Source organism: Lynx canadensis, chromosome B1 (genome assembly GCF_007474595.2).
Source record: "Lynx canadensis isolate LIC74 chromosome B1, mLynCan4.pri.v2, whole genome shotgun sequence".
In the NCBI taxonomy this organism is placed as follows: domain Eukaryota; kingdom Metazoa; phylum Chordata; class Mammalia; order Carnivora; family Felidae; genus Lynx; species Lynx canadensis.
This window is the reverse complement of record NC_044306.2, coordinates 35,808,084-35,952,262: the sequence shown is the minus strand read 5'-3', so window position 1 is coordinate 35,952,262 and position 144,179 is coordinate 35,808,084. Positions and strand designations below refer to the sequence as shown.

General features: G+C 49.8%; 1 protein-coding gene across 6 annotated transcripts; it reads right to left on the bottom strand.

The window, feature by feature from the left end:
* Window positions 1-33,292: 33,292 nt before the first annotated feature.
* On the bottom strand, window positions 33,293-130,778 carry GFRA2 (GDNF family receptor alpha 2). Of its 6 annotated transcripts, none has more exons than XM_030312470.1 (10): window positions 130,023-130,778; window positions 124,483-124,797; window positions 118,826-118,909; window positions 99,113-99,467; window positions 60,667-60,776; window positions 59,776-59,916; window positions 57,237-57,409; window positions 54,146-54,289; window positions 47,664-47,717; window positions 45,249-46,610 (listed from the first exon to the last, which is right to left on the bottom strand). In XM_030312470.1, exons 1-10 carry the CDS (start codon window positions 130,060-130,062, stop codon window positions 46,488-46,490), a joined length of 1,539 nt encoding a protein of 512 aa, XP_030168330.1. In that variant the 5' UTR covers window positions 130,063-130,778; the 3' UTR covers window positions 45,249-46,487. The 6 variants fall into 6 exon arrangements, with proteins under 6 accessions (XP_032448741.1, XP_032448740.1, XP_030168330.1 ...); XM_030312476.1 differs by having other exon boundaries at window positions 124,483-124,756; XM_030312475.1 differs by lacking the exon at window positions 54,146-54,289.
* Window positions 130,779-144,179: the final 13,401 nt, after the last annotated feature.

Genomic DNA, 144,179 nt, shown 5'->3' with positions numbered 1-144,179 from the left:
CCATGTCCACTCCATTGCCATCGTGCCCTGAGGGGGCACTAAACCCAAGCCAAAGGGGGCCCAAGGGAACCTACATTTACTCCTCAGCTCAGGGACTATGAGCTAAATAGTGTCAGGCCTCTGGGCTTCTGTGCCCATCAACCAGGAGTGGAGAAAACCTGAACTTCAGGTCTGCAGTTCCTAAACATAGATGCAGGGTGACCAGGGCATAAGAGCTCAGGTAGACAGCATCTGCAAAGTCCCTACCCCTGTCTGGTTCTAAAGTCCACTTCAGCCTCCTTGCCCATAGCTGTCCAGCTTTTGCTTACACACAGATAGTTGAGCAAAATTTATTATCTCTTTAAGTTAAAGATTCCACTAAAAGACAGTAACAATTGGGATACCTGGGTGGCTCAGTCAGTTCAGTATCTAACTCTTGAGCTTGGCTTAGGTCATGATCTCATGGTTCATGACATCAAGCCCAGAGTTGGGCTCTGTGCTAACAGCGTGAAGCCTGCTTGGGAGTCTCTCTCTCTGCCCCACCCCCACTCATGTGCATGCTATCAAAATAAATAAATAAGATTAAAAAAACAATAACAACGACAAACCTTGATCAACGCTAAGTTCTTCTTATAGAGAAGTTCAGCTCTTTCTTCCCATAACTTCTTCCCTTAGCCTAATTAATAATTCTGCCCTCAGGGACCATGAGGAAAGAAAAGGAAAATCGAATCCCACATCTTCTTGGCAACTCTTCCAGTTCTTGAAGACTTAGTATGTCCCCCTAGTATTCTCTTTCTCAGCAAAACAACTCTTCCTACTCACCTCCTACCTTAAAGGGAAGTGGCCACGTGTTCACACATTATGGAAGAATTTTACTTCGCCCATGTGTCTTCATCACTATTTCTCCTGGTTTGGGGCTCAAAGTTGAGTTCCTCAGGTCACACAGCCACTGCCCCCACCTTCTTTCCCAGGTCAGCTCACATCTGGCGAGAGTCTACTACAAGGGGCCTTGGCAGAGGCTGGGAGTACCAAGGGGTTAGGACATGGTGTCATTCAGACTACAAGCTCTTAGCAGGCAGGGTGACCCCAACTGTCACCAATGTGGGGGAAAAAATAACTCTTTACCCAAACAGGCAGTAAATGAAAGTTACAGAGAGAAGAAAATCAGATACCCTCCAATTGATGTCAGACTCCCAAAAAGCCCAGTTAAGCAGAAGATTTTGTCCCCAAAGAGAAAGAAAAAGAAAAACTGAATTGACCTGAAAACAACCCCTGACCTCATTTAAAGACTCCTTTTTTTTGCAATCCAATACCCAGGATCCCTTCTTGGGGTGTAAATTCCCTGAAAAGCCAGATCTTTCAGGACATGAACTGTTGGCTGCCCTTTTGAGGGCTGAGAGCAAAGAGCTCCAAAATTTATGCACTACATTAAGCGAGATGCCTTGGTATCCACTAGGTTAAATTGCTTTCTATATTTAAATTGCCTGCTAGCTGGTTAGATGTGGGAGCCACAGCTGTGAAATGGATAGTTCCAGCCAGTAAATAGAAAAGCATAAATCCTAATGGATTAATCTGTTATAATTAGACACTTCTGGATGACTCTGACACGGAGCCAACTCTTGAAGAAATGGGAGAGAGGTGGGGTGCCCACAGGTATGGGAAGGAACATGGCAAGAGAAGAGCAAGAAGATGAAAGGGGAGGTCTGAGGATTGGAAGAAGGTTGACCAGCCACAGTGAAGGATGCCTGAGTAAAGTCTGAGATGGGGGGACAGAGGGTTTAAATAAAGATTCCTCTCCACAAAAGAAATCTACACCCAAACCGGAAATTTAAATTATAGAGAAGAAGGAATACATCACAGTGGACTCCTCCCTCCTCTCCCATCCATTTCCTTTTACTTATAGAAGTTCTTCCCTTCTACTTCTCAAAGGGGCAAACCCTTTTGAGAGGTTTCCTTGGAGTCTGAAGAAGCTAACCTGGAGCACTTCACTCTGCTCTCTCCCTCCTCCTGCAGCTCTTCCCTCTTGCCAAGACCAGAAAACCCTGAGGGGAGTAAACAGCCAGCAGTGAGAGACATTCCAGCCACCAGGCCCAAGAGAGCCAGGGTGCAGGTGAGGAGTTGAGAACAGGTTAAGGCGGGCTGGAGGATGGAACTGGCAGTGCAATGGGAGCACATTTTTGGCCACAAGCAGTTCTGGGAAATCCCTTCTCACTCTAGATCAGGATAGTGAGGATGCCTAGAGCATAAAAGTTCGGTTATCTGTGTTTAATCTAAGTTAAGGTCTTATCAATTTGGAATTCCAAGACAATTTTGAATGCTTGTGTTCTCCTTAGGACCATCTTCTGTCTTGAGACAATCTCCAGGACCAGAGTGATCTCCTTCCAAACTGTCCAACCTATTGTTCCTGTTTCCAATACAAGCCCTTGGCTCCAGCAGACTGGCCTCTTTATTCAAAGAGACCTCAAAGAGAGAGTAGCTAGGAGTTAAGGGTACTACTGATAAAGAACGGGGACCAGAAGCTATATAGGTCAGAGTTTCCTAAGTAAACACACACACACACACACACACACACACACACAGGCACTAAGAGGTACAAGTTTGGATTAATCTGCAGATGAAAGAGAGAGACTAACAAGATAACTCAGAAGTTTAGACAATAGGCAGTGGTCAAGGAATAAGCTGGATTCTTGATATAATGATTTACTAGGGGCACTGAGAGCCAGGAAATCACAACTGGGCATCATTTTGGGCAATCAGGCCCTGTATTTTGCCAGCTTAAATAGAATGTGTACCAGATCAAGACTCATACCTACAGTGATGTCCTTCTATAATAAAACAGATAAAGTATCTGCTAACCACCCATCTACCCTGAGCTATGCAAAACTATAAATCCAGATCCAGATACATATCAGAATAAAGGGAGTAGAAATAAGACATGAGCAAAAACAACAACAACAACAAAAGATCTTGAAATAGAGCCTGTGCCTGCTATAGGTTCCCAGATCAGGTGCAGGTAGCCCTGAGTCTCCAAGCAGACCCAGATGCCCCTCCCACTGCCAGGAAAGAGAGCCCACCTGGGCCCCTGGGAGAGGATGGAGGGTCAAAGTAACAAGTTGCATCCAGGCTCTCTCTACCTCGAACACCTCTGTCTCCTGCTCCAATCCTCCTGGTGAGCCAGAGGGCCACCCTAATCCCGTTTAAGCAAAACGTTACCTTATTGAAAGAAAACTGAGTAAGGATGGTATATCCCCAGATGGGAAGCTGAATGTTGTAAAGAATATTCAGTTCTTGAGGCATCTATGTGGCTCAGTCAGTTAAGCATCTGACTTCGGCTCAGGTCATGATCTCACAGTTCATAAAGTGTTCATGAGTTCAAGCCCGCATCAGTTGAGCATGAGCCCTACTTCAGGTGAGCTCTCTCTCTCTCTCTCTCTCTCTCTCTCTCGGGATTCTCTGTCCCTCACTCATTTGCGCCCTCTCTCTCTCTCGTCTGAAAAAAAAAAGAATATTCTGCTTTTCGCATATTAATTTATAAACATGGTGCAACTCCAACCAAAATTCCAAGGGAATTTTTTTTCCTTAAAGCTTAATTAAGTGATCCAATGGTGCTCGTAAAAATAAATATGCTTTCATTCCCAAAAATAAGAGTGATAAGAAGAACTTGCTGAGGTAAGAATTAAAACTGACCAGAACAACAGAGATCAACTAGCGTAGAACTGATGGAAGGATCACCACACAGTTCACAGAAAATCCAGGTGTATAAGGAAGCACATGACTCATACACGTGTATGACTCATCTGAAACATAGATGCCATCCTCAATCTGTCAGAAAAATTGGGACATTTGGCTATTTGGTTAAGAATTTAAATTTTTTATCAAAATTAATGGGTGAGTAAATTTTATAACCTAAAAATCATAATAAAACCATTAAATAAGTAGAAAAATGGGTGAAAATTAAATTCATCCTGGGGTGGCGAAGACTAAGCATGAAGAGTAAGACTGAGAAAATGTTCTACATGCAAATTGAAGTGTGCGCAGGTCAAAATCCCTGTTTTAAACAAACAGGCCAATGACACATTAGAATAAAATAAGTATATAATTAAACAACCCTTTTAACATTATTTATAGAGCTCATCTATAAAAAGGAAAGAAAACAACCAGTTAAAAATAGCCACACTGGCTTAGTGGCTTAGTCAGTTAAGCGTCTGACTCTTGGTCTCAGCTTGGGTCTTGATCTTCACTGGGTGTAAACCTGCTTAAAAAAATTAAAGGATGTACATCACTACATAAAAATAAAAATGGCCATTAAATATTTTTAATAATAATAGTGCCATAACATGATCATTCTCAATCACTACTGATAGAATAAATTGATTAAAGTAAAACAAAACACACACACACCAGAAATGTTCTGGAAAGTTAAGTTGACAATATGTAACAAGAATTTGACTTCTAAGACTGTGTCCTAAATAATCAGAGATACAGGAAAAGACTTATGAGCAATATTTTTATTGAAGTGTTACAAAACAAAAAATTGGAAATAACCTTAATGTCCACTAACTGGGGACTAGTTTAAAACATACAGTGTACCTTACAAGGTGGATGATTTAAGATCAATGGCATAGGAAAGGCTCAAAATATAATCTTAAATTTTAAAAATCAGAGAAGACTGGAAGAGTAATAAGTAAGGAATTCTATAAAAGTTTTTGAAAGGAATATATACATAGAAAAAAAGACTGGAAGGAATTCTTTTAAATGTTAACAGTGACTATCTCTGGGTGGTAGAATTGTGGTAATTTCAGTGTTCATCTTTATACAGTTCTGATTTTTCAGATGTAATATACTGACCATGTTCCACCTATATAATTAGAAATTTAAAGAAACTAAGCTTATTTCTAAAAGAGTAGTCCTCCAGTGTTCCAGAAAGGGAGAAAGGGAGAGGGCCCTCTGTCTAAAAGCACTTCTGAAACCTCCCGGATGCTTCCTCCTTCAGCACTGAACAGACTAACGGAGGCTTTAACCTGGGCTGACAGCAGGATTATTTATACCAGTGGCTACACTGCTGCTCACTCACCTGAAGGGAGCTTCCTGCTGGATCCCCTCCTGCCCTAAACAAATCAGACCCCACAAGCCAAGCCTCACTGTCTGCACTTATCCATGTAAATTAGCTCGATTTGATGTTCATAATTGCTCTCCTCAACTGCCACATGCACGCACACACACACACCTGCTGTCTCCTCAGATGTGGTTGGCAACCACGGAGCTGTCACCAGCGCTGACCTTTGCTACACAAACCCTCATCCGGTCCCACTATCAGGCTCACACGCACCCAGCTCCTTGCACTGCTATGTACCCTCACACTGCCCTGCCTGGAACACCATCCCCCTCCCTTCTGCCAATCCACACCCTACCCCGAGTGTAAGTGGCCCTGCGGTTCCTAGCCCAATCTATGAAGTCCTGCTCTGTGCCAGTACGGTGCACCAGGGACAGAAATGGATAAGGCCCACACTCACTACCCGTAAGGAGCTCAGCATCTAGTGCAGCAGACACACAGACGAAGAGATCATTTTGAATCCAACAACGAGGGTGCTATGAAGGAGCTGGATGTTGGATGCTAAATGATCATGGAGGACTTCCTGGAAGAAGTGGTGCCTGACCTGAGTCTAGAAGGCCATATAGCAGTCAGCCAGGCAAAGGGAGTGGGAGAGAGTCTAGAAGAAGGAACAGACTAAATGAAAGCCTAGAGTAGGAAGCAACAGAAGCTACAGGACACCCCAAACTGAAAGTTGGTGTTCAGGGAACAAGAAACGGGAGGAAAGGATCAAAGGAAGGAATGATGCTGGAGAGCCAAACAAGGACCCGGTGATAAAGCATGTGGTCCGGTGAGCTGAACTGAAGAGCTGGGTGTGGCCCAGGATTTCCAGCAAGCCCTGTCTCTCCCTGTTTAGCCCCCACTGGTCTGCCCAAGAGCACATCTTGGGCCTGGCTCAAGAAAAACAACTCTGTCTGGCAGGATTAACTGGTCACTGCTGTGTCAGCCACCCTGACTGTGACCTCCACATACCTCCCTTGTTTCCAGATTACCGATGCCTGGCCTGGGTTCTCACACATCGTGGCCACATGTGGGAGGTTGCCAGTGGTGGTCCTCTACCTGATCCAGGTCGTCCTCACCTGGGCCCTCTCCAATCAGGCTTGCATCCCCACCCTCCTCTGAAACAGTGCTCATCAATGTCACCAATGACCTCCACATTGCAAAATGCAAGGTTCACTTTCCAGTCCTCACCAGCAGCATCCAGCACAATGCTGACCACACATCAGCATTTTCCCTGATTCACGTCTCCCAAGCCCTCCAGGACACAGCCCTCCCGTTCTTATGGATCCTCACTCAACCTCCTTTTCTGGTTCCTCCTCATCCAGGTCCTATCTTAGGGCTCAGTGCATGGTCTCTTTTCTAAGGTCTTAATACTGTCTTTCAGATGACCTAACTCCTGAACTCTTACTCCTATATCCAAATACTTGAGGTCCTATGTGAAATTCCACGTGGACATCTAATACTCACCTTAAATTTAACATATGCAAAACTGTGCTCTCCATCTTCCCCAGCCCCCCGCCCCCCCCCCGCCCCGAGAACATATTAACTAAAGGCTTTCCCATCTTAGTTGCTAGCAACTCCATCCTTCCCATTGCTTGGATCAAAAACCTTCTAGAAGAAAATATAGTAGAGAAGGATACAAAATGTACTAACCATAAAGGAAATACCCATAACATTACAAATAAGAACTTCTGTTCTTAAAAAAAAAATCATTGGAGCTCCTGGCTGGCTCAGTCAGTTAAGCGTCTGACTTCTGCTCAGGTCATGATCTCATAGTTTGTGAGTTCGAGCCCCATGTCGTGCTCTGTGCTGACAGCTCAGAGCCTGGAGCCTGCTTCAGATTCTGTGTCTCCCTTTCTCTCTGCCCCTCCCCTGCTCGTGCTCTGTCTCTCTCTGTAATAAATAAATGTTTTTAAAATTTTTTAATAAAATAAAAAAAATTTTTAAGTCATTAAGAAAGTGAAAGGCAATCTAGATTGGGAAGTAATATGTGCATTGTATATAATCAGCAAAGGACTTGTGCCCAGAATACACTTTTTAAAAAAGTCCCCAATACCAAGAAAAGAAAGACAGGCCACCCATTTTTTTTAATGGGCAAAAGACATGAACAAACATTTTACAAAAATAAATATATACAAATGGCCAATAAAAACCTGCCTAATTTTATCAGTCATCAGGGAAATGCAAATTAAAAGTACAATGAGACATTGCTGTATACCCAGAAGAATTGCTAAAATGGAAACACACAGACCATACCAAATGCGAATGATGATGTGGAATAACTGGAACACTCATACATTGTTGGTATGGGAGTAAGTTGGTACAAACGCTGTAAAACTGCTTAACAGGATCTATTAAAACTAAATGTATTTGCATATCCTATAACCTAGAAATTCCATTTTTTAGTATACCCTCAGCAAAAATGCCTATGTATGCAGCAAATGCCACATACAAGAATATGCACAGCATTATTATTTGTAGTAGCAAAAACCTGGAAACAGTCCAAAATGTCCATCAACATTATATAGGATAAGAAACTGTGGTGTAGTCACACAACACAATACAACAATGAGGGAGAGTGAATTATCACTACCTACAATATCGTGAATAAATGGCATCACTTCAAGAGAGGACAGCAGACAAAAAAGAGTACATTCTATGTGATGGCATTTATATAAAGAATTAAAGCAGACAAAACTAACCTAAGGTATTCTAATTCAGATGTATGGAACTTTGGGAAAGGACATGAGATGCCTGACTGCTGACAAGTGGTCAATTATTGGATGCAGATGGTGGTTACACACATGTGTTCACTTGGCCAGAGTTTATCAGCTTCATTCAGGGTCCTTAGAAGTAAAACATGAGATGGGGCTTCTGTGGAGCTGGATTATGGAGGGTGCTCTTGGGAGGAGCATGAGGAAAGCAGGTATGGCAGGGAGGGAACGCTCTCAACTGGGCACCAGCTTCAGCAGGATCCACAGAGAGTACAGGGGTGGGGGTGGGGAGAATTGCACCACAGATTTATTTTCACTGTGAGGCAAGGGGGTTGGCCTTTTGTCCCCAGCACCAGTCAATCATCAGCTGAGAGAGGAGAGGGTGTAACTATCCAGGTGCAGGGTCTCCACTGGCTAAGGTCAATGCTTTATTGATTATTGTCATCTTCTCTAGCCCCACCACACACACACACACACACACACACACACACACACACACGAATTCCACAAGACATTGGTCTGCTTTGTGTCTCTAGCACCTAGATCCACATGGGGTTCTTTGGGCACAGGGTGGACCTAACACAGTACTTGGTGGAATGAATGAGCCTCTCCCTCAGACTGCTCTTGGGATGATGCACAGAATCTGGCCCTCCCACATTGCTCATCTGGCAAGGACCCTCCCTGTCTCTGGATTCCCACCCTAGAGGCCACATGCTGCATCAGGCATCACTTAGTGTCAGCCATTCAGTTTGCTGTCCTGGAAAGTGCACAGCTTCTTGGGTCACCCCTTGAGCACGAGGTTCTAGGAGAGCATGGAGCACAGTTTAGACATCTCTTTTACTCCTCACAGTGCTGGGCACGGAGTAGGAGCCCAATAAGTACTGGTGGGAAGGCTACAAATGTCATTAAAATTAAATTCAGAAGGTAGCTTCTGCACTAACTTTAAAAGAGCTAATGAAGGTATATCATCTTCAGCCCCAAAGAGAACCCAGGAGATGTCAACAAAATTTCCCCTTTGACTAACCAGCAAGCAAGTTATCAGTAGAAAGTAATGGTAATAAACTGCCTGCAGATCATTCTGGTTTTAAAAGTCCATCCGGTGCTCACACCATGCTGGCCGGAGATAATCAGTGATGTGCAGCCAAGGTGAGAGGTCACCCCCAGCTCTCAGGGCAGGTAGAGATGCCATCCCGCTTGCCATGATGGATGGCAGCAACCTTCAGCTTCTAATTGCTCCCAAAGAATTCATGTATGATTCAAGCCCCAAATCACACACATGGGGAGAAGAAGGACAAAAGCCAAGCCAAGAGGTTCAGTCAGCAAAATTGGAATCACTTGAGAAATGGAGGAGGAAGAATCCCCCATCGTTGCTGCCCTATAAAAGCCTAAGTGATGTATTTTCTTCCCCCAGTTGACTTTTTTAAGTGTCTCTCTCATAAGCCATTAATAACTAATTTCACAATCGCTGCATCATGTGATAGTCATAAAATACTGCCTGCACTTTTCCCAGCAAATTTTAGTATTGAGCCAATAATTGAATCCAAATTATCTATTAAGTTAATTCTTTAGTAGACAATATTTTACACTTGAAGTCATTTTTCACAAGTATTCTGGAATGAAGTAATTGTGGAATTAGCAATGACTTTTTCCCCCCTCCTGAGCAAGTAAAAATAAAACTGCTGGGTTCAGCCTGGAGGGTGTCAAGCTGTTATGAATTTTGTTTATATGCTTCCTCTTCCTAGTTAGGACCAGCTCTGTGTCCCCAGAAATCACCAGGCAGACAACTGGACATGGCTACTATTTAGTCCGTTTCTTATCTGGAGCCATCCTGGGACAGTCCCATGTCACCCTCCTCAGTTAAACTCTGGCTTTTAATACTCATCCTTTTTGTCTTTTAAGACAGATTCAGAGTGAATGTGGCAAATCCAGGCAACCCACACTTCCCTTTTCTGAGATCCAACCTCCCATCCACAGGGATGGACCGCTCCGGCCATGCTTTGTGCAAGTGACCAGGTCCTACCCCTTCACATTGCCCCACTGCTGCCACACAGATTGTAACAGGGTGGACACTGACTCTGTGTAGGCAATCAGACTGTCTCCTATAAGAATTTGAATTCAGGTCAAACAGGCACCATCCAGTCTCTGTTGGTCCCTTGAAATAAGAAAGTGACATTTCCATGCACTTTGCACAGGATCTTTGCTTCACAACCCCCAAATCCTCATGAGTCTGGGAGGATTGGGAAGAGATGAGAACAAGAACAAGAGGGAGAAGGAGAGTGAAGAGAGACAGAGAATGAGGGGAACCCACACATTAGAGGACGTGAGGTCCCTGAGGGGGAGGGACAGGCAGGGGGCCCAAACTCCATTCAAGGAGTCAGGGTTCCATGAGATCTTTCATTTTCATGCAGCCCAAATAAAATTTGGCTTTTTGGGTCCTGTTTTTTTTTATGAGGATACATTGAAAAAAAAAACACAACTCACATATCTGAACACCAAAAGGCCCAAAGATGACCCATAGCTCCTGACTGAAGTTGTTCTTAAGAATTAAGGGAAAAGGAGGCTGCTGCGCCTAACAGTACCAGCAGCATTTCTAAACATGCTTTTAACAATTTCTCTTCTGAGTCCCCCACATCGGGGTTGCTGCTCAGACATCTCTCCACCTCTTCCTCCTTAGCTCTCTACCAAATGCTTCCAGAAGACATCTGTGGCACGTCACACCCTCTGTCTTGTGGAAGCCACCACCGTCTCTCCCTTCACCTCCAAACACTCATCTGCAAAACAGTGACTCATCCATGGTCCCACACACAGTGACTGTCACTTACAGGACCTGCTCACAGGCAAGGCACAGGCAAGGTACATTACCATTTAAGAATACTTAGAACTTAACACTCATGTCCCTGTTTAGCTATGATCAAGTCCCCACTTTTTACAGAACTAAGGTAAGTGATTTTCTGTTATAATCAACCAAAAGGGCCTTGCTCCAAAAAAATCTCTAAAAGCTGGCCACGACTCAGCCTTTGTCCCACCCATGGGAAAGAGCATAAGATTTGGGGCCTAATAGACGTGGGTGCACATGTCAGCTTCTTAAAAAAATAAAACAACAAAGCTCACATTTCTCCATTCAGTGTGATGCTGCTGTAGGTTTGGGTAAGCAGCCTTTCCAGAGTTGGGGAAGTCCCCTTCCATTCCTGGTTTCCTGAGAAATTTATTATATTGGTGATAATTGTTATAAATGGGTACTGAACTTCATCATTTTTATTATTCTTTATAAATACGTATTGAACTTCATCAAGTGCTTTTTTGCAAATCTTGAGCTAATTATGTGATTTTTTTTTTCTCATTCGGCCCTTTAATATTGTGAACTGCCAGACTTTCTGCTGTTAAACCACCCCTAGATCTTTCATATAAACCCAACATAATTGTAGCAATTGTATTTATTTATTTATTTATTTATTTATTTATTATTTTAGAGAGAGAGAATGACAGAGAGTGCACAAGCTGGGGAGAGAGGCAGAGGGAGAGAAAGAGAGAGAGAGAGAGAGAGCGTGTCTCAAGCAGGCTCCACACTCAGCACAGAGCTCAACAGGGGGCTCGATCTCATGACCCTGGGTTCATGACCCAAGCTGAAATCAAGAGTTGACCCTCGGGGCGACTGGGTGGCTCAGTCGGTTGGGCATCCGACTTCAGCTCAGGTCATGATCTCGCAGTCTGTGAGTTTGAGCCCTGCGTCGGGCTCTGTGCTGACAGCTCAGAGCCTGTTTCAGATTCTGTGTCTCCCTCTCTCTCTGACCCTCCCCCATTCATGCTCTGTCTCTCTCTGTCTCAAAAATAAATTAACGTTAAAAATTAAAACAAAAAAAGGGTTCACCCTCAACTGACTGAGCCACCCAGGCACCTCACAGTGGTTATTTTTAATATGTACGTTACCGGATTCAGTAGCTACTGCTTTATTTACTGTTTTCATCTATTTGTGCAAGTGAAATGTGCCTCCGGTTTTTTTCTCCATCCTTCTCTGATTTAATAAGAACAATTAAACAACTTCATTAAATGAATCAGACAGCCTTTTCTTCTTTCTTTCTCCTCCTCCTCTTCCTCCCCCTTCCCCTTCCCCTTCCTCCCGTTATTTGTCTCCTTCTTCTTCTTCCCCTTCTCCTTCTTCTACCTCTTCATCTTCCTCTCCTTCTTCCTCTATATTCTAGAACAGCTTCTACAAGATGGGGGTTATTTTTCCATGAATGCTCTGTAGAACTCCACTGGAATGCAGTCTGGGCTCCAGGCTTTAAAGGGAGGGGTTGGTCATGATTTTCTTTATTCATTACTGGTCTGTTCAAGTTTTCTTTTTATTCTTTGCCAAGTTTGGTATTTTTAATTTTCGCAGAGAGCTATCCAATTTATCTAATTTTTCACATTTATGGGTATCTTGTAATATTTGTTCATAATACGATTTCTTATTTTTTTAAAAAAAAAGATCTGTTATGTCTGTCATTTCCCTTTATCCTTCAGTTTTATTTGATTATGTCTTTTTTTTCCTCAAACAGTCTTGTCAGGGGTTTGTGTAATTTTATGAGTCTTTTCAAAAGACCTACATTCAGCTTTGCTAGGCTTCTGTGATTTTTAATCATAATTTGCTCTTCATGTGTTTCTGCCTTTGCACCCAGTGTTTCCTTCTTTTTCTGTAGGCTCACTCTGCCACTACTTCTACAGCCCCTGGAGATGAGTGCTTAGCTCATTTATGTTAAGTCTTCTAATAAATGGCTGTGAGGCTACACATTTTCCCCTATATGCTGCTTTATCTGTGCCCCACAAATTTTGCAATATGGCTTATTTCATTTAGTTCTAAATATTATGCAGCTGACTTTATTAATTCTTCTTTAATCTGCAGGCTTCTTAATATTGCCATTTTTTTAGTTTCCATACATACATGTTTTTTGTTTTTTGTTTTTTGTTTTACTGATTTCAGGTTTTATCATACTATGGTCAGAAAACATCATCTGTATCATGTCGGTCCTTTGGAATTTACTGAGGTTGTTATTGTGCCCTGATTTATGGTGAATTGAATGTTCTACATACAATCAAAATAATGTGCATTTTTTGTTTGTTAAGTGTAGTGCTATGTATGTGTGTGACTATACACACATATTTAAACATAGGCTTAATAGTAAACAAGTTTTTCAACTCTTCTATATATTTATCAAATTTTGTCTGCTTGCTCTATCAACTTATAAGAGGAATATGTTAAAATATCCAACTAAAATGTTGATTTATCTATTTTTCCCTGTGTTGCTGCAGCTATTTTTATAAGTGTATGCATGTGTATCAGTACACACATACATTTGAGGGTGTATTGTAAGTGGGTATGTATTTATCATGATTGTTATACTTTTATGATCTATTTTCCTTACTAAATGGTCCTCTTTTTATTTTCTTATAAATTTTCTTTTGTTCATATTTGCTTACTATATCTTCCTCTACCCCTTTATTTCTAACTTCTTGTTGTGTCTCTTGTAAAAAGTGTATTCCTACATCTTATGTTTTTTAATCCAATTTAAGAGTCCCTGTATTTTTAATTATGAGTTGAATCCATTTATATACCATTGTAAATGGATGTTATAATAAGACTGTGTTTGCCATTTTATTTCGCCTTTTCTATTTTCCTTACTCTTTCTTCCTTCCTCTTTCCCACTGGATAGATAAAATTTTCCTCTGCTAGTTTGAAAGCCCTGCATTCTATTTTTATGGTTCTGGCACTAAGTTCTTCTAGTTATTCAGGCCAAAAATGACATCATCCTTGATGTCGTCTCCGTCTCTCACCTATTCACCAGGATATCCCATTGGTTCTTCCTTCAAAATCTATCCAGAACCTGACCCCTTACTTCTCACCAACTCCACTGACACTACACTGCTCCAAGTCACCACTGTCTCTCATCTGAATCAATGTCATCGCTTCCTAACTGGTCTCCAGTCTTCCATCTTGGCTGCCTAGAACCTACTCTCAATGCCAAAATAGATACTTTTGTTGTTGTTGTTATTGTTGTTAATTTTTTTAAGTTTATTTATTTATTTTGAGAGAGACAAAGACAGCCTGAGCAGGGGAGGGGCAGAGAGAGAGGTAGAGGGAGAATCCCAAGCAGGCTCCACACCATCAGCACAGAGCCCGATGGGTGGCCCAAACCCACACAACTGTGAGATCATGACCTAAGTCAAAACCAAGAGCTGGACACTTAACTGACTGAGCCACCTAGGCACCTCCAGAATGATCTTTTTAAGATGTAAGAGCATGTCACTCTCCTCAAATCCTCCAAAGTCTCATTGTGTCACACAGAGTAAAAGCCACATTTTCACAATGGTCTACAGGGCCACCCCTCTCAGATACCGTCCTCTATCAATCTCCTCTTGGCTCACTCCACTCTGCACATGTTGGTTTCCTTGCTGTTCTTCATACATTCCAGGTGTGTTCCTACTTCAGGGTCTTTGCACTGGCTCTTCCCCCTTCAGAGAACACTCCTCCCCATATATCTACGTAACTACTGCCTTACTTCCTTCGAGACGTGGCATCAAGACTTGAAAAGGAGACCTGGCCCATCCATCTTACTTATGTTGTAACTGTGTCCACCCTGGCACTTCTGGTCTCCTTTATACCACCCCATTTTTGCATAGTACTCACAAACTTGTAGTATTAGTTCATTTGTTATGTTTACTGAGTATTGCCTGTCTTCCCTCACTCCATGAGAACAAGAACTTTTGTATGTTGTGGCCACAAAAATGTGCTGTTCAGATCTCTGCTGTGAGAAGCATAACTGACCAACAGTCTGATCCCTTTGGGATCCACCACTAGGCTCCTGTTGAGGCCACATTTCTCAGGTGCTGCTTCCAGCCAGGAGCTGAGCACTGTGGGTACTAAGGTAGGAAAAATGCAAGACTCTTCCAATAGCTAACTGAGGTTCAAGGGCTTCACATCAGCCAGGCCAAACCAGTCCTGGAATTGTGTTTTAGTCGGAAATTCTTTCCACCCCAAGCCTCCTTCCTTCCCCTCTCCTTCTGCAGGTAATCTGACCTTCATCACAATGTGAAGGCTCTCCCTGACGTCCATGTTCCTTCCCCAGGAAATCTCATCCAATTGCAGCATTTTCTTGCTGGGCCTGGACTGTGTCTATTTTGTTCTCTGCTGTGCTCAAGTGCCTAGTCTTGTAATAGTTGTTAAGTAAGTATCTGTGAAATGCATGTCTAATGAAGGCCAAGTACAAGCCAATGGGGTTCATCTTAGAGACTGCCCCAAAACACCACCTCAACATTCCTTCAGTTAGGGTTTATAATAGGGAAGGTGAAAGTCTGTCCTTTACAGCCTGGTTCTTCTGACAAGTCTGCTAGCTACGTGCTCAACTAGGATGATGAGATCCCAGGGTCTAATCATAACCAATACTTGCATAGTAGTTTAGAACGTGCCAAGTACCTTTACAAACATATTGCCATATGATACCCCATTATCTATTTCAAATTTGGTAAAAATAAATAAATAAATAAGCACAAAGAGGTTGATTGACTTCCCCAAGATCACACCACAGGGCCAGGCTTCAGGTTAGATGTTTGTGCCCCAGGCCCATGATCTTCCCACTAAATCATATGGCCCACACTGAATGAGCCCCAGAGTAGGAGAAGAGTAGGAGTTAGTGACTTCTGGAGAAGTCTAGTTGAGGACTATATAGGCTTACTGCTAAGAGAAAGAGCAGGCCTGGAGAACCCCTTTGGGGAAGGGCCCCATGATCACAGCTCTACAGTGGGGTGTTATTGGTTCGTCCTAGAGTTGTATGACATTGAGGTCCTATACAAGAAGCCATTTCCCTGGGTGCAAGAAGTGTAGGGAAGACTTAGCTAAATAAGAGGGTAAATAGAAAAGAGACACGGAGGGAATGAAGGCTTCAAATCAAGCCTGGGAAGATAAGACTGGACATGGGACAGAGCCTTCTAGAATAAAGAGCTTTCAAAAAAGCCCTCCCCCACCCCCAACTGAACTGAGGTGTCCTCTCTTCCAATCCCATAAACCTAAGAGTACTTTCTTTTATATATATAATATAATATATATATATATATATTATTTTGAGAAAGAGAGAAAGAGAGCATGAGCAGGGGAGAAACAGAGAGAGCACGAGACACAGAATCCGAAGCAGGCTCCAGGCTCTGAGCCGTCAGCACACAGTCTGATGTGGGACTTGAACTCATGAACTATGAGATCATGACCGGAGCCAAAGTTAGATGCCCAACTGACTGAGCCATCCAGGGCCCCCTTGGGAGTACTTTCTATACCTACCATCATGAGGATATTTTTGCACTTAGAACAGTGGAGCAGGAACTGTTCAGATAACTATGGGTACTTTCCTGCAGGAAAAGGGGTGGGGGACAAAGGAGGGACAGACAATACTGATAAGCCCTCACCCCACCCCAAGCATGCAGTATCAGTGCTCCGGTAAGTGACCAACCTGGCATTCAGTCTCTGAACTACTCGAGTGAGGGGCTAGAACCATGACCAGTGGTAGAACAAACCTCTGCTACTAAATGAATGAGCCCTTTCTCTCCTTTGAAGCATTAAATAGAAATTATCAGCCTCTCAAAAAAGAAAAAAAGAAATTACCAGCCTCTCTTCCTGTGCAGGCCAGGATCCCCAACTCCTCAGGCCTGCATGTACTTCCAGCCAGCTCCATAGCCCCAGTGTGCGGGGTGTCATCTACCTGCAGTGTCGCAATGTTGGGGCAAGAGTGGGTTATAGCATATAAGACATTGAGCCCTGAAGCCTTCATAGCACATGGACCAGGGCTGGCCTCTGGTTACAAGTGGCCTCCCCCATTTATTCTAATGTGCCCTACTGCTGTTATCACCTCCCCATTTATTCCAGTGAGCCCTACTGTTATCATTGTCCATGCATGTCATGATGCTGGAAGGGAGGGAGGGAGGGGGGGGGAGGGAGGGTAGGAAAGAGGAAGTGGGGAAGCACAAGAGCTCTAGTTGAATCTCCTCCTCCCTCACCCACCACTAGATGCCACCCCACCATTCATTCACCCATTCATTCATTCAATTAAAATGTATTAGTCATCTACTACATGCCCAGCATACTTTAGTATGTCACCTGCAAACTCTTCTGTCAGAAGAAGTCACCCTCTGCCACTAAGAAGCTTTCTAACTGTGGACCTCAGACCTCCATCTATAAACTAGGGGCCTGGCCAAGGTCCCTGTTAATTCTGACATTCTCGATTATGGCAGGTGAAATTCTGTGGAATAACCCCCACTCAGGCAGCTAGGTCTTTCCTTGACCATCACCCAGGACAAGGACAAACAAACCTCCCTGGAGCTTCTTCCCTGCCTCTAGAGTGTCAAAAACTTGTGTCCCTAAATCACTGAGAGCACTCTGGGGTTTGCCTAAATGACCTGAAGTTTCAAGGATGCCCTCCTTCTTCCTAAACAAGACTCCTTCCGAACTGACAGGGAAGAGGAGGTTGACATTGGAAGGAAACAGGATGACTGGGCAGCAACCTCATGGATGACTGCCTAGGGACAGCCAGGATGGTGACATCCCAGTGTACACCTGCATGGGCAGTTATGTCCAGGACCAGAGGAGTCATCAACATCCCACAGTTTGACATAACATTTCAGGAGCCCAGGATCCTAACTCGAGGCATCCCATGTGGCCGGGGAGTAGGGGAGGGAGAGCACAGCTGGGATACCAGAGTCCTTCCTGCCCTCAGGCGGGCTTGGCTCAGAATCTGGGGCTGTGGGTGGGATGGGGCCATATAGGGCCTGCCCAGAAAGAGCTGGGGAGTGGAACATGCCAGAAAATGCCTCCCAGGGGTGAGACTCACCAGCCAGCCACCTCCCTGCAGAGTTCCCTTGGAGGCCATCACAGCCTGGCTGGATTTTCACCCGGGTCCCCCTTGTCCCACAGCATTCCTTTCCTTAGACTCCTCTGCACTACCGGCAGGCCTCATTCACCCAGGCTGAACCCTGTGTCTTGGCAGCCCTGGTGCCAACTTGCTATCTCTGCCAGCAACAGCTGCACCTTGCGCCAGCCTGCAATCAACTGGCACCGGGTCCCCCTACTGGGTGCCATGGACCTTAGCAACCCCACCTTGTCCCAGCAATGAGAGTCAGAGCCTCGTGTTCCAGATTGGCACCCTGCCCCTGCCCAGGCTGCTCCATCCCTCCCCAGCCTGTATGCCCCTCACCACCCCAGTCCAAATTCTGCCCAAAGGATGTCGGGGCAACCCATGTTCCTGTTTGGGGGAGCCCAGCCAAGCCCCCCAGGGGGCTTGCTCCTGTTCCCTCTCTTAACCTTATTGTGTAGGTCTAACTAGCTAACAACTGCAGTGTAATGAATCCCCCCTTCCAAGCTGCCTGCCCCGCAGCTCCCAGGGAATTATGCACTACTTAAGGGGCAAGTGTCGCTAATAGAAAAACAGTAGATGAACAAGGGCTATTGCAGGCACCTTGCTTCCTTCCCTTAATTTACAGCAAACCTCTGTTTATTGAGCCGGTAACCATATTTGCACACTGACTCATAAGAGGCCCTTCTAGCAGACACTGTATATCTAGCAAATAATTCCCCTTCCACTGAGGTGTGTGCAGAATTCAGCCCAGGCAATTTACAGGGCTGCTCAGGGAGGGGCGTGCAGGGTTCACTTAAGCTGCAGCCCAGACTGCATAGCAGCTGGTGGTGCCCTGCTCTGTGGAGGATCCACCCCTGCAGTGTGGAGTCTAATCTCCACCCATAGGCAACTCCAGGGAGGGCCCGCTGCTCTCACACTGGTTCAGGAAGGGGGAGGTGCAGAGGGAGCACCAGACTTTCTATAGGCTGTCTCCCTGCTAGCACTTCTCCACCTGTCCTCTCACTCTTCCCTCAACCAACTCCATGAAGCAGGCCAGGCAGTGTGATTATGTCCATTTTACAGGTAAGTAAGCAGAGGCCCCAAAACCAGATGGTGAGAGTGGCTCAAGGTCACATAGCTTTCTGTTCAGCGTTTGTTCTGCACCCTAGGAGGACATCTGTGTATTCTTTCTTGTGAAAGGGCAAAGAGAAAAAGTAACAGCTGCCCCCCACTCCCTCCCACTGGCAGGAGATGTGGCAGTGTGTCAGTGCCTGGTTGAGAGAGAGAACTCACCATGAACAGTGAAGATGGGGAGACAAAAGGCATCTGATTGGCATTAGAGTGGTTATTACAGATGAGATTAGAAAGCAGCTTCTCTCCTAGCTTGTCACCCGCAAAACCCTTGAAAGGCAGCTGATAATTAAACCTCATTAACAGGGTAAAAGGATGCCCTCCCTCCACCAGCCCACCCTCTGCACACACGCACAGGGGCACACGTGTACACGCTCGCGCACACACACACGGCTCTCTAGAGGAGAAAAAAAAGGCTCCCAAGTTTGTCCCATGTTCAAGGATATGCCTGTGGGGGGCTATACTCAGATCCAGTCTAGCCCAAAGAGATGCTTTGCTCACAGGTGCCCCCCCAAAGCCAGCCCCAGGCACCCCAAAACCACAGCAGACCAGAGAGGCGGCAGAATGAAACAGAGAGGGCGTGAAACCCGAGTTCAAGTGTCACTTGCTAACTTCATTACCTGGGTGAGTATTAAACTCTCTGAGCTTCAGTTTCTTCAACTATAAAGTGGAAGGTGAGTATAGCAATCATACAGATTTTTTTTTGAAGGATCAGGTGAAATATTAGACATTTAGCACAGTGCCTGGCATATAGCTCGTGCTTAATAACTATTCAACTGTTTCTCCCTCCTCTTCACTCTTCCTTCCCCGCTAAAATATAACAGCTCATTATCTCCAGAAAGCTTTCCCCAAGGTCAAGCTCCCTAGAAATAGACCCCAGCATTCCGAGCCAGGATTCACATGGGAGTGACATCCCAATGGTGTTCTACCTGGAGAAATCTGTAAGGAAGAAGGAGCCGGGGTGAGTGCAGATTTAGGGCAGGCCCAGGAAGGCAACCTCAGCAGGTCCCTCAGGGTCTATTACACATCTGAGATGTCCTGACGGTGAGGCCAGGGAGTAAGGCTTACACTCCTGTTCTCCCCAGTCATGGACAAAGAGCCCAGAGCAAGCGCGTGAGGAGGTATGGTTCCTGGCACTTTGGGAAGCAGCTCTCAAACCCCCTGGGCTACCCTCATCGGGGCAGGCATTGGAAGCTCACTGGAGCCAGGAAGGGACTCACAGAAGCAGTCACTGAATGGGTGTCTGAGGAAATGTGAGCAGAGGGAGTTCCAGCTCCTAGTCAGTTCCAAGCTGCTGGATAGTGCCAGAACTGCGCTACTGAGCACGGCAGGATAAGCCAGGTGGTCCCTAGTATTCAGAGGGCACCTTGTCAAGCATTCATAAAACATCTGCAGACACTCTCTAATCCTCTCCCAGGATTACTTTTCGTGAAGTAAACAGGGCAGATAGCATTACCTTCTTTTATAAAGAAAGTGAGGTCCAGAGAGGTGTGATGAATCACCCAGGGTCACAAAGCTAATTAATAGCAATCTGAATCCAGGTTTCTGGACTCCCAGTGCCGACCTCCTTCCAAAAATAGTGTTCAAACATACACACACATGCACATCATATGTTGCTCATCTATATGAGATTTTGACCACTCTTCAGCAGTAAGGTGCAGGTTGATTTGGAGAGGGGAAGGGTCGAAAGTAGAGTAGTGAGGGCCATGAGGAAGGGTCCTTCCCTCCAGGACGTGCAATTCTCAGCTCCCCGGTGGGAGGTGGACAGAATCCCAGGGAGAACTAATGGGGACTTCACATCCCAGCGTGAAGTTTTCCCATTTATTTGCTCTCCTGCAAACATCAGGATGCTGCGGGAAGATGAACTTGGTCGAAGGGAAAGAATGAGTTGTCTTTGCTGAGCGCCATGTCCTGGGTGCAGATCAGGCAGCATTCATGGCTGCGCTTGACCGTGATTTCCTCAGAGGCAGGGCTGCCATGTCCCCTGTGTGCCTTGGCACATGCATACAGGCCCCCGCGAATGTTTGTTCAAAGAATAAATGAGCACAAGACAGGGAGCAGAGCTCTGTAGCAGGGACCTCAGGAAACAGCGGGCACATCAGTCAGTGTGAGAGGTAAAGACAGGGTCGGCAAAAGAGGGGACACCCTAAGGGATTGGGAGGGGGATGCAAAGGAAAGTAGGAAGATTCCAAAGACATCCTTAGCTACCACAAAATCGTCCCTGCAAGGAGCAGTTCCTGCCAGATACCTTGTACACATGCCAGCTCATTTGTTTATCTCAGAGCCCTCTGGGCCCCGTAAATATGAGAATGTTCCTAAGAGCTCCAGTCTCTGGAGCTTCTCCAGACTTCCCTCCCTGGCCCCCAGAGGGCCAAGCTGGGGCTATCAGCCTGGATGTTCCCCTAATGCTTTGACTCCAGAACCTGGGAGAATGAGCTGATCTGCATCCAGCCAAGAGAGAGTGAGGGGGTGGCAGGAAATGGAGCCTGAACTCCTGCAAAATGTAAAGAAAATGGAAGAGAGTGTCTGTTTCCAGATGGGAGTGAAGTTTGACACATTGCTTATCCTTCCTCAGTGCCAAAGGTTCAAAGCCATGCTGAGAATCGCAGAGCAGTGAGAGGTGGGCTCCCCGCATGCATTTGCTGTCAACCTGGGTGCAGTGGGGACAGTGGCCCATCATCTCCGGGAACTTCTTCTTTTAGCCTGCCTGCCATCCATGCTTTGCTCTGGCCATGGTAGGAAGGGGCAAGGGGCTGAGAGATGCTGCCTCTCAAATGGTCTTCCCTTTACCCCAAATGTTTGCTGCAGAGAGGTGCCAGGCAGGAATGCCAGCTGGGGTGAGGGGCTCTGGAGAGGGACCTAGAGCATCTCCCTCATTTCACTGGGGAAGGAACTGAGGCCTGCAGAGGAGAAGGAGCATGCTCCCAGTCACACACTTACTTCTTCTCCCTACTCCGAGAAGATGTTCTGCCAACGAGAAGCAAGGGTCACAGATGCGATCCAGGCAGGATAGGGTGCTGGCAAAACAGGGGAGCTGTTCTTGCCAACACCTCACACCCAATACTTACCACAGGCCAGATTTGGCAAATTTAATCTCTAGCTCACAATTCCTCATTGTTAGCAGCATATGGGAAAACCCAAGTTTTTCCATGACACTCTCATTAGCCCTTGGGGATTTCGGGAAGAAATAGGAAGGAAACAGACTTTTTCCCCTGATACAAAAACAAACAAATAAACATACACAAACACATAAAAACATAAAAACACAAAAACAATCAAGCTGCAACAGCCAAGAGAGGGTAGAACAAAGGGCCAGGGTGCAGACAACCACCACTGTCCTTGGGGAAGGCTGGCCTCCACCACTCAATGCCCACATTCCTTTCTGTGTCTTGCCTCTTTGACTAGAGGCCCACAAAGAACCCTAGCTGAATGCCGCTCAGCCAGAGCCCCTCCGGGTCCTCCTGGCATGTTCTTGGCAGCTGAGGGGCTTAAAGGGCTGACACTTGGCACGGAATCTCCACAAACATTTCCCTAATTTCCAGAGTGCATCCCAGAGAGGGCCTCAGAGTTGATGCCTGAGGAGCAAGATCATAGTTTTGTTGTTTCCCCAGCCTCTGTATCTCCCGCATGGTCTTTATTTGGGTTACTCCTTGCTGCTCTCAATGAAGATTAGCAACAGAACCCTTAAAAAAAACCCACACACACACACTTATGTGCCTAGCTCCAGAGTCAGCAAGGAGGTGAGGTGGCTGTGGGACACACAGCCCATAGGAACACAGCCTGTAGCAACACACGGCCCATGGGACACATAGCCCATAGGACAAGGAAGGGAGTTCCAGAAGGAGAGAAAGAAGAGATGGCCTGGTGCCAGGAGATCCCCCAGGGCCACTGCCCAATGCCCACCTCTCAGGACTAGGGGCTTCCTCTGCATTATCCCCTTGACAGTAGTGGAGGCAGTGCTTCCTGGAGGGAAAGGAAGGACCAGAGAGATCACTTTAAGCATCTTCCATCAGTTTCCCTGAGCAAGGTTTGGGGGTGTGAGAGGGACATTGCTGGGTGGGTGGATTGGGATATCCATCAGAGCTCTCAGAACTCCCTGGGGAACTGGGCAGGGCAGGGGTAGTTTGAAAAAGTATCTTCAAGAGTACAATATTTCATATTTAAAAACAAAAAAATTTATGTCATTTTCATAATGCAAACTATAGAAAATGAAATCCAACATGCTTTTGATTGCTAGAGACAAGCACCTAACTGCAGTGATTCTCTGTGTGATGGGAGGATCAGCCCCGGAGGGCACAGACAGGATCCCCAGGGGAAGGAGCAAGGTTTTTCACACCCATCTGATTCAAACCTGGGTTTTCAGGACCTGGGTCATGACACAGGGTCGGTCTTGTCTCTCCCAAGCTGCCCTTCCCTCCGTAACTGGGAACTTGTGGGGAAACGTAACTTCCCAGGGCCCATCACAGACAGCAGCCTGGGATCTGGATTGATTTTAACAAGTAACGCAAGTGATTCTTATGATCAAGCTGGATTAGAACATACAGACTTCCAGGACAAGTCAGATAAAAAATGTATTAAGCCCAAGCTAAAATAAATAAATAAATCCAGGGAAGCCCTGCTCAGTACCTCCCCTGTTCCCCACCACAGATAACCCTTTGATCCATTCCTTGTTATCTTCCCAATGTTTCTTCAGGCAAATACAAGCACAAAGGAATATATATATTCCTATTTCTTCCCATTTTTTCACAAAAGATATGATTTATATGTTCTCTACCTAGCTTTTTTCACTTAACAAAAATATCCTGGTGATCCCCACACGTCCCTAAGTGGAGATTTTCCTCTTCCTTTCTTACCCCTGTAGTTCTCCACTAGGTGAGATGTACCATAATGTATTCATCCCTTCCCCCTTGCCAGACGCAGGGTTCTTCCCGGTGTTCGGCCATCGGCAGCAATGCCATCATGTTTGACTTTGTGCATGTGTGATTTCACACATGTGCAGCTGTGTCGAAGGACAGACCCCCAGAAGTGGGATCACTGGGCAGAAAGGTGGGATGCATTTGTGATGCTGGGAGACAGATGGGTGAGACCCAGGGTCACCCGAAGAATACTCCACTTTACACCCCACCAGCAATGGCGGAGGACACATGTTTCCCCACAACTTTGCCAGCACTGTGTTCATCAAGATTGGAGTTCTGCCAGCTTGAGAGGTGAGAATTCAGTGTAGTTCTCATTTGCATCCCTCTCACTGCACATGTGTTTGAAGGGGAAAAGGACTGTTTGGCATTTCTGTTTTATGAACTCAGTGTTCATATCCTTTGTCCATTTTTCTTTTTTTTAAGTTTACTTATTTTGAAAGAGTGAGTGCACAAGCAGGCTCCACACTGTGGCAGAGCCTGCCACAGGGCTCGAACCACGAACCGTGAGATCATGATCTGAGCTAAAGTCGTGAGTAGGACACTCGACCAACTGAGCCACTCAGGCACCCCTCCCTTGTCCATTTTTCTATTGAATAATGGGTCTTTTTCCTGATTTCTATTTCTTTCATGTTAGGAGGATTAGCTCTTTGGGATATATTTGTTGCAAATCCTTTTTTCTCAGTTTGTCATTTGCCTTTTGACTCTACTCATGGTTGTTCGGGGCATGCATAAACTTTTTTATTTTTATATGATCAAATTTACCCATACTTTTCCTTGGCTTCCTAGATTTGAATCATAGTGAGAAGGGTCTGTCCTCATTCAAAGGTGATCTTCATGTTTCTGATATGGCACCTTTTTTAATTTTTTTTTTTAACATTTTATTTATTTTGAGAGGACTCAGAGAGTGAGAGCGGGGGGGGGGGGGCAGAGAGAGAGGGAGACACAGAATCTGAAGCAGGCTCCAAGCTCTGAGCTGTCAGCACAAAGTCAGATGCGGGGCTCGAACTCACGAACCGTGAGATCATGATCCTGAGCCGAAGTTGGACGCTTAACTGACGGAGCCACCTAGGCCCCCCTGTATGGCACTTTTATGTTTGTGTTAACACTTGGAGAGTATCCCAATGCATGGCATGAAGCACAAGAGCCAAATGTATTTTTTTCTAAAAATGGTTATTTTGTGGTCCCAATGTCCTTTATTTAAAATTCATCTTTACCATATGATTTGAGGAGGCCACTTGTATCATTTACTAATTTCTTATAATGTTCTGGACCTATCTTGGAGCATTCTGTCCCTCTGGACTATTTTTCCTATGCCACTGCCACACATTGTAATTACTGAGGCTTGTATAGTGTTTGTATTGTCTGGTATGGGCTAGTCTCCAACTCATCGTTTTTTTTTTTTTTTTTTCTTTTTAATTATTTCTCAGGGTTTTTTTTTTTTTGCTTGTTTAAATTTCCATATAAACTTTTAAAATAACTTGTCTAGTTCCAGGGGGGAAACAAAACCCACTGGTATGTATTGGAATTATATTAAATGTATACATTAGCCAGAGAGTACTGGCCTTTTCCAATCTTCCCAACAGGGGTGGGGATGGATGGGAGAATGAGTTCTGGCTTCAGGGTCTCGAGTCCTGTGTAGGATGGGTGATAGCATGGCGGGTGTGAAGCCTGTATTGGCCGTGTTCCCCCTGCCATTCCTGCCATGATACTGTTTGTGGCTAATGTCCATCCGAACTCTTCTTACTTGAGATTTCTGAGAGGACATAAGAGTCACTGAAGTAGTTTAGTAGGACAACATAATTTCATAATCTTCTGAACATCCAATTTAGGATTGGGAATCCGCTCAGTGTCACATAGTGGTTGGTGGGCAGGTGGGAAGACAAGTTACAAGTTTAGTAGGTGCTTTCTATGTGCTAAGACTGGGGAGGAGGGTTTTAAAGGACGGAGACATTCCCAGATGCCCCAGGGCACATAACTGGGCTCAGCAGCTTGCAACTGCTTAATGCAGGGGGTGAAATCCTACAACACTGACACCCAAAGGGGACCATATGCAAAATGGGTTTTAAGTTTTAAAGATGAAAGAGAAAGGCATTGTTGGATGGCAGAGATGAGCATCGGCAAGACATTGAGATCCATGAATTTTTCCTTGTCTTTCCATTTAGGCCCTTCCTTCCATCCATATGACACTATACCTCAAGACATATGAGCCTCCTGTTGGCCTCCGCTTGTCACATTCAAGCCACACCAAACAACCCGAGGTGCTCACTGCCAGCGGTAGCTCTCATCTCTCTGTGCATCTGCACATGCTGCTCCTTCTGCTGGGGTGCCCCTTTTCCCCCCTGGCTGTCTGGCCCTCTCTTGCCCACTCTTCCAGACATCAGCTTGAGCAACACACTGCTGCCATGAAGGCTGACCCTTTCCTGCATGCCAACAGTTGCTGATGCTTAGCCTACCCTCGTGGAGCCCTCCGGGGCTGGGGTGCTCTACACGTCCTCTGCTGAGCAACTTTCTCCTAGGCTGTGCCCACAGGCTGTGCTTCGAATGAGGCCTCCCACATTAGACTCTGAGCATCGCCGGGGCAAGGACTTCATTTGTATTTCAGAGCTGGATTTACAGAAAACACCCACTATGTGTTTGGATGTCCATTTGTACAAGCTAACAAGCAATAAGCAGGAGGCCCCAGGTTCAAATCCCCATCATCCACCACCACCATTCACCACAACCAAATGACCTTAGACAAGGAATTAAGCCTCTGTTAGCCTCAGTTTTCATGCTTGTAAAATGGAGAGAATAATAACTCCTCATAGGAATACTAATAGGATTAAATAAGATAACACATGTAAAATGCCTAAAAGGCACTCAATTAATGTTAGTTACTATCGTTGCCATTAATGAGATTTTAGTTAATGAGGGTTTGAAGTTGACATTTAACAAGAGGGTGCAGGGCTGGGCTTGGGCTCACATTTCCTGTAGGAGAGCTCTTTCTACCATGCTCTGTCCCTTCCATTAAATGTCCCTGCTCCCACTGAGGCCACTAGGTGTGCTGGGCCCTGCCAATGCAGATGGACTCAGAGAGCTTCCGGATTGAGTGTGCTCAGGAGCAGGTGCCTCCATGACAGAGACCTCCCAGCACAACACAAAGGTGGGAAGCCTGAGTTAGCGCTCCAGTGGCACATGGAGCCCAGCAGGACAGAGGCACAATTACACCACATTGGGCTTTCTGGAGCATTCCTCAGAAATGCTTACTGAACAGCAAACCCCAACTTCACATAAGGTCCCATCGGAAAACCGCTGACAAAAGCCCAGTTATGTAACTGAGATGACAAATTATTAGCACAAATGCTCCCCAACAGAAGTGGAAGAAACACCCCCTAAGGCCCGAGCCATTCTCCAGAAGGAGACCACAGAGAAGGAGAAAGTTGCTTGCATTAGCCCAAGTATCAGGGAAGGATTTTCCTCCCTAGGACAGACTTAATTGAAACCATCAGAGAACAGCCTGCCACCGGAGAGAGCTAAGCCAAGGCCTCAGGGTCTTCCTGGGGGGGGCTGCCAAGTCCCTCTTCACTTCCTGGGAAGGTGTGGGGAGGGGGCCGGGGGGCAAGAGCGCATGGCTCCAGTCACCCATGCATGTGAAGGGGAAGCCCGCCCTGCCAGCTGGCCCATGGGGACTTTTTAAGGCATTTCCTCCTTGGGCCCCCCCAGAGTCAGTACATAGTAGGCTCTAGATAAATGGTGTGAATGAATAAATTTGTCTGCATCTCAGGCTCCAAGCTCGCAGAGATTTCCAGAGGACTAGGAGAAGATCAGGGCAGGGGGAAGTGTGCACAGAGATCACCTCCCCTATCAGGTGACCACCTGCCTCCTTGAGTGAGCAGCATCCCGGGGCCTCCACTGTCTTGCAGGCCCAGGTTACTGAGACCAGCTATGTCTGGGGAGAGAGATGATTCTTCTAGGTAAGGGTTAACACCCAGCTGTCAGCAATGTGGAGTGAGTACCGCATAGATTACAAATCGGTGAGGGCTTCATAAAGAGCCACGAATAATAGGCTATGCTTTAAAAGCCCTTAAATGTGGATTTAATTTTATACTGCAATTCGAATTTGGAAAGTTGCTAAATGCCAACTCGTGCGTGTGTCTGGGAGGCCACTCCGAATGGAGGCGTGTGTGTATACATGATACAGCTTCAGAGGCAAACTTCAGAGCCTTTATTCCACATGCAGCCCTTTCCACGACCCCTACCACATTAATACTGTCTTTGGCAATTCTGCCTGTCAGAGCTTTTGACTTTGAACCCGGCCCCAGAGACAAATCAAGACCTTCAAAGCTATGCCCTCTGTCTTCCCCTGATGCCATCATCCCGTGTAAGTCGTGGGCAAAGGCGGCCTCACCAAAAAAACAGGCTCTCGTAGCTTCTGCAGGCTGGACTGGTTGGGATTCAGGCTCTGACCTTCTTCAGAGCAAACTTCAGAGACTGTGCCAACTGTTAGACACAGCCCCCGGAGGCACTCCCCCAAGGCTCAGGACAAAGAGCACTGAACCAGGGCCCTAGCTGCAGTTTCTATTCTAGCTTGGCCGCTAGCTGGCTGTGGGATCTCCACCCCATCGCTTGACCTCTCTGGTCCTTAAGCTTCTCACAGAGAATCCGGATGAAAACGCCTGCCAGCCTGTTTCACATAATCCCTGCGAGGACGAAATGAGATCACGGCTGTGAAATAGTACTTTAGAAACATAAAGCTCCACACCTGCACCACAGGTAATTACCGTAGCTTCAGAACAGTGCCCTGAGGCCAGGTGCGGGGAGGGCCAATATCCTGGGCCACATTCAGTCTATCCTGGCCAGGGGCACAACAGATTGGAAGGTGTTCTTGCCTGACATGAGGAGCCCGGGTCTGGGGCCAGGCTGTCTACCCAGCAGTGTAGCCTGGGGACACCACAGCACCTGCCTATACCCCAGTTTCTCCCACATAAAATGAGACACAGACCCCTGACCACAAAGGCCCCTTTCAGATCCATGTGCTATAAGTCCATGAGCCAGCCTGGTATTTGTCTGGACAGTGTCTCCACGGTATTCAGAAGTCTATTCATGGATGTACAGAGCCAATGTGTTCAGTCGGGTGGCCCAGCTTACACAAAAGGAGCATCAGGTAAGGCACCTGGCCTCAAGGAGCTTAAGTCAGCTCAGAACAGTAGGACACATGAGGTGCATCACATCACTGAGCTGGAGACTTTCTTCACTCATGATAAATGTTTGCTGAGCACTCATTATGGCTAAATACTCTGTTGCACACTTCACTTACATGTTCTATTTCATCTCCCACTGCCCTATGAGAGAAATTTCTTTACCTCCATTTCTATAAACAGAGAAGCAGAGAAATCTGCCCAAGTACACACAGCTGTTAAGTGACAGCCAGGAAAATGCATGTCTGCTCTGCTCCAAAGTCTATGTTCTCGAGCACAAGACACTCGCTGGAGCTGGCAAAGGAGGTGCTGTGGAAGAGAAACTTAGTTATTTATCTCTTCATTTATTTACATCCTCAACCCCACGTAATTCTAAAGTTGTGTTTATAATAAAAGTGTGCAGGGACACCTGAGTGGCTCAGTCGGTTAGGCATCTGACTTTGGTTCGGGTCATGATCTCACGGTTCATGAGTTTGAGCCCTGCATCGGGCTCTCCACTGACAGTGCAGAGCCTGCTTGAAATTCTCTCTCTCCCACTCTCTCTCTGCCCCTTGCACTTGTGCTTTCTCTCTCTTTCAAATAAATAAAGCTAAAAAACTTTATTTTATTTTTTAAAATTTATATCCAAATTAGTTAGCATATAGTGAAACAATGATTTCAGGAGTAGATTCCTTAATGCCCCTTACCCATTTAGCCCATTCCCCCTCCCACAACCCCTCCAGCAACCCTCAGTTTTTCTCCATATTTATGATTCTCTTCTGTTTTGTCCTCCTCCCTGTTTTTATATTATTTTGTTTCCCTTTCCTTTTGTTCATCTGTTTTGTCTCTTAAAGTCCTCATACGAGAGCAGTCATATGATTTTTGTCTTTCTCCTACTAATTTCACTTAGCATAATACGCACCACTTCCATCCACGTAGTTGCAAATGGCAAGATTCCTTTTTTTTTGATTGCTGAGTAATACTCCATTGTGTGTGTATATATATATATATACCACATCTTCTTTATCCATTCATCCATCAATGGACATTCCGGGCTCTTTTCCATACTTTGGCTATTGTTGATAGTGCTGCTATAAACATGGGGGTGTATGTATCCCTTCGAAACAGCACACCTGTATCCCGTGGATAAATGCCTAATAGTGCAATTTCCTGGGTCATAGGGTAATTCTATTTTTAGTTTTTGAGGAACCTCCATACTGTTTTCCAGAGTGGCTGCACCAACTTGCATTCCCACCACAATGCAAAGAGATACTCTTTCTCCACATCCTCGCCAACATCTGTTGTTGCCTGAGTTGTTAATGTTAGCCATTCTGACTGGGGTAAGGTGGCATCTTTTGATTTGTATTTCCCTGATGGTGAGTGATGTTGAGCATTTTTTCATGTGTTGGTTGGCCATCTGGATGTCTTCCTTGGAGAAGTGTCTATTCATTGTCTTTTGACCATTTCTTCACTGGATTGTTTTTTTTTGGGTGTTGAGTTTGATAAATTCTTTGTAGATTTTTGGATACTAACGCTTTATCTGATATGTCATTTGCAAATATCTTCTCCCCATTCTGTCAGTTGCCTTTTAGTTTTGCTGATTGTTTCCTTCACTGTGCAGAAGATTTTTATTTTAATGAAGTCCCCAGTAGTTCATTTTTGCTTTTGTTTCCCTTGCCTCCAGAGATGTGTTGAGTAAGAAGTGCTGCGGGCAAGATCAAAGAGGTTTTTGCCTGCTTTCTCCTCGAGGATTTTGATGGCTTCCTGTCTTACATTGAGGTTTTTCATCCATTTTTGAGTTTAATTTCGAGTGTGGTGTAAGAAAGTGGTCCAGGTTCATTCTTCTGCATGTCGCTGTCCAGTTTTCCCAGCACCACTTGCTGAAGAGACTGTCTTTATTCCACTGGATATTCTTTCCTGCTTTGTCAAAGATTAGATGGCCATACGTCTGTGGATCCATTTCTGGGTTCTCTATTCTGTTCCATTAATCTGAGTGTCTTTTCTTGTGCCAGTACCATACTGTCTTGATTGATTACAGCTTTGTAGTATAGCTTGAAGTCTGGGATTGTGATGTCTCCTGCTTTGGTTTTCTTTTTCAAGATTGCTTTGGCTATTCAGGGTCTTTTCGGTTCTGTACAAATTTTAGGATTATTTGTTCTAGCTCTGTGAAGAATGCTGGTGTTACTTTGATAAGGATTGCATTGATATGTAGATTGCTTTGGGTAGTATCGACAAGCTGAAAAAATTTTTTAAGTGTGTGGTAATTGTAAAGATCGAAATGTAAAAGGTCAAACCCCACTGAATAGGAAAGAAAAGATGGTTATATCTGATACCTGAACTAAAGTGTTTATATAACCACTTGTTCGTTCATTTACCTTTATTCAATGAGCTTTTATTGAGTACCCATACATTCCAGATAGCAGGTGTTCTGTCCTCAGTGAACTGAGCTGGTCCTCAAGGAACCTAAATCTGGGGGTGGGTGAATGCGTGCATGTGTGCGTAAATGTGTATGTGTGTGTTGTGTGTGCACGCAGATGTGCATGCATGTGTGTGTTGTGCATGCGTGTGTGTGCATATACATGTATACGTGTGTGTACGTGTGTGTGTGTTGAGAGAAAGGGAGTGGGAATGTCAACTGGACAGGGTTCTGTTTGAGGAAAGCATGAATACCAGAAGCACTGAAGTAAGCCTCTTTCTCAGACATGGGGAGTCAGAGAAGGTTTCCTTGAAGGATGTGTGAGAGAGGTTAGGTTGTACAAGTATTTCGGGTATTATAGCTCCAAAGTACAAAATTTAATTGAGTTTTCTGGCAACAAAGTCCAAAAGGGGAAATATGAACTGTTCTACAGTGGTCTAACATCAAGGAAGACTTCATTTTTCCTGTACTAAAATCTAAGATCATGTATTTCAGGGCTATTGCCTATAATGGGCAGTGTCTTCCAGAATGGGTTTGCAGACAAAGCAAACCTCATCAGGTGGCTGGGACTTACAGCAATCCCCCCAAGGGAGCTGAGAGTGGAATGCTAAAATGTCCCCCAGTGTGCATATTTGTACAGGGAATCAAACTAACACAGTCGCCTTATATGGCTTTCCAATTCTCAAACTTGGTGCAGCAAGTGAGCCAGAAAAATGGAGGTGTGGGCAATGAGGGAATAAAGAAAATGAGAAGGGAACCTATTTTGTTTAAAATTGTTTTAATGTTCATTTATTTTGAGACAGAGAGAGACAGAGTGTGAGTGGGGAGGGTCAGAGAGAGAGGGAGACACAGAATCTGAAGCAGGGTCCAGGCTCCAAGCTGTCAGCACAGAGCCTTACACGAGACTCAAACTCACAAACCATGAGATCGTGACCTGAGCCAAAGTTGGATAGCCACCCGACTGAGCCACCCAAGCACCCTGGTGGGACCTATTTTGTTAAAGAGCCTACTGTGTGCCGGGCCCTGCACTACATTCACATTAGCTCATTCAGTACTCCCAAATCTTCAAAATACGTTTGCTTAACCCCCTTTTGAGGTGACAGATTGAGACTACAGAGGTTAAAGGGCTTCCCACAGTCATTTAGCAGGAGCTTAGTGCTGAAGGAGCTGGAAATTCAACTGGTCCACACAGAGACAGCCCATCTTCTCCAGCTGGCCACCTACAGTCTCACCCATTCACTCGCTCTAGATTGCCTGAACCATCTGCTCCAAACCACTCACTGACAGAAGAGAAAAATGAGGCAGACAGAAGGAAGCCACCTAGACCAGAACAAGGACCACAGCCTTGCTTTCCTGACTCCCCAGCAGGTACTGCCTCCCTCACAACTTTTCCTCTAGGGCAAGCCAATGGTCTTGCCCATCCTGGTGGAGCAGCCAGTCAAAGGCCCCCACAAATGACTACTTCTCAGTGATGAGGAGCTTGTTAGAACCCCCCTGACCTTTGCCTGTCCTCCATCTCAAGGGCACTGGCCACTTCACTACAGCCCTGAGGGCTATAAGCAGAATTCCCCAAAGGGCAAATACATCCTAGATCCCATCCAAAGGGATGCAGTGTCGAAATCCTACCAACCTTTTGTTATGAGGCAATCTCCCCCATGCATAGGGAAGCCAACTAAAGTGAAAGGGAAATCCCTCCACAGCCTTCTCTGTGGCTGCTTTTCTCCCCGTCCACTCTTCTTTGGATTTCTCTCTGAGTTCACATGCAAACAGTTAATGACATTTTTAAAAGCCAAGTGAAGGAAGGGGCACCTGGATGGCTCAGTTGGTTAAGTGTCCAACTTCAGCTCAGGTCATGACCTCCAAGTTCATGGGTTCGAGCCCCAAGTCGAGCTCTGTGCTGACAGCTTGGAGCCTGGAGCCTGCTTCAGATTCTATGTCTCTCTCTCTCTCTGCCCTGCCCCTGCTCGTGCTCTGTCTTTCTCTCTCAAAAATAAATAAAGTATTTAAATTAAAAAAAAGCCAAATAAAGGACTTAGCAAAATTCTTCACCAGTTGTAAATTATCACAGGAAGAGTGCCATCACAGGGGCCATTAAGGAAATGCCCTGGACTGGCAGGCTCTCAGTCAGATTTGAGACAGGAAGGCAGATGGACAGACAGCAGGACCCTCCTGCAGTGGGGGCTTCCCCCCAGCCCACTGTCAGGCCCAACCGTGGTCCCCTAGTCACCTGAGAACACAAGCAGCTGGGTGGCCACAGGCGAGGCCAAAGAGACCAGTCCCCATAGTCCCGCCATTTCTCAGCCCACTGGCCTTTTGATTTGTCAGTCAGCTTCCCACAAAGGAACTCAGATTTGGCTCAGAGAATTGTCAGAGTGAACAATTCCACCCACCCTCATTATTCCACCAAGAAGAAATGTGTACGTGTGTGCATATATATGTGCTCACTGGAATGCACATACCCATCACCCCTCACCGCAGAACAGGAGCACAGAAGAGGAAACGTGGCCCCTGAGTTGCGCAGCTAGCTGCTCAGGTGTGGAGCTCCAGCAGGCAGTGCCGCACTGCAGCCCCTCCTCCACTCGCCCTCCATGGAGAGCCCTGTGTCATGCACATGAAGCATTTTCTTAAGTAGAAGATTGTCAGTACATTTCAAAAACTTAAGATCCAGGGTTTGCTGTTCATGGTCCCTGGCTTCTCCTTTGCCTTTAAAAGTCAGCAGCTTTGTGACCCCTGACAGGAGGCAAAGGAACTTTGCCTGTGACCCCTGACTCCAGTCCCCCAGATCAATGCCCCTCACTCTCCAACACCAGTAGCTGGGGGGATAATTATGATAAGGAGGCTGCTCACCCAAATAGACTTTGTATGAGGTTATGTTTGTTCACCAGGGCGCACTGGAACCTTTCAATTTTATCGCCTTCCTGAGATTGTATCTATTTCCTCCCCATTTCAAGAGGCAGCTGTTGATCTCGGTTGTAATGGCCTGGTGATTTCTAACAAGCTCCTCGTCCCTCTGCTGACGGCCTTTCTCAATCACATACCTGAACAAGCAAGACTTAATTTTCCCCTTTTATTATCAGCAGCTTCACAGAGTGAATAAACCCCCTGCCCCCTTCCTCCACCTCTCCATCCAGGAGGTGGAGGAACCCTTCCAAGCTCACTCTCGTACACTGGGTAGATTGTCCTTACCAACCTCCCAATTTTTTAACTAGGAGAGTGAGGCTGGGTAAATGAGGACATACAGTGCCTTGGAGGGATGGGATGGAGAAATCCTGATGCCTGTGAGCTTGATTATAAAATAAGCTTCCTGCAAAGGAACTCCACCGAAGTTGTTTAAACAGATGTTCAAGCCACCATCCTCAGCCAAGGGGTTTCTTTAGACACCCTCATCAAATCTGACCAGGTGTAAACCTGTGCCTTACCACCTCCACTGAACATTCCTTTTGTCCTATCCACCAGAAGAGTTTGCTAAGCTAATTAATTATTTTAAATGAGATCACAGAGTATGTATACAACCACCTAAGAGAAGAAGCCATTGTCCAAGGTGGAAGGAGGATCAGACTAACAAACGGAATCCTGAGTTCTAGTATCAGCCTTGCTGTTAAGTACACTCTGTGTGGCCTGGGAGAGAGTACAGACTCTGGACTTGTTTCAACAATAAGGAAAATGTGTCCAGCCAACACTCCCTGGGCTTCTGCTTTGATATGCTAATTCAAGATTCTCTCTGTTCCTCCCCAACCCTGTTTTCTCTCAATGTGCCACCTGCTCATTCTCCAGGATCTGCTCAAACTCCTTATCAACTTTCAGCCAATCAACAAACATTTGCAGAGGTCTCTCTCTGCCAGGCACTCTTCTAGGTGCTAAGGATATGACAGTGAAAAAACAACAGATGGAACTCCTGTACTCTTGGAGATTACATCATAGTGGAGTGAGGCAGGTCATAAACTCCCAACACACACACACACAGAGACACCAAATACACATGAACATATATGTGTATGTATAGTCAGTCAGAAGGTGACACGTGCTTTGGGGAAGTAAACATTAGGAGTGGAAAGTCCTGAAGAGGGTGCCGAAAGAGGTATCCTGGACAGGAAAGTTATCATTAGTTGGTTGACATTTGAGTGGGGACCTGAAGCAGGGAGCAGGGAAGGTAGCTAGAATGACTAGAAGAGTACCCTAGACAGATGGAACAGCCACTACAGAGACCCTGAAGTAGGAGCCAGTCTCACATGTTCAAAGAACAGCAAGGAGGTCAATGTGGCTGGGGCAGAGTAGGCAGGGGAGAGCAATTGGTAAGGAGATGGGAAAGGCAGCCAGCCAGATCCCGTGGGCCTTAAAGGCCATTACAAAGGCTTTGGCCTACTGCAAAGACATCATACTACTCATTCAGCAAGATTCTAAAGTTCAGATTTTTTATTCATTAGGTGAGTCTCCTTGACCTCCCAATTCATTCAGATGAGAAGAGTTTGTCCCCAGTGGATGGAGGGATACAAGAAAATGCACAGGAAAATTTGAAGAGGCTGCTAGTGGGGAAGATGGAGCTCCTGGGGCAAACCATGCAGGTGAAGGGAGGCTGCCTGCCAAGCTGACAGGAACCCTATAGGTTTCTGCCCTCAACTCCATAACCCATGGTGAGGACACCACCAAGGGCAGGACTGGATGGTGGGGGGAGCATGGATGGGAGGATCAAGATGGAAGCAGAGAACAGCTAGTTCAGGGACTTTGAGGGGACACATCCCCAAAATGCTGCTCATTTGGGCTCAGCTGCTAAAAGGAAGAACAAACCTGACATGAAGCAGAGAACTAGAAGGAGGAAAGCCCTTACTTCTCCAGGTCTACAGATGCTGAACAGACACCCATACCAGAAGGTAACACCAGAGAAAACAGCCCGGGATAAGATGATGGAAAGGAGAAGGAAAGATGGCATTCCAGGAAGAGAATGACTGGATAGTCTGAATTCTGGATGCCCCACAGCACATGGGAGTCACCTAATCTGTTGAGCCACACCCATAGTCAAAACCCACATTTGCCTGCCTAAATTGTAGGCTCTGGAGTGGTTCCAGCAAAAGGAAGTGTCCAAGGCCACGGCCCTGGCCAGGGACAGCAGCAGGTGGAGTGAAAAGGGAAGGGATTCTGGGACAGCAGCCCCCAGGGTGGAAGTCAGAGGGATTTTCAGGACCACCACCTTCCATGGAAATCAATCACTCCATCCATCACAGTTTTTCAGAAGGAGATAGTACCCATCCCCAGCCCTCCCACTGTCCTGACACAATCAGATTTCACACCAGAGCTGTGACTCCCTGAGTCCACATGCAGATGCCCACCTGAGGACCGAGCAGGCTGAATTGTCACCCAGATGCATGGGGTCCTTTGTCTGTCAGACTCAGGAGCAGGTGCCAGGGTGAATGGAGAAAGCCCTGCCAGCTAATGCCCAAAGAGGAACGAGGGCCACAGCGTGAGCTCAGCCCCATCCCATCCATGACAGGGACCTACACTTGTGGCTGCTCCCACAAACATTCCTCTGATTACCCAGGGATCTTTCTAGACCTGTCCTCTCCATGGCTGTCCAGGCCCCAGATACCCAGACATTGAGATGCATGGACTTGGGCAGGGTTGAGGGCTGCCGAGGGGTCTTCCCCATCACCCAGACAATAGCCCCTCTGGACCATTTCCAGTCATCAATAAAGTTGCTTCCTCATTTGGAAGAGAAGGTTATTTCAGCAGCTCCAGCTACAAACTCCAGGAGGCAGGCATTTTAGAGTCCTTCATGTCCTGGGGCCTCACACTCACCCAGCTTTCTCACACAATGAGAATAAGAGTGATTCAGGTTGTAGAGACCCCTGAAAAAAGGCCTTTCATCTTCCATGGAGGATAAAAGTGAAGGATGCGCTGGGCCAAAGGTGTCATCCCACAAGGATTTGTTTGGCCGACTAAGCTAGACTCTGCTGTTTAAATGAAGTAGAGAGCTGCAGCCTTTATTTTAAATTGTCAAGCGCCTGCATGTGGGGGGCAGGGAAGAAAGAAGGGGAGTCCACTGTGCAGGCCCGGGAAAAAATCACGGCAGAGGTTTTCTCAGATGCCTCTCTTCTGGCTGCATGAGCTTCAGCACCCAAATCATGCTGGCCAAGGTGGCTGGGCAACTCCTCCTGCAGACATATTTGATGAGGATTAGTCACCTCCCGCCTGGGTGGTCCAAGTGTAAACAGCTCCATGACTTCTGACCCCTGAGCAGCATCCCGGTCAAGATGGGGACTCAGACAGGACATGGTGGGTATACCTCCATGTGGCCCCAGCAGGTGTTGACTTTCTGGGAAATGCCACCTTGCAAGGGAAAGAAATGAGGCAGAGCCTGAGAGAGCACCACCATCAGCCATACCCAGAATGAGCCCCATGGCAGCAGTCCGAAGCTCTGCACAAGACACTTGGTGAAAAATTGGAGCAACCAAGCGGGTGGCGGCGTTTATTGAAAGAGAGATGAATTCCGTCTCCTTCCAAGTCATTCTGTGCCGGGCTAGTGAGTTCAGAAATAGCTGGCAGTCATAAAAATCAGAGAATCCTATTTATGGAAAGGAAGCTTGGAGAACAGTGCCTCTGACCCTTCCCTTTGTAGATGAGGAAAGGGCGGGGGGTCAACCAGGTTAAGTGATTTGACGAAGGCAGGCTCCACTGCCACACCCTGCCTTCTCCCCTCCCAGCCCCTAGAATGGCAACTGCCCTTGCTCTTAGCCACAGGCCCTGCTCCAGCACATACAGGAGCCCTCGTGCAAACCAGCAAGCGAGACCCTCCTCAAGCCCAGGGTGGGCCCATGGATGGATGACTTGAGCACAGCTGAATTCCAACCTATTTGCCCTCCTGGCCCCAAAGGCCCCCATGCAGAACACAACTGCAGCCCCCCACACTCCAGACCCACACTTCGTGAGCACAGACCATAGGCTACGTGGTTCTCTCCTCCTTCTGCCCAGCACAGGACCCTTCCTTCTGGTGTCCTCTCCCACCAATTTCACCTCCCCTGTCACAGTGGTGGACTGTCCTCTCTCTTCTTACAACCCCAGGATAACTTCGGCCCTTCCACCCATTAGCATTCCTGCCACCAAACCTCAGTAGTCAGAATGCCCAGGATTGAGAGCTTGGTCTCAGAGATTATTTAAAGCAAATGGTGGCAAACTATAACCCCTAGTCCAAGTTCAGCCCATATCTGCTTTGTAAATACATATTTATTGGAATACAGACAAGCCCATGATTTACACAATGCTATGACTGTTCTCAAGCTACAAAGACCAAGTTGATAGTTGGCAGCCAAGATGCCACGACCCACAAAGCCTATGCTACTTATTATCTGGCCCTTTACAGAAAAAAGTTTGCTGATCTCGGACAGCAATCTTTCTGAGGCTCAGAGAAATTCAGTGACTTAGCTGATAGATGGCCAGCCAGACTTTGAGCCCAGGTCCCACGACACCCCTTCAAGTATACCCTACAATTCTTTTTTTTTTTTTTTAATTTTTTTTTTCAACGTTTATTTATTTTTGGGACAGAGAGAGACAGAGCATGAACGGGGGAGGGGCAGAGAGAGAGGGAGACACAGAATCAGAAACAGGCTCCAGGCTCTGAGCCATCAGCCCAGAGCCTGACGCGGGGCTCGAACTCACGCACCGCGAGATCGTGACCTGGCTGAAGTCGGACGTTTAACCGACTGCGCCACCCAGGCGCCCCAGTATACCCTACAATTCTTGAGGACAGCATATGAGCTTGAACGTGTCATCAGACTCACACCTCATTGCCAGCCTTTTTTTCTATAGGGAAATCACAGAGGAGAGAAAGTTCTGCTCAGAAAGCATGGAAGTAACTCAGAATTCATCACAAAACAGGGGTTTGGGGCCTGGGGCTCCCTCCTCACAGGGAGTTCCCAAGCTTGCCTTGGACCCTCCAGGACCCCATGCCAGCCTGTCACCCGCGGGTGCTGACATTGTTCCCAGGCCTCACGGCTGATGAGTGCTTCCTGGTCTTCATTTGGGGCTGCTGATCTGATATGCATTTGCCCTGGTGCCCTTGAGCTGAGATGTCACTGCCACAGCACGTCTCCTGCCTTCATGCATGGAGAGGAAGTGGCCAATCAAAAGGACTCCAGAGAGAGCATGACATTTGGCTGTTCTGTAGCCACTGTCCCCAGTGACTCATAGATCAAGTCAACTGTGCTTTACAAATAATAAGGAAGTTTCCCTTTTTTCTCTCCCCACCTCTCCTGCCCTCTCAACACCACATAGCAATCCTTCAAAGAGCACAGTCCAGGGGCCTAATGACCATTGTGTTCTTGTGTTTACCACAAGGCATCTGGCTGCCATGAGGATGAGACCTGGTGAGCCAGGCAGGTGCAGAGAATCTGCGGAGGTCCAGGCTGGCTGGCCCACTGGAAGCGGGAGTGGCATGGCTGATGGCCTGCCCACTGTGCGCCAATCCCTTGGCAGGGTATAATCCCATTTAATCCTGACAAGAGTTCCTATGAGGCAGGGACAGCCATCCCCATTTTACAGATGAGAAACCTGAAGCTCATACTAGACATGATCACCTGGCTGGTCAATGGCAGATCTGTAATTCAAACTCAGGTCTGCCTAGCCCCAAATGTGTCCTCTTCCATCATCATCACCATGGTGTCCCCAAAGCAAGAGCAGTTCAGAGTCAAGGGCAGGTCCCCAGATGGTCAGTCTTCTTCCTCAAAAGGCCATCTTCCCACCAAACTGTTTCCGCACAAGGTCCACACTCGTCCTAGCAAACACCGAGGTGGGACTCTCCCCATCAGAAGGACCTGGGATGGGCCACGTCTAGAGCTGCATCTTCCTCATGCCTCTCTCCCTTCTGGAGTCTGCAATGTATTGGATTAATGAACCGGTTTACAGAACTCCCTCACCATTTGCCCTATAGGCCGAGAGGGAAGGGAAAGCACAGCAACGAAGCCCAGACTAACTGGAGCCCCCAGGGAAGTGGCTGCCTTGGTCAGGCCAGCTGAGGGCCAGCACAGAGCCAGGGACAAGTGTGGCAGTGTGGCTCAGGCAGCAGCTGGGCAGTTTGAGCCCAGACCCACAAGGCAGCCCACCTGGGCTTGTGTCAGAGTGCCGCCACACCACCTACCCTCTGTATGATCTTGGGCAGGATCGCAACTTGTCTATGCTTCAGTCTTCTCAGTATGTAGTATGGGGAGGCAGAGCTAAACTAATTGTATCCCCATGGGAATGAAATGAGTTGATACTCACGCAATTTTGGAACAGTGTCTGGTGCATGTGAGGGCTATGTAAGCGTTGGTTAAATCTTATATATACATATTTTAAAATATCCACATTTGGTTTCAGTTTTGAGTAATGCTATTAAAATCCTTCTATATTGTTCACTTCCCTTTTTCTGCTCTGGAAGGTAGAGCACAAAAAAGCACTTCACTCCAAAAGTGGAATGTGGCAAATAATGTTCTGATTAACTAATGCTTCTCTGCACAGCCCTGATTTTATAAACCACATCTTTGTGAGGATTTCAAAGCCCTTTCCATTTGCTCACTTGTCTTGAGATAGGAATGTAACAATGAAGTGGTATGTCTGGGCTTTTAGAAAACACATCTGAACTTAGAATTTGAAATGGTCATGTGGCAGACGGGGATGACTCTCCCTTACTCAGAACACTGGAGGCACTGAGCAGGAAAAGCACTTCTGGTGTAAACCTCTGTCTCTGTATCTCTCTCCCCCTCTAGAGCTTATTCAGAGTTGAGAAAGACCTTAACTATCCTCTAACAGAACTTTGTAGATGAGGTAACCAAGGTTGAACAAGAAGACAGAAACCAGTGTTTCCACCATTTAAACCCACCACTAAGAATGGTACCAACTTTTTGGGTGTCTGGGTGGCTCAGTCATCTGAGCATCCAACTTTACCACTTCAGGTCAGGTTGTGATCTCACAGTTCATGAGTTCAAACCCTGCACTGGAGTCTGCTGTTAGCACAGAGCCTGCTTCGAACCCTCTGTCCCCCTCTCTCTCTGCCCCTCCCTAACTCGTGTGCATGCTTGCACCCCTTCTCTCTCAAAAATAAACATTTTTTTAAATACCAACTTTTTACCAGTTTTGGCTCCAAATGACTGCCTTTTCCTTAAAAAATTAAATCTTTCTTTAAAATTTTTATTTTGAGAGAGACAGAGACAGCACAAGTGGGGGAAGGGCAGCTAGAGAGGGAGAGAGAGAATCACAAGCAGGTTCTGCGCTGCCAGCACAGAGTCCAATGTGGGGCTCGAACCCATGAAGCCATGAGATCATGACCTGAGCCAAAACCAAGAGTTGGATGCTTAACCAACTGAGCCACCCAGGCATGCTAAATCTCTTTCTAAAAGATAAATATCTACTCCCCACTGAGACTTTAAAGGAATAGGCAACAGGTTATGAATACATTTACTTGTATTAACACAGAGTGTATGGCCAGTTTTATCCCCTGGTATCCCAGCCTACAAGACAGGGAACACTCAGCTTAAGCTCATTTCACAGATTAGAAAAGACTGGCAAAAAATTTCTCCAGCAGAAGGCAACACTGAAGCTTTGCTCTCATGTAAAGAAAGGCAAGTCTTTGTATGGGCATCAGGCAGTCCCTGAGACAGATCTGGGAACTAGAGACAAGCACATGCACACCACCCCCATGAGGCCCTTTGGCATGAAATTAAGTCCTTGCAGGTGGACCATCAGACCCTGGGAGCCCAGGGACCAGCAGTTAACCAGCACAGGGGAGGCTAAACCAGAGTTCCTGGGTGGACATCTCAGTAAGCAGGTGAGCCATGGGCAGGATCCAGAAAGCAGATGACAGTTGGGCACCCTGTCAGCCCCAAAGCTGCTCGGCATCTAGAAGGTCTGGTGGACACAGCAGGGCCCAGCTAGGGCCTAAGGATCGAGTCAGGCCTTGTGTCTTAGAAGGACTCTAGACAGCAAGGTTGGGCTCAGTCTTGGGAAACCTATGCTGTCAAGTAGGTTATGAAGGCAGGGTGTGAGATGCAGGAAACTGAGGTAATGACCCTGCATCTGGTCTCAGAACAAGGCAGAGGTCCAGCTGTGCAGCTCTCCACCAAGGTCAGCTCAGGACCAGGGCGTGGCTCACTTGATACTGAGCCCTCTGTGCTCCTGAATCAGCCTTCTTGGATCTGCCACCATCATAGGTCTCCACTGGGCCTTCAGTGCATTCTGAGTGGTCCTATCTACGTTACAGGAGGGTGGCAGGGCATGAGCCAGGTGGGAAGCTGATGTCTGGGTTCTTGGCTGAGCAAAATCATCGCAGGCTGGAAGCCTCTCCAGGGAGAGGAAAAGCATTCCTATGTGATCTCAGTCTCATCAAGGTACTAGAGCCTAGTTGCAGACAGATGCATACCTCAGGTCAGGAATCCCCAAGGGACTAATGGCAAAGAAAGCACATTGTATAGACTGCTAACTGGGGTAAAGGCACAGTGAGACTATACTTGATGCAGCTGACTCTCCCCAAAAGAACACTAAAACATCACATGAAAAGATGTTCAGCGTCGCTCCTTATCAGGGAAATACAAATCAAAACCACACTCAGGTATCACCTCACGCCAGTCAGAGTGGCCAAAATGAACAAATCAGGAGACTATAGATGCTGGAGAGGATGTGGAGAAACGGGAACCCTCTTGCACTGTTGGTGGGAATGCAAATTGGTGCAGCCGCTCTGGAAAGCAGTGTGGAGGTTCCTCAGAAAATTAAAAATAGACCTACCCTATGACCCAGCAATAGCACTGCTAGGAATTTATCCAAGGGATACAGGAGTACTGATGCATAGGGGCACTTGTACCCCAATGTTCATAGCAGCACTCTCAACAATAGCCAAATTATGGAAAGAGCCTAAATGTCCATCAACTGATGAATGGATAAAGAAATTGTGGTATATATACACAATGGAGTACTATGTGGCAATGAGAAAAAATGAAATATGGCCCTTTGTAGCAACGTGGATGGAACTGGAGAGTGTAATGCTAAGTGAAATAAGCCATACAGAGAAAGACAGATACCATATGGTTTCACTCTTATGTGGATCCTGAGAAACTTAACAGGAACCCATGGGGGAGGGGAAGGAAAAAAAAAAAAGAGGTTAGAGTGGGAGAGAGCCAAAGCATAAGAGACTGTTAAAAACTGAGAACAAACTGAGGGTTGATGGGGGGTGGGAGGGAGGGGAGGGTGGGTGATGGGTATTGAGGAGGGCACCTTTGGGATGAGCACTGGGTGTTGTATGGAAACCAATTTGTCAATAAATTTCATAAAAAAAAAAAAAAAACACTAAAACAATTTTGGCTCTATCTCTGGAGTCCTTACCAATCTTCTCCTGATTCCATTCCTGCCCCTCTTCATTTATCTGTCCCCCATGCCCAATCTCAGTGTTTAGGTCCAAATGTCTTAATGTTACTAAGATTCATTCAAACTATTAAACTAATTAGCATTAAGATAGTAACATTTTATTCTTCCCACTTTTATTTACACATTTTGAGAGAATCACAGGGAACAGGAATCATCTCAACCAAAGGAATGAATATTTCATGGTAAAATTTCAGCTATGTGATACCTAGACAGGGAGAGGTTTTAAGGCAGAGTAAAGCTGCCCTGCATCTATTCTGGCACCTCCAGTTCCTTTCAGGAAATCTTCTCTCCCTCGTTATGCAAGCCAAGGGTTTATATCACATTAGGAATACCAGATGTGAGATATTCTCCTCTCTCACAAAAGTATGGCAGGAGGTAGGCACAAGGCCCCAGTAAACCGGTTGGACAAGTTGGTGGTCATTCATCACAGAGACAGCAGCATGCTGACCCTGTAGATCATGCCTTCTGCCCCTTCAGATGTCCTTTGGTTCCCACTGTACCCTCCCCTGGTCCCCCCACCTTCCACTGATTCTGAGCCTTTTCCCCCCAAAGCCTTTTAAGTTAGCCAGTCTTTGCTGTTCACAAAGAACATGAATTCCCAAGTAAACTCCACAGCCACCTCCACACACAGTAACACCAGTGGTGGCTAGGGAAGACAGTTCACTGGCCCACTGGCCCTCCATGCACAGGCTGGAACTTGTACACCACACTACTCACCACCATAGGCCAATGTTGCCGACATTTCAGCAACTGGAAACAAGAGCCATTTGGAGAGAGCAGAAAACAGCATCTCATCTCCCAATGGCGACAGGATGGGATCATGTGCAGCCCTGACAGTGGGAGCACCCCCTCACATGACAGTCTTCCTCCTTCATCTTGCCATGTGCACACACTCATACATGCATATGAACACTCACAAGCCTGCACGTGGGTGCACGTACACACACTTGGCCAGCAGCCATCCTCCTAGCCTTCTCCAGGGAGAATCTCCCCAGGGAATACAGCAGGCCCAGGGTCCAGGTGGAGCCCGGGTGGTAAATGGAGAAAAAGAGAAGAAGGGATGGATCATGGTCATCTTCCTTCTCTAGTAGGACCCAGAAGACCAGATCCCTGCCTTCATAATCACATACCTTAAATAAACCAGGAGTCCCAGTGAGAAGATATCACCTCATGCCACATAAGACCAATGGGCCACTTAATAGGACCACACAGACAACCTTAAAACAAAAATATACCCGAGGTGTCAAGATCAACTGGTCTCCTGCCCCTCCAGGTCCCCACAGGTACTTTCTTTCTCTTCAAGGTGGGGACCAACAGGCACTGGCACTGATAGGTAAGGGAAGGTAGAGGAGGATGGGTGAAGAAGGGCCCAGAAGGCTGAGCATAGCCGGGACGCAGAGACCCACCAAGTGTAAAACCACCTCCTAAAGGAGCTCCATCACCCACATCAAAGACACATAACAGATGGAGACACATGTGCACATGTGTGCATGTCCCCCCCCCACATACACACACATTCTCCAAGGCCCACCAGGACCCCAGGTAAGCAGCCAAGAGGCAGCACTGTGCCAAGGAAAAAAATAGCAGAAGAAGGCACACCGGAGGGAGGCAGAAGGCAAATTGCTTCCTAGTATGTTTATTGGAGCCTTGGCTAAGTATGAATACGGATCAGGAACCCCCTTCCACAGCCCAGTCAGCCTGACAGAGGCAGAGACACAGGGAGTCAATCTCCTTTTTTTCCCATTATAGACAACATTGTTAAAAAAAATAAACTTTACAATAATACATTTTCGCTCATCTGTTGGGGTATTATTTCGATAGTTTTGTTTCTTAAAAAAAGGAAAAAAGGGGAAACCACACAATATATGTATATGGATCTATATATACATATATGTTGAGAAAGGAGTTGTGTTATGTACATACAGTTGGCGCTTGTCTGGGAAATGAGGAGAGAATGTGGAAAAGAGGAACAGGGGGCCGAGAGGAGGAGAGAGCTGCGGCCAGTGAAGCACAGTGCCAGCAGGTGTCCCGCCATGTTCTTCTCTGCCCCTCTCCCTGGTGGGAGACCCACCAAATGAACCCACAAGAAACCAAAAGAGCCAATGATGGATCATTTCTCTTTGATTTCAAAATTCCTGCCACCAAGCAGGAAGCAGCAGCCTTGAGCTGGTGCCCAAGCTTTGCTCCCTCTGCCCAAGGGGATGTCCCCAGAGGGCTGAGCTCCCAAGCTCCCTGGAGCTGGCCCCAGTACTCCCTCCATGCCACAGTCGGAGGGCCTGGTACCACACCCTCCACAGGCATCACTGGGGGTTCTCAGTTCAGATGCAGACACAGAGCACAAAACAAACTCCATGCTCGAAACCGAGTGGAGGTGCTGAGGTGCCCAGCTGGACCCCCAGCAGCCAGCCTGGCTGCTTTGCTGCCCGATGCCCTCTGCCAAGCCACCAGTGGGGATCCCTGGCCCCAGTTCACATCAGCACAGTTCCAGTCCCTCAGGCCACAGGGATGCCATCTTGGTCTTTTATGTCAGCGAGGTCCAGAGAAGAAAACACCGGGAGAAAACGAAGGGCATTTCTAGACCCTTGCACCCTCCTCAGCACTGGGTTTCCCTTGCCGAGGGACCTCTGGGCCAGCTCTCAGGCTGCCCGCCTACTTGTCTGTTTGGTTTAGAAAAACTTCTCCAGAGAAGAAATCTGGGAGGAGACAGGTTCAGAGACACGGTGGGGAAAAATTTTTTTTTGCAAGATGTGTGTGTGTGTGTGTGTGTGTGTGTGTGTGTGTGTGTTTCCATGTTGCCAGGCGGGTGTTCTCATCTGCGTAGTTTCCGGAAATCCCCCGACATGGGTCCCAGAGCCTACAAGGCCAGCTTCAGCATCAGGAAGGAGACAGCGGTCAAGGCAGCCGACGGTCTGGCTCTGCGGGGGCCTGAGTTAGGTTTGATCACCTTGTTACTCCCTGGGATGATATTGGTCGTGAGCTGCAGCCATGACACAAGGGGAGACAGAAGCAAAGAACACAACAAAAGACAGAAAAACAAAGGAGTCAGTAGGGCTGGGATCAGGCAAAGGAAAGGACTCGAGAAGTGGAGTTCTTGAGCCCCTGCCCACCCCATCCACCCAGGGGACCCTGCTCTGTGCTCGCCCGCAGGTGGAGCTAGGCTTCCACAGAGCTGAGCTGAGCTGAGCCCCAGGCTCCAGGAGACCGGGCAGCAGTCCCCAGGGAAAAGGGTTGACACTGCCAAGTGAGGAAGAGGGTCTGTGGACACAGACCAGAGAGGAGGAGCATGGTACCTAAGGTCTCAAGAAGGAGCTCTTGGGGTCCACAGGCACCTGCTTCCTGAGAGGAGAGGAGGGAGAAGTTCTGTTCTACCTGTTCCTAAATGTCTTTGAATCTCCCTGCTCCATGAAGCTTCTTCCCTACACATCTCTGTCTGAGCACTCTCCTCTAGGAGCTTATACTTCTTTTCCTCTCTCTCTCTCTCTCTCTCTCTCTCTCTCTCTCTATATATATATATATATATATACATATAGACACACTCTTTCTCTCTCTCTCTCTCTCTATATATATATATATATATGTGAGAGTGTGTGTGTATGCACACACACACACACACACACACGCACATACATACATATAAATACCTACACACACTATATATGGAGTCATAGATACACTCCTGTTTTGGGGCTCCTTTTAGGAAGGGACTATGTCTTTTCCCATCTCCCAATCTCCTCAATATCACAGAACCAGCACAGAGTAGGTACTCAAGACACTTGTCATAAAGAGTCAGGAGGGCTTAAGAGGGCTTCTGCTCAGAGCAGCTGTTTGTGTCTCACCCAAGGAGACAGCCAAGGCCCCTGGCTGCAGCCTCCGAACCTGCACCCCCAGTGCAGTGAGCACCCACCCAAGTCTAAGTGGGCCAGAAGCTCATGCGATGGGATCTGGGGGCTCAGAGTCTGAGACTCACCTAGGAAACACCCCCTTCTAGCCCAGTCCCCTGCAGCCATCTCCCACTCTGCCCTTCACTCACCTCTGTGAAGCACATGCTTAACTCTTTGGAGTTATTGGGTTTTAGCCCCTGTTCCTGTGGAAGAGAAGGTGCTAGTAAGGATGGGCTACCAGAGTTGGGTCTCTGGCCAAGCTTTGTCCCATGACTTGAATAAGACCAAAGAGTCCATGGCCCCACCATCCACCGTTGCCATCATTAAGCACAAGATTCACATGAAGAGTGCTGGCTCAATCCCGTGTAGCAAAAAAACCTGGTCCCTTTCTCACACCATCAGCACTTAGGTCCTGTCCCCCTTAGGCTCCTGGAGAAGGGATTCCTAACTCTGCTTTCAACTTAGACCATGATGGAATAATTACAAGACATTTGCATGTTTGTCTACTATACTCAAAACTCCTCTTGACAGGGCAGGGACCATGGCTCATTTTCCTTGCACTAAGCAGTGTCTGGCTCATTAACACCAGCTCAGTAAATGCTTTACTAGATGCATGAAACCATGACTCAATGAATGAATGCCATATATCAGAACCAGCATGCAAGTGCCAGCTCCAAAAAGCTCATAAGCCTTATCTGGGCTTGTGGGGAAGAGAACTGTAATTGATTAGTGATGTCTGTCACTGGTGCATGGTAGGAAGACATATGGCAATAGTGCCAGGCATTGGCCATTCCACCCTAAACAGATGTGGGCACCTGGGAGCTTGGTGGTCCGAGGTGATGAATGAGAAAGGAAGGCTGGCCTACTGATGATTCTAGGATTCTCTACTCCTGGCATAACCACTTGGATGCAGGACCAGAGGGTGAGCAAGAGGAAGTGTCCTTTGTTATCATCATAATAATGATCCATGGGAACCAGCTGGGGGACATGGTGTTTCTACCCTGGCTTCAAATGGCTTGGTTCCCAATGCACATGTGGGGAAGCTCTGGCCACCATAAGCACCAGAAAGCCCAAGAAATTATTCCTAAATCACTGCTCTTGGCCAGAAGTATCAATAATCCCTTAAACATCATAGGCAATCTACCACCCTGGGCATCTGGTCAGCAAAACAAGGCCCCAGCTGTCACACAGAGGCCAGCCAAAATCCAAGTCACTCCCAATCATGGAGATATGACCACGGTGATGATGAGCACAACGGGAATGGAACCAGGGACCTGACCCAGGAAGATCTTGTTCAAGACCACAGTGCCCATGACTTCAGGTGCCAAGATCCAAGCCTACCATGCTACCCACCTTTGTCCCTGAAGAAGGGCCCTTTGGAACCCAAGGACTGGATTCTACTGCCACAGACGAAGTGCAGCTCCAGCCAGACCTGTGGGAGGTCACTGCTGGACAGAGCCTGCCCACCCCATCCCGGGGCTGCACTGTCACCACTATCTTCCATTCAACTGCCCTCATCTACACAATCCTCCCTCGGTCACCCCCCTGAGCAATTCACAGCACTTCTGATATCCTATGCCACAAGACCCAACACACGCTTTTCCTGGCATTCTTTCCAGGTATCATGGGTTCCAGGTGTGGCAGGTCTCTGTCTCCAGGCCCATGTCCTCTTCCTGTGTATTCCCCTCCCCCAGGGCCACTAAATATGGAACGTGTCTGTGTTGCATCAAACAGCCAGGATGAGTGTTCTCACCCCCACTTCAACTAAAGCAACTCTGATTTTATTTGTTCTATATGTTGGAGCTATACACAAGAAGTATTTTAAAAAACAGCCTACTACTTAAAAATAAATCAGGTTTCAGAAAAGAACTAAACTAAGTGACCTCTAGGGCCTTGCAGTACAACCTTCTGTGATGGGTCCTCAACACGGGCCTGGCCACCACTGGCTCTGGAAGGCTGAGCCCCAGGCCAAGTCACACAGAGAGAAGTCAGCAAAGCAGAGGAGCACCAGGACTTAGAATTAAAGCAGTGGGGTGGAGGGGAGATCTGAACACAGATCTCACCTGGAGCAGCTGGCTTGCTCCTCAGAGTGAGCAGACTTGACAGGCTCCTCTTAGAAGAAGAGAGGAGAGGGGGCTGTTGGCAAATATTCAAGGAAAAAAGAGAGGGGGAGGAGCAGAGGAAAGGATCAAGAGAGGAAGGGAACAGAGAGAAAAAGGAGAGGCGGCACCCTAGGAGAGCACATGCAGAGAGTTTGGGGGTTTTGGGGGGAGCAGGGAGGACAGAGGGGAGAAGGGGGCAGGGGACAGAGAGGAAGGGAGGGGCCACAGGAGAAGGAGGGTAACAGGAGGAGAGGAAGAAGCAGAAGAGGAGCCTTCATCCTCTCATCTGACCCATATCAACAAGAGAAAGTGACACACACCCCTGGGCCAGCCCCAAGGCAATCCAATCCTTGCTTGCTGGTCTCTGACAGGTGCCACAGCGACTGTGGTGGGAGAAAAGGACTGGCCTCCATGAAGATCAGGGATAGGGCCTCTCCCTGTACCCCATGTGACCCACTGTATATCCAGCATCCACAGCATTCACCTATGTCCCTCTGCACTGATGACATGTCAGTCCAGCAGGCTCCAGGGCCACCAGCCACACACTGAATGTGTGCTGAATGCCCAGGTGACATCCTGAGCTTCTTCTCGCTGTCCAAAAGTACTTCCTTCAAGTGCTGTGAAATCTAGCTTACAGATTTTTATCCTCACAGACCCATGCAGCCTTTCCCTTTTAGATCAAAGGGTCTTAATTTTTGGCATCCATCCCCACAGGACAATTCCCTAGATCCAAGGAAGAAGAGCCTGAGAGACCAGAGACCCGGGCTCAAGCCTTCTTTATCCAGTGACCCGAGAAAGTCACTTCATCTACTGGAACATCCATTCTCTCATCTATAAAATAGGGAATAGACAAACGCACATCACTGACCCACTGTGATGATTACATGAGACAGTGCACATGGCACAGCAAAGCTCCACACACCTGTAAGGGCTCCTCAATTCCACAAGGCATGAGGCTGAGCCAAGCTTAGTTTTGCATTCAAAGGCAGAGCCTATGAGAAATGCAGGAAGGGCCCAGGAAGGGGCTGTGAGGTGAAACCCAGGGTCAGCCTTAGCCTGGGGCTACCTCAGCCCTACCCCACGGCACATGGAGCAGTCTCTGCCCCAGCACCTGACTTCCAGCAGACACAGAGCAGACAGTGAAGGCTACAGTAATCTCCCCAGTGGTAAACCTGAGACCCCCACACAGCTCCGGCCACACAGAGCAGTGCGGGGGTTTGCCCATCGGCTGACCTTTTCTGAAAGCAGCATATGGGCGAGGTGCAGAGAGAAGGTTGCACTACTTAATGGCAAAACCACCAGTGGCTCAGATTCACTGCCTCCCTCCCTCACCATTAACTTTCCCCCACTGCTCCCACAAGGGGTTCTAAAGATGAATGAGTCACAGCTCTGCTCACACCCTAATGAGACAAATAAACATTCACACAGTCATCTCAGCACCGGTTAAGTAAATGGGAGCAGGAGAAGAGGCTGCTCCCTCCCCAAATCCCGCAGGTTGCAGGCTGCCCTCTGAGGCCATGCCCCCCTAAGGCCACCCACAATGCCCATCTCACCCAATTTTCTTGGACTCCGATGGAACAAGTTTATGGGAATAGAGGTGAGTTGCTCACCCCTGTCCTGCTTCCATCACTACTCTGAGACTCTCCTCCCTTCAAGGCAAGCCCAGGCACTGTTGGGTTACAGTGTCCCAAAGGGCACAGGTCTGGACTGCAAGGATGGCAGGAGGCAGGGCTTTTAACAGCAAATCCATGTGACAGAAAGGTGGGTACAGGGGCTTTGTGTGCTTGGCTGTACTACAGGGGGCCTCCAGAAGTATGAAAGAAGCAGACGGCACTGGGGGACTTGAATGAGGGAAGGGGCACAGACACAGAGGAAGAAAGGCAGCAAAGGTAAGCTTCATCCTTCTAGAAATTTCTCCCAGAGGGGTTTTTGCCCTCTGGCAAAAGGAAGTTGAAAGAATTATTGTCTTCCTCTCTTCCTTGCCCACCTCTGTCTCCCACTCCCTAAGCCAGGTCTGGCAGTCCCAGGTCCTTGCTGACTTAGCCCAGCTGCTAGGGACGAAGCCCAGTGTTGCGTCCATGGGAAAACCGTGTCCCCTGCTTCTGGTCCTGGCCCCACCCCCAAATCTCAGTGTCCTCGGCAGCCTTCCTCCTGGCAGGCCCACCCAGTAACTCATTCCTCTTCCCCTCCGCTACCTGCCACCCCTGGCCCAACGCTTCCATCTTGCCTCCTATGACTATCGATTATGGCAAAGATCAAACACACCTGCAAGCACGTCTCCCTTGCCAATCAATCTCTACCTGCTGTCACAATCTTCCCAGATCACAGCGCTCATCTTCCCATCGGCACGTTCCCCAGTCCAAAGCCTTTGGTGGCCCCTCCAAAGCCCGTGTTTCAGTCTGCTCACCAGACTGCATTCCCATCCCTGTTCTCACCCAACCCAGGGCCTGCTCTTCCTCTAGACCAGGGCAGGCAAACATTTTCTGCAAAGGGCCAGGAAAGTTAGTATTTTAGGCAACTCTGCCTGTAGCACATGGAAAATATGTAAACAAGGGGGTGTGGCTGTATTCCAATAAAACCTGATTTATCCAAACAGGCAGCAGGCCAGATATGGCCAACAGATTCCCCTACTGGACCTGTTCTGTGCTATGCTGACTCCATGTCCTCACTCCCACGAGCCCCTCTGCCCACTCTGCTCCAATTCCATGTCTCCACATACTCAGCAATCCCTGTTCTTCCAGGCCCAGCAGCAGGGTTTACTCTGCCCATGAGTCCTCTGTCCCCACTCCCAGTCCAGAGCAGCCCTCCGTCCTCTGGGCCCCGTGTCACTTTATCCACCTTCCTAGGGTGCCAATCGCTTTCTCCCCACCAATTATCTGAGTGTGCATCCTGTCCATCCTACCAGTATGGGACCAAGGTACTGGCCCTGGTGAGCTGTCAGCCTCAGAACCTGGAACAGAGAACATGCAGGAAGAATCTACACTGAGTAATGAATGAATGCACTGATGGGCAAATAAATGAATGACTATAAGGGAAGCCAGAAGAAGGGAAGAAAAGAAGGAATGCATTCAAGTCATTCAAAGCTTTGAAACCTGCCATATTTGTATATCAGAACTATATGCCTGATAGACCTACAACACACTGACAGGCCTCTCAGTCCCCCACTCTGATGCCCACAGGCCTGCGCACTGGGATGAGGAAGAGATGAAAGTGTCTACAGGCTGCTGAGCCTACCGCAGGTGTGTTGAGGGGGGGGGCTGCATCAACCCCTCCAAATTCATTTCTAATTCCACCAGGTGTGATAGGTAGGATGAAGGGGGGAAGCAAAAACTGGCTGGTAGAGACCAAAAGAGCAAAGGAGGCTGTGTTGCCAGGGCTCTGCAGCCCTGGGAAAGGTGAAACCCCAGTTGATCTGATGGGTCCCTGCAAAGTGGCTCAGAGCAAACCACAGGAAATGCCAAGGACACTGAAACAAACCATGACCAGAGAAAGCAAGAGCCCACTGCCAGTCTCCCCACCACTCCCCTCACTGCACCGCTGGTCATGTGACAAAAGAACCTTCTAACCAATCTTCCTGCATCCTCCATAGAAAGATCTCTCCACCTGCCTACCCTCATGGCATGCAGACAGCATCTGTGAGAAGGAGGTAAGCTGCACAAAGCTGGCTGCAAGCAATAAGGCACTCAGAACCCATTCTGGGTTCCTGCTCAGAACCCAGAGCAGGAAGTTCCAACAGACCCGATGAACCAGGAACTCTGGGTTCTTCCCTCAACCTGTCTAGAACACCTACTCAATGCCATGCACTGAGCACTGGGGACCACAGGGCAACAAGGAGGGTGAGAGGCAGCCTCTGTCCGTCAGGGATGGAGCAGGGCACATCGTGATGGGGGCTCAAGTGAGGTAAAGCAGGAGCAGAGTCAGGGGAACACGCCAAAAGGGGAAGCCAAACAGGATTCGCCAAGCAGAGAGAGGGACAGGCTCTTCACTCCGAGGACTGACCAGTGCACAGGCCAGCAACCTGCTCACTGCAGCCTACGCCATGGGACAGCCTGGCCGTGCGATGGGAGTTCAAGCCTGACCTGCCGCCTACAGATCAGGGAGGGAATTCACACAGGGGTGTGTTTACCTACAGATACAGGCAAGGCCAGAAGGGAGGGGGAGAGACGATTTTGCAGATATTGCCATGCTTTCTCCAAGTTTCAAACAGTTCCAGGAAGGTAAGGCTGCCTGAAGTGGTGACCACAGTCAGAAATGGAAACATGAGAGCAGGACTCAAAACAGCATCAAAGATGCCCAGACACAGGCCAACTTAGGGGCCTGCTGGCTCCTGGCTCCTGGGTGGCTGAGACACCCAGGTTTTTGTGTAGCAGCTCTATGATGAGGAAAAGGGTTCCGGTTGAAGACCCCAAACCCCACCATGGGAAAGCCCTCTGGGGTAGCAGATCTAGGGGAGGACCCAGTGCAGTACAGCCAGAGGAAACTGTTCAGGAGCTGGGGGCTGGGGGCTCTGAACAAATTAGTACCCTTACCAAGCTTCCATACTTTGGGGCTTGAGAAGGAGATGTCAAAAGGCCCTCTTGTCCTAATGTCCAATCACTTATGTGGGATCCCCAACTCGCTGCCATCTCTGGGTCAGTGAAGGGGGTCTCTAAGGCTTTCCCAAGGGCTTGGGCCTATGAATGGGGAGGAGGACAGAGGTAATAAGTAAAGACCTTGCTTTTCTCTCCAGAGGGTGTGTAGGGTTCACAGCCTCCTCTACCCTCCCTCCCACCCTGGCCTCAGCTTCCTGTCTCTGCCCTCACTCCCCTGAGTGGAGTAAAGACTCCCTTCTGTAGTTGTAGGTTGCTGTCACTCCCAAGGCCCCACAAAGGCCACCATGGAGCCCCTTCCAGCCCAGCAGAGCTGAGGGAGAGGGTGTGGGGACAAACCACCCATGCCAGCCTTTAGCCAGGCTGAGGGCAGGGATGAGGATTTATTTCCCTTGCACTCCCAGCATCAGGCATAGAGTAGTAGGTTCTCACCAAACAGGTTGTGATTAAAACAGAATCAGGCCATTCCCCTTCAGTTTCAGTGAGAAGGAACCAGGAAGATGGTTGGCAGGCCCCCTCGGAGGGTCTACATCTCTTCTTTTTCTCCTGGAATGGCCAATCTCAGCTGTCCCGCCCAGAGTGACACAGTCAGTACACTGTGAGTGGGCAGTCCCTGAGGCCAGGCCTGGGGAGCCCCCTGCTAGTCAGCCTCCCCAGCTCGGGCCCCTGCATTCAGAGTGCTCCTCTGTCTGCAAGCACTTTCACGTGGTGAATCTGAAGAAAACCAGGCTGGGGCTAAAAGAAACCAGGCAACAGTTTTAGCAAAATGCCGAGGGAATAGAGGGAAAATTTTTAAAAAGGAGTCCGAGCCACCAGGCACTGAGTGGCTGAGTGGGCTGCAGTGAGGGCAAGAGACCACACCCTTGAACTCTTCCACACCCACGGTGAGTCAAGCTACAGTAAGAGCCTCAGGAAAGATCCACAGCCACCTGCTGAATCAGCACTTCCCTTTGTAAGCCTGCCCCAAGGAGCTCAGGGAGGCTGGTGGTGCCCCAAGGGACATGTGGACCATGCCAGAGCATGGTCACCTGACAGGTGGCCCAGCCCTGACCGCCGAGCTGCCTGCCACTCTAGCATGAAATTGAGCTGGCAACTGTCTGTGCAGCGGGCCCCCAAGCCCCTGCCCGCAGCCACTCAAGCGTGGCTAGTGTAATTAGGAGCTGCCCGAGGGTGACACGGACTCCTCGGCTGGGATCTGGAGGAGCAGCCTGATGGAGGGGCGCAGGGCATGGAAGGGCTCATGCTGAGCCTAACAGGAGGATACCTGGAGGTCAGCTGTTCAGCACAGAGAAGCCCACCAGGGAGGGCAGGGGGGGTAGGCTTCCCAACCAGGACAGGCACCCACCCCAGCTCCTGTGTACAATGGGTCCCTGCTCAAGTCCTCATCCTGGCACCAGGAATGCCCACTGGGGTTTTTTCCAGCTTTACTGAGGTTGTAATTGACCATCAAACATTGCATGTATTCACAGTGTACAACCTGATGACCCAATATATGGGCACACACACTGTGAAATATTTACCACATGCCAATCAACATATTTCATAATACGATACTGTCAGCTACAGTCACATCGCTGTATGCCAGGTCTCAGAACTGCCTTGTTGTACACAAGTAAAACTTTGTAGCAGATGTGCACTGTTGATCCCTCGAGCATGACACCCAACTTAGCCTGGCGTCTTCACTGCCTCGCACATAGCCAGACCTTGATAACCCTGCCCCCTCACCCACTCAGGCTGTGCCCCCTGCTGCCCCCAACCTTCTTGGCAATTCTAGGCCCAACTCCCTCACTGTACCCCAACACCCTCAACCTTGCTGTTCCCTCCTTCCTCTGCTCCGATACTCTGCATGGGGTCAGTCCTCTTTTACAGTCTTTGTTCTAGGGGTGTGTGTGTATGAGTGTGAGAAAGTGTGTATGTGAGTATGCATGTGGGTGTGAGTGTACGAGTGAGTGTATTATGTGAGAGTATGTGAATGTGAGAGTTGTGGGTGTGTTGTGAGTGAGTGTGGGTGTGTGTATATATGTATGTACGTGTGTGTGTGAGTGGCTGTACTGTGTGTGTATATGTATCAGTGTATGTATGTATGTCAGTGTAAGAGTGTATAGGTGTGGGGGGGGTGTGGTGTGTGTGGGTGTATGTATGTGGGTGAGTGGGTGTTTGTGGGTGAGTGGGTGTATGTGTGTGAGTGTATGTATGTGTGTGTGTGTGTGTGTGTGTGTTCTGACTAGATCCAACTGCCTAAGCAAAGAATCTACTGTAGCAAATGGCATGATGGCAGGAGGGAAACAGAGAGAGAAAAGCTGAGTGGGGAGCCCTAGGACGTGCCCCCATAGTGCCACATGTGTCCCCTATTGTGGCACTGAACCCAGTCCATGCCTGATGCTTGTTGAATTGTTTGACCCTGAACAAGACCGTAAGGACCACAAAACCCAGGACACTGTCAGTTTTATTCACCAAAGTCTCCCTCACATCTCACATAAGTCCTGGCACATAACGCATACATAATACATGTTCAATGACTAGGTGGATGGACAGACGGACAAACAAATGAACATCATGGATTTTGGGGTCTGACGTAGGTTTGAAATCTTATCCTACCACTAACCGGCTGTATGACCTTGGGTATGTTACCTAAACTTCTTCTTGGGTCAGTTTCCTGTGTATAATACATGAAGACCAATACCTCACTTTGTGAAAATTCAGTGAAGTAGGCAGAGAATCTGCTAGCATAACACCTGGTAATTAGCAGATGGTTAGTATGTGTTAACCATTCCATTTCCCTGGCACCCCGTGTTCTGTAGCACAATCCAGTGCTTCCTACTTGTCAGGTGAATGCCTAGGGAATGTAGGCACAAAAAAACTAGCCCCCAACAACTGTTCCCTGCCTCTTGGGTCCTGACCCAAGGGCAAGAACTTGCCAGTCCCATCCCTGATCCCCAGTGAGCTAATTTCCCACACCCGCCTCTCATGTCCTGGTGTTTCTCTATGCCTTCAGCCTGCCCTCCCCAGTTGCAGAGCCGTGTCCCCTCACCTGGACAGATGTGCAGGTGGTGATGACGCTGGTCCCCAGGCTGGTGCTATCACTGAGGTCATCTGGCAAAGAAGGTGTTTTCTCCACCCGAGGGGCCTGCGTGGCCTGGAATGAGGGGCTTTTAGGGGAGAGGTTCACATCCGTGCCGTTGCCAAAGGCCTGGATGGCATTCCCTGTGGGGGGTGAGAGCAGGTAGGCACAGAGAAATCAGGGGCTGCCTCCATAATTTCTTCCCCTCACATCCTAATGCTGCCTTCCCTGTAACAGCCCAGAGCCAGGGACAGGGTGTGGCTTGTCCAAACTTAATTTCTCTGGAGTCCCCTTTCAGACACTACTGACATCTCACATGGAGAGAAGAAAATAGCAAGAGGGAGGTTGCAAAAGACAAACAAAAGAAAGAAATGTGGAGCCCAAATGTCCATCGAAAGCTAAGTGACTTAAGTTGGTCAGAGAAAGACAAATACCATATGATTTCACTCATGTGAAATTTAAGAAACAAAACAGATGAACACAGAAGAAAAAAAAGAGACAGGCAAACCATAAAAGAGACTCTTAACGATACAGAACAAACTATGGGTTGATGGAGGGAAGTGTATGGGAAATGGGTGATGAGTACTAAGGAGGGCACTTGTTGGGATGACCACTGGGTGTTGTATGTAAGTGATGATTCACTGAATTCTACTCCTGAAACCAACATTAATTACATTATATGTTAACTAACTGGAATTTAAATAAAAACTTGAAACATAAAAAAAAAAAGAAAAAGAAAAAGAAATGCAGAAGAGGAAGGGAAGAGGAGAAGTGGGGTGGGGAGCCCGGAAGGAGGCAGCAGGCCAGGCCCAGGGCGGTGATCACTGGCTTCTCTGTAGCATCCTATGCTGCAGACCACCCTCCACTTCAAAGCATCCCCCACACCAATCCCCCATCCCCACCCCTGCCCCGCCCCTGCCCCACCCTCCAACCCCCACACAGGTTCTCCTGGCTCCTCTGCCACCTCAGATGCTTCCAGGTCCTGCCAATGGCATTCCAAGAGCCCCAGACTCAGCCATCCTCCACGGTGGCCTCACCTACTCCCACACCATCAACACCAGTGCACTGAAGACTAAACAATGGGACTTCTTGGACCAAACTGTTCCCAAGACATGACCCTGGAACCAAGTGCCTCCAGAAATCTCCACCTCCAAGTCCCAGATGCACCTCAAGTTCATCACGTCTACGCCCCAACAAGGCATCGCTCTCTCCTGTTGCATCACTGCTTTCTGCCCACGTTTACAGTCTTGCAGAGGTCATCTCTCCCCACCCAAGCCCCCCACCATGCTTCCATGACCACCCACTTGCTGGCAGTTGAGCCCATCGCCTAAAGATCTGTGCACTCCATCTCTCCTCTCTCCTGCCCACCACTGCTCCAGCTCAGTCACACCGGCCTCTTTGGGAATAGCTGCTCCCCCACTTCTGAGTACACTTGTGTTGGACCACCTGTCAGAACCACAGCCCCAACCCTCCACACCAGAACCAGAGAACAGGCCATCTGCATGCTGGTCTGCCCACAATGCCACCTGCTGACTCCCCTTCAGTGACCTGCACCCCCACCTCCACCACCTGTAGGACCATAAGATCCTAACACTTTTAGGACTGCAAGGCCCTTCATGAGGAGGATTCCCTCTCCCTGTCCAGATAACCCTCAGTGTCCTCATGCTCTACAGCAAGACTCCATAGTCCACAGTTCCTGCAAGCCGCCCTGCCAAGGGTGGACCGGTGTGCCCTCTCTGCCTCCTCAGCTGACAAATGCCCACTCTCCCTCAAGGGGCCAGCCTCTGAGGAGCTTTCAGGGCCTCCTCCTCCAGGCTGACTGGTATCACTAGTCTGGGCTCCTAAAGTGCCCTGTACTGACCTCCACCCTAGTATCGCTCACTCCATACTGTGGTCACAGTGACCCCCCTGACAGTGTGCCTCCATCAGACTCCACACTGCTCAATGGCAGGCACCATGGCTCATCTCTCTGAATCCTCAGTGCCATACAAAAAGGGAGGATGGACTGATGGATGGAAGGAAGAAAGGACAGAAGGAAGGCGGGAGATTTTCAAGTGGGTGGGTGGCAAGAGTGTCAGACTGAAAAGAGCGAGGCAGGCAGACTGTGGCTAACCTCTCTCTCTAGCCTTTAATTAGCAGTTTGGGACTTGCAAGTCACCAATTCTAACAGGAAACAAATCCTTAAGGGGACAAGTGACAGATGCTGAGATCCTCATCATACGGCTGTCCCTGAAGGAACCTGGCTAAAGCTCTCAGGATAACAGACCAGAAATCTTCGACCTTGGCCTGACATAGGCTCAAATCCTCCGGTGGTAAACTCAGGCTGGCCTACTGACTATTCAGTAGGATGAGTCCCCAAGAGCACAAAACCCAAGTTCTCCGTGGGTCACTGGGGAAGCCCTGTAGATTATCACTGGCCATCCCAATGGAGAGAGAAGGGCATGGCAAAGGCAGGCCTCCAGGGCCCCTCTGGGACTGAGAGGCATGGGGAGGGCCTGCTCGGACTTACGGAGGCACGGGTTCTCGGTGAAGTCCCTCAGGAACTTCTCACACTCCTCCTCCATGTTCCCACTCCCACGACAACTGCACCAGGGGGACACCACGATGCCAGTGGGGTTGGAGTCCACGTAGTTGGGTGTCATATCAAACCCTGGGCAGGGAGAAAGGGAAGGCAAAGGAAAGAGGAATAGTGAGGCCTTCTCTTTGGGCCCCAGGCCCCAGACACAACAGAGAAGAGGCTGGGGAACTCTCCTTTCCTCCCACCTGCCCCCTCAAACACACATACATCCCAACTCAAACAAACAGACCGTTACTATCCCAGCGACCATGCAGTCATGGCCACAGGGAGCAGAGGGGTATGGACACTGAGGACAGAGCAAGACAGCAGAGGAGCTATCCCGGAGTCACCACCCTGCCCCCTGCTTCCCTGGGCCTTTGCCTTCTTCACCAGCAAGCAGAACCTGTGTTCGAGAGCCAGGGAGACTAAGGTTCACATCCTGGGTTTGGATCCCAGTGCCAACATTTACTAGCTAGGGGAACTTGTGCAAGTGACTTGACCTCTCTAAGCCTCAGTTTTACCATTTGTAGAATGGAGATAGCAACTCCCCCCTAGTAAGTACTGCTATGAGAATTAAAATAAAACAGTTGGTGTAAACTGCTCAGCGCGGTACCTGGAAAGTCCAAACCATGTAATAAATGTTGCTTTCTCATTTCAAAAGCCTTATAAGGCCCTTGGGGCCCTCCTCCCCCCATGATAAAAGGTTGCCTTCTCCTCTGGTTTCCCACCACAGAGAAAAGCAAGCTCAGGCTGTCCACTCTCTGGCCCTGAGCCAGGCCCCCTGCCCATGGGGATCGGGCAGCCAGGAGCCACCAAGAGCCCAGGTGCGCGGGGGCGGCTTACCAATCATGCCAGCGTAGGAGCCCAGACACGCCTGGTAATTGTCGGCAGGGCAGCTGGTGAGCGTCTGGTAGGAGGCACGACAATTGGCGTGGAAGTCTGCCAGCCGGGACCTGGTGTCAGGAGAAGACCCAACAGAGAGAACGGTTTAGTCTGGCTGCCTTCCCGCCTTTTCTCCAGCAGAGTGGCTCCTGCCTGCAGGTTCCCAGGGCAGGAGGAAGCCAGGAAGATGGAGAGGAACATGGGGGAAACCAAGCCTTGAGGGACTTCAGGCTGGGAGCTCCTTGAGGGCAGGACTTCCTGGAGAGCCAGGTACACAGTTTAGGAACGGTGGGCTCTGAATGGATCTTCCAGTCAGAGGAACACAGACAGAAAGAACCTGGGGTGGGTTTGCCAAGAATGCCTGGGACCAAGGAAGGAAAGCTAGGCTCTGCTTTCTGCTTGACCACAGTCCTGGGTGACCTTGCCCAAGGTCTTCAACACATCACTCTTCCTGCCTGAAAAATGCATACAATAATCCCTGCTCCAGCTACTCCCAGGATCCAGTTGAGGGTCAAAGGAGCCAGCCCCCAGACAGGTAAAAAAAGAGTCCGTCTAGGGTGAGACACCCATAGGCTTTCCTGACAGTCCTCTTCTGAACCAAGTCAGAGCAAAGCTTCCCCTGCTGTCCTTCCAACTGCCCCTTGGGCAGAATCAGCCCTTTCTTCCTCTGGTGATATAACCTGCTGTCACCCCTTCCTCTCTGTTGGCCCCCATAATACTGCTTCATAACTATGTGGGCACATCCCTCCTTGACTGTGAGTCACCTGAAGGCAAACAAATGCTCTCTGGCCAGGGTCTGTCTCCAGCACCTGATGTGGAAGGTCACATGGAGCCCAGAACACCCAAATCTAACCCACCCTGGCACCCTGGCTACCATCAGCCTGGCCATCTCACCTCCCCACCTGCCATCACTTCCTACAGGTGAGTGCCCTTTGCCATGGGGTCTTCGTGTATCATACCATTTGTGTCTCACAGAAGCCCCAAGTAGAGAGGAATATGGTCTCATTCACTGGTATTTTCCCAATGATGGGCACACAGTAGGGCCTCAACAAATAGGTGCTCAGTGAGGAGACTGTGGTAGCTATAGGAAGGACCAAAATGCAGCCCTTGACTCCCTGCCCCCACTCTCTCCACGCCATAAGGCACCTCACAAAGTCATCCCAAAGGTTGCCCCAAGTTCAGCTCCCCTGGTCCTCCACCAGAACTCTGTCCCATCGGAGAAAGAAGCAGGCAGAGAGAGACCAGAGGTTGAGAGAGACCAGGACAGCCTGACAGGAACACTCTCAGAGCAGGCAGTTGTGTGTGTCCCACCATGGTACACATTCTGGTTTGTCCTGGGGACAGGGTTTGGGGGAGAGAGAGGAAGCTCTGTGGAGGAATTCAACCCCAACGATGCCTTATGTGTCCCAGACCCTGAAGCCCACAGAAGTGTGGGAGACAGAAGGTGATGAGCACCGAACTGACAGGGGACTGGGGTTCACACTTCAGCTGTGCCCCTAATTCACTGGATGACTCAGGCAAGTCCTTCCTTCTCAGGGACTCGGTTTCCTGGTTTACCAAATGAAATACAAAGTGCTCTCAGTAAAATATATTTTCACAGTCTGGGAAGATGAAAAAGTTCCGGAGATGGAGGTGGTGATGGCTGCACAACATTGTGGATGTATTTAATGTCACTGAAAACCATACAGTCAAAAATGGTTAAAATGGTAAATTTTGTGTAATGTATAACTTATCACAATAAAAATGATTTAAGAAAAGAAACTTACACATCCATCCATTTATCATTAAATCCTCACAAACACTGAGACCTGAACTCTGTGAGATCTGACCAGGATTGTTGTTACTATCCCACTTTACAGAGGAGGACGCTGAGACTCAGAGGAGCTAAATAAATTGCCCAAGATCACAGAGTTCCTGAGCAGTGGAGCCAGGGCCCCACCCCAGAATGAACAACAGGGTGGATGCCCTTTCTGGGGCAAAAGCCCCTGAAGGTCTTTCCAGAGCCAACATTCTGCGTCCCTGAAAACAGAAAGCCTGCAGGTGTCTTCCCCCTCCTTCCTACCCTCTATCTCCTCACCACCCAACACCGAAACAGGGAGAAACAGCATTTCTAACCAAGACTTCAGTCCCTGCAGAGTAAGACTCAGTCTTAAATGGTAAGAGCAGCGTCTGTCCCACCGCGCACCCCACGTGTGCGTGAAGACATTCTGACAGTGTGAGTGTGGTGGCCTCTGCCTACCTCCTAGCCTCCAGAGACACAGACTTTAATAGGTAGAGGAGACCTGGAGGCAAGCAAAACAAAAGCTCTAGGCACCTGCTGTGGGCTGAATCGCATCCTGACTCCCAGTACCGTAATGGGACCTTATGTCGGAATGAGCTTTTTGCAGACGTGACCAAGATGAGGTCACAGTGGATTAGGGTGAGCCCTCCAGCCAATGACTAGTGTCCTTAAGAAGGGAGAAGAGACACAGACACAGTAAGAATACATGTGAAGATGGAGGCAGAGACTGAGCGATGCCCCTACAAGGCCAGGAAGGGCAAGGTCTGCAGGCAATACCAGCAGCTGAGAGAAAGGCACTGAGCAAATTCCTCCTTCAAGCCTTTGGGGAACACAACCCAGCTGACACCTTGATATGGGACTTCTGGCCTCCAGAACTGTGAGAGAATACATTTCCCTTTTAAGCTCCCAGCTTGTGGGACTTTGTTATGGCAGCCACAGGAGACTCGTACAGCCCTTCAGGGACTTCACTGTCTGCTTTGGCCAGATGCCTCCCTCCAAAAGGAGCCAAGGGGATGTGGTCAGGCCCCAACACTAAGGAGGGCTGGGCTGCAGGTGGGCAGCATGAAGCCAGAACCAAGCTCCTGCAGGGTGTGGGGCAAGGAAGGTGCTAGACAACAAGCAAAGCCACCAATTGTCATCTCCTCCCCACCAAAAGGCATTGAAATCATCTCTTAACCAAAGTACATGAGTACGTTTCAAAGCTATGTGATCCCACTAGGGCCTGACTCTCTCCTAGTACCCCCGCAAGGCCCACCTGCAGTCCTCCCCCACAAAGCCCTTGCTGACCACCCCAGCTGTGTGGATTTCTCCCACCTCTGTATTCTATCTACACACATGGTCTGGACCAGGCAATTTCATACTCAATTGTATAAAGACACCGATACTGTCCTATTTGGTCTCTCCAACTGGTACCTATTTTCCTAGAGTGTCAGACTTCACTGATTTCTTCATTCTTCCTCCAAACATGTATTGAGCCCCTGTTACGTGACTGACAGACAAGGCTGGGAAGGGCAATGTCAGAAAGGAAATCCCAGCTAATGGGGTCAGGGCAGAGTACCCACCAGCCATGGCCCAGAGCTTGATGAAAGGTCACGGTCGGCTCGCCCTCCGGTGGGAGCATGCTGCCCACTTCCCTTCTGCAAGGTTAGTTCTCCACTCATTGACACTGGGAACCTTGAGGATCTTGCCTGGCCCCACCATCCACAAAGCCCGTCAAAATGTCACTGGGCCCCACAGGCTGGAGAAGGTGCAAAGCATGAGCAAGGAGAATGTGACTGTCCACAAAGATAGGCCACTGGAGAAGAGATGAGAGAAAAGGAAGCTGGGAACTGGGAGGTTCTGTCTCACAGCCAGGCTCTATCACTCACTGGCTGTGACTTTGGGCAGGTCTGTCATGTCTCTGAGCTCAGTGTTCCCAGTTATCAAATAGGGTGAGTCATGCCTGCCAATCTCCCCCCCCCCCCCCACGGGGCTATGTAAGACAGCTGGGGAACTCAGAGGAGGCATCACCTTATCTTTCTTCTCTATCCAGACATCTTGTCCCCAGTACTGTGCCTGCCAAACACTGGCAAGTGCAAACAGGGAACAGGTTTTCCTGGGTCTGGGATAGAAGGAAAACTACCTGTTCAACCTGCCAAGGTAGGTCTGGTTCCCACACAAGGCAATGCGGGCATATCAGGAAGAAAAGACCCCCATGCCCTCTCCCTTACCACAAGGCTCCAGGGTCACCCGGCTGGTCCCAGGTAAACGATGGCTTCCCTACCCCACCATCACTCTCCATGCCACTCTGAGGACACAGGAAGAGGAACACCAGCCCCCAAAGCATACACAAGTCTCCTTTGCCAGACCCATCTAATGCCATGGCCTACTTCCTTTAAGCAGGCCCTCCAGCTCCATTCAGAGCACAGGGAGGAGAGGAGGTAGGCCCGGGCGCAGCAGCCATCAGAGGGGCAGGTGAAGGGAAGGGCCACAGCTCAGCCTTCTGTTCCTTCATCTCTCCATTCTTAGCGTCAAAGTGATCTTGGCAAGAGAGAAGGCCAAATGGGGCCAGTTAGGGGGATGCTGTGTCCAAGTCTCCAGAAGGCCTTTGATTGCTCAGATTCTCTCTGCCCCTCAAGACAGGCTGATGTCCACAGCAGCCAGCTCCCTCTGTCAGCATCAAAGACCAAGTGACATCAATTTCCTTCAAGCTGGCGACACGCTAGACTCCAGCCACTATGTGAAACAGCCACATAAGCGCTCCCTACCCAGCCCTGGAAGGCGCATTCTCCAAGGCAAATGTTATCCTTTTCATAGTGCACGGTGGCCAGCCAGCTGGGGCTCTCTGTGCCCTCTCCAGGCCTGATGCTGCTCCTCCCTGCAGACCCCGTGAGGTCGCCTCTGGACTCCATTCTCACACTGCTAAGAAGACTTCTCCTTGGCCCATCCCCATCACTTTGCAAATTTCCACCTTTAAGAACCCCCATAGGAAAGAGGGCATAAAAGAAAGCATGAGAAAAAGAGAGACAGACAAAGAAAGGCACAGAGAGCCAGCAAAAGAGCAAATATAAACAAAGCCAAGTCCATCCCAGTGAGATCAAGTGAAGACTGCCAAATGAGCTCAGGGCGGCAGGTGGCTCTGTCCGAAAAACACAAACCCTCTCTGGGCTGGTTTCATTAGCAGCTGTAGCCTATTCAATCACACAGAAGCAGCAGGAGAGGCACAGAGAGACACTTGACCCCCAATTTGATTAAACGGTTGCCAGATTAAATATAGGATGTCCATTTAACTTGAATATCAGATAAACAATGAATTTTTTAGTGTAAGTATATCCCATGCAGTATCTGGGACATACTAATATTAAACTAAACATAACTAATACTAATACTAAGCAGTTTTTCATCATTCATCTGGAATTCAAATTTAACTGGGTATCCTGAATTTTCATTTGTTGGATCTGGCAATCCTATTTGATTGGGCAGATGTGCTTCTACAGAGGGAAAAAGAGGCAAGGCTCAATGTGCAAAGATCAGCCATACAAGCAGACTCCCTATAGGTTAGTGGTTCTCTAAGTGTGGTCCACAGAGCAACAGCACTGGCATCAACTGGGAACTTGTTAGAAAAGCAAATTCTCCAGGCCCACCCCAGACATACAAGATCTGAAATTCTAAGGGCAGGGTCCAACAATCTGTGCTTTAACAAGCCCTCCAGGTGATTCTGAGGCAGGCTAAAGTTTGGGAATATGGCAATCTACACAGACTGCAGAGCTGGGCTTCGGGGGGCCTTCAGACCCCACCCCCTGGTCTTAGCTTTAAACATCCCCACTTTATGACCTAGCCATGGAAGAAAATAATGCTTCATCCCAGAGCCTGAGAAGACTCCTGGTTACATGGCAAAGAATGCTCATATTTGTGTACATACACACACACACACACACACACACACACACACACACACAACAATCCCTACACAGACATACACTTACACTTGGATACACACTTCTCAGTTCTATGCTTTGGTCTTAGCCAAGAGAAAGTACAGGCACCTGTAATCAATGAGACCATCCTTGATCCAAATTCTAAATACCTTCCCAAACACATATAGTTTGGGAATACTAAAATATAATACAAGGTGAATTACTCCACAGAACCCCAAAGCATTCCAATGCCAAACAGTACATGGCTTTTTGGTGTGTTCTTGTCAGCTTCCCAAAGTTCCCATTTATCAGATTATACCTTTTACACTGTTGCCATGGAAACCAATGGTTTTCTATTGATAGTCTTAAATTTTTCTTTTTTAACGTTTATTTATTTTTGGAACAGAGAGAGACAGAGCATGAACGGGGGAGGGGCAGAGAGAGAGGGAGACACAGAATCGGAAGCAGGTTCCAGGCTCTGAGCCATCAGCCCAGAGCCCAACGCGGGGCTCAAACTCATGGACCGCAAGATTGTGACCTGAGCTGAAGTCGGACGCTTAACCGACCGAGCCACCCAGGCGCCCCACTATTGATAGTCTTAAAAGTGAAGAAGGAGGGGAGCCTGGGTGGCTTGGTCGGTTGGGCGTCCGACTTCGGCTCAGGTCATGATCTCACGGCCCGTGAGTTTGAGCCCCGCGTCGGGCTCTGTGCTGACCGCTCAGAGCCTGGAGCCTGTTTCAGATTCCGTGTCTCCCTCTCTCTCTGCCCCATCCCCACTCATGCTCTGTCTCTCTCTGTCTCAAAAATAAATAAACGTTAAAAAAAAATTTTTTTTTAAAGTGAAGAAGGAGAAAAGGGAGCTAATATTTATTGAGGTCCTATTACGTACCAGATGCAGTTACCTCATTGAATTTTCTGAACAATTCCACAAAGTAGACATATTCCACAGCAAGAACACAGCAGCTCTGAGAGGTAGGCCACACGTACCCTACAGCCACAATACCACGACCAGGCACCTGCTAACAAGGGTAGGGTCTTTTCTCTGGCTGTGCTGTCACGATCCTCCACTGCTAATGGTGATTCCAAAGGCAGCCACCAGCACTGTCCTCATGCAAATGAACAGGGTACTTGAATATTTCATGGAAGGGAAAAGGGTTTCCCAAGAAGTGCAAATTACTCATGATAGGCCTCATAGACAACTTATGGGAATGCAGAGAAAATGGCTTTAATAGACCCAAGTGCCTCTGGAATGGCTTTCTGAGGTTCTCTCCAGCAGTGCAGGGCTTGGTTAAGTGCGTTCAATGTTATGTGACACTGAGAAAGGGGAAAATGGATTTCACCCATGTGGCTGCTTTCTGACACCTCCAGGGCTCACTGTGGACAGCCTGGTCCTCCGTCCTTTCCTGCTCCTCCAGGAGACTGCCACCACTTGTTTCATGAAATCAAGTACCAACCCGGCTTCTTTCCTTTCTGTTTATTCTTCAGGTGTGCAGTAAACATTTATTCTACCTGCTCAGAATAGCAGCTCCCCTGGGAGTGGGCTGAGGGGAGGGACTCCCACCTCCAGCCAGGTAGTTCTGATAAAGGCTGTCAACCATGGCACTCTACTACCTGGGCCAAAGGTGGACACATGACCCAGGCTGGGCCAACCATACAACTCTGTCCCCAGCCACACAGACTAGTTTAGGGATAAGGAAGTAACACAAGCTAGGCTAAACAGGGTGTTTCCCTGGGGTTTTCCTAATGGAGCAAGCAAGGAAGACTATTCTTTTCTCTCTGGTTATGAGACACCACAGACATGAGCCCAGATGAATCAGGGCCATACTCTAGCCTCACGGTCACAAGAAGAATAAACATGCAGCTAACCCGCAGAGAGAAGCAGAAACAAGAGACAAGGAGAGAGAAAGGCCTATTTGTATTTGAGTCCTAGAATCTACTCCTGCCCTTTCTAAATTTTATTGGAAGCCAATAAACTCCTTTTTAATTTTCTTAAGGGGGTCTCTGTCACTTAAAACAGAAAAATTCTTGACTAATGTCTAGCTTCACTCTCCGATTTTATATGATCTTCTCTGCCCACGTTCAAAGGAACCAAAAAAAGGCATACACTGAAAAGGACACAGATCAAAAACCAAACCCACAAAGGGTCTGACTAGCCCATGTGAAAGAGCCAAGATTGCAGGCGTACCTCAGTGAGAGCAACTTGGAAAACAGATGCTAATAAAATTCATGAAGGAAGATGGACCTAGCCTTAGATTCTTTCCCCAGCTTAACTAGAGGGGAATGGCTCAGATGGATGAGCCACAGAAAGCAACGCTGCTATTAAAAACGACAAGGACGTAGATTGTGCCAATATATGAAAAGTCAAACATGAAATCACGTGAAGGGATTAAAAATCAGGAGACAATACAGTTTGCATACCCTGGTTGCAAACAGGGGAAAATGGTAAGCGTATAAACTAACAAGATCCAGAAGTAAATTTCAAAAGATGCTAATAGAATACACTGTTTGTTATGCTCTCTTTTAATAAAGTTGCTTTAAGATTGTAATTATTTCTTCAAGTTTAATTGAACAAGGCCTCAGGATTCCTGAGTTATTATAAACAATGATTTTTCTAAGCTTCATTTAGAGGAAGGGTTATTAGTTCCAGGAACATCAGCAAATTTTACTGACCCTCTGTCCCAAGACAAAGAGGCTGAGAGAGAAAAGCTACCATCTCAGAGAACTGGCTCCTCCCTCCGGGCAGCTCCGATACCTAGACACTTGCAGGTTGGAGACAGAACCTGGTGCCAAACTGGGAAATGCACACCAAACCCTTCTGGACATGACCACGACCCCAGGGCAGGCTGCCACACGTAGAAATGTTTGCTCTCTTCCCACAGGAGGTCCTGAATTCACGAGAACCCCTCTCCCCTCCACCCAGCCAGAAGCGCACTCAGCCAGAAGGTCCAATTTCCAACATTATGCCATACTGACTGGGTTTGAGCTTTGGCTTAGCTACTCACTAGCTGTGTGACCTTAAATAGGTCATTAAATCTCTCCAGGCCTCCATTTCTTCAGCTGGAAAATGGAGGTAACAATAGTATTTACCTCATACGGTCATGGCAAGGTCTGAATGAGATGTCCAATGAGCAAATGTACGTAAGTGCTTGGACAATGCCTGGCATGTAGTGGATGCCCTGGCAGCGCTTGCTGCCGCTCTTGATGAGATCAGAAGACCCTGCTAACCACTTCTGAGCACAGAACACAGTGTTAGAAGGCATGAGCCCTTTCCCTTCAGGCCAAGGGACATAACATCTCTGATCTATTAACAAGCACCCTCTGCATTTGTACAGTGTCACACAAAGTACTTCTACTAACATCCTCACATTTTACTCTGACAACAATTCTCTGAAGTTGGCATTATTACCTCTGCTTTAAAGATAAGGAAACAAAGACTTAGGTTAATTAACTCAGTTACTATCTCAGCAGCAAGGCCAGAAGACTTAGCTTCAAATCTTATGAAGCCATTGGGTTTTCCCTTTTACCATAAGGCCTACACCCTCACCTTCCATCCCTTTTCCCAGCACACCACCCCCGTCCCTTCTCCCAGCATTCTGAAGCCACAGAACGAGGGAGGTTTATTTCTCTCTGGCATCCCCAAGGGAATAAGTGGGGTGCTACCTTGCTCCTTGGCCCCTCCTTGTCATCCAGCCTGGAGATCCCACAGCATCCCCCTTCTCCCCTCCAGGTGAGCCATGGAGAAATGGCCTGGAGAGTGCTGTGGTTGGAGCCACTGCACCCCCAACTGACCAAAAGCAATCAATTAGACGTAGGCCACCATCAAGAGACAGATATACCAACCACAGTGGCCAACCTAAGCCTGCTTTGGGAGAGGATCGATCAGTAGGGTCTGGATGGATCTCCCACCCAGGGACCAGAGATAAGAGCCAAGACCATATCCTTCTTCTAGAGACCATTGGTTAAGTCCCTTCATGTCCTCTGAAAACACAAGCAGATGGGCAGATACCCTTTTCTCCACTTTTCCCCAATCTGATCTTCACCTATGTTCCAAACCTATTATTACACAGTAAGAAGAGAAAAGAATTAAACACATGCATCATTTGATTTTAATTGAAGGACTGTTCTATTTCATTGAACTGCTAAGTAAGCTGAACAAGAGATTGTGTTTACATAAGCAAACCCCGAGTCACTATAGACTTGCTGTCACATTAAGTCAATACTTATGAAGGCTCTCTATTTAATTATTCAGTGAGGATTGACTTATTATTGTGTTAAGAGTGTGGTTAGCCTTGAGCTAGGTAGCCAGCCAGCTGAAAGATTTCTTTCAACTTTCTCTGAATGCTGATATGGTTCTTGCTGGTGGTATGAGGTTGGGTTTCTTCCCTCTCTCTCTCTCCCCACCACCCCCCTCTTCCAGGTCCACCTCCCACCGGTTGGGGGTAGGAAGCAATCCTGCAGTGCCAGGGAGCAGGCAACATCCCAGACCTTAGTGGCCAGCTGCTCACATGGTCTTCCTAACCCTAGGAATTAGTCCAGAGGCAGTGACACTTGAAGTCCCATTAGCTTATTTCCTCTCAGTTCTAGCCATTCTGTCCTTCATTCTTCCCCTTCCTGATGTTGAGAGCCTCCTACACAAAGACCCAGACCTCTCCCTACCTTTATTTTCCTCAGCATTTCCCCTCCCTTCAACCTCCACACAATGTGCTTCTCAGCCTTCGCAGTCCATCCACACCCATGGTATATTGTTACAGAGATTCAGATAGTTTCTTACATTAAATAACATTTCCTGAAACATAACATACAGAGAAAAATCCAAAGGTGGATGCTTAGCTGAAACTGCCGACCAACTGAAGAGAGAGAATAGCATCATGGCTAAGAGCAACATCCCAGGCACCAAATCACCTTCCAACCCCAGCTCTACAACTTACAAGGGGTATAATGTTGAGCAAGTATTCACTTCTCTGTGAGCATCCTCATCCATAAAAAAAAAAAAATGTCTAGTAGTTTCTGAGAAGGTAACCGAGATTCCCATATAACACCTAGGGCTGAGCCCCACTTGCCAGCCTTGGCTTTTATGAAGGGCCCATTCTGACCTGGTGACAAAGCCCCACTGACACCCTGGGCTCCTTCAGCGCATCATGTACCACCCTGATCCCCACCCATAATCCGGATTCCACTGATGTCTACCATTTCATCTCTCCTCATGTTCCTCTCTCCAGCCCCAACCCTTGCAGCAATATCAAAGAGCACACATTCCCCAACCATGATGTTTCATGGACCCTTATCCCACAGCACTCCTTCTGCCAGGAATGCCATCCCCCAACCATGCTCTCCTTAAACCTCTTCCAGTTCACCCTTCCAGACCCAGTTCAGGTGCCAGCTCTTCTGGAGCACTTTCTGTGAATGTCCTGCCCCAACTCTGAACATGTTTCACAAACTCCAATTACTGAGCTTGCACCACCAACCATATCATAATTTGTATTTTTCATATCTGTCTCTCCCATTAAATTAGGAGACCTTTCAGAACAGAAACTATCTTATTCACGTTTGAATCTCCAATTCCTAGAGTCATACTTGACACCAAATAGGGACTCAACAGCCACTGGATGGAAGGAAGAAGGAAAGGATGGATGAAAGGATGGATGGATGGTTAGATAGGTGGATGTATAAATGGGTGGGTGGGTGGATGGATGGATGGATGGTTGGGGACTAGCCTATAGAGGCCTGGAAGACTTTCGTCAAAGCAGGAGGACAACCAAGAACTCTCCTAATACCTCCCTTTGAAAAATAAAATTACTAGCAGATTTCTAGCTGGCAGCACAGCAAAATGCATCAACATTGCATTAACTTCAGCCCCAAGATAGCTAACTCAGCTCCTCAAAATGCCCTATGGTGGGTCTGTCTTCCTCCTCCTCTAATCCTGCCTGGTGGTTGTTAGGAATTTGGAAAAGTATGTTCACTATCTCTGGTAATAGCCATCTGCTAAAGGAGGCCCCAGTGGCCTGCAAGAATTAACACACATCCTTAAGCACCACTCCTAACATGAAGAAGTGCCTTGGGGACCTGGAGATAAAAACCCAATGGGTCCCTGTGGAGAAAGGCTGGGTAAATTGTCCATTTTCAAACAAGCAGAAGGGCAAAAGGAATTAGTGATGGGGCTGAGTATTTGGGTCAAAATGCTGCTGCTTCCAAGCCATAAACCCTAGAAATACCACTGCATCTCTCAGTACCTAAGTGGCTCTGATACCTACACAGAAGAGTACTTGGAATGAAACCACATAGGCAAAAGCACTTCACAAAAACAGAATTCACTATAAACACGTTTACTCTTTCCTTCTTTGGAATAAAAATAATAACAAGGAATAACAAGGCACCAAAATTCTCTTCTCCAGCTGACTCAACAGACCAGCTCCCAGCACAGGCAGCCAGAGTGGGGACAGGAGAGGGCTGGTGTGGCAGCATGGGTAAGAAGCCTGCATACCACAGCCTGTGCCTGCCAGGAAGCAGGAAGGAGTGGTTGGGGTCCATCCTCAGAGAGTGCTGGAAGATCACATCCTCAGAGTCACAGAGCCTGTAGGAAGCCTTGAGCCCTCAGCCCCTTCCCCCTTGCCCTCCATTCCAGGCCTTCTAGAGCAGACTGCATAGACAAATATTTTTCATATCAGGCAAGTATCTGGGCAGCTATGTCACCACTAAGAGTCTTTCTCATTATATAGACTAATGAGAACGCTATGCTTCTCGGGAGCAATTTATCAAGGCAACATTCATTATAAATGACATTTTTCCTGAACTAACAAAGAATGTGAGGCTGGAGAAACTGGTTAAAAGGAAATGTTTAGCTGATTCCAGAAATCATGCCGAATTAATGACATCCCCCCACCCCTCCACCTCCGGCTGGTCAATGCTCCCTCTGTGCTCCACCTCTCATCTGGATCCCCTGCCCTGGCCACACACCTCCGGACCACCTGAGCCAGCAGGCTGGGGAAGAAGAGCAATGTTGGCTCCCAGGAATATACTGCCTTAGGAGGAAAGCGAAGTCTTAAGCAGCAGCATCACTGAAGCATAGAAGACCAGATTATTTGTGGTCCCAACTTGCTGATGTAAGATGAAAAATACAGCAAACTGCAGCTGCTGAACTCAGCTTTTTTTCTTTTTCTTCCTTCTTTCTCCTTCGCTGAGGTTAGTGTTTTACAAAAAGGGCTTTAAAAAAATAAAATCTATAAACTAGGGGGTTCCAACCTGTCAGCTTAAGGTCAAGCACACAGAATGTAGCATCCAGGGAGGCGAGAACACAGGCGGTTTGTTTCACGTAAGCAGGACACTCACCCACACACATGCCCACATGAAGGCCCTGCCACACACCCCTCAGGTGGAAAGTCTTCAGTCCCCCAACTCCAGGCCCTTCCGCTACGCCCTGACTTGCATGAGTCTCCCCCATTCTACCCTCCAGTTCCAAAGGAAATGACAACTTCAAGTATCCCATTGACATCAGAGAGCAGGGAGCCACGCCCATCCTGCGTGGGCGGGACGTACACCAACACTGATCACATGGCGCTGCAATCTTGCTTCTCTCAGCGCCTCCCATGGAGAATGGACAGGAAGGAAATCAGAGGGGCCAGAGCAAACCACTCAGGGATGCAGATGGCTACTGGGGCCCAAAGGACTAGTCACTAGCCCCTTGGAAAGCCTCTACTATAAGTCAATGAAACATCAAGACCCTAGAGCTTCTGAGAATTTGAACTGAAGCCCTGGCTTCATCAGAGAAGAAGATGAAGTGTGCAGACAGACATTCCCATGTGGCAGGAAAAAAATGGTGACTCCTATGTGAAGATGTAATGCCAAGCGAGGAGTAAGAAGACTCTTTGTTAGCTCGTCAAGCATTTAAGTGAATTTATATTAGAATAAGCAGACTCTGGGTCCCAGGCAAGTTCCTCACCACTTCTGAGTCTTTCACACTTAACCTACAGGGCTCTGCCAAGGCTGAGGTTCACAAGATAGGGGATGGGATACAGGAGTACAAAGTACAGAGGAAAGAAAATCCTGAGTTGAAAATGAGACACAAGTAAGGGCAGACCCAGGAAGGGAGGGAAGGCTATCAGGGCCAATGTGGGATGGAGAGTAGGAATTGGATCCAGCAAGGAGTATAAATGAGTTTTGGGGGCAGAATCTAGAACAATGCCCCAGAATCTGGATGCAGTGAACAGAGGGCTTTGCAGAGCACCTGTGCTCCAGCCTGAGCAGAAGGAAACCCCTAAGGGGTCTGATACAGACTGAGTGCTGGTGTCATGACAAAATTTATATGTTGAAACTTAATCCCCAGTATGACTGTGTTAGGACAGCTGGGCACAGTGGGTGGAAAATCACAAACTACAGCCCAGACCCACCAGGAAACAAGTGGGGCCAGGGGCAGTCAGGTTCTGTTTAAAGAGAGTTACAAGAGAACTACACCCTAAGAGAACTACACCACAGGGACAAAAGCCAATCAGGCAACCCCAGACCCCAAGAAGCAGTCCTCTAGCTTCCTGCACAGGAAGGTAACATGTACCAGCAGGAAATTCTGATGGTGCCCAGCCATAGATTGTCTTCTGCAGGGGCATGGTGTTTCATGGTGTTCCTTCTTGCTGTCTCTTGGCCCACTGGATGTCTGTATAGGCAACTTGTAGTTCATCTGGATATTGCTGGTGATGTTGGTGTTCAAAGGAAAGAGAGAGTAGAATCTACTGTTGCACTGGCATGGGGTACAATGAGTTTTGATACATGTGAATCTACAGTAATGAGGAAGGTAGACCAGTTGTATAGCTGACAAGAGAGCTATTCTTTGAATACCCAGTTGATATGTTCTTCTGTAGTAGTAGGTCTACAACTAGTGAGTAGATACCCATGCTATTGAAGGCCTTAAACAGAGCCTTCCCAAACCAGGAGGCAAACTGGGAACAGTAACTTGAGATCAGGTGGCTGATGATCTGTAGGCAAAGTATCTACAAAGCTGGTATTTTAATGAAGGACCCCAAGACAATAGTAGGTTCACGTGCACAGAACTGAAAATAAACGAAATAAAAAATAATCATACCCCAGGAAACATTCAAGAGTTCATAGTCTCCTTAGCCCCCTAACCCACCTCTAGGCCCAAATACAGGTAGCATATGTAATGGCATCGCACAGAGCATCACTCCTGGTAGAAGTCACTGTGGGATACATTCAACGTCTCGACAAGGCTGCAATGGCCAGGTGCAATGGAGTCATGGCCCACACACAAGCTCTAGACACCAGCCTCCTAGGCCAGGAGTTGCTCATGTTCACCTTCATACAGCAGACCTTCTCAAAATCCATCCCTTCTGACCCCTCCTGCTCTGAAAGGGAGCAGAGCCAGCCAGCCTGGAGAAGTTGAAGAGTCAAGGGTTAATACCAGTTAGTTATTCCAAAGGGGATTTCTGGGTTTCTCCCAAAATTGAGACCTCAGAGCTGGGTCCTCCCAATCCAGTTCCTGACAAGGACCAAGACCTGCAGCAGCCCTGCTCCCACTACCTGGATACAGTCTGCTGCCACCACCAACAGGAGACCGAAGAGGCTGAGAGGCCTCCAGGTCAGGGGGCCAGAGCAGAAGACTGCTTCACAGAAGCTCCGTACCCAGCCCATGGAGAGGCAGAGCCACCAGGGTGCTGAGCCAGCCCAGGCACTCAGGATCTGAAATCTGTACCTTGGAAACCTATATTTTTATGCTGTTTATGTTTTCTATAATTACTTCTTTTCAGTCTCGCCTTTGCATTCACCAATACCTACCAAACTAATACTAAATAATAATAGCTAACAATTTGACATGTTTACTACATGTCTGCTAAGCACCTCTAAAAGCATTACCTTGTTTCTCCCTCACAAACCTAAGACAGGTACCACAAAATCCTCCACTTTACAGAGAAGGAAACCCAGCCTTGGAGACATGAAATGACTGGAGACACAGCTGGGAAGAGCTGGGGCTGGGACTTGAACCCAGGCAAGCCCAAGGCTGCTGGTCCTCTCAGGGTTTGGGTTCCTGCTCCCGCATGAAACAGACATTGCCCTTGGGGGGGTGGGTATGATAGCGGCAGTAGAAACCAAGAGAGAGGCCTCAAGGAACGGGACAGTCACAAGGGCAGAGCCAGTGCTGCTTGGCCTTGAACATACCCTGTCCCCTTTTCCCCTTGTGTGAACGCAGTCCCTGGCCCATGCTCCCCAGCCAAGTGTCCTGGCACCCACCATCTCACTCCTACTTCCTTTCCTCAGAAAGCCCCCCTCAGAATTTCCCAGATTTCTTTGAATAGTCCCTGCCCATTTGAGCCACCTGCCTCTCATGGGACATGAAGTGTCATGACCTTGGCCAGGGCCCACCAGCTTGGGGGTCACAGTGACAGCAGCAACACAGCCTTTCCCTGGAGAAGTATGGGAGACCCTGCCTCAGCGTATTAGTGTCCTAGGGCTGCCCAAACACATCACCAATGGCTTATTCTCTCAGTTCTGGAAGCTAGATGTCTGAGGTCAAAGGTCAGCACTGTGCTTCACTCTGAAGGTGCCAGAAGAGGGCCTTCCTCAGCTCTTCTGGCTGCCGGCGGCTCCCAGCAGTCCTTGTGTCCCTTGGCTCATAGCTGCATCTCTCCAGCCTCTGCCTGTCTTCACATGGCTTCTTCCCAGCATGCCCTTATGCTTGCTCTCCCCTTGTTATAAGGACACCCTAATCCAGTGTGGCCTCAACTAATTACATCAAATAAGCCCACATCCTAGGTTCTAGGTGGACATGAATTTTTGGAGAGATGCTATTCAACCCACTTATATTCATCAATCACCTTCCCCTGACAGCAGGCACTTGGTCCCACTTCCCGCCACGCCCCCAGGTTGGTCCAGAGGCAGGCTGAGACCCTCTGTGTGCCTAGCCTGGGTGACCACTCACTCCTCCAAGGGCAGCTTTGACTGTCCAGGATCTGAGACTCTGCTGCCCACCCAAGGATGGCCAGCTCCCCGGCCCCTGCTGAGGGCCTTCTCTGGGTAGGCCCTCAGGAGCTGTCGTGGAGGAGAGGGTCAGAGCCCTACCAGGACCAGGTCCCTAGGACCTGCATGCTGCAGCGACACCCTGGGGGAGGAATTCTCACTGTGCTCTCTCCATTCCCTGTGTCCTGCCAGAGAAAGACAGCTACAGGACTTACTTCCTCAGGTCCTCAGACTCAGAGGTCCTCAGACTCAGGCCCTCGGGTCCTCAGACTCAGGGCCCAGCGTGCCCCAGCATAGCAGTTGGCTGTGCAGGATGCCTTTTGGCCACCAACTCACTGTAACAGGGGTCAGCCAGATCCATGCGGGAGTACCACCACCCTCTGACCATGAGCACTAGTCTCCACACAGGACCTAACTCGGTCTTTGAGGCTCAGGCCCATCTGCCTGTTCCATACATACCACAGTGTTTCTCTGCACTGACATCCCATTTCCAATGACTATCTAGGCTCACAGCAAACACTTCGATTGTTTTCCAAAGGATAAACAAGCAGAGGTCATTTTAATAGTAAAAATGCCAGCTGGATATTAAAACATAAGTTTTTGGGGGCACCTGGGTGGCTCAGTCGGTTAAGCGTCCGACTTCGGCTCAGGTCATGATCTCACGGTCCGTGAGTTCAAGCCCCGCGTCGGGCTCTGTGCTGACAGCTCAGAGCCTGGAGCCTGTTTCAGATTCTGTGTCTCCCTCTATCTCTGACCCTCCCCCATTCATGCTCTGTCTCTATCTCAAAAATAAATAAACGTTAAACAAAAATTTTTTTAAATAAAAAATAAAACAAAAGTTTTTGTATGCTCCACACAAGTAAACGGCAGATACAGCTGGGCCACTCTCCCACCCAGGCGTACTCCATCTACCCTTGGAAGAGCTCTAGAGAATGCAGAGAAGGTGGAGACATCAGCAAACAAGCTACCCCTCGCACGTGGATCTAGGATGTAGATTCATCATGCTGCATGTTCCAGGACCTTATCTACAGGTCCCGTACATCACTGGTCCTGGGCAGGGTGTGCCCACATGCATCAGTTTTCCACCCTCACTATGAAGACAATCACCCAGGGACACAGGGAAATTGGATTTCTGGGCCCCAAACCCAGGGATTCTCTTTCAATAGGTTTTAGGAGGGACCTAGGTATCAGTGTTTTAGTAAACATTGCAGGTAATTGAGATGGGGGCCCATGGGCCACATCTGGAGACATGATGAAGAATAACAGTGAAAACACAGCCTTTGGAGCCAGCCTACTTTAGGCTTCTGCTCACCTTCTTAGCTGTGTGGTCTTGGGCAAGTTACTTAAAATCTCTGGTCTTGGTGCCCTTACCTGAGCATAGAGACATAGTAAAAGTGCCTGCCTCAAAGGGTCATAAAGAATACGTGAGGCCAGGCGTGAAAATTCCCAACACAGTAACATGGTGCCTAACATACAAGAGCTCCATCAATGTTACCTGCCTTGGAAGACCACGTTCTTTTGGGAAAGGCTGGCCTCCCCAAAAGGGGTGGCAATCCAGTATCAACTACAAGCAGAAGGGACAGGTCCCCTCTGGCAGCCTTACTTGCTCTCTGGGGTCTGGACAGCAGAGTTGGACAACACAGGCCTGTGCCTGGGTAGTAGATCCCAAGTGGTGCCCCCAACATGGGACAAACCAAGACCAGAGCAGGATGGGCACTAGCTAGCCCCACAGAGCATGCTAGGCCCAAAAAGCACATAACTCCCCACTCCCCATGTAGATCTTCCTTTGCCTCCCTGAGGCTTTATTCAGTGTCCATGAACATCTCAGCTGATCCCAGTTCTGACTGGGGGGTATCAGAACGTGGAGAGGCACTCCCACCAGAGCCTGAGTGCTGCCCAGCCCCTTCACACAGACAGAGGAGTGGGAACCATCCATGGAAGGTTCCAGGGAAAGAGCCCCAGGAGACAAGGCGGGGGGGGGCCCTGGAGGCCCACCTGCCTTTCCTTCCCGAGTTACAGCTTTCCCCACTTTACAACTGTGGAGAGCGTGGGTTGCATTACTATTAAAGAAGAAGGCAGTTCTGTACAGAAGAGGCCCCTGCAGTTCAGAAACATTTTGGCGGAGCATGCTGACAAAATCCATAGATAACACACAGACCCGCTCATGGAAGGAATCCTTCTTGACTGTGTACACATTCATTCCCTTGTGCCCCTCATGTGACTATACACTCATCCTTCAAAGAACACACACTGAGTCTCCCTCCTTCCACTGCCAGCCCTGAAGGGCACCATGACCCAGGGAGAGTCACCAGGGGATGACTCTCCTTTTTGCTCTTCTGAGAATTATTAGACCACCTCCCCCACCCTGCCCTGCCTGGCACCCATGTTTCTGAGTCTGGGAAGCCCAAATGCTACAAAGAACAGCCCACAGCCCCACTGACCTGCTTCCATACCTGGAAAACCTAGAATCACAGATGCAGCACCTGTGATGCCCTGGAGAGATGAGCGGTCATGTGCCACACCACTCAGAGGACTCAAGGGGGGTTGGGCCCACAGGCAGGACCTCCCTGGGTGGGAGGAGAAGGGACTGTAAAGGCATTTTCTCAGGTTCTCAGTGTTGTAACACAGGAGGGGCTGTAGAGACCAGTGAGCCCACTCCCCTCACCCCAGAAATGAAGTTGTTGCCCAGAGGGGCAAGGGGCTAACCCAAGGCCTCTTTTACGGCTCCTGTGTGTGTGCCAGAGTGGGGAAAGTTTGAGGCTTGCAGAGCAATGCACAGCACAAGGCCCTCTCCTGATAGCTCAGCAGTTCAAGCACAGACTCACGTGCCCTCGGGATTTCTCTGTGCCCCACACCTCACACATCCACACACGCACAGCACCCCTAAACACTCACCCCCGCATCTTCTCCTGCAAATTTATGGAATCATACAACAGATGTCAATGCAAAGCCCTCGGTCTTTTACCTCACTGTATGGCAGAAATTTTATGAATGCCCTGAGCCTGTGGTCCTCTTCAGATCACATACACCCTCCAGCCCTGCCCCATATTCTAGAAATAAAGCAAATCAATTTGTGAAACATATAAGCTGGGATAAGTGTCATTTCATTCAGCCCTTTTGTTTTCAGATAAAGGAACAAACCCCAACGGGTTACGCAGCATCCCTGAGGTTTCCCAGCAAGATGGGCTGATTTAGGGGCAGGACTCAGGAGTTCCAGCCAAGGCCTGGTCCCTTCCACTAAGCTGCTGACACCAAGTTAACTCGCACTTACCTCACATTCGAAAAGAAGCCCTCAGCATGCCTTATTTCTATCTGGTCCTCATGGCACCCCTGCTTAGGATAGGCATTACTATCACTATCACCGGCGTGGTGCTCACCATCACAGGGTGGGGACGCAACAGCGCCAGGCCCACAGTGTCCTGTGTGGCTGCCACAACCCCACCGGAGACCAAAGCCGCCCTCATCCCAATCCTTGGGCCTGCAGTCAGCGACAAAACAACAGCATAAAACTGTGCTCTTATCCAAGGTCATCAGGGAAAACACGACAATGAGGATTTGGTCACATTCTTCTCTGGTGAAAACAGAGAGTTTGCCTGTCTTTACCCATCTCAATAGCCAACTCTAATTCCAAAAGGTCTCAATATGCTCTGTTGTCCCTTTTCCAAAGTCATCTTACAATATATATTTTTAATCTGAAAGAGTTCCACCATAACAGCACTTCTGTAGGTCACTCATCTGGCAGCCTGCCAGGAACAAGGAACAAGCTGCCTGCGTGGAGTATAAAGTTTGCACACTGAAACAGATATTTTAGTCCTAAGAAAATCCTTTATCATTTCACTTAGAGTCTAATGGCTCCTAGTGCATACATAATTCTAATACATAGGTGCTCTGGTTTCCTGTTCCACAGAAAACCTGAGAAAAAGAAAGGGGACAGAAGGAAACTCCCAGGGGCAGACAGAGCCTTCAGCAGGAAATGACAGCAAACACGAAGGAGACAGAACTACCAGAAAAGCAAAACACAGCAACTCAAAATTCACAGTATCTGGGGCTAATTAGCACAGGGGCAAACAGTTCTATATAAGTCAGGAACACCTGAAGGCATAGCCGCACGCCATCTGTACAACGGAACGGGTAGTCAAGGAGAGCACTGTGTCATCAAGAAAAGGTTAAGCTACCTTCCACAATCTCTGTTCAAGGAGACAAAGAGCATTCAAGAACTCAAGTATTTCTTGCACCTTGCACTGTGCCAGGCTCTGGGCTAGACGCAGGGGTAAGTGAACAAGCCACCATGTGAGCTCGAGAGATGCGCATAGTGCACCACATGCAGGAAACTTGGAGAAGGCAGCTGTGTCTCATGTGCCTAAAGGGGCAGCTGCGTATGAACTAAAATGATGAAAAATGTTTTCCTTTCCTCCCTGCATACATGTGCCCCTTCTAGAAAGCGAGCTGGGAGGCCCGGGTGTCCCTGCCGCTGAAAGGCCTTATTTTCAGATGCCTCATGAAAGCAGGTTGAGAGCTGGAGATGCCCAGAGCTTGGTGATCAGGGCGGGAGGGAAGGCTGCTTCCCCAGGCTGGAGGGAACCTGGGCCACACCGTCCTAAGGCCCAGACAAAGGACCACTGGGAGCAGCTGAACAGGGAGGCCCATGGCATTGAGGGAAGTGTCTGCGGGGCCTCTCCGGGCAAGTCTGGAGTCAGTCGAGCTTATAGCTGTGGGGGTAGGGGTGCCCAGAAGATGCTAGAAGACCCAGGCCCACTGTGCAACTGGCAGGAGGAACACCACCACAGGCTGAAGACCAGCATCCCCCACCCCTTCAGGCTTCCTCACCTAAACCCGGGCTGGGCTCCCTCATGCCACAGACAGGGGAAGCTCAATTACCTGGGATTGCATTTCCTGCTGGCCCAGGTGGGTAGCGGGCAGCTGGAGCTAGTTTAAAAAGATCAGGAAATGTGATCTGACCCCAGAGTGTTGTGGAGTAAAATCCACACACTTTACAAGTGCAATGCATCCTAAGAATAGCTCTGACTGGTTGGGACAAAGTAGTGTTGGAGCACAGGCCACAGAACACACCTTCCTGGAAGACACAGAAGCTTCAAAGAGGTGACGACCTCCAAGGGGTCTTCTAGGATGAAGGGGCACTTTCTGTTTCATGAGAAAAAGTCCCCCAAAGGGAGACTTGTCCCTGCAACATCCCAGAGATAAGGGAGGCTCAACCAGAGACACCTGGAAGGAGTGCCTACAAAAGGGTGCAGATGGGTCAGAGTCAGGGGCCTCAAACTCCACATTCTTCAGGAACCTGAGGCAGGATGGCCCCCAGGTTTGAGGGCTTTGAAAAGTTCATTCTGAGGACTTATCTGATGGCTGCTCACTGCCAAGGTGTTTGATTGCAAAATCCATTGCCAAATGGCTGCTGGTCTGTGAGAAGCTATCGGGGCTGTATATCAGAAGCAGCCATCCTCCCAAGGTCCCACATCCCAAGCTGTCTCCTGGCTTCCTCAGGCTGTGGCCGCTCCTGTTCCACAGAGACCCAGCCTGCCCCAACCCCCTCACTCTCCCCAGAAGCCCCACAAATCACCAGGTTCCTGCCCTGGGCCCGGCCCCTGGCCTGCCCACAGCCCGAGCTCAGGAGGGTCATTTCTCATCAGAATGAGCAGATTACAACCCCTGCATTTATCCATAGTATGTGGTTAGAATGAAGGGTTGAGGCCCACAGTCCCACCACCGTGGCCTCTGCCCAGCACCCCACACCTGAAGATGTGCCCTTTCAATTCTCCAAGGAGAAAAGAGACAGGAGAGAGAATGCCCCTGCTACCCACCCCACCCCATTGTAACCACCTGGCAGGTTATCCCAGGCCCAGCAGGGCCCACAGCTGAGCTGGGGGCCACTAGAAACCCTGCTCTAGTTAAAATACATCTATCTGCAGCATTCAGAAAATAGCTATCTACAGTATTGCTTTCAGCTATAATGGAAAACTGATGGCTTTTATCTCCCCAACTTTATGACTATTGATGGGATAGAGGCTGAGGTTTGATGACCATTTAATAGCCGACCCTGTGCAGTTAGAGGAGCATCAGAAAGCAATGAAAGCGCCAAGATGATTGTCTGGCAGAGAATTCTCCGCTGAGGTCCAGGAAGCAAAACAACCACCCTCCCCAGGCTCCGACAGGAGAAAAAAATCAAAGTCATCATCATTTCTGTTTCTCCCCCGCTCCTCTCTGCCATTGACCTCTGGGAGGTTGGTCCAAAGGGGAGAGAGGAGCAGGGGACAGGAGCAATGCAGGTGTGAGCCCTTATGAAGAAAGGGGGGGCACTGACTGGTAGGACACCCCCATGCTCCCCCACCCCTTCCTGCCCAGCCTGTAGTCCACGGTGGACTGGCTGGGCTTCTGGCAGGACTACATGGGCTCTGGACTGTCTGACATACTCCCTGGGAAAGAACTGGGAAGAGAGGAAAGGAAGCAGAGGTCTGGTCTAGCCTGTGATCCAAGTGGTCTTCGACCTTCTGCCCATGGCCAGAAGCCAAAAACCATTCCAGGGCTTTGCAAGTACTCAAGTACAAAGTTTTCCCTGACATTCGGCTCCTTCCCCAGTACCCCATCGCTGCCCACCTTCCTCCCCAGGTTACAGGTCAGGATTCTGGGGGTTGGGTGTGAACACATCACACTTCTAAATATGCGGGGATGGGCACCTGCGTGGCTCAGTTGGCTGAGCGCCTGACTTAAGCTCAGGTCATGATCTCACGGTTCATGAGTTCAAGCCCTACATCAGGCTCTCTGCTGTTGGCACAGACCTGCTTCGGATCCTCTGTCCCCCTCTCTCTCTGCCTCTCCCCTGCTCATGCTCACTCGCTCTCTCTCTCAAAAATAAATAAAACATTTAAATGAATGAATGAATGCAGGGAGGGGATATCAGGGGTGGGTTCTTGGCAGCATTACAAGTATCTTCTCTGATCTCTCATTTTCTACAAAAGCCTTGTAAGGTAGACACAACAGACTTGATTCTGTATGCTCTTTTAAATAAGGAAACTGAGACTCAGAAATGTTCCATATCCCAAGTCTGGGACCCCGGTTTTTGACTCCCTGTCCAGTCCACCCACTGCCTGGCCAAGATGCCTTGCACTGCCCAGGGAGGTAAGACCTGACCTTTTGCCTGGGTTCTGCCACTCCCTAGCTATGTGACTTTGGGCAGCTAATTTCATGTCCCTGGACCTCAGCTTCTGCACCTAAAAATGAAATTTTGTTGTTAGGGGTGCCTGGGTGGCTCAGGCAGTTGAACAGCCAAACCTTGATTTAGGCTCAGGTCATGATCTCGCAGTTCTTGAGTTCAAGCCCCACAGAACCTGCTTGGGATTCTCTCTCTCTCTGCCCCTCCCCCACTCGTGTTTTCTCTCTCAAAATAAGTAGACTCAAAAAATAAATAAATGAAATTTTGTTGGGATGAGCTGCACGATCTCCTGCAGCTCTGTTTCCAGGTGAACTCATAGATCCTTAGGGGCTCCACCCAGACACATTTGGAGGCACAGTACCTTGCTCTGCCCATAGCTGCCACCTTTCCAGACAACACACCTTTCTCTCATAGTGAAAAAGGCTATGAAACACTAAAGACATAGGAACCAAGGCCCTACCCCTGCCAGCTCCCCTTATTATATACACAATCACACCAGGGTCCCTCCAAGCCACCCCTCCTTCAAGCAGTTGGAAGAGAGGAGGGGTGCTCAGACCAGTGGGTGGAGACCTCCAGGGCTCTCCCTTTCCCACCCTTGAGCCAGTTAAGGGTTGGTTCTCTCTCTGAGGACCCCTCTCTCAGCCCAACCTCCTCAGAGACACAGGCCTTAATTGAAGAAACTAGAATACAAAGGGAGAAACAGGCAGAAGAGGTGGCCAAAGTGTCTCCTCCTCCCCAGGCTTCTGTGGACATGTTCCCAGCAGGGGGAAGGAGGAGGCAGGGGTCCCCCAGACCTGTTCACCTGCCCAGCTTTCTTCCCACCCTGCGTACCTTCTGGGGGATGAGAGCCCACCTCTGCTCCAAGCACAGCTCGACAGGGAGAGCTGGCAGCTTAACTGCCTTTGCTGCTGTGGCCCCCAGGTCTTCTGAGCTCACTGGTTACCACTTCGTAACTACTAGTTGATTTCTCAGGGATTTCCCATCCCTGCTGGAACTAGGGGAGGATTAGCAAGCAGCAGGCAATGATCCTTGCTTAGTTTACTTACAACTCCCCAAGAGAAGCAAAGCACTTAGGAAAACCAAGTGGAGAAAATATGCCACCGCCCCAGACCTTCCTTCCAGGCTCAGCCTGCCAGGCCTCTCCAAAGTGCCCCACGAACCCCTGTCCTCAACCTCACCAGCCAGCTTGTTTTTTAATGGTGTCAACACCCATACCGATTCCTAACATTTTCCACTTTGGGCATCATCTTTCCTTGCCTTTGGATAGTGGCTAAAGAGGCCTTGGCATGTTTCATTCTAAACTTCATTGGCTCCATTACAGCCCTCACCCTGCACACTGCCTGTGACAAGTTAGAGGAAACAGACCGCACTCTCCTTAATGACCTGCTCCGACTGAGAGCAACCGAAACCCAAGAGAAGCTAGCCACAAGCACTCACACCCACCATGGAGACACTGCTTCATTCCAGTCCCCTGTCTCCCCCGGACCCTGAGGAAGTCCCAGGTCGGGACCCAAGAGTTCTCTGAGGGTCTTGCTGCCTGGTACCGACTCCCCTCTGAGGGCCTAGGAGGCAGTGGCCCCTACCTTCTGGCAGGCTCAGATCCAGATACAAGTTTTTCCCATAAGAGTGAATGAACATGTGTGTGAAGAACAAGTGGGGTATGTCATCCCTGGGGACACAAACCCGTAGGGAAAACTAGACCTCCTTTAAAATCCGGTAAGCTTGTATGTATGGAGATGCTAACAATGACTGAATGTTAACAATATATTTAGAGAAAAAAAATAGCTCACAAAACAGCACATACTGCATGACATCATTTTTGTCAAAATACGTGTATGCAGATTTACAAAGTCTGGAAGTATATTTTCTCCAAAATGTTTACCATGGCTTATTTCAGGGTGTTAGAGAAGACGATGATTTCTACTTTCTTTAGTACGCTTGCTTGAATGATGTGTTATAGTGAGTGCATATCACTTTTATAATCAGCAAAAATGGTAAAGTGAATTTCGCTTTAAAAATTAGGGAAAGGGGCGCCTGGGTGGCGCAGTCGGTTGAGCGTCCGACTTCAGCCAGGTCACGATCTCGCGGTCCGTGAGTTCGAGCCCCGCGTCGGGCTCTGGGCTGATGGCTCAGAGCCTGGAGCCTGTTTCCGATTCTGTGTCTCCCTCTCTCTCTGCTCCTCCCCCATTCATGCTCTGTCTCTCTCTGTCCCAAAAATAAATAAACGTTGAAAAAAAAAAATTTAAAAAAAAAAAAAAAAAATTAGGGAAAGAGGTGCCTGGTGGCTCAGTCAGTTGGGCGTCCCGACTTTTGATTTCGGCTCAGGTCATCGTCTCACAGTTCACGGGTGTGAGCCCCACATCAGGTTCTGTGCTAACAGCATGCAGCCTACTTAAGATTCTCTCTCCCTCCCTCTCTTTCTCTCTCTCTCTGCCCCTCCCCCGCTCTTTGTGTGTGTACATGCACGCTCTGTCTCTCTCTCAAAATAAATGAAACTTTAAAAAATAAATTAAAAGTAAATAAAAATTAGAGAAAAAAGGAAAGAGAAAGGGGAGGGGAGGGAACCTCCTAGATCATGTAATCCATTCATCCATTCTCTTCACATGACCCCAAGAGACAGGAGATACATGCCACATCTGTTCAGAAAGAACCTACAAAGCCCATCCAACCAGACACTCATCCGAGGCTTGCCAAGGGGCCTCCAGCCTCTGCTTGGTCCATACCTCTGAACTCACTACCCATCCCAGTTTCCAGTAAGATCAGAGTCAGATACTAACAAAGGTAGTACCAGGACGGCAGCAGTATTGGGATTTAGTATAACTCCTAATCCAGGACCCTTTTCACCAGACTCTATTTCTTCCTCTTCATAAGCAACAAATTTGGAAAAATCCTGGGTCTGCTGAAATTGCAACACACAGTGGGAGGCCTGGGAGGGACAGGGGGAGACCCTATGTGCTCTGTGTCTCCCCAGGGCATCTCAAAGCTCCAACTTCATGCATACACATGCACATACATGCACACACACTCTTTCACCTGTGGCGCCTTCTGCTCTGAGCAGCACATTTCTTCCTGCCTAGAACAAACACGCCCAGTCCTGCTTCTCCCTCCTGTCCCCCTCCCCTGGAAGCCTCTGCCCCTAGGGCGCCCTGTCCTCCTTCCCACCCCAGCCACAGGACCCGGGACTCCACACCACCCTCCGTGGCTCTTCCAGCCACACGGCTCCCTTTCTCTGAATGCCTACAGCAAGCAGCCTAATCCTTACAACACTTAATTAACTGGAGCCTCCTCTTCGTATTTAATGTTTTCAGACGTGTGAGCCTTGTCTCCCCAAATGAGCTTATATGCTCTTTGAAGGAAGTAATGTTTACCTTGTGCCTGTGTGCCAGGCCCCACGCTCACTGCTCTTTCTGCATTACCTCACTTAATCCCATAATCTCCATCCCAAGCCCCGGTCTTTCTCCTGAATTCCCACATACACAAACACTTCACTGGGATTTCCACTTGTTTCCGATGATAGGCTTGAAACAGACCTCTTCCCTCTGTGCCTAGACCTTCTCCTCTTCCTCATCCTCTCTTCTCTCGGGTGATGGCTTCATCAGTCAGCAGACCACCAAGCCAGAGACCATGGACTCCTCACTCCCTTGGGTCCCTATCCTAAAGTCCCCTGGAACTGACCTCTAAAGGTCTCTGAAGTGTGTCTGTGACCCAGACCCTCCATACTCACCCTGTGCCTTGGCCTGACCCCAGGCCCCATCACAATGTGGTCCCAGTGGGACTCCCAGTCTCCAGCGTCACTCTTCTCAGACCATTGTGTACACAGCAGCAAAAGAAATCTTTCCAAAGCACTGGCAGGATCATGTCACTCTCTTCCTTAAAAGACTTCATGATGTCCCGTTTTCTTCTGGAGAATATCACACTGCTTTCCCTGTGCTTCCATAGGGTCCCCACTTTATAACACATGCATTCCCTCTGGAAGGACCAGAGGCCTGCTTCCTTGTACAGACCTATTCCCCCCTCTAACTCAGCCCAGATATCCCCCAAAGCTTCCTTCCGCAAGGGCCCCCACCAACTTCAGTGGGGCCAGCCCTCCACCTCTCAGCCAGTACCAAGGCAGGCCTGTGGTTTACCTGAGCATCCTGGGTGCTGAGCACCCAGAGCAGCCCTGTTGAATGGGTTACCAAGCTTCAACGTGGCATCATCACGTTGCTGTCCTTATTTTGATGAGGAACGCAGAGGCTCCGTGATGTTAAAGCTGCCCAAGCTCACACAGCTGTCTAGGTGAGGCTCTGAACCTGCCCAAGCTCACACAACTGCCTAGGTGAGGATCTGAAGCTAGGACTGTGACTCCAGCTGCTTCATGCTGCCCTGTGAAGAATACATCTGAGGAGTCTTCTCTTGAGCATGTCACAGTGCTCAGAGAGCACCCGCCATGGGCCAGGTGGAAGAGAAGTCACACACCCGGGAGGACCCCTGCCAGACTAAAGCAGTACACCATGGGCAAGGCAGGCTGTGAGCAGCTATCCCAAAATTTCCCTACTGCTCCATAATGAAGAGTGAGTATCTTACGACTCCTTCATACATAGCCCAATATCCTGGTTCTACTCTGCATAAGGGCACCAACAGCGGTGTGATACGCTTACTCGCCTTCGAGACCCTGGGATAATAGAATCACCTGTATGAGAGCTATGAGTCTTCCACTAAGAACCTCCAAAAGGGCCCTGAGGCAGATAGCCAGCTCGAGGATACCAGGCTAGTGCTACTTAGGAAGAAGGGGAACTGCCTCATCCCTGTGGATACCACCCCGGGAGGACAAAGAACATGTCCTGGCTAACCATGGAAAAAGCCACATCCTGCCCCCTGAATGCCAGAGAGGAATGCCCATGCAGGTAGCCCCAGGAGCACCTCTCAAATACTCCTTGGTATTGTAGTGCATGCCTCCTGGCTGAAGAAGGCTGAAAAAGCAAGGTTCCTCAGGCAGCCTCAGGCCATCTTCTCCAGGAGGGTGGGTCATCTCGGTCATTCAGAAGACCATGGGGTTTAGAAAAAGTCTCTTCCCACATTTAAGGGCCCTTTTGGCCATAACTAGAAAAGCTGAGTCAGTGGCAACCATATCATTGCCCCTCAGAGCCCAGGGAGGACATGGAAGGTGGGATGTTTGGAGTCCTAATCACATTGCAGTGTATGTGTCCACATCAAAGACCATCAGGCACATGGGGCCCACACCATACACTGTATCTTCAAGGCTGGGCAGCCTCAGGATCACAGACTGACCCTGGCCAAGGGTGTGGCCCTAGGACCTACAGGGTGTTATGGCAGAGTGCCTGAGAGTGCTCACGGTGGCAATTACCCCCACCCTACACTTGTCAAAGCCATACCAGCATTGGGTTCTCCTTGGCCCTTTCTTCACTGAACAGGCAGATGAGCAACTCTCTACACTGCACGCACTCCCTTTCCTTGAGGATCTTTCCCAGGAAGCTCTGACCAACCAACTGACAAACATTTCTATGGCTCTGATCAAGCTTCTGTAATCACCTCTTCACCCAAACTGCTGTGGAAGAAGTCACCAGTGCCTTCCACTTTCCCAAATCCAATGGTCAGCTGTGTGTCCTCATCTTTCTGGACTTCTCAACAGCATCTGGCACAGCCGTCCACTCCCTCTTTCTCAAAAACCTCCTTCTGACTCCTGGGACATCATAATAACACCACCAACCCCTTACCAGACACTTACAGGTGCCAGGCACATTCTCAGTGCCTCCGCCCAGGCCAGCCTCTCCCTGGGGGGGCCCTGTCCATTGCCCTAGCCTTGAATACCAGAAATATGCTAATGACCCTCAGAATTTATAACCCCAGTCAAGCTCCAGATAGGAATGTCTCCAAGGCATCTCAAAATTAACATGCCTAAAATGGAATTCCTGATTTATCTCCCATCCAAGCCTTCACCATCTCAGAAAATGGCACAGTCACACACCAAGCTGCTCAAGCCATAAGCCAGCAGGTTACCCTGGAATTCCTTCATCTCCTCACTCCAACATCAAGGTATATCATTTCTATCTCCAAACATCACACATCAGCCCACTTATCTCTCTACACACAGACACCCCCTGGCCTGAGCTGCCATCACCTCTGGTCTGGTGATACTAGGATAACCACCTCCCAGGCTGCTTGAGACCATTCTTGCCCCCTCCCTTGGGTCTCCACACAGTAGCCAGAGTCATCTTTTCATATCCCAATTTAAATAATGTCACTAGCTGGATTCAAAGCTTCCTTTAATTGCACTCAGAAAAAAATCCAAATTCCTTGTTATAAAACAAATATGTCATGGGGGTGTAATGTACAGCATGGGGAATATGGTCAATAATATTGTAGTAACTTTGTGTGGTGACACAGGATGACTACACTTACCATAATGAACACTGCATAACGTATGGAACTGTCAAATCATTATGTCATGTACCTGAAACTCATGTAATGTTGTATGTCAACTACATTTCAATCTACAACAAAACCCAAACTCCTTGCCGTGGCCTGCAAGGCCCTGTGTGACCTGGCACTGCCTGCCCCCTCCACTTCCTCCTGCTCTTCTCCCCCGGAGTCCCTTCTGCTCCAGCCATGCCAGCTTTCTTTCATTTCCCCAGCAATGCAAACCCCCCACTCCTCCAAACCTCTGCACATGCTATTTCTTCTGCGTGAAATGTTCTCCCCCATTTGTCTTACCTATGGCTTCTCGTTTGTCATGTCTCCGTTACATGTCGCCTCCTCAGATAAATTTGTCCCGGCCCCCTGTCCAAGTAGCTCTCCCCTCCTTCCCCATTATCCTCTATTTCTACATCCTGCTCATTTTGCAAATGTTAATTATACATTTATCTGTTTACTCCTATTTCCTCCTTCAGACTATATAAGCTCCAGGGGTGCAGGGACCATCTCTATCATGTTCTCATGCCTAGCACAGTGCCTGACATACAATAAATATTTGTTAAATAAGTCAACAGAGTAGTAACATAAAAATACAACAAAACCAGAGACCTAACTAGGGAGACACAGTGCTAAAGGAAAGTCATGTGATCAGTGCCACATGAAGTATACAGCAAAGTTCTAGAAAGCATCAGTAGAAGACATAGCTAGGAGATGGGGACCAAACAGGCTTTGAATGAAGGGTAAGTCTTCATGCTATAGACTGAATGTTCATGTCCCTCCAAACTGATATGTTCAAACCCTGATCCTCAGTGTGATGGTATTTGGAGGTAGAGTTTCCAAGAGGTAATTAGATCATGAGGGTAGAACCCCCATGATGGAATTTGTGCCTTTATATAAAAAGGAAGAGACACCAGATCTCTCTCTGCGTGCACATTCCAAGGAAGGCCACTTGAGGACATGACCCTCACCAAGAGCTCAACTATGCTGCTACCCTGATCTCAGACTTCCAGCCTCCAGAACTGTGAGAAGATGTTTGCTGTTTCAGCACCCCATCCCCTTCTATGGAATTTTGTTAGAGCCTAGAACCCTAAGATATTAAGTAGCAAGCCAGTAGACAGCTCATATCAATGAGTGGAAGTGGAAATAATCAAGGATCCTAGGGCACAACCAAGATGATGGCAGCTGAAAGTGTGCCCTGGTCCCATCTAAGCAAACACACACACAAGCGTAGGTAATGCCTATGGTAGGAACAGACCTTACTGGTTTATATTCTGATCCTCTCTGCATAGTGGCATCTCTCCCAGATGGGTCATTCCTCCTGCCAATCATCCAGTACTGGAGGGGTTCTTGTGCAGAACTCTGCAAGAGGGGACCTTAGCTAGACAAGGGGTGCACCACCACATCTCTGTGGGGCATAAGCTTTATGCAGCCCAGATGCCCAGAGAGTTAGCCTGGATGGGAAAGGTTAAAGGCACTCTCTGCCCAGCCATGCTAATACCCCTGCAGCAGGCAAAGCCGGAAGATGTAAACTAGATGTCTAGGCAGCAGCTTCTCACTGTGTTTATTTTCCCAGAGCCTTAGTAAAATAATGTTCAAAATTCCAGCTTGGTCTCAATGTATCACAGGAAATTCCAAGAGGAGTCATTTGGGCAGGACCCTTGCTAAGGCCAGCAGCAGGAGCCAGCATGGGATCCCCAGTGTCTCTGGTAAGGTTAAAGATCCCAGGATGCTGCCACACGAAGCGTCTCCCTCCACTGGCAACCTTGCTGGTTAGGTTTGCTTCAGGAAGAGGATGATGTCTCTACCCCATGGCACTCCTGGGCACAGCTTTGCTCTGGAGGTAGACTGGGATGTGGGGCTCTGAGCTCTGCTCAAGACCGGGCAGACCCCTAAGCCAGGTTCATGTGTATGGCTGCTCTCACTGTTACCAAAGTGACCCAGGGGAGACCTGGTAGGTAGCAGAGCAGAACTGTGATGTCAAGAGAACCTGAGTGGAAATGCTATCATCTAGTTTATTGTGTGGCTCTATTCTCACTGCAGAGGCAACAAACAGAGTGCTGACACTAGACTATAAGCAAACTGAGGACAAGGACCTCCACCTACTTCAAGAACTCTCTGATCTGAGTACGAGACCTGGTCCACAGTGGATGATCAATAAATAGTTGTCAGATGAATAAAGCAATGGCCCTAAGACCTGCATTCCTCCTGCTCCAGGTGACCCACTGGGCCCAGGAACACTGGCTGGATTCCAGCAGGGCAGCCATTGTGCCCCTCCTGTGCCTGTAGCAGGTATTGCTGATCAATCATTCACAGTCCTCCAGGCAGCCAATCCAAGCTGGCCATCTAGACAAGGCAGAGGTTCTTAAGTTTTGAGAGATGAAGGAACCCTTTAAGAATCTAATGAAAGCAACGCATTTCTCTCTGGAACATACACACAAAACTTTGTATATGATTTCAAGATATTCCAGACCCTCTTTTAAAAGAAGTGAAGGCTTAGAAGCCCCAGAGCCCATTCACCCCATGCAAATAATCACCTGCTGCTGTTTATGGAGATAACTCGCTGAAAGCATCAGTCAACAGATTCTACAGAGTCCAAAGGAAGCTGAGGGACCACCCCAAGGAGCCACGAATCAAATGCAAACCTGTCCATATACACTGCCTACATCCCCAGACATGCCCCAGTGAGGCAAGAGGCTGAGCTTGCTGAAGAGACTCCTCCCCGCTCCCTGTGGACAACCTTGATTGGGGGGGGAGGGGGGGGAGGGACGGGGTCCCCAGCCCCTCTGCCTTCCCGGCAGTCCTCCTGGACAAGGACAGTGTCCACTGCACAGGGGGCCCAGGCAGCCAGGGCAGCCCCAGGCTGGAATCTATTTATACACATCCTCAGCACCCAGAGGTTAAATTATAGCCCAGGACATGGCACAGGGCCAGCACCGAGTTATTTATATCCTCTTGGCAGACCAAGAGGAACAGGGCATTTCAGAGGGCCTCTTCTAAATGAGGCCTGAAAGGGACACAGTTTACAGGACAACATAACCATCCTCCCCACAGCTTCCCAGGCACATACAGCACATACACACACACACACACACACACACACACACACACAATCCAGACTGTCCTTGCAATAAGTATAAGCGGAGAGTAGACATCAGAAGATTGTGTTAAAAAAAAAAAGTAGGTCATGGCCCATTGGGGGGCTAGGGTGAGAGAATTCAGCCAAATTCCATGGATTCATTCCAAGAGATTCTCTGGGCTTTCCAGACTCTGTATCAGAAGACTTTTAAAGGAAAAGCCTCTCCTGGACTTAAGTTTACAGCTCTAAAGGCTCATGGGATACAAACCAGACAAAAGCCAGAGACAGAGCATTCAAATTCAGGGCCAGTTGGAGCCAGGGAGCAGGAAGCTTCCACGCTGATCCTGGTCCAAAGAGTCAGGGGAGGATTCAGAAGTGCTTCCCATAAACCCTGGCCCCAGCACAGAGATGTCCTTGTTTAACCAAAGGCTTCTTCAAACCCCAACACCTTGTGTTTAGTGACATTTCATAAGACAGCACAGTGGAGTCTGTTAAATATCACACTGGGGATGTACAAGGCCTGCCCCTGGGTATGCCACAAAGCAGATCAACAGACCTGCTTTAATGCAGTGCCAGTTGAGGTGGGCTCTGGCAGAGCTGTCCCCCAGGAATCCTGGGCCAAGATTCACTCCGAGAGAAGCATAGCCAGGCCCCAACTCCCCCAGCAGGAAAGCGAAGGGGACCAGGCAGGCTTAGCAAAGTGAGGACTGGGTGCTATAGCACTGGAGCACCAGGCATGTCCCAAGAGATGCCTGCCAGCAAGAGCCTCATTCTCCAAGAGTCAGCCCAAAGAAGCTTTCCCATGATCCCCATCAAAGCCAGTTTTGTCCATTAAAGTGACCAGGAAAGGAAGGCTTGGGGTCTCCGTTTCCTGATCCAAACGACACGGCACTGAGCTCACCCATTTCACAGTAAAGATTTCCACCTGTGGTGCCTATCTTGGAGGGCAGAAACCTGGAAGGATCCAATGCTAGGCAAGAAAGGGAGGGTGCTTCTCCCTAGGCATATGGAGAACAAAGTCTGGGCTACCTCTTCTCTTCATGCCCCCCTCCAGCCACCCATCACCTCCTGGGCTCCTCCGTGACATGGGGAAAGGGTCCATGGGTCCATAAGTCAGGCTTGCAAGAACATGGAAAAACATCAACTCCTCCCCTTCCAGGCCTGTCCCTAGGTCCTTCAAATCTGCCCTCCCATGCCTTCTACCCCAACAAGGGGTCTCTGTTGTATTCTCTTGTGCCAAGAGCTCATCTTCCCAGAAACATACCTCAAGTGGAGGTGCAGGAGGAGAAAGCTGCCCCCAAACCCAGACTCACAGACCTGGGAAGGGTCCTTGCAGACTGGTGAGCATCCCTATGTGATCAGTGAAGAAACCAAGGGCATGAGGAGTGAAATGGCCCACCCGGGACCACTCAGGAGACCAGGGGCAGGTCTGCCAGCTCTAGGGTGACCACGGTGACCACTTCCACCCACCACCTATCAATCTGTTTCGCCCCAGTGTACCTCAAGCCTCAGCTCTGAGTCATAGGCAAAGCTCCCCAGAGAACACCTGGCCAGGCTTTTATAACCCCCAGGCCCTGCCAGCCCCATCCTGGATGCAGATCCTCCTTCAGCCCTGTCCTACCACTTTCAGGACCACACTTTAAATCTGTTCAGGAATGGGAGCTGGGCAGGGAGGGTTAGAGGAATGCCCGGTTCTAGACCGAGAGCTCACCCTGTCACCTCATCCTGGAGCACCTAGAACTTCAACACTTGACCGAATTCAAACATCTAGAGACTGCACTGTTGGCGGGTCCTGCGATCGCTGTCTAAATTTATGTCCTGTTGCATGGAGCCTCCTCCAGTTGGCTTAGTGCCTCTCAGAGGCTGTCAGCCCTTAGCTCCAGGGACGCCTCATTCCAGACTCTCTCAACCCTTAATCTCATTGAAACTCGCCTTCTGGTTCTACAATATGAGGCTTAATCCCCATCTCCCATTTCTGGCTTCCCCCACCCCTGGAATAAGAAACAAAAAAACCCCTCCGGCTCTTTAAACACACACAGATGTTCTAGAAGCCTGAAATTATCCTGCTCTCAACTTCCCCCCTCTCACTCAGGACCATGGACCTCCCCCACCCCCACATTGAGGAACCACACACACTGTCCTCCCTTAACACAGGACTCATGAAGGGGATGCTGGTGCTCTTGTGGCTTGTCTGCTACCGCTCCTCATGGAGACGGCTGAGGCTGGCCTTGGTGCACCTGGCCCACAGGTGCGCACAGGCTCCTGCATGTTCCAGCCTGTCGTCACTGGACTTGGACTCAGGTTGGCCCTCCAGTTCCCTCCCAGGCCCAGCTCCTAATCCATCTGTCATTCCACATACACTATGTGTAACAGCCTGGTGGGTCATGTCAGCACTTAGAAGAAGGAGAGGATGTTATGTCCATTCAAGAGCTACCACGCTCCCTTCCAGTGTGCTCTGGAACTCGTGTGGGCCATCATGGCCCCACTTTATCCCAGCCACCACGAGGCACAGAGCTCCAGCTCAGTGACTGCTAGATCACACACTTGAGGCACTGGCTCCCGACTTCCTTTGCAGGGCCCTGGGTTTCTGCCTCTAACCATCCTCTTGTTGTATGTGTGGTTTGTTTTAAATCACCTCAATCAGTGTCTGTAAGTGACAAGGCCTATTTTTTTTAAGTAAGCAAAAGAGAAAAGCCTACCATCTTCACAGCTTTCCCAAGCCCTGCAGCGAGCTCTTGGGATCAGGCCTGTCTCTGAACTCAGGCAGTGCTTGTTTTCCAAACCAAAACAGCACTTCCCCTTCATCGAACACGCTCCCCCCCCCACCGGCACTCCCATGGTAGAAAGAGGCCTCTCTTCCCCCTGCAGCCTCTATCACGGGGTGTGTGTTTGTCTCTCTCTCTCTCTCCTGTGCGTGCATGTCCTCAACATGAGGGTTTGCCTCCACTTCTGCCTCCTGCCATGCCTGAACCAACTACAGCTGGTTTCCACCCGTCACTCACTCACTCACACTCCCTCTCACACTCATGCACTCTCAAACTCACACACATCCATATGCCCCCCCCCACGAACACACTCTCACACTTCCTCACAGGCACACTCACACACTCTCTTGTACACACATGTACACACCATGAGGCACCATGTCTCAGTCACCCCCTCCCTCAGGAACCCCTCTCTCCTGGATTCTGGCCCACTTCCTCCTGGCTATCCTTCCACCCTCCAAGCCTCCCTGCCACAAGCCCCACTTCCTTTGCCCCTCCCTGAATAAATGGTATTTCCAGAAGAGTTCTGCCTCACTATCCATACCAAAGGCTTCTCTCATCACCTAAACACTGAGGATGCCCAAATCTGTAGGCCTCTCCAGCCTAGACTCCCTCTTGGGCTCCACCAATCCACCCTGCACCATTTCACTCACTGCTGGGGCTTTAATCACCAATGAGGTGCCCAGCAACTCCCAAACCCACTTCTCCACTCCAGCCTCTTTACTGAGCATGCCCCAGACATTGCCTGGGGCATGGCAATGGTCCTCCAGGCACCTCAAATGCTACACACCCAAAACCCCCCCACACACTGAATGGCTCCTTCATCCCATAATTACTTAACTAGGAAACATAGTGGTCACCGTTCATTTAATCCATTCAAGAAACGTCTGTGGAGTGCTCACCATGTGCCAGGCTTTACGTGTAGGACGAGGTATGGAGTAAACAAAACAGAAATGACTTCTGCCTCCAGGGAACTTTCAACCAATCACCCAGTCCTGTCAAGTCTACTTACCAATCATATCTGAAATGATACACTTCTGTTCATCCCTACAGCCACTATCTGAGTCCAGTCCAGGATGCTACACTGGAAGAAGCAGTGTGAATGGATGGATCCCAGCTCTGAAATGTATGAGCTGTGTGACCTTAGGCAAGATACCTTCTATGTCTCTATTTCCTCTTTTGACAGATAAAGACGATAATAGTTATCTACCCGGTAGTTTTGTTGTGAGAATTAAATTAGACAAACCATATAATAAACCAGCATCCAGGACACAGTAAGCAATCTCTGAATATCTCTGCGCCACCATGGCCTCTATTTCTGCAGCAGCCCCACCTGTGGCCTCCCCACCTCACAACCCACACTCCATGTGCACCCACCATCTGCAGTTCCCCATGAGGCCAGGTTCTCTCCTACCCTCCAGCCTTTTGCATATGCTTTTCCAGCTGACACATTCCCTGGCTTTCACCTTCTCATTTTTCAAGGTTTAGCTCAAGGCCCCCTCCTCTAGAGCCCCAGACTAAAGCAGATGTCCCTACCCCATGCTGCCTCATCTGAGAGCCACTGCACTGGGATCCCTGCTTTGTCTGTGTCCCCTTCTGGACAGGCTGCTCCTCAGAGAGCACAATGTTCACCTCTCACACCCAGGTCTTAGAACTGAGCGCTGGGTGCAACAGGGACTCAACAAATGCTTAACAACAAACAGGGAAGACATAAGAACTATACAGAAGCAAATTTCAACTCACAGTAATGACAACCGAAAAAAACCTTGCTAATAATCAGGCTATGCTTATCAAAATGGAGTATACACCAGGCTCTGTGCTAAGCTTCTGACACACATCATGTCACCTAATCCTCACAATAACCAAATGTGGACATTTTTACTCCTGTTTACAGGTGAAGGAATGGCAGCGACTCGGGAAATTTTTACAACTTGCTCCGAGTCACACAGCTAGTAAGTAGAAAAGTCAAACCTGGGCAGTCAGACTCGAACCCACACCCTGCCCCAGCACCAGAATGGCTCTGCTCTCCGTGTGTAAGGAGCTGCCTCTGCGATTTAGGAGAGCCCCATCCTGCCCGCCACATGACCTCAATGGAACATGAGGTGGCGGTTTCCTTCAGGAGTGGGGCCAAATTCACTGAAGGTCCCTTCTCAGCCCAGCAGGCTCTAGGGTCTATGAAATTCTATGCTCGCTGGGTTGTTCACCGTGGATTCCCACAGTGCTAAGCACGAGTGAACACAGAGAAGGCAGACAAACCGTAAACGCGGGTCAGAACGAGCAAGCGGATGGCAGGTGTCTGCGCGCGCACGCCGGGGCCCGGGAGCGCGGAGCGGGGGCTGCGGGCGGGCATACCGGCACAGGTGGTCGGTGCGGCACACGCCGCGGAGATCCAGGCAGTTGGGCTTCTCCTTGTCCTCGTAGGAGCAGCTGGGCAGGATGGTCTGCCGGCGGCGCTCGGCGCACGCCCGGTCTCGGCAGGAGCAGAAGAGCATGCGGTAGGTGTACTCGCCCGGCACGCGGTCGAAGAACTGGCGCAGGGCCTTGTGGCACTTGCGGCGGTTGCAGCGCTCCGCGGGAGAGATCTCGCGGTTGCAGATGGAGATGTAGGAGGAGCGCAGCTTCTTGCAGTTGTCGTTCAGGTTGCAGGCCTTGGCGGCATCCAGGCAGTGGTTGCTCTTGGCACTGGCCACCGGGTCTGCCCCTGTCCCTGGGGGTGAAGGAAAGGGAGGTCACGGGCCTGCTGGGGCACGGGAAGACCACCGCCATAGGCCCACTGGGCACACCTCCCAGGGTTCAAGATGCCCTCTACCTCAGTTTCCTCCTCCGTGAAACGGGTCACCCAACAGGCAGTAAGGATTAAAATGGGGGAATACACAGCTTAGGACAGCACCTGGTGCATAGCCAGCCTTACCTGTGGTGAGTCAAGATGATGAGGAATGTTAATCCAGGCTCATTTAAAACTTACCACAACCCAAAAGGCAAGCAACTAGCGGGGAGTGGGTTGCTCAGTGGGTTAAGTGTCTGACTCTTGATTCCAGCACAAGTCATGATGTCACGGTTTGTGAAATAAAGCCACCCAGCTCTTTGCTGACACTGTGGAGCCTGCTTGGGATTCTCTCTCTTCCTCTCTCTCTGTCCCTCCCCGACTCGGGTGCCTGCTCTCTCTCTCTCTCTCTCAAAATAAAAAAAATAAACATTTTTTTTTTAAAGGCAAGCAACTAGGTAGGTGTTCATGCCCTGTTCACAAAAGTGGATAATGGGAAATAAAATGACTGGTTCACGATCACACAACTGAGTGGCAGTTGAGGCAAGATGGGCTCCCAGGCCCCTGAGCACCCTGCAATGGCACACTTGAACAGGCTTCTGCTCTGGGTACTGCTGGCATTTAGGGAGGGACAATTCTCATCATGGGATCTTCAGCAGCCACCACTACCACCACCCTCACCCCTACCACAGGACCACTGAAAACTGTCCCTACACATTTCAAAATACCACATGGCAGGGGTGCTACAGCAGCTAGTTAGCATGGAGAACCCCTAAAAAGGAAGGTCCAGGTGGGAGCCCCGGAAGTAGAGGTAAGAGGCTGAAGTCCAGCCTCAGACTCTAATGGGGCTAAGCGCATAACCAACTAAAGGGCGCATGTGCTAGATGTTGGGACTCGGCCGATAGCACCATGGCCTTGAGCTCTGCCATTGGAGTGAGATGTCTTGGACACGAAGCAGGATTCCCACAATCTGTAAAGTTCCCTTTGTGCTGGCTACCCCATCCCACAAGTCTCGGCTCTTCTAAGGACCACCTGACCCTCCACTGCCAGCTGACCCCACCCACAGTGCCTCTTGTCCATCCTGATGACAGACTGGAGGGAGGCAGGAATCCAGCCCATACATGCCCACCTGAGACATTCTGGGGAGAGCCGGATGGGAGGCCACCTAGCCCTACCTCTTGATTTTACAGCTAAGGAAACTGACGCAGTGAGTGGGCAAGGCCACCCAGCACACTGGTGGTAAACCAGAGCAGGAACCAGGTCATGCCAACACTGTGTACACCAGAAGAATCATCAGCTTAGGTTTTAAGATGGATGAGCCTTAGCCTTTTCACTCATTCTTCATCTAGCCAGTATTTCCTGAGCACCATCCACTTCATGCAAGGTCCTAGGAGGTGGTGGGAAGGACGCAAACTGAGGCAAGCTAACACCATGCCCCACACCCCGCCTCCCGTGGCCAGCCCAGGTGTCCGAGCATTCCCAGCACCATTCCTGGTGTTCAGGTCTCTTGGTCATTAAAGATCTAGCAAACCCCACCTCTGCACAGCCCTCTCTTGGCTAGGTGCTGTGTCAGACAGAAATGTGTAAGAGGAGGCCCCATTCTCAAAGAGCTCACAAATGTAGCTAGGAAACCAAGAAGCAGTAGCATAGCAGTTAAGACTGGGTGTTATAGAACTGAGCCATCTGTATTCAACTCCTGGCCCTGCTACTTACTAGCTGTACAGCTTTGGACAAATGACTGAATCTTCCTTTGCCTCAGTTTCCCCATCTGCAAAATAGTACCTACCACATAGCACGGTTGTGAGTGTGAATGAGATAGCTCATTTTTTCCTCTCTCCTGCATGATAATTTTGCTCTGTCTACTAGATCATCCCCATCAGCTACTATATCACCCATCTTTAAGGGAAAAAAGCCTCCTTGTGACCATATAGCCACCATTAAGGTAATCCTATTTTTCTGCTCTCCTTTAGAGCAAAAGCTCTCAAAGGAGTCATCCATACCAGCGATCTCTTTCTCCCCTTCTGGTCTCACCTGGACCCACTGCAGCCTAGCGTCTGCTTCCCCCTCTTGCCAGTGGTCAGGGATCCTGGGGCTTCCTCTTCCTCAGCCCATCTGGACACTAGACACAGCAGGTTACCCCATCTGGCCCTCTTTCCTCACAGTCTTGCCCTCTCCACTGGGCTTCCTGCTGCCACCCTGCATTCACCTTCACAACTATCCACCTTTTCCTCCAGGGCTCAGCCCCTCTTCTCTATGTGCACCCACTTCCCAGGGCACTCATGGCTTGTCCCCAGCCAAGCCTCCCTGTGAGTACAAGATTCACACGTCCAGCTGCCTGTTTACTTGCCCACTCTACCTGAAAGGCTGACACTGCATCTCAACCTTAACAGGCCCCAAACCAAACCCACACATTCCCCCCAATGCTGCTCCCCCACCCCAGTTCCCCTCATCTGTATGAAAACAACTCACCCTCCCACTAGCTCAGGCTAAAATTCTAGGTACTCCCTTGACTCCTCTCTCATTCACACACCACGTCAGAAAAACCAACCAGTTCCACCTCCAGAATACATCCGGGATCCAACCACTTCTCACCGCCACCGCTGCTCCCAGTGTGGTCCAAGCCATCATCACCACATCCTGGCAAGAGCCTCCTTCCTAGGCTCCCTGCTCTATCCTCGCACCCACCCCACCCCCTGCCTCAAAACAATCCTCTCATCGCAGCTGGAGTGAACCTTCTAGAACATAAGGCAGGGAGATAATGCTCCTAGGCCTCAAAGCTTCCTATGGCTTCCCCTCATTCAGAGGCTTGGGCCTGGTCTTCAAGGCCCTATATCTGTGCTGTCCAATATGGTAGCCACTAGCCACATGTGGCCATTGAACCTGAAACGTGGCTAAGCCCAAAATGAGATGTCCACACCAGATTTTGAAAATACACTCCAGATTTTGAAGATTCACTAAGAAAAAAAATAATAAAGCATTTCATTAATAATTTTTTAGTTTAACTATATATTGAATCAATAATATTCTGAAAATATATTAAGCAAATGTATGGTTAAAATTAATTTTACTTGCTTCTTTTTACTTTTTTAATGTGGCTATTAGAACACTTAGAATTACATAGATGACTCATATTTCTGTTAGCCAGCACTGCTGTATGTGACCTCACCTCCTCCTCCTGGTCACTTCCTCCATTCCAGCCACACTGGCCTCCTTGCTTTTCCTGGAATGTGCCCTGACCTCAGGGCCTTCGCACTTTCTGCTTCCGCTTCCTGGAAAGCTCTCCTCCATGACCTTTCCTCACTTCTTTCAGGTCTCTGCTCAAATGTTACCTTATCTGTGAATCCTTTCCGACCATATACGTAACAAGAAGTCACTCCCTTTACCCTTTCTCTGATCTCTTTTTCCCACAACTCATCACCATCTGCCAGAGTATACACTTCCTTAGTCATTTGTTTGTTTGTGTTACATATAAACTCCATTTGAAAGCAGGGGCTTTATTGGTTGTACTTACTGCCATATCCATACTTCCCAATGCCTGGTACATGGTAGGTGTTGAATGCAAATTTGACGAGTGAAAGAATAAATGTACTTAGAACAATATCTAATACGTAACAAGTACTTAGAAGTTGTTGGCTAATACTATTAAAGAAGCCAAACTGATGTGGAGCCAGCAATAGTGGTCAATACAAGGCCATGTCTAATCAAGTATCAATGTAAGGGCCCAGTCCAGAAGGACTCAGATGTGAAAGTCAGGAGACAATGGATGAAGACTGGGCCTCACCTCGACACCCTGCCAACAACAGCCCTAGAATGGCAGAAAAAGTTCCCTCTCTTCTTGTTGTGAAAGCAAAAGGGGGATTAAGGCCAAAAAGGAATCAAGGTTGGTTTTCAACTCTTTACTAAAGGCCTACTAGGTGCAAGCACTTCCCCAGAGACCCAGCTGGAGACAGGGGAGTGGCCCATGGCAGTGCTAAGCTGTGCATCAGGGAAGTCAGGGTGCTGTAGCAGCAGAGAGGAAAGCATCCTGCCCAGACCAGGGGTCACAGAAGCAGTGACATCTCGGCTGAACCTACAGGATGAGTCAGAGGAAGCAAAAAGAGTAGGAACGGGGTCCCAGGCCAAGGGAACAAAGAGCTGGGGCAAAAACTGGGAGGACCTGACAGCAATTCAGGATGCCTGGACACAGAGACCGAAAGTGAGGCCCAGGAGAGCACAGCGAGCGCTTGTCCCCGGTGGGGTGCGGCCTCCCAAGCTGTCCCCTAAGCTGCAGCCAAACCAGCCTGCCCACATCGAGATCCAAGGACGCACGTCCACACAAAGGCTATTCTGGGGGCACCACCTCTACACCAGCCAGGTTGTTCTTCTGTGTTTCTTGCACCTGTCAGGATGCTGGCGGGCAGAGGGGAAGAGCAAGCAAAGCAGCCTGGGGCGGAGGTGGAGGAGAGCAGAGAGTGAGGATGGAGGGGGCCCCCAAAGAAGAGCAGGGCGACATCGCACGCGGAGCAGCAGCTAATTTAGGCCCGCGGCTGCTTTTAGGTTCCCCAGGTGCCCTGTTCCTGCTCCTCTCAGCGTGTTCCTGAGCTAATGCCGCTGTAATTACAGCCTCAGTGCCTTCCATTTGTAGTCTGAATAGTGAAAGCTTGTGCTAGGGGGGTGGGAAATGTAAACCCCTGGGCCAAAACTTGGTAAATTTCCTAGAAAAAAAAAAAAAAAAAAAAACAATAAATGTGGCAACAGTAACAGCAATTGCCTAGTTACAGGGAAGATGCCCCTTCTGATCCTCCCTGAGCAGGTACCAGCCCTGTGGAGAACGGACCCAGAAGCTGGCCCAAGCACGGCTTTCCCTACCAGTGAGGAAATATGTGCCGGGGGAAGGCAAGCCCACCAGACAGCCCCTTCCCACATCCACTATCTCTCCTTCACCACTAAGCGCCTCTCCCATGGGTTCAGAAGGCTTTGTTTTCTCTTCAGGAACCCCTACTGGGGGAGGAAGGAGAAATGCTGGATTGCAAACAACAGCCTCACCCAGTGTGGGCCTGAGCCCCTGAACTAAAATGTGCAAAGGGCAGGGAGGGAGGCCCCTGCTACCCCACCCCTCCGTCCCCCGCAGAGACCACACAGGAGCTGAGAAGGACCCAGGAACTAGAAGTTCATTGTAGGCCTGGGCCAGCCAGCTCTCCACACTCACTCTGCTCCTACCCACGCGGGTCTCCCACGCCTGCCGAGAGGAGCCCAGCTGGGCCAAGGAGTAGATGAGAAACAGCTGCCTCAGGGTGTGTGAGTGGGGATTGAACCATGCCTGGTACTTTTCCAAAACCGCAGTGAACTCAACCTCCCAGCTCCAGCCCCTGGGGACACGGCTTGGCTTTTTCACGCCCTTCACGCCCTTCCCTTCCTGTCCCTCCGTGACAGCAGGGCCAGGAAACAACTGCAGAAGGGCTCCCTCACCCCAGCGAAGCCTCACCCACCTCCCCTCTTCCCTCCAGGGGGGCTCCCCTGAGCCAAAGACCATGTGTCCCTGGATCGTCAAACTGGTATCTTTAAAATATCCGTGTGACACCATATGGAGATGGGCTCACCACACAGCAGTCAAATTTCTCTTTCAAATCTCTTAATTCTCAAATGAAATCTTTAAATTTCTCAATTGACTCACTTTTTTAAATTTTTCAATACCTACCCAGATTTGTCCTAAATGATAACATCTATGTTAGTTCTGCATTTTTCTACTATGTGTTAAAATGCACTGCTATTAAAATAACAACACTGGGTGGCTCAGTTGGTTGAGCATCTGACTCTTGATTTGGGCTCAAGTCATGGGATTGAGCCCCGCATCGGGCTTTGTGCTGACAGCATGGAGTCTGCTTGGGATTCTCTCCCTTTCCTTCTCTCCCTGCCCCACCCCCACTCACACACTCTGTCTTTCTCTAAAATAAAAATAATTAATTAAACAAAATAAAATCAAAGTATTCTTATGCCCATCTCCCATTCCCTCAGCAGTGTGCCTGGTCAGTCTGGTTGGTCTGGTCAGTGGGAGGGAAGTAACTGATTTACAGTCAAGGTTCTTAAATTTCATTGCATTGGTTGAGTCACTTGAAGTGCCTGTTACACACAAATGCACAGGCCCCATGCCTTTCTGTCAAGAGCTCTATGGCTGGTCCCTAAGAAACTGGATTTCACAAGCTGCCCTGTGACTCTGAGGCTGCCTTCCAAAGTTGCAGAACCACTGACTTGGAGCACAGGCTGAGTTGCCAATGCCCATTCCTCAAATATGCACACATCCCACCCAGCACACCATTTACCAAGCCCACCCTCAGCAGAAGGCAATTTGTAGAGCATGCCTTCTGGGGCTTCACCACCCCCCCCCACTACCCAAACAAGAAGCTCATCAAGGTAGACTTTCTAACAACCAACAGGCCTCTCCCCATGGGAACAGAAATAAGATGCTCACCATTCTATGATACTTGCAGGCTAATGGGTCCTCGGGTGTTTCTGCTCCCTTTCTGGCCTTCCAGGAGTCTGCCAGCCTGGTTGCTTGCCCCTAACCCCTTTTCCAGCTGCAATGTCCAGCCCCAAGTCCACACTGAGCCCCTGGGCACCCACACAAGTATAAGACTCTGACGGCTACAGGGAGTGAGAAAGCTCCCATCCCACCTCGTTTATAAACAGGCTAAAAGGAGTCTACCCTGGCCCCATGCAAACACAGCATGTATACACACAGAAACACGCCCATATATACAGGGGTCACAGCCACACCGGCTGCCTTCATGCACAGCCCCCAATTTCCTATCAACTGCCAGTCAGTCACACAGCTGTCAGTCAACAAATATTTTCAGATACTGACCACACGCTCTAGAAATCCAGCTGCGAACTGGAAAGACAGAGTCCCTTCTCTCCAGAGGCTTTCAGTCTAGTGAAGACCAGTAATAAACATATAAATAGTAAGGTAATTTAAAGTGCTGATGGGGCACCTGGGTGGCTCAGTTGGTTGGGCATCCGACTTTGGCTCAGGTCATGATCTCACAGTTTGTGGGTTTAAGCCTCGCATCGGGCTCTGTGCTGACAGCTCAGAGCCTGGAGCTTGCTTCAGATTCTGTGTCTCCCTCTCTCTGTCCCTCCCCCACTTGCACTGTGTGTGTGTCTCTCTCTCACACAAATAAATAAACATTAAAAAAATTAAAAACAAAAATAAAGTGCTGATAAGTGCCATGAAGAAAATACATAAGGAAATTCAGAAGAGAATGACTGGGGTCTGGAAGGGGCTGTCCTAGGAGGTAACATCCAAGTTGAGATAGAATGATGGGCAGGAGTAAAATGTGCAAAAAATCCAAAGTAAGAGAATCCCAAGCAAAAGGAAAAGCAGGTGCAAAGGTCCTGAGACAAGCATGACCTTGGTGTGTTCATAGGCAAAAGGAACCATAAAGTGGCTGGAGCTTCCTTAATGAAGCAAAAGTAAAAGAAGAAGCCACAGGTGGTGGTCTAGGTAGAGTGGTAACTACAAAGATGTCAAAAACTGAGCCCATTCGGCAAACAACTTAGAAAACCAACAGGATGGGTCAGATGCTGAATAGGAAGAAAAAGAAATCCTGGAAAACTCTGAAGTTTTGGGCCGGAGCACCAGGTAGATGGTGGAATCACTTTGTGAAACAGGAAAGACCTAAAGGGGAGAAGGAGGGCAGAACTGAACACATAATTCTGTTTTCACTGAAGTTTGAGGTGCCTACTAGATGTCCAAGTGGAGATACTGAAAAGGCAGAAGAATCAATGAGTCTGGATTGCAGAAGGGACATCTGAGCAAGAGGCATAAAACACCATGACTGACATGGAAGCTATTTAGTGTCATAAGACTAAATGAGGTTGCCTAGTTTGAGGGTGACAATAAAGAAGAGGAAAGGGGTCAGGACAAAGCCTTGGACATCATCATGTAGTGGACATTGGGAGGTGGTGGAAAGTCAGGAGACACTGGGGTCATGGAAGCCAAGACAAGAACTTCAAAGAAAAGGACAGTCAACTGAGTCTAAATAATTAGGGACATAAGGGTGAGCAGAGAGGCCATCAACAATGAGATGTCAACAAAACAAACTAAATAGGGATGGATGGAAGGCAGGAAAGGTGGGGAGCTAAGGGGAGCCCATCTTCCCTGTTGGGCTATAGCCATCTGCACCATCACCTCCACACCCCTCAGCCTCATGAGGCCATCCACACCCAGCCACCACTCAAGATTCCCTGACGGAGTGGTTCCCAGGGAATCCCAAGATTCCCAACACGGAGCACTCACTACATGTAAAGCACTGCTAAGAGAAATGAACCAAACCGGCAATGCTCCTGCCCTCCTGGAGCTTACATTCTAGTGGAAATGAAGAGATTATAATCAAGTAACAAATGGAAAATTACCCTTGGCCTGAGGCTCGCTCCACAGGCTTCACAGTGTCCCTGCTGGGGGCCAGGCTAGTGATTATGAGCAGGAACTCTGGCCCAACTGGGAGGCAGAGGACCTAGCAGGGCCATCAACTAGCAGAGCAAGCATGTGCAGACAGGTTATGTGACCTCTTTGAGCCTCATTTTCCTCACCTGCAAAATGAGGATAAAACACCCAGGCTGCCTACACACAGGACTATGCTAAAGATTAGACTGGATAATGTAGGTAAAAATGCCTCACACAGTTTCCGGCCCATGGCACATGCACCATAAATGCTTGTTTAAGAATGTGTTCCCCGGCTGGAAAGATCTTCCCCCACATCTCTGTTTTCATATAACCCTGCTAAAAGAAGTCCAACCCATGCACCTCTTGCCCCAGCCTCACACACGACACCCGAAAGATAGAAGGGTCCCCAGTCACTCACTGGTGAGCAAGAGGCAGACTTCAGAGCGCCCTCTGCTCATCCAGAAGCCTAAGAGAGCAGCACCTCCAGGATCTTCCTCTCAGCTGGGAGCGGTGGCCAGGAGCCCCATACCATCTGCATGAATGCATCTGCATACCGTCAGCTTCCCCAAGAGATGACCTTGCACTCCCAGCATGCGTCGCCTGCCAGTCCTCTGTCCTCACTCAAGGCCCAGGGACCCAGTGGGACCGCAACCTTCATTCCCCCCACCGCTCAGGGTGCCTCCCCCCGCCCCCCACCAAGTGGCAGTGCTAGTCCAGGCTCCCCACCTTATATCCTCAACCTTCTCTGGGACTCTCCCCTCACCTCCATCCCCACACAACACGCAGCTACCCCAGCATCCTCCAGGGTCAGCTGTATTTTTGGAAGCAGACCAACACACCAAAAGTCAATTTGATGAATGGCAAATTCACTGAAAATCGATTCCAAAAATCGATTGCTTTTTGAATATCATTTTATATTTTGTCAAATCTTAACCACTGTTGGTATGCTTTCTCCAATTCTTCAAAAGGCATATTAGGCTTAATTTTGTGTTTTAAGCAATTAAAAATTAAAATTTCATTATCTCACACTTTAAGGGACTTTTTCAGCCACTTTTGAGGGTTCTATGTCTTTTTAAATGTAGTTTGGGTGGGTTTGTTTGTTTGTTTAATTAGGATTTTTACCATGCTCACACCAGTTCCCACAACAGCATATCAGCTTTAATTTTGTATTTATAACAATTAAAAGCCAAAATTGAGGCATTTCATATTGATGTGATTCACCTGTACCTTCATCAGCATTTTTTATTTGTGGTGAATGGACACAGGATTGGAAGCACCAACCATAAGCTAAATTTTTTTACTGATTATGAAATAAACTTTTCTCACCATAAGAAGTCCTTCTTCACAAAGAAATTCCAAAAAGCCACCTACAGTTGCTGTTTTTACCTTGCTACCTCACATCCTCTTTTCCATCCTCCCCAAATCAAGCTTCCAACCCACGGCCCCACTAAGGACACTCCGGTCAAGGTCATTAGTGACCCCCATGCTGCCGAATGCCATGGTCATGTCTCTAAACATCTCTAACTTGACCTTTTGGCTACATTTAGCATGTCTTACCCCTTCCTCTCTCCTGAGACCCGTGCTTTTCTTGGCTCCCCCTGGTACCCTTCGCACTGGCCTTCATCTCAGCCTCCTCTGCTAGCTCTTCGTCCTCTGCATTGGAGAGCCCCCACCTACCTCCCCCACGGTCCACACACTCTCACTAGGTGACCTCATGGGTCCAGAGCTTTAAACACCATCTATATGCTAACGACTCTCAATCTATATATCAACCCTAACCTCTCCTCAGAACTCCAGGCTTACATCCAACTGCCTACTTGGCATTTCCAGACAGAGGTCTAAAGGTCTGACTAGTATCTCCAGCCTACTGTGGCAGACAGAGAACTCTCCTCCCCCTTCCCCATCCTGATATATGGCAGTCCCATTGTTGTTCAAGCCTAAATTACCACAGTTGTCCTTAGCTCTGTGCCACCACAGATCCCAGATCGTACACCCTACTGTCTTAGGACTCTGGCCAGTGCAACAGCCTCTAACTGCTCTCTGGCTCCCACCGCTGCCCATGCCCCTCCCTGCCCCATGATCCACTCTGTCACAGCGCAAGAGTAAGCTTTTCAAAAGCATAACTCGGGGCGCCTGGGTGGCTCAGTCGGTTAAGCGTCCGACTTCAGCTCAGGTCACTATCTCGCGGTCCGTGAGTTCGAGCCCCGCGTCGGGCTCTGGGCTAATGGCTCAGAGCCTGGAGCCTGCTTCCGATTCTGTGTCTCCCTCTCCCTCTGCCCCTCCCCCGTTCATGCTCTGTCTCTCTCTGTCTCAAAAATAAATAAACGTTTAAAAAAATTAAAAAAAAAGAGCATAACTCATACTGAGGTTTCTCATCACTCTTAAAATGAAATCCACAGTCCTTAACTTACCTGCAGCATCCCAGTGATCTGGCCCCTGCCTGCCTAGGTGCCCAACCTTCCAAACCACCACCTCCACCTCACTCGCTGGGTCCCAGGCCCCACCCTCCCTCACAGTGTCCTGCCCTGGGGACCTTTCCCTAGATGTGCTCTCTGCCATTCCACAGACTTCCCATGGCTGGATCCTTCCAGGGAGTCAGATTTTGGCATTCCCAATCTGGATGACCCACCAGCCACCTCTGTCCTGTCCTCCTATTTAATCCTTGCATGCCATTCAGCCCTATCTTTCTGTTGTTGCTGTTAATTTGTTTGTTGGCTTGTTTTCTGTTTTTCTCTGTCTCAGGCTAATCGAAATAAGCTCCATAAGAGCAACAGTCTCCCTTGCCTTGTTTGTTCACTGACATTTCCCCAGCACCTAGAACAGGGCACAGCACCCAAGGGATTTTCCTGGAGTCTAAAGAATGAATTCACATACACATTGCTTCTGCAGGAGGGGACGGAAGCATCCAGAAGATGACATAACCTCCACACTGTAGGAAGCCCCAAAATACACATACAGAGGTTTAGTCCACTAATTATTTTTGTTAATCACGTGAAGATAGCCTTCCCATCCTCTAATGTCCCTCTGTATTCACCCCTGTACCAGTGTTCTCAGGGCTTCCCTAGGAGGTAGAAAAGAGGGCTGAGGGCAGTGATTGTTCCCCTGACAGAAGGGCCACATCACCCCCTCCACTTTTTCATTCCCACTCAGGCACAACACACACACACACACACACACACACACACACACACACACACACCACCTCACACACACATACCACCCCACATATACATACACATACCAATTCATACACACATTCCACTCCACAAAGACATAACATGCTCACAGTGCACATGCGCACACGCACACACACACACACACACACACACCTCCCTCCACACACTCTGACCCCAGTCAGACCTGTTCCTTTCTTTCAATAGCCTAGGGGTTAAAGGAGTGCATCAACAGATATGGTTGGAAGAGGCATTCCCAGGGCAGTTACCCAAAACCTGCCTTCCACCAGGATAAATCAGGTGAGTATAGTTCATGGCTAAGCCAGGAGCATGCTCAGGGGGTGGAGAGGGAGACAGAACCTTGCAGAGCCATCTGAGAGCCTCTAAAGAGCAGAGTCCCGGCCCAGAACCACCCCACATCCCCACTGCTGGCAGAGCCTGGCTTATATACCCAAGGGGAAGCAAGTAGGTCCCCCTGGGAGATATTGTTTTAGAAGTACCAGAAAATGTCTTCACCCCAAAAACCTCGTCCCAACCATGACATGTCAAATTTTACCATTACAAAGCCTTTCCTTGGGGTTAAACTTTGTTCTCTCCTGTTCTACTCATTCTTTCTTTCCTTCTCGCCTTCTTCTTTGGACACAAAGGCAATGAAACATGAAGTCACCAACACCCTGCTCACACCTTAGTACAAGCAAATCCTCCCACCCACTGACAGGAGCCCGAGTCACCAGCACTGATAGGAGAGGGGAAGAAATGAAACACAAGGGGGAAACACCTTGGCACCCCTTGATGGGGAGGCTGGCCTCCTCCCAGGTGTTCCCACCTGCTGCTCAGCATGGCCGGAGTCACTGCTCACCCGACCCCATCCACCTAGTCACCTCCCCTCTCCCTGTCCCCACAGTCCCCGTCTGCCCCACCCCACACCAGCTCTCCCTGGCCACCAGATGAATTCTTCCCGAAAGGGAAGGTGTAAGAGGTGACAGAGCTGCGGCTAAAGCCCAATTTTCGTTGACACTCAGAGACTCTGACAGCTGTTAGAAGAAAAATGTGATTTTGAAATTTAAATAACACACTTCTGCATTCGGCTCAGGGAGACAACCTGAGGATAAGCAGTTTATCACCTAAGCCACCATGCAGAGGGGCAGGGAGAGAGGCTGCCTATTCCTTCAGTTCCTCCCCTGCTATCCCCAAACCTCCCCTACTACAACCTCACAGGGGCTGCCTCAGAAGGGGGTTTCTGAGAGGCACCAGCCCACAGACTGAGGCTGAGCCAGTAACACCCTGGCTCACCCATCCCTGCTAAGCAACACGAAGGGAGGAGGGACTGGTGACACGAAGGCTCAGGCCTCCCCTCAGAGGAGCGAGGGAAGGGAACAGGCCTCCCTAGGCACCCAGCAGAGCTGGGTCAGGCCCCACTATGGCCACTGAGGCAACCTTCACAGGGGACTGGCTCTGGAGCCCAGTACTAAGCCTCTCCCTCATCCAAGGGCAGCTCAGCCCCTCCCCAGGGACCCAGGCTCCCTTGCCAAGCAGTCATGCACAGCTCCATCCAGGAGAAGTCTGGGGCAGGAGTCCCAAGGGAAGAGACCCCAGAGAGGCCAATCTCCCATCTGCCACAAGGGTCTGTATTCACTGTTCTCAGAGCCCACCAGGCCCAGAAGATGTGTGGCTCCTTCATCATCCCAGGTGAGCCAGGCCTCCCTCTAGGCCATGACACTACCAAGAATGGCATTCCCAGGCCCCCATGTCTCCTCTTCCAAGACTTTCCTGATTTCCCCAGGATACTTGAACTCTCACGGCAGCACTTGGTCCACACTGCCACCAACAATAAGCCTCCTCATGGGTGTCTAAGTGGGTGTCTGCCTACCCCAGTAGACAGTGAGGACATGAGTCTGAGTCACTCTAAAGCAGTGTCTGACGCAGTATCAGGAACACAGAGAGCTCAATGTTTACTGAACAAAACATGTCGGTCCCCGCCCCATCTCTCCCATGAAGCACTTATGAGCAACCCGCCCTTCTGTAAACCTCAGATACTCCTAAGATGCGGCACACACAGGCCCCCTCAGACTTGATTGGCCCTCTTCATCACCTTTCCTTGTCCGGTCTAACACCCCACACTAAGCCATTAGTTCCCTCCAGCCCTCAACAGTGCTGCCCTTGGCCACCATCTAAGGTGCCCCAGTACCACATGAGGAACCGTGCATGTGTCCCCACCAATCCTCGCCAGGCAGGCCCAGCCACTCCATCTTACAGGTCAGTAAATGAGGTCCAAAAAGGTCAAGTGACCCGCCCTGTGGTCTCCCAGCTGGTAGGGCAAGGCCAAGATTCAAATTAGGTCTAGCAGGCCCACCCACTAGTCTAGGCCCACCCACTAGTCTATCCTCTATGGATATGTAGTAGGAGCACAGCACAGTGCTAGGCACCCCCAGACAGGCATGGATGCGTAGACACAGAGACCAACACCCACAATCACAACATGTCAGAGTGTGGTGGCGTTCATCTGTCAGGGGCCACCCGCCAGGTTCTGGGCAGGGACAGGGTTCCCTCCACTCCTGAGCCCCCAAAAAAGGGCCACTGGAGCCTAAAACAAGAACATCCTTAGGCCTTTCCTGCCCCCACCCAAGCAAGACTACCCACCCCAGAGGCTTACTGGCCAACTGAGGCAGACGCCGCCCACAGCTTCTTCCTCCAACCCACAAAAGGTCCCAGACCCAGATGTCTTGCCAGCCTCCACGTATCCCCATCCCTCCACAGTGTAGCTCAACAAGGCCAGGGTGGCTCAGCAGGAGCCCCCAGGTCCTACTTGCCCTGAAAATTGCCCAGTCACCTCCCACTCCAGCCCCCACCAAGCACTATCGTGGGTGGGAGGCAGCCTCATGTCACCAAAAGGCTTGCAACCATTTCCCAAATGCAAGCTTCCAGGCCAGCCCTGCCATAGCCTGCCATATTGCCCTTAGAGAAATCACTCCATAATAAGTTTTAAATATTGTAGTGCAATATGCCCCAGCTCTGGGTAAGGATTTACCTGCAGTATCTCATTTAGTCTCAACAAAAATTAGAAGGTAGGTGTTTCCATCAGCCCCTTGCTGTGTAAGAAGAAACCAGGGCTTAGAGGCACCTGCCTGAGGCAGACGCTGCACAGGGGTGGGAGCAAGGACTTGAATCCCAATCCAGTCTGTCACAGTTCTCATGGTCTCAGCTTCCTTTTCTGTCAGGGGAAGAGGTGGGCCTAGGTGATCTCTGAGTTCCTTTATAGCTACAGAAAAGACAGGTTTGCATAAATATGCTCCACACGCATGCATCTGCTAAGGCCTGCATGGGATGGAGGCCCTGGAGGCCCCGTCCCTCACCAGGAATGCACAGCCTGTCCCTGAGGCAAGGCCCATGACTGCGAGGGAAACCACTGCCTGGGCCTCCCAGACCCTTGCCCCTCACAGTGAGGGCCTCCCTCCATGTGGACAGAGAGGTACCACTTCCCTCACTCTCCATGGAACCCTTCCACAACCTCTCTCTGCCTGAATGATCTCTCCTTCCTTAAGAAGCTCTTCTCTTCACCTGTTCCATCCTCTCCTGCAACCCCAGATGCGACCAGCTGGTATTCAGTATTCACAGGGTCACACCCAGGAATGGAGGGACTCTCAACTTCAGCTCCCCAAACACCCTGTCCCCTACTAAACATCCTCAGCAAAGAGAGGATGACTAATTCTGTTACCCTACATCCATTCTCGGTGAATCCTCTGTATCAACCCTGTCGGTAGGTATCACGTTCCCATTTTACAAACATAGGCACTACAGCTCAAGAAGGCCCAATGAGGCCCAAGATCACACTCCCCTAAGTGGCTAGGTTGGTGGGGCACCTGGGTGACTCAGTCCGTTGAGCATCTGACTCTTGATTTTGGCTCAGGTCAGAATCCCAGGGTCATGGGACCAAGCCCTGCGTCTGGCTCCATGCTCAGGATGGGGCCTGCTTAAGATTGTCTCTCTCTCCCTATCTGTCCCTCTCCCCACCCCTTCCCCTCTCAAAATAAAAAAATTAAAAGTGTTCAGGTCAAGATTCAAACCCTGGACTACCATTTCAAGGCCCACACTTTTTGTGCACTGGACTAACTCCCTAAACACTCCATTTTATGCTTGCAAGGGCAGCTGAATTGCTAGAAACAGGAAAAACCTCAGTTCTCCATGAGCACTCCCTTCCCACCTGGATGCCTCAAACATCACTGTGGCCACGGTTCAGGGCACAGCCAGACTGCTCTCTTCCTGGCCTTAGACTCAGGGCTATCGGGACACCAGTAATCCTACTCCCAGTCACTGACCCTAACCCTAAGCCTAGTCTTTGAACTAGGCAGATCAGAGGGGAGGTTTGCCTTTACCCCAGGGCCTCTGGCATCAGAGAGTGCTAGAGGAATCCTGGCAGCTTTTTTGCCAAGAGAATCCCAGCAGGACTTTCTAAAAACCAAACAGACAGAGGAGGCCAGAGATAAAGAACACATGTTCCAGGAGGACCCAATGACAGGGGCCCAAATTCTTAGGCAGTAGATGTTAAGGATATAGTGGCAACTCAGCCCCAAAGATACAGGAGCACCCTTTTCTGAGTTCCTAGGGCCCTGATTGGGGGTATCATGGTGTAGAGAAGGGCCACAAAGACCCCATGCTCCCCACTCACAGCCTTTCCACACAGATGATGGAAGAGGCAATGCACAGTCAAATATGGGTGTGTAGAAGTGGAGAAGGGCTCCATACAGTCCTACAGGGTGGCAGCCTTATCATCCTAAAGCGCCAGTACAGATCTTGGGTCCCACAGGCCAGGCCTTCCCAGCTAGCAAGCCACAGGCAGGTGACATATGTGCCCAGATACTGACCCTACGGGGCAGCCAGACAGGGGCCCATGTTCCCCTGAGCTCCAAGATGCTCTGCTCACCCTAGTATGCCAGGCAATAATGCCACTGTCTGTGTGCCTTGGTGGGAAAAAATTAGGGAGCCCTGCTCTAAGGTTAGGTCTTCCTTCTTCCAAAATGAAACATAAGGTCTGCAGCAGGGAAGTGACCTGCCCAAAGCCCCTCAGTTAATTTGGGTCAGAGAATGTAGTGGTACCCGGGCCTCCCAGCCCCCCATCCAGCCTTCCTTCTGCTGTGTGCCCCACCCTGGCCCACTTAGTTTCTCAATGGCCTGGCCAGGGCCCTCCACCCAGTTATGTGCCCAAGTTTCTCCAACAGGGCCATCCATGCACCATCTCTGAAGCTACTCTGGGTGGAGAGGGGTCAACAGGAGCAATGAGGGGGGAGCTGCCAAGACCCCGAAGGCACCCCTCCACTCTATGGGAGTGGGCTCCAGAGCCCAGGGATCCAGGGTCATGTGGGACCCAGTTTCACCTGGGAAGTAGATAAAGAAAGCTGATTCAGTGAGCTGAAACCCAATAATTTCCTCATTTGTCTTGTCAATGTCCTTGTCCTGCAGAGTATCACGCCCATCGCATAAAGATTTTCTGCTAGAAAGATGTTTAGTGTGAGTCTGGGAAGCAGACCTCTGACCTTCATCCTTCAGGGCACAAGTCAAAACTATTTCTTTGTTGGAGATAAACCCAATGACTCCCACCCATGTAGTAGTGCTCAGCTGGCAGGGTGGGGAATGGTTACATCAGGGCTGCAAGGCATCCCTACTCCATCATCACCTGCTGATGATATTCTCAACCTGCACCTGAGCCCCAAAACTGTCTCAAAAGGAGTGGCCAAAGGTGGATTTCTATCCAAAACTAACCAGGATCGGCTCTGAAGTCTCCAATTCATTCACCACCACCCCCAACCACCACCAGGGCTCAAGGGTATATCTAGACGGTTACCCTTTGGCCAGTGCCTCCTTTCTGATGGAGTTCCAGGATTTCTCCCACCAGGTATATAGGTATCTTCCCATCTCAATCCCTTAGAGCATGTATTCTCAATGGGAGCGGAGAGTATCACCCCCAACCGAGCAAAAATCGGTTCTTGGGCAGGCAAAAAAAAAAAAAAAAGCAGGTATTCCTTGGCACTTGCTATGGACCAAATTGTGCCCACCAAATTCGTATGCTGAAGTCCTAACCTCCAATGTGACTATACTTGCAAACAGAGCTTTTAGGAGGTAATTAAGGTTAAATGAGGTCATAAAGGTGAGGTGGTAGAGCCATAATAGAACTGGTGTCGTCATAAGAAAAAGAAGAGCTTTCTCTCCCTCTCTCTCTCTCTCTCTCTCTCTACCCCACTCCCTCTTTCTTACCCTACCGCCACCCCACCCTGTGAGGACACAGTGAGAAGGTGGCCATCTGCAAGCCAGGAAAGGAGCTCTCACCAGAAACCAAACCCTGCCAGCCCTTGATCTTAAACTTCCAGCCTCCAGAACTATGAGATAATAAATTTCCGTTGTTTAAGCTCCCCAGTCTATGGTATTTTGTTATGGCAGCCAAAGCAGACTAAGACAGTATTTCTCTACAGAGAATTGCTTTTCTCCTTAGCGGAGCCATAATGGAAAAAGAAAGTTTGAGAAACACTCTCCTAGAGAATTCTTCATTTGAAAGGGTTTAGGGTCTTACTGGAAAGTCTTTCATTTCACAGTTTAGAGTACTGCTTCTCTACAACACTAAAGTTGTGCCCCCAAGAGGCATTTGGCAATGTCTGGAGACATTTTTGGTTGTCACGACTCAGTGGGCTGCTACTGGCATCCAAAGGGTAGAGGCAGGGACACTGCTAAATATCCTACAGTGCACAAGACAGCCCTTCCCACAGGAGAGAATTATCCAGGTCAAAATGTCAGTGGTGCTGCCATTGAGAATGGTTTAGAGCAAAAGAAACTTCAGGAGCCTTCACATTTTGCCACAAAACTTCCTAGAAACCTGAGGCCTGCAGCCTTGTCCTGTAACAGCCTGCCTGGCCACCTTTAAGCACCAGTGGTGGCTCCAGGAGGAGCTCACCCCCAGCCCCCACAGAGCAGTTCCCAAGACTGGAAGGCCCCCACCTACCAGTGCCTGAGCAGGGGCAGCTGCCCTGGGCCCACAGGTCTCCCAGAGGCCAGAAGGAACAGGCCAGGAAGAAAGAACCAACAAACTCATCGGACTCCTACCCAAGGACCATAGCAAGCAAAGCTAGAGCTTAACACAGTCCTTCTCACTTCCTGGGGGAAGCCAAGCACCAGAGAACCAGAGGCTTCACGGTGGAGTTCAAGAAGAAGACCCCTCGAGGAAGGAGAATCCCAGAGCAGAACCGATAATAGTGATACTACCGCCACCAACCACAGTTAATAATTCCTATCTGGGACCCGTGCTGTGCTGCCCAGCAGCTCGCTGAGCACTTTACAACCATCGACTCATTTGAACATCATGACAATCCAAGGTAGGTATTGTTGCACTGCACAACTGAGGAAACTGAGGCACAGAAAAGTTGAGCAACTTGACCAAAGTAGAATTATTCCAAAGTGGAAGAGTTGGGAATTAGAAAGAAGGACCCAGGAGGGCAAGACCAATAACAAACTAGGAGAGTGACACCAGGTTTCAGATTCAAGACCTACTGCATGGTGGGCTCGTTCCACCACTCCACACACAACCTTGGGGGTGGCTGTTATGGTTTCCTCTTTTACAGATGAGGACCCAAAGCAGTAAGGGGCTTGCCAGTGGAAGGCAGAGCCAACTGAAGGCCAGGGCACCTAGGAGGACTGGGAGGCCCCAGCAAGAGCCCACTTACCTGAGAAGATTGAAGCAAGCCTGAAGATATCCGAGAGGCGGGAGGTCACCGGCTCATAGGGTGAGGCTTCATAGAACTCTTCACCTGGAAGACAGAACCAGTGTCAGGCACAGGCCCACCCTTCCTACAGGACTAGACGAGAGCAAGTTATGAATGAAACGGTGAGCATTTCACACAGGTAAGTTCTTTCTCACCAATTAGAGAAGTCCCCACAGCAGGTCAGTACTGCCAATACTCTCCTCTACTGACTTCCCTGCATGTCCAGCCCTTTCTAAGGCCTTCCAAATGCTTCTTGAAAGAAGGCACTGGGGAGGTGCCCATGGAAGGCCAGGTATAAATCACAGGATTTGAAGCCAAAGGCCCTCCAAAGTTATTCAGTGCAACTTCCTCATTTCACAAGCGAGGACCCTGAGGTGGGCCAGGGAGGTGAAGCAACCTGACTGAGATCACACAGCTACTCACGACAGAGCTAGACTAGACTCTGGTCCCCTGACCCTCACACCAGCATTGTCTCTCGTCACACTAGGTTGGCTCTGCCCGGGCCACGTAAGGGCAGAGAACTTCCTCTTTGCTTCCCATCATGTCACCATGATAGGGCTGAAGGTCTTCTCAGTGGAATCCTGATCCCCAGCTTGTCTGACTGACTCCCTGCCACCTGATGGCTTCTCAGACTTCTCCTCGAGGCTTCTGGGTGCATCAGAGATTCAGTGAATGGAAAAGCAAGCGAGTGACAGGAGATAAATGGCACAGGGATGCCCTGGAGACCCACCGCCTCCTCATGGGGACTCCCGCCCTTTGCCAAAACCTCGGCAGGAGAGGAAATATCCTCTTGAGACTTTACTGTGAGGAGAAATCAATGGGTAATCACTCAGACTGCGTGTTTGTGTTGAAGGGGCGGGGGAGACAGGTGATGACCCACAGCTTCACACATTGATTTCCTATCCACCCAGGGCCCAGCACCTAAAGAAGAGTACATGTGGGGTGGTATCCATGGGGGCCACCTGCAGGAAGGTGCCAGCCATCCAGAAGAGGGGGCTTGGAATCTGCCTGTAAAGGGCGCATTCAGCCAGGCCCATGAGGTCACCCAGAGGCTAGCACTCCAGGCTTGTCCAGCCCTCTACTGGTTCACAGAGAAAGGCATCTGTCTGCTATATCTGGCAGACCCCCCAAAAATGGTACAGATTCCCCAGATGTTCATTCTCTCCCTGGAGAAATGTCCTCCACCCTTCACTTTACCCTATACCCTCATGCCCTGCAACACCCAGCAAATGCGTTACACACAATGGGTGCCCAAGTGGTATCTTACTATCCAAAGGTTATTCTTTCAGGCCAGTCCCAATCCCACCTTCCCCCTGGACTGTCACAGGGCTGTACCATCTCAGCAAACTCCACTCTTACCCACAGACACTAGAGAAACTCCCAGTGGTGGGGTTACCAGCCATTGCTATTTGTTAGGGCCAAATAATACAAGAGCTTTTTGTAATAAAAATGATGTTACACTAAGCCTTCTATGTACCAGCACCATTGAAAGTGCTTTAGGTTTACTAACTCATTTAATTCTCTTGTCTATGAGATAGGCACTACCCTTTGTTTTATTGATAAAGAACTGGGGTACAGAGACGTTAAGAAACTGGCCCAAGGTCACACAGCTGGTAAGTGCCAAGTTTCAAACCCAGGCAGCTGACTCCAGAGTCCAAGTACTTAAACATTATGAATACTGTCTCCAGAAGTAAAAGTGTTATTGAACCAAACTGTTCTTACACAAGTAGCGCTGCTGTTTAACTTTCTAGAGTCAGTCTTATGCCAGCCAGACTGCTCCCCCAGACCAGGTCCTTCCCTCCCGTATCTGGCAAAGCTAGGCCCGCAGGTATGGATCAGCTAGTATGACTGACTGGGGGCGGGATGGGCGGGGGTGGAATCTCTTGGGGAAAACAGCCTCTTCCAGGACTGGCTGGAAAAGGTCCATCCTATTTAAGTCAACCCATGCTGCCTGTTCCTGTGGCAGAATTCACCAGTGGGAAATCAGAGACCTGGCCACACGGGCATCCTGGCAACCAGATTAAACTAAATCTAGGATGTCACATTCCTGGGCCATGACCTGGGAGAGGCCTTTGCTCTTCACATCTGAAGGAGCAGAATGACCTCAAACTTTAGTGCCACTTTTGGAGAAGTCAAGAAGTGGTCTCAAGTCCCCCATGCAGCCAACCAACAGTGACAGTGCCACCATGTAAGATACTGGTGGTTGTGGTGGTGTGACAGAAAGGGAAGATGAGCCCGAGACCACAGGATCTCTCCAGGGCAGCTGGAAAGGGGCCTGGATAAGGAGTCCTGGGGGGCCCTGGTCCCACCAGCCCCCCTCCCTGCACCTCAGCTTCCCCACCAAAGTGGGAGTGGGATGGAATGATCTCTAGGTCTTTGCAGTTGGGACCATCTAGAACCTGAGCAGAGGCCACAGTCCTGCCACCGCCAGCTCTGTCCACTGCTAAGGACCTCAGACTAGGCACAGCTCAGCCTCAGGTGGAGGGAGAAGAGAGGAATCGCACCCACCAGCCAGGGCCAAGGAGAAGCCACAATCAAAGTCCAAACCCGCACAGATCTCTCCACTCCACAATCCCCCACCCCGCCCCAGGCCCAAGCCAGGTTATTAAGTGTTATTAAAGAATAGGGAGGAAGTGCTTACAGCCTCCCCCAGGGAGACCACTCATCCCACACCATGAATAATTAACCCTCAGGTGGATCCTGTCACTCACAGGAACATTACCTGCTGTTAAAAGGCCTCTCAGCTTTCCCTGGCCAACCCTGGGCAGAAAATACCTCTGACTCCTAAGAGCCAGGAATGGGGGCAGGGTAGGTTTTGAGGAAGGAGAAAAGCAGGGAGTCTACTTTTCCAGAGTTGGCCAGGGGAGGGGTCTCCTAGCCTGTATGCTTGACAGCACAGGGACCATGGCTGAATCTGTGTTCTCACCTTCTGGAGCACACAGTCGGGGCTACACAGACGTTTGCCTGGTAAGGGAACCAACAAGCCAGCTCACGCCTCTCCAGGCTGACATTCCTGGGTTGAAAGGGCCTTGAAGACCACATGGCAGGATGCAGCATAAATGCACAGAACACACACTGCTATCATCCAAATGCCTCACTGCCTGGCTGCGATCAGGAAGGTTCTTGATGTTCTGACACGGTGATGCCAGAGGGAGCCATTCCGGTGGCCCTCAGGTGGCCCACCTGGCTCCTCCAGCTGGCAGTTCTTCTGTCCCCTCCCCAGTGCATCCGTCCTGCAAGCCCTCAACAAGCCCATCCTGCAAGCCCTCAACAAGCCCACCCCCAAGTGCCACCCAGCCTCCCTTGGGTTGAGACTGAAGGCCATGGGAAAGAAAACAAGAAACTAAACAAGCCAGCTGTTGAATTAGGAACCTCAGTTTTCACGCACTACAGAGGCATCCTCCGGGTGAAGACCGCTCCTTGCCTTGCAGAGAATAAACATCACGCGCTTTGTGGCGGTGTTTCCCTCTCTGCTCACTTCTAGTTCTAGGACTCGAAGCTACTAGGAACAGGAGACCTACACATGAGGAATTACTTTGCTATTAATGGTGGTAACACTGTTCATAATTACATGCCCGGTTTACTTCCAAATTCAAGGCGGATTGGAACCATCTTGGCCACTGGTCAGGAATCCCTCATTCTCCAGCCTCACACCCAATCCCAGTTTCCTCCTTCCCTCCAGCACCCTGCTCCTCCATCCGAGGCTAATCAAGGGCACTGTTCCACAGTGCAGCCCTCTCTCTTCACCTCGACATCCCTATCACTCCCAGTCTACCTTAGAATTCAAGCTGCTCCACCCTCTCACCTCTTACAAAAGAAGTCATCCTTTGTTCTCCTCTCCTCTTCACACCAAAGTTCTAGAAGACATCCACAGTCACCACTCCCAGCCCCCAGCTCCCGTTCACTCCCTAACCAGGCTTCTGCTCCCAGCGACCACCTACAATGCTCACCCCAAAGGCATGAGGGACATGTCCTAGAGACTGTGGACCCTCTCTCCTCCCCAGGTTTCTTGATGTACCTCCCACCTCTCTCCCAACACCTCCCCCCAACCTCTGCAGGTCCCTCTCCCTCCCCTGCTGGCACATCTTTAAATGCTGGGGTCCTGAGGGCTCTGTCCCTGCCCTCCTCTCAGTGTGTGCACACCCACTCCCATGGCCCCAGTCACACCTACAGGCTAATGGTGGCTCCTCAATCTCCATGTCCAGTGCCACTTCCCCACCTGGACTCCAGCAGTGTGCAGGGCATGGCCAGTGAGAGCCATGTGCCCCAAAATAAAGGAATCATCTCCCTGCTCTCCCCCCTTGGCTGCTTCTTATGAACCAACCCAGTTGCCCAAAAGAGAAAACTGCCCTCCTCGAGTCCTCTCTCTTCACCAAGACCTGTTGATTCCACCTCTTAAATAGCTCTTGAACCCTCCTCCCTCTTTCCTGCCACTGTCCTTGGCCCGCTGGCCAAGCTGCTGCCCTCCAGGTCCCACATCCCTCCCCTCTCCTCACCCCATCCCCACTTCCAACCCCCCACCTTACTACACTGAGTCACTTGCAGACCGGCAACTCCCTTCTGGGAGTCTTTGCCCAAGCTCCCCTCCACTTCCCACACTCTCCCCACATTCCTCCCTCCCCCCCACTGTGTAACTGCAGCTCACTCCTTAGTCTCAGATCAAAGGCTGCCTCTTCCAGGAAGACTCTGTAGATTTCATAAGAGGCTGCCTTGGGCTACCACAGCACCAGTGCTTTCTGACAGCACTCACACCACCAAGTGACAGAAAGCCCCTCACTTATCTACATCCCCCCACAAACTCTGAGCTCCAAGAAGCCAGAGGCTACCCCAGCTTGTTCTCCACTGTTGCACAGGCCTGGCAGATGAGAACCTCTCAATAAACAGCTGTTGAATCAAGAAATGAACGTCTAACCAAGGTGGCCAATCCCCCTGCACTGTACACAAATCCCCCACACTGTAGTCCGGAGGGGAGGATGGGGGTGTGTGGAGTGGGTTGTTAGGGGAGGGAGCTGGTAAGGTGCCACCTTGGGACCTGAAGCGGCCTGCTGCCCACACACTGCCCCAAGCCCTATAGAAGGTGCCTAGGCCAGCCCCGCAGTCAGGAAGCCACCTGAAGAGCAGGTGTCCTGGCAGCAGGAAGAACAGAAATGGGACTGCCCTTCGCTGAGCGCCCAGGGCTTCGGGGAGTCCCAGGGACTGGTTTGCTTGGAAGCACAGCTCTGCATGCACAGGACCCACCCTCCCTTCTCCATCTGCCTGGGTACCCCAGCCTCCCCTTCTCTTCCCTCGTCCATCAGTCCATCCATCCTCTCCCGACCCCTACTCTCTTTCTCCAGCCTCGTTCTTCTCCCACCACCTGGCCCTGTCTCCTTCCCAGCTGTCACTCTCCCTCCTCCTCCATGTCTCCAGGCTGACTCTGACAACCCCTACTTCCTCTGCGTTCTAGGCCCCTGTGGCAGGGGGCGACAGAGAGCTCGCCAGTTCCCTCCACTACCAAGTCCTACCCTGAACCTGCCCCACCTCCCCGCCCTCCGCCCTGCGCAGCCCTCCCCACCACCCCCATCCCACCGCATCCCTCCACACCCCCCCCCCCCCCCGCCAGGCCCGGCTGGGCTTACCCTCGGTCAGCCCCAGGTGGATACTCCAGTAGATCTGCAAGCACTGCAGCTCCCTCTTCATGCCCCGCTTGCAGCGGCAGTCGTAGAGAGGGCTCTCCTGCAGGACCTCCAGGGCCGCCTGGCACTCCTTGTTGGCCAGCATGGTGTTGCGGTCCCGGCCCGCCAGGCACTGCCGCAGCGTGCGGTAGCGGGAGCTGCAGTTGGATTCCGCGGCGCACAGCTCATTGGCCCGGACGCAGTCCACTGGGGGGCGCCAGCCGTGGAGCTCGGGGCCCTGCAGGGAGGAAGGGCTGGCCAAAGAGCGGAGGGTCTCGTCTGGGTGGTGGGGAGGGAAGACAAGCATGAATGAGGGCCGCCATAATCTCTGACCCAAGATGCAGGCCTGGCGGCTTGCGCCCTTCTGGGAAACTCCACACCCATTTTACTCCAAAGCACACCAAGGCCACCACAGAGCCGGTCAGAGGAAGAGCTGTGAAAGGACTCCAAGACACCAACACCCCTCCTCAAACCAGAAGGAGAATTCGAGCTGTCATTCTGCCCTGGTTCTACCAGATTCCCTTCCGATTCCACCCTGTCACCCCACAGCCTTGGGCCCAGGAGCAGAGCACGGGAAAGCCAGAAGATCCTTCGGAGAGACCACAGACCCTGTAAAAGACCAGGAGGCCAGAGAAGAAGGTCACAGCCTCAGCAGAGAGCTGGGGGCTGCAGGACCTGCTTGAGCATGCGGAGGGGGACCCTCACTTTCCTGCTGCCCAAACCTCCATCAACCTCAGTTCCAGCCAGAGGTCCAGCCAACATGCTGGACTAAGCCGGGAAAGCAGCAGAATATTATTTAACCTTCCTAGTCTGTTAGGACTTTAGAGACACAGTGTCCAGCCCCCACATTTTACCATGGGGTTGGGGGGTGGGGGGACTGAGACCTAAAGAAGGGAGATAACAACTCAAGGTCACACACAGGCCGAAAAGATCCCTCAGACTCCTAACCTGTCCATTCTAAGTTCCCAGACCCTAAGAGAAGATCCCAAGAGACAAGCCTGAGCCTGTGGCCTGAGGCAAGGCATGCCTGGAAGGGAGCAGCTACCCCTCCCCGGCCCAACCCTCCACACCTTCCAGTCCAACTGCACACTGGCTAGAGAGCTGAAAACAGGATTTCTGTAGACAAGCTTTACCCCAGCCCCACTGACAGAAAGTGCTGCAGGCAAGCCTGACAAGCAACTCGATTTCCTGTGTGTGTGTGTGTGTGTGTGTGTGTGTGTGTGTGTGTGTGTCCGGACGGGCCTTTTCCATGTCTCTCTCTCACACACTTCTCTCTCTGACTTCCTCCTAAGGTCTATTTCTCCATCACCTTTGCTCTTTGAATAGCTCTGTGCTCTTGCTCGCTCTCTATAGCATCTACTATTTTCTTCTCTTTCTTCCCTCTCTTTCCACCCTCCCCTGAAACCCTGTCCCCCTGTCTCTCCTTTTTTTTTTCATTCCAAAAGCCAAATAATAAGCCAATTACAAAAGAGAAAGAGCTTCCCTCCTCAGACCCTGGCCTTGCACATGGAGCCTCACCTCTCCAAAAGTGAACAAGCAGAATTCAGCCACCTTTCTTACCCATCACCCTCAGAGCATCTAAACCCACAGGCCTCTGAAGGAAGGGGCTCAGGGAAAAAGATTCAGAAGTGAAGGGTAGGGAGGGGCTCACTTGGTCCTGTCAAAATCAAGCTCCCAAAATGGTTTCCTCTAGACACAGATATTTCCCTGGTCTCCCTGTCCTCTCCAAGCCCCTCACTCCAGATTCTGCCCCAGAAAAAGCTCTTCTGTGCACCAGAGCCAAGACTGCCTTTTCCAAGACCCAGGAGTGATCTGGGAGGCCTCCTCCATTCCATCCAGCCCAAAACACTGTAAGATCCTAGGCCAGAAGTCCCCTCCTCAGAATCCCCCACACACACCCTACCCCATTCCCTATCCAGAACAGCCACTTCTCATTCCTTCCCCCAGAAGGCCCTGCTCACAGTGGGGGGGGGGGGGGGGGGGGGGTGCTACCGCAGGGAGAGAGCGACACCTAGAGGCAGAGCACTGCACCACGAGCCTGTCACTCCCTACAGCTGCAGAGGGAAAAGGAAACCGCTGCTGGAAGGGAGGACACTCACCCACAAGAAAAGGAAGTAAAGGAGAAAGGGGTAGGCCAGAGCAAAAGATAATACCTCTCCCATTGACCATACCTCTGCCCCAGGACAGGAAGAGCTGAAGGCTGTGGCCAGGCTGAGACAAGACCGGAGAAGAAGCCAGCATGGAGTGGGGGCATCTGCCCAGGCACTGGCTGGAGAGGTGTCCTCCACCCAAGCAGAGGCAGCAGCTTTATTTCCTGGCTTCAGCAAATTCCTAGGTCCCTGAGCAAGACTCAGTGCATGTGGGCCACCCACAACCAGCTGAGCTGACCCAGCCTCACTTGCACCTGCTGCCCCCACCTAGCCAGCCAGCCTGCCTGCTCAAGAATAACCCAGCCCTGGGACTTCCACTGACTTCACCCCAACATCCCAGCAGCTTTCTCCCTTCCTATCTTGACTGAGCCTGAGGATGCACTGTCGGAGACAGACTGAGAAAGGAGCATTGTGGGCAGGTTTAAAGGTCAGGACATTGGCCTAGGGGACTGGGGCAATAAAGGCACTTACCCTGCATGCCCGGCAGGTGGGGTCCGGAGCCCCACGGAACAATCCTTACAGAATCCTGGGCTCCTGTGCCAAAAGCAAGGGCTTCCCCCATCCTGCCAGCGGGCACATGTGACTGGGGCAGGAAGATGCTCTGCAGAGAGCCAGTGAATCCTCTCACCAAACTCTCTGACTGCACCTATCCCTGGCTCTTCTAGTTGGCGTCACGACCCCAGAACCAATCAAGCCCAGCAAGAGAAAGAAATAGCAACTGAGAGCCTTGGGCCAGGAATTCCAAAAGAGTAAAGGTCAGAGGGTACCCTGGAGATGCTCCCAAGTTCTAGGTCAGGGAAAAAACTCAGATCCATCAAGAAAAGACATGTGGAACAGCTTCTAGAGACAAGGGGGACCGAGAGACTACGTGGAGCTGTACTGCACATCTTGGCAACAGCCAGAATGCTCATTCTCCCTCCTGGGCATGTCAACACTGGAGGTCAGGATGACTGGCCAGAAAGGCCTCTCTACCCCAAGACCTCACTCAGAACCTTAGGGGGTGCTCACTGAAGACCTGTGCTCCTGGGAACATGCTTCACCATGCCTCTCACACACTGAAACTGCCTACCCAGTCTCAGGCTCCACAAAACCTCTCCCCCAAGTGGAATTTCCAACCAACTCCCAACAGTAGGATCCTTGCCAGGAAAGTGGCCCTGAGGCTGAAGTTTCCTTAATAACAACGTATCCCTTCCTCCTTGGTGGGCCTAACCCACAGCCTTCCGATATCCTGTGGTCACTCAGTTAACCCCTCCCCTGCCCTGGCTTTGGAAAGGGGCATCTCAAGGGAAGGGCTTTGACCAAAAGGGCTGCTTACCTCCTGCTCTTACTCCTCCTCTCACCACTCAGCCCCCAGGGTCTCAGAGTCCAGGGTGCATCTCTGACACACGCAAACACACACACACACACACACACACACACACGCACGCATGCTCTCACACACCTACATCATGAGAACAAAGTCAACTCCTCTAGCCCTCTCAGCTGAAAAAAGCCTGCCTGCAACATGGTGTTCTGTGCCGAGACAGGACTAAGGGGCCCATATTGCTGTTTTCTATCCCAGGACATTAGAAGCCCCCTCTGGGGTGTACACAGCTCAGCAGCGCACAATCTGGTTGCTTTTCCTGAAATATAATTTTCTTTTCTTCTTGGCCCTGCTCATTCTTGATCCCAAAAAGGTGGATTTTCAGACCAGCAGTGGGAGAAAAGGTCAGGTTTTATAAAAACCCCTTTGGAATGAGAGTCCACTTGCAGTGGGTAGCCAGGAAGGGCTGCAGGATCACAATGGGCCTGGAGTACCTCTCCAGCTCCCTCCCACACCCTCTCCTACCCAAGAGAGGAGCTGCCTCAGACTTAGGAAGGCAGGACCTCCAAGGCCATACCCTAGAGCAGGGCCAAGCCCCCTAGGAAGTTTCTGGGAAGGGGCAAAGGATGGGGGTGGACAAAGGGTCCAGCGCCCGACCAATATTGACTCAAATCCCCTGTTCAAGTCAAGAGAGCACTTGAGCACTTATTAGACCATCCAAATCTTTCCAGGATAGGCACCTACCTCCTCAGGCCTTCCCCTCTCCCCTCCACCAGGAGGCAAAGGGTACACTCTGGACCCAGCCTGGCAGCCTGGCTCACCACTGGCTAATCGCAGGCCAGGGTGGTGGGAAGAGCATCCACACTGAAGCAGATGTGTGCTCCCTCAACACATGCATTCCCCAGCTCCCTCTCTGGAGCACCTTCTCCAGAGCAGCAGCCTTGCCTGGGACTCCAGGTCTGCCCAGGGCCTCAGAAACGCCTTCTCCCTCACCTCCACTCCCAGAATGCTCTCTCTGAACCTATTTCCCAAGCAACTGAGATTTCACATAGCACAAAAGGGGGTGAGAGGTTGGGAATTCTGGGTGGGAAAGAGACTGCCCAAGGTTCGGGGGCACCAGGCAGCCCCTCCTCCCTGCCCTTGGAGGAGGGGGCTTACAGAATGGGCACTGGTCTTTGTTCAGATCTCTTTCTTCCAACATCCCTCTCTTTCTTCATCCAAGGAAGCAAACTTTGACCTCCCTCCTCTTCCTACAAACTACAGGGTGCCCCCGCGGCCAGAGGTGGTGAAGGATAGGCAGTGAATGGATGCTCCAAACCCTCCACTCCGGCCCAGGTATCTGGCTTGGGTCTGGGCTACAGGAAGGGCAAAGGGTGGGGAGAAACTTGAAAAGTGTTCCAGGGAGCGGGGCCACTGGAAAGGATTTCCGGGTGCGGGAAGCGGGATGCACTTTCCAGAGGTTGATTGGCAGGTGAGGGGATGGCTGCCATCGCTGCCCCCACACACGTCCAAGCAGGAGCTCCTGGAGAAACCCATGCTGTCCGCCCGAGTCGATCCGGGAGCCGACAAGAAAGATGGAACTGGCATGATTTTCTCTCCGCGACACTGTGCCTCTCCCCACCCACCCTCCTCTCTTCCAAATCAAGAGTTGCAATTCTTTTTTTCTCAAGTTGCCGCAATTTGAATCCATTATTTTGGGAGAAATGAATGCTAGTAGCATTGTGTGCGAGTAAGCGAGTGTGCCTGTGTGTGCGTGCGTATGTGCGGGGATGGTTAGGGTGTTCCACGTCTCCTTCCCAAGCCCCTTCGTAACCAGCCAGCAGCGGTTCGCGTCCCTCCGCCCGCATCCTCGCCGCCCGGCCCCGCTCGGTTCGGCAGCGCTGGGGCCCGGCTGGCTCCGCGGCGCGCTCTCCCCGCCGGTCTCCAGCCCGCGCCCCGCTCGCCCGCCGCGTTCCCGGCTTCTTGCCGGCGCCCGAACGCGCGGCCCCGCGCGGCTCCCCAGGCTCCCGCGGACAAGCTGCCCTCCTCCGTCCCCGCCCGCAGGTACTCACCTAAAAAGAAGAGGAGGCAGAAGACGTTTGCCAAGATCATGTTAAATAAATCCCACAGTTTTTTGTGTTTTTTTTTTCTTTCTCCCTTGGGTAAAAAAAAAATAATAACAACAACAATAATAATAGCCAAGCAGTGATAATCAGCCCCAAATCCAATGCGGAGATCCCAAGCTAGTCCACCCGATGAAGATCCCGAGTCCTGCGATTCTCGCCTCTGGGGTGGGGGGTAAGGAGGGCGGTGGGCTGCCTCTCGACGCCCTTCTTGCCCACTAAAATGAAATATACACGTATGTGAGGATATATCTGCTTTACAAGCCGAGAGCCCGGTCGTCGCTCTGTCCTCCCCTCCGCTGCTCCGGGAAGGCGCGAGTCTCCGCGGGTCCAATTCCCCTGCGCTTCCCAGGAGCGGACTGGGGAGGTGGGGGAGAGGCGATTTGAGAGTGAAGGGCTGGAAGGAAGCAGCAAGGGTGGGGGTCAGAATAAAATGCAAATAGAGAAATCCACCGACGGGTGTTAGCGCCAAGGAACAATCCAGTGGGAGCTTCGAGGACGAGAGCCCGGAGTCGCTTCTTTCGCACCAAGACGAAGAAAAGATTCAAACAAAAAAAAATCTTCTCCCGCTAACCCTTGCTCGTCTCACTTTTTTCTAATGGAATTCCAGTGACCGTGTGTATCTGCGTGCGTGTGTCTTTCTCTCGTCTCCCTCCCTCTCCTCTCCCTGGCTCTCGCTCTTTGCTCTCGCTCTCTCCAGCTCTCCCTCGCTCTCCTCCCTCCCTCCCCCTTCTCCCTCTCTCCCTGCTCCTCCCTCCGCCCGCCCCCCCTTCCCCCTTCGCGGCTCCCTCGCCGCGGCTCTCGCGCCCGCGCCCCTCTTCTCCGCCCGGGGCTCGGCGCTCGGGCTCCCAGGCGGCTGGCGGCGCGGGGAGCGGGAGCGCGGCGGAGAAGCGACACTGCAGCGGCGGTGGCGACACGGCGGTGGCGGTGGCGCCGGGGAACGCTGGACGAGAGGAGAGCTCCGCCGCTGACTCCCTCTGCTCTGGCGCCCGCCCTTCTCGGGACTGACCTGATGCCTTGGCCGGAAACTGACCCGCTTGCGGGGCTACGGCTCAAGCCCACCAAAGGCTCCGCACCCTCCCCTCCCCCGCCGCCCCACCAGACCTCCCCCTGCGGCGGGCGGGTTGCGCCCTCCAACCCCCACTGCCCGTGCCCCCGCCGCCTCGGTCCACGGGTCCTGGAGGCCTGGGGAGGCTCAGCTGAGGCCGGAGGGCGTGGGGAGTCCCGGACATCCCAGCCATCCCGGGGTGTGGGGGAGGGGCGCTCGAAACCCCCCCCAGGCCTGGTGGCCGGGGTCTGGGGAGGGGCTCCACCCTCCTTAAGCGGAAGCGTCCTTGGACCCGGGAGTCCAAGCAGAGTGTCTCCCCGAAGGTGCTAGAGAAAAGAAAGACCCCCTCAAGCGCCAGCCCCCAGCGTCCCCGCGCAGCCTGCCTGCCCAGGTCCAGCCCCGAACACGCATACACCTGTGCTCTCCACGCGGGGCTCGAGAACTTTCCCTACACACCCCCGGCGCCCCGCATGCCCCGGCGTTGCAGCCCTTCGAGACTCCCCTTCCCCAATGGTCTCTCCTCCCCTGGTGCGGGAGGAAGGCCGTGGTGCCTGAGCGCCCTGACCGCCTCCTAGAACAGCGGACTTGCCCGAACCGCACGAGAGGGATCGGTCCGGGGCTGGAACCCCACCCCGGGGGGCGCTCCGGAGACCGACCCGGCCCAGGGCTCCGTGCCAAGCTTGGCGGCCCGCGCTCGGCGACGGGCTGGGCTCCGAGAGCTCTCCTGAGGCAACCCGCAGCTCCTCGCTTCGGAGGCACCGGGAGGGGTCCCCTCCCCCAGCCGAGAAGGGGGCGATTGATCCATCTGTCGATGGGCCGGGCTCACCGGCGTGTTTTAGTCACGGAATTTACAGTAAACGCCCAGAGGCACCAAAAAGGAAGCGTCTGGCTGGGAAAGGGCTGAAGGAGAGGTGAGGTTGCTGGCACGTTCCGGCAAGAGGGGGCGAGGCGGCGGGGCGGTGGACACGCGGGGGACACGCCCACGCACGCCAGGCACCCCAGTTTCACTCTTCCTCCTGACACATCCTCAGCAACGTTCGAGCTGCCTGCGTCCCTCGGCTTTGGTGCACACATTCCTACATTCGGCGCGCACCCCGGGTACTGGGGTGGGGTACACCCAGTGCCTCAAACTTTCGGCGCTACTCAAAACCGGATCTAAGGTGTATTTGGTGGTGTCTTTTACCATGCATGTTTAAATGAACAAGTCTCTAGAAAAGAGTAAACGCTAGAAATCGACCTGGGCTCGAAAGGAAGGGTCACTCACAAAACCATCAGCCTTCGCTAGTGGAAGAGCTAGAGGGAGCAACTTCCATCTTGCGGATTTAGGCGGGAACACGGATCCCCCAGCCTTGGAAGCACAGCGCGCGGGTCTTCTTCGAATACCTCTCTCCTTTTGCTGATATTGGGGCGTCGGCCGGAGCCCTAGCCCCTCCCCCTGCCCTCCACTGAATGATGCCCTATGGAGGTGCGGCCGAACCCAAGGAGTGGGAGACGGGGTCCAAGAATGCTTGGGGTAAGAGCTGGGGAAAGCCTCCTCAGGGCAGACCTCCCTGCCGTTCCTCTGGGCCTCTCTGTTCTAGGAAAAGACCACAGCTGACAAGACCTCCCTGCCTCGTTTCCAGAATTCGGGGACTTAAGGAAGCAGCTTCGGAAAAGTATAGATGAAAGGGTAACAAGCCCATAGGGCTTAAGCTGCTGGGGAGTCTGGGGAGACTGGAGGCCAGAGGTTAGGAGGCTCCCGCAAATAAACTTTCTCCCTCCCCTCCCCCACTTCAGGGACTTCTGGTAGCCCAAATTCCCTCCACCATCCCCACACGCTCTGGTATCCCATGCAGCTTTTCCCTCTTCCAAGGGCTAACTCTACTCCCGGCTCCCAAATCAACACATCGCTCTTTCTCCTCTAAAACTTTAACTGTCTTTTAACCCTGGCTAGACATAAGGACAACTCCCTGGGGGTGCCTGGGAGGCTCAGGCAGTTATGCTTAGGACTTCAGCTCAGGTCATGATCTCACAACTCCTGGGTTGTGACAGCTGTGCTGACAGCTCAGAGCCTGAAGCCTTCTTATTCTGTGTCTCCTTCTCTCTCCTCCCTTCCACCATTCGTTTTCTCTCTCTCTCTCTCTCTCTCTCTCTCTCTCTCTCTCTCTCAAAAATAAATAAACATATATGGAAGGACAACTTTCTGAAACACATGTGGGAGCTTTGCCTGACCCCCTTTCTGGTGAAGGGAGCTGAGAAAGCAGCAATGGACACCAGGCATGGCTCCCATTGACTTGCCTTCTTGGCAGGAGGGGAATCTGGTAGCAAGAGGTGAGTGGCTGAGGCCCTTCAGGGACTAGGCATCACTGGCCTTAACAAGGACACTAGACAATACCAGCCAGACCAACATTGAGCTTGTTGTGGCTGTGGGGCCCTCTGGCGTTGGGCCCTCTCTTCCTCCCTGTGTATACAAGCCTCTCCCAATACAGCCCACCCTCTGCTGACCCCAGCCCTCAACCTACGTTGCCCTTAGATATGGCCGGAGTCCAGGTGCCACACCATTATTTCCTGAGCACATGCTATATGTAAGCCTCCCACCCCACCAGGATCTGCAGAGGAAACACAAAGGAACACATACTAGCCATAGGCAATTTAATCTATAAAATCTTTATAAAATGAGGATAAAAAAAATCTTAAGGAAATTTGATGAGATACTGTACACAGAGTAGCTAGTCAGATGCCTGGTTCATAGGCAGTTGTTCATAAAATGTCACCCCTTTCCTCTGGGATCCAGAAAAAAGAATTGGGTACCTATGACAAGGCATAAAACTTAGTGCAGAATAAGAAGGGAAGATAAAAAGCTATAGTTATTCAAGGGAAATAGAGACTACTTTGTAGAGGATGATGGATAGGAGATCTTGCAAGAGGGAGTCATGGGAGAAAGGAGAGTGAGCATGTGTGAACAAAAGCACCTGGGCTTCACTGATGTACTTCCTCACACCCCCAGGTACTGTATCCTTCAGACTGCTTTCCAGAGCCCACCCCAGCTGCCCTGAGCTAACCAGCAGGTAACTCTCATGCCCATCCACCCACCTTGCCTGCCCCTCCACCATCAAAGATCCAGAAGTTATAATGTGCAGAGGGGAAGGAAGGAGAACACTTAGGCCTTTTGTTTCTTCCTTTGCCTCATCTCTCTTGACCTACTCATCTTGTGGAGTGGATTCTCTGGAGGACAAGAGCAATAGAAGCAGAGAGGGAAGAAGGACTGGGGCAGGAGCTTGCAGCCCCACCACAGTACACACACACGCTTACACACACAGGCATGTGCACATGCAGTAGCCACAGAGCTCAGCTGACCAGACCTGTACTGCCCCCACAGAATCTCATCCCTTACTTTCCTTCAGTGGAGGGAAGAAGGCTGGGTGTTCCCTTGCCCCAGAGATAAAAGCCAACCAGGGATAAAAAAAAAAATGTCAGCTAAGACATGTCAGGAACAAACATGGAACAGCAGCCCACCAGTCTCCTGCAATCAATCAAGCAGCACCAACTTATTGGACCCCTTTTCTATCCCCAACACAGTGTTGGACTGTTCCTGCCATGGAAGCATTTACACATAGAGTTAGGTCATGTACCCATGAAGAGTAAGCAACCCAAGGGAACACTGACTGGGGCCAAGTAAGAGAAAAGAAGAGTTAGTGCCACTGGATTTCAGGACTTGCTGGGAAAGTAGGACTCAAGCTGGACCTGGAGGATGGGTAGAATTTGACTGAACACAGGGGACAGCATTCGGGGAAGGAGCAGCCAAGGTAAAATCACAGTGGTAAAGGTTTGAGCTGGCCAAGAGTGGGGAGGAACCAAGGGGAAAAGGTTGGGAGGAGCTGATGGGAGAAAATCTGGAAGGTCCCATTGGGATGCATAGTGGAGGACCAAGCTGGGAAGGCTTTGGACTTGCTCCCCTACAAGCTACTGAAGGTCTCTTAGAGGGTGTGTGACGTGATGAAAATGGTATTTTCAGAAGATTGATCTGACAATTCTGTGAAAGATGGAGATAAGAGAAGTTAGGAGGCAATTGTTAACAGTCTCGCCTAAGGTAATGAGGGCCCAAAACCCAAGCAGGCAGGCGGTTGGCAAGGACAGGAGGTGGTGGTGGGTGTGGCAGGAGGGGAAGACCCAGGGACTGGAAGTAGTGGCAGGTGTGGACCAGGAGGTGAGGGCGTGAACTGGAAGTAGTGATGGGCAAGGACTGGAGGTGGGCGTGGAAGGGAGGTGGTGGTGGGCAAGGACAGGAAGTGGTAGGCAAGAACTGGAGGAAGTGAGGGGTGGGGGGAACAGGAGGTGGTGGTGGGCGTGCACAGGAAGTGGTAGGCAAGGACTGGAGGAGGTGGGCGGGGACAGGAAAAGGTGTCAGAGGCACCGTAAAGGTAAAGTTTTAAGCTGTTGGTGACAGATTCGTCATGGAGTCCCAGGAGGAGGGAGTTTGCCTTCTACTCAGCGGTCAAGACAGACAAGGTGACCAGCCCTGACTTCTCAGTCTCTGTCATGAAAAAAATAATTAAAACTTTATGGCAAAGTACATGTTGATATTTCTTTAATTCTTGTAATAACTCTGTGGGGCAAGTACAGCACCATTTATAAATAAGAAAACTGAGGCAAGAAAAGTGATTTAACCTGGCCAGGGTCATATTTTAAGTGGCAGAATCATGATTCGAACTCTGGCAGTTGGGATCTAGGGTTTCTCTCTGGTAACCCATGTGCCCTAAATAAATAAGCAAAGTGATGGCTCTCCAGCCTGTAAGTTTTCATGTCCCAATTCAGAGCATCTTAAATACTCCCTTTCTCCCTGCCCTGACCAGCAACAGTGTGAAAACACTAAAAACTGAAATTTCTTTTTTTTTCTTTGCTGCGGGCTTTGTTTGACCTCATCCTTGGAGTTCAAGTCAAGAGCCTAGAAAGCATCCTGTCCAACATGGCATAGCTGCATGGTGCCCAGCTCATCCGGGGCCTTTCCCAGCCCTGTTCCAGCCCCCTGTCTCCCTCCTAATGGCAGGCTGACCCCCTCACCAGCATTGCATCCCCATAGGACCACTCCAGATCCTTGATGCCCAGCCTGACAGGAGAGAACTAGTTTGGGAACGAAGACCAGCAGGGATTTAACTAAACTATCTGATCCCAAAGAGTGAACAGGGCTGCTGAGGCAGGGTGGGTGGGACCATATTAGGAGGGAAGAAATGCATACTGCACTATGGGGCATTGATTTCTCTAATTGATTTCGGTCAATGTTCTCCATGCTTCATCATTCTCTTTTGAGGTAGGCACTGGCAGGAGGTGGGAATCTGGCTTTACTTAGCCTCTCCCCAGGGCCTCAGAGACATCTCTGCAGCCCCACCCATGCCAAGGAGTCCCCAGGCCCTGGGGTAGCCCATCAGAGGGAGAGGAAGCTGCTGCTGAAGCAGGAATGCAGGAATGCAGATAGTTACTGGGCAGGGAGCTATCAGAACCACCTTATGTGGATATAGCACTTCTGAGTTTCAAGGCTTTCTCCTCCAAGATCCTGAAGCTCTTATAAGCATCCCTGAGAGGAAGGCGTGGCAGAATTAACTTCTCTTCCAAGTGAACCAACTCAAGCTTGAACATGTCCCATGATGTGGCCAAGGTCACAACGCAGCCAGCAAGTGGCAGAGCCAGGACTTGAAAGCAGGTCCTCCCACACTCTGGTCTAATGAGCTTTCCCCTTCTAACACAGAAACCAAGCATTCATCCTGCCAGGGTGCCGGGCCTCTCTGCTGCTTTCTCCTACATAGGAGGTCATGGAGGAGAGGGAGAAGGGACCCAACAGTTTTTGGCAGTGTCTTTCATTCATCCAGAACAGGTCTGGGAAGGACTGTTTCTCTAAACTCTTTCACTAGAAGTCACAGATGTCCTGAGAAAACTGCAAAACCCCACTTCTCCTCTGCCCGCTTCACAACTTCCCAATGGAGACCAGAGCTGAGCTGGTAAGTGGTCCTTCTGGTGAGCTACCATCAGCTTAAAATATCCCAGCTCACTGTCAAGCCTCCTCCCCGCTGGCCCTGAGTGCACTGCTCTGCCTATGTTGGCACCATCCAGGCCACACCCCAGCATTGTCCCCATGCCAGCACTGTGCTTGGCAGATCCCAGCTGCCTGTCTGAGCGTGCACACCCACCCCAGCTCTCAGGCACTGGCGATCTGCCAGGTTACCCAAGGTCAGAGGCAGAATCCAGGGAAAGGGGCAGTGATTGCTTCTGCTAAGCTGTGGGGAGCCTGCTCCTGCTGCCTGCTGCCCCCCAGGAGAACTCTCAGACCCAGCAGCTCCCCACAGGGACTATGTCTTTATTTAGCCAAGCCTGGCAAAGTGGGTGGAGCACCGGAGCTAGGTCTGAAATGGACTGTCACTCGAAGGGCCCAGGGCAGTCTCCAGGGGGCTGGAAGGCAGCTCAGAAGGGGCTCTGGACAGAAAACAGGGACCAGAATATCCCTCTTTGAGCAGACATGCCTCCCCTAGGCCTAATGTAGAGTTTGGACAGATGGGCACATTTACCTTCATGGCCCCCCTTCCTCACCCTGACCCTCTTCACCCTGGGAACTTTCTCATCATCCAAAACGTTCCTCCTCACTCCACTGTCCCCGTGCACTATACTTTCCAGATACCCTCTCTAGCCCCAGCAGCAACCAGGGGGGGGGGGGGGTAATGTTTAACCCAAAAGAATGAATTGCTAATGGTAGAATTTCAATCATCCTGAGCCCTCAGGCTGTCAGGGTTGAAGGAAATTTGCAGGACAACAAGAATAGAGAGCCAACAGATGCCTAGCATTCAACAGCTTACAAAGCTTTTTTCTGTAAATTCATTTCCCTTCGGCCCCAAACAGTCTCTGAGGTGAGCATTTCTCAGATAAAAAAAAAAAAATTTAAAAGTCAAGGTACCAAGTGACTTATCCACGGTCACTAGTGAGTTGCCAACGTAGGATTTGAACCCAGATATAACTGATTCCAAATTTCCTATTTATGAGGTAACCTTTCCTCAAACACTTCCGTAAAATAAAACAAAAATAAAATGCTTTTTAACTAAGTATTTAACTTACTTAAATGTATTTAACTTACTTACATGTATTTAACTAAGTATTTAACTTAGTAAAAACTAAGACAGTTTCACAGAAACATTTCCCTTGACAGGGTGCTCATTTCTCCTTCCATTCCACAGTCCCAAACTGCTTGGATCGTTGAGACGTTCTTCCTTACGCCAAAGTGGAATCTGTCTCCCCAGAGCTCCCGTGTCCGCAAGGATGGAACCTGTATGGGAGTCCCCCAAGAGTCCCTCAGGTTGCCCACACCCGTGGACAGCCAGCTGCCCATCAACCTCCCTGACAGCAGGGTTCTTGGCGCTGTCTGCTTTCCGCAGAAGGGAGCAGAGCCATCCGGTACCGTTCCCACCTCTTGCTCCCCAGCCCAAGTCATCACATGGAGGAAGTCATCACATCTGCAAAGCAGGCCATTCCCAGGGGTCCAGGCACCTGCTGCCTCCCTACTCCAAAAATGGGTGGGTCCCTGCTCCCTGGATGGGGAGGGACTGACTGTACCAGGTTTGGAGGCCACCTTTAAGCAGTAGGCTTGAGCAGTGGAAACTTGAGTAAGGTAGAAGGGGCCCACAGTGACCCCCAGGACTGAGTGCAAACAGACTCCTTAGGTGACCCATCTCAAAATAGCCAAAGGCCCTAGCTGAACAATGGGCTACTTAACAACCAGGCATAGGTACCAAAAAAGGAACATTCCATACGTTCCCATACCTCCTCACTCCCTGCTTAACTGCAGCCTCCCACCACTGCCTCCTGGCAGAGTCTCTCCTTTACCATCCTGCCTGCTGCTGTCTTGCAGTGTATTCAATAAACTTCTATCTCCTTTGTTCTGCCTTGGCTGAGTTCTTTCACTGCCTGGGCCTCCCCAGATCCACTGGCCCCACACTAGGGAGTCTGCATTGCTGACAGGAGGGGGAGCTTCAGGATTCTTCTATCTTCCCAGGCCTGGGGTGGTCCCATTTCTCCATATTCTTGCAACCTGGCTCCTGGGGCAACACCCCAACTGGGAAGTGTGGCACTGTGGAAGGAGGCCCAGACTAGGCTTAGAGGTCCACCTTTAAGAGTCCAGTATTGGGGCGCCTGGGTGGCGCAGTCGGTTAAGCGTCCGACTTCAGCCAGGTCACGATCTCGCGGTCCGTGAGTTCGAGCCCCGCGTCGGGCTCTGGGCTGATGGCTCAGAGCCTGGAGCCTGCTTCCGATCCTGTGTCTCCCTCTCTCTCTGCCCCTCCCCCGTTCATGCTCTGTCTCTCTCTGTCCCAAAAATAAAAATAAAACGTTGAAAAAAAAAAAAATTTTAAGAGTCCAGTATTATTTGGGGGTGCCTGGGTGGCTCAGTCGGTTAAGTGTCAGACTCTGGATATCGATTCCTCACCTTTCCTCCTGGGATGGAGCCCCAAGTTGAGCTCTGCATTGACAGCGTGGAGCCTGCTTGAGATTCTCTACCTCTCTCTTTGCCTCTCTCTCTCTCTCTCTCCCTCTCAAAATATATAAATAAACTTAAAAAAAGAAAAAGAGTCCAGTACCATTTGGACATAGCACAGTGCACATAGTTGGGTTTCCTAGTTGAAAGAACAAGAGGAAGGAAGGAAGGACAGACTTTGTACTACAACCCTTACTTGTCTTACGATAGGATTACATCCAATAAACCCATCGTAAGATGAACATACCATAAGTAGAAAATGCATTTAATGCACCTTAACCTACTGAATGTCCTAGCTTGTCCCTGCCTACCTTAAACGTGCTCAGAACATTTTCATTTGGGCAAAACCATTCTATTTTGTAATAAAGTGTTGAATAGTTCATGTAACTGGTTAAACACTGTGCTGTAGATGAAAACAGAATGGTTGTCAGTGCATCAGTTGTTGACCCTCATGATCCCATGGCAGACTGGGACCTGCACTCACTGTCACTGGCCAGCATCATGAGAGAAGATTGTACCATATGTCGCTAGACCAGGTAAAGATCCAAATTCAAAGTATGGGTTCCACTGAATGCATATCATTTTCACACCATTATAAAGTCGAGTATTTGTAAGTTGTACCATCATTTAGTTGTACATAAGTTGAGAAGTCTGTGTTAGAATCTCTGTCCTCTCCTTGTCTCTGCTCCATCCCAACTCCCCAGTTCATCTTCCACCCCTTTCGCCCCATGGAATGAGCCAGCCAAGTGTACTTGGTTTCCAGCCCCAGCTCTACTCCAGCTATGCTTGTGACCTCAACATCCTCAGGGAAGAGACCTCTCAGAAGAGAAGGAAGATCCAGTGAGACGCTGCATGTGACAGTGACTCTGAAATGTCTGAGACACTCTGCTGGTGTAAGAAGCAGTCAGTATTTTGGGGGGCAGCCCCTACCCCATGGAGAGCTTTGGGGCCTCCCCATCTGCTTCAGGAGTGAGCAGCCCACACCCAGTGAACTGTTTGGCATAGCTCTGGCTGCTCCAGTGACTTGGAGCTCCATGGTAAAGAGGAACATCCCCTTTCCTCAGACATGAAAACCAAGATCTCCAAAGCTGAGCACTCATGCTCTATCAAAAATGCCTGTTGGTTTCTTGTCTGTACTCCTCACCCCACTCAAACCTCTATGCAGACAGGACCTACATCTTCTTTATCCCCATATTCCCAGAGGCTGGCACATAATCAGTGCCCAGTGTGTGCTTCTGGAATCAATGAATGAATGAATGAATGATGCCTCTTTCCTGACCTAAGCTCAGCACAGAGGCTCAGGCACAGGATCACTGACCTGGGTCAAAACACTTCTTTTACTGGACTGTTACGGGACTCACTAGGATCTATCTGACCCATTTATAATGCTTCTCTTTCCTCCCATTCGGTTTTCCTTAGGAAAAACTGATAAATCTGACCGAAGGATTTTTTTTTTGCCACTTAAGTTCTTTTAATTCAAGCTAGATTGGTTTATACTCTTCACTTTAAAGTCTAAGTCTATAATGACTTAGTACATTAACAGTTCATTAGAATTCCCGATCGACACAATGAACTGCCTGGCTCTTGTTAGCATGTAATCCCCCACCCCCTGCTCTTCAGCCCAGCAACCCCAATAATTTTTACTCTAAAGAAATGGGGCAGCTACAACCTCAGTTCTCCCCAAACCTGACTCCCCCACCAGAGTGGGTGATGAAGACATAGCCCACAGAGAATAGGCAAGAGTGCCAGGAACACCGGTCTCTCCCAAGAAAGGGTTTCTGAACTGAAAAGAGTAGAGCTGATCTGCACCCTCCCCCAGCTGGTCAACACTTCAATACCTCTGACCCCTGGTGTCCCCACTGCAAGGCATACCCTGTGGGAGAGGGGGTCCTCCAGTTTCCAGCCTTGCCTTCCACCAAACTGACCTGCTCTCCCATTTCCTTTCAGGCAACTGCCACTTCAGAGGCAGTCTGATAAACAGATCTTAAGCCAAGTGGTAATCCATGTATTTTAAGGTTGTCAGTGCATTGCATTTTCCAGAACTAGCAAAACTGAGAATGGTCTTTTTTTTTTTTTTTGCAATCAATTCTGATCAATCAATCAATCATTGAATTCTTCAATACCTTCTAGGTATTCCTCTTTGACACATATGCATTTTAAAGAAATATGAACAGAGAGACAAGGTCTCAACGGGACGTAATGGTTCTCTAATAGCGGAAATCAGGCACCAGGGGAAAGGGATTCATTCAAATGAGATCTGAGAAGGCAAATCTGCCTTCATGCACCCCTCCCCTCTCCTAACCAAGGTAGATACTGTTAATTGATCCCAGCTAAGACTTCTCAATGCAGCGCTCCAGGCAGCCGGAACCAGTCACTTGCAGTGGGCATGCAAGTTCATCTAATCCATTTGCAAGTGCTGCTTGATGAATTCTGAATGCCCTCTGGTCCTAAGATCTGGAGTTCTGGGAGGTGTCTGGGAAGCCACTCCCTTCACCCTTCAAATCACACTATGGCTGACCCTGAGGTACCCAGCCACACCAGGAGTGTCCAATGAGGGTGTGAAAGAGCTTTTCAAAAGACAAAGACCTTTCCACTCCCCAAAGGAGAAAAGAAACAGGTCTGTTGGAAGAGACCTACTGTGCCAAGAAAAACACCCAGCCCCTGTTGGAATCTGATGACTAATTAGAACCAATCCCTGCTACACAAGAGCTTCCACCTGCCATCAGCCCTGAGGGAGCAGGCATTTCTTCCCGAGGTGCTGCTCGCAGCCCCTGCTGGACCACCACTCCAGTGTGCTCCATCCATCTACTCTTTGGATGAGATTCAGGCCACCAGAGCATGAGAAAGTTCTTGCCTCTACACCCCCAGCCCCATGAGGAGCTAGGAATAGGGGAGGCCCCATGACCGATGTTGTGTTTGCTAATGAGTGTTCTGGGAGTGCTTAAATGGACTGTACAAGTGCAACAATGAGCCCGCCACACGTAATATCACCTGCTTGCCAACCCAACCCCAGCATTTCCACAGGGGCAGGAGACAGACACCACGTGGACCCCAGGGGATGCACGCAGATAGCAGGAGGGTAGGAAGGGAGCCCGTGCCTGTTCCCCATCCTACACACCCCCTTACAGATCTGTACCTTCAAAATTCAGGTTGCAGCTTCCTTTCCTGCCACCCTTTGCCTGCTCATTCCTTCCCATTTGTTCAAGGGGGCACTGGATTGAGCATCCACGAAACTGCAGGCACCATCCTGCTGCTGAGGGTATGGCAGACAAGGCTTCCTCCCCCAGGGAGCCCCTGCCCCAGTCCTCTCAACCTCCCTCCTTAGTCCAACCAGGCCCCTCTCCAGCTTCTAACACCACCACACTGGACTCCTTACTGGCCTTTAAAAACAGGAAATGCAAGCATCATGGGAATGCCTCACAAAGCACCCTGGCAGTATCTCCTCTGGTCCTCAAAACTGCCTGCACAGTCGACAGGCTGTGATTGTTAGTCATAAAGATGGGGCCCATTCCTGGCTGTGCTACTTACTAGTTGTGTGACCTTGAGCCAGCCCCCTAACTTAGCTGCCCCTTAAGAAAACAGTGATGGTAGGCCTACTCTGCCCATACACAACTGGTGGCTCGTTCTGCCATCACTGAAGTGACTGCTGCAGTAGACACTGATGTGCAATATCCACAAACACTGTCTTCAATAAGACAGTGTCGAGGAGCTTCCAACCTGGTTGTGGGGAGGCAGATGGAAGAACAAATAAGTGTAACACGGGGCGTCTGGGTGGCTCAGTCGGTTAAGCGTCAGACGTCGGCTCAGGTCATGATCTCGCGGTTTGTGAGTTGGAGCCCCGCATCGGGCTCTGTGCCGGCAGCTCAGAGCCTGGAGCCTGTTTCAGGTTCTGTGTTTCGCTCTCTCTCTGACCCTCCCCTGCTCACCCTCTGTCTCTCTCTGTCTTAAAAATAAATAAAACATTTTTAAAAATTCAAATAAGTGTAACACACTTAGAAGCTAACCAGTGGTAGAATTAGAGCATAGTGGGGAGAGGGATTGATTAAACATTGGATGTGTGTAGCAGTGGAGATTTAAGGAAGTCATTACATTAAGAATGAATGCTTCCTGAGCTCTTGCCAGGGGCAATTCCCGAATATGTAATTGCTCCTAGGATCGAAATGATAGATGTGAATTTGCCCTACAATAAACTGTGGAAAGCTGTCCAGAGCAAGGTATTCATTTTACTGTTAATGTAAGATGTCAAGCCTCAGTCAACCAAAATGGGTTGTTAAGCTAGGCTATGCTACAGCAAAAAACAAACTGTGAAGTCTCCATGGGGTGTGTTATAAATGTTTCTTTCTTCTTCATACGACAATCTCAGCTTAAGTTTGCAGGGAGTTCTGCTCCACACAGTCACTCAGGGATCCAGACTGACACGCTATCATTTTGTGGCTGCTCCTCCTGGAACAAAACCCCTCCTGAGTCACTAAGGCAGAAGCAGAGAGAGCTGGAGTGGAGACAGCTGGCCAGAGTGATCCGTGTCACTTTCACCCATGGCCCATTGGCCAGAACCAATTACATGGTCCCA

Coding starts and splice junctions, on each gene's coding strand:
- GFRA2 (XM_030312470.1), bottom strand. CDS start 130,062: ATGATCTTGGCAAACGTCTTCTGCCTCCTCTTCTTTTTAG. Junction 118,910..124,482: donor CCACCTGGGGCTGACCGAGG/GTAAGCCCAGCC, acceptor TCTGTCTTCCAG/GTGAAGAGTTCTATGAAGCC. Junction 46,611..47,663: donor TAAGCATGTGCTTCACAGAG/GTGAGTGAAGGG, acceptor TCATGGCTGCAG/CTCACGACCAATATCATCCC.